General features: G+C 49.2%; 2 protein-coding genes across 2 annotated transcripts; both read right to left on the reverse strand.

The window, feature by feature from the left end:
• Positions 1-24,523: 24,523 nt before the first annotated feature.
• RAD54B (RAD54 homolog B) lies at positions 24,524-115,858 on the reverse strand. Its single transcript, XM_069731710.1, has 15 exons — positions 115,777-115,858; positions 103,624-103,757; positions 102,767-102,890; positions 58,315-58,521; positions 54,893-55,165; positions 54,171-54,333; positions 46,336-46,561; positions 45,827-46,034; positions 45,102-45,241; positions 43,713-44,003; positions 43,471-43,634; positions 37,762-38,023; positions 35,731-35,797; positions 27,122-27,322; positions 24,524-26,920 (listed from the first exon to the last, which is right to left on the reverse strand). Exons 2-15 carry the CDS (start codon positions 103,744-103,746, stop codon positions 26,733-26,735), a joined length of 2,637 nt encoding a protein of 878 aa, XP_069587811.1. The 5' UTR covers positions 103,747-103,757; positions 115,777-115,858; the 3' UTR covers positions 24,524-26,732.
• On the reverse strand, positions 73,549-82,317 carry FSBP (fibrinogen silencer binding protein). The gene is made up of 2 exons (XM_069731711.1): positions 81,655-82,317; positions 73,549-76,589 (listed from the first exon to the last, which is right to left on the reverse strand). Exons 1-2 carry the CDS (start codon positions 81,999-82,001, stop codon positions 76,070-76,072), a joined length of 867 nt encoding a protein of 288 aa, XP_069587812.1. The 5' UTR covers positions 82,002-82,317; the 3' UTR covers positions 73,549-76,069.
• Positions 115,859-144,179: the final 28,321 nt, after the last annotated feature.

Below are 144,179 nucleotides of genomic sequence, written 5' to 3' on the forward strand. Positions count from 1 at the left end.
GACCTTATATCCCTGGCCACACGTATTGATTTACGTTTCCAGGAGCGCTCTCGAGAATTAGTCAGGGAGAGGAGATCCTTTAGGACTAATTGGGTGCCTGGTTCCTCCTCGGTCAAGTCCTCTGCTTCTTCCGCTCCTGAACCTATGCAGGTGGATCGAGTTAGGTTGTCGGAGCAGCGTCGCAGGGAGAGGTTGGCATAGGGCTTGTGTCTTTATTGTGGAGGGGTAAATCATTTCCTGCATTCCTGTCCAGAGAGGCCGGGAAACTCCTCCACCTAGGCCAGGTAAGAGAGGCCTTCCTAGGTGATTCTAATTCCTCTCTACCCCTAACTATTTCAGCTTTGATTTCTGTAGGTCTTGAGCGTAGGTCTGTGGAGGCGTATGTGGACTCGGGTGCCACTGGTAATTTCATTCGGCAGGAGGAGGTGAACAAATTTCGGATACCTGTGGTTACTCTTGAGACTCCGCGTTTTATTTCTGCAGTGGATGGCAGACCCCTACCTGTTTCCATCAAGATGGTCACTCTCGAGTTGGACATGCAGATTGGAGCTCTACACCAGGAGAGGATAGCATTTTATGTTCTGCCTAATCTTTCTCACGCTCTGCTCTTGGGTCTACCCTGGCTCAGGTCGCACGAGCCAGTTCTTGATTGGCGCTCTGGAGAGATACTCCGCTGGGGTCATGGTTGTCATGAACGTTGTCTGCTGTCCGTCTCCCGTGCAGGTCTTCCCCAAGCACCCGTCAATCTTCCTAGTCTTCCCTCTGCCTATCTCTTGTTTGCCGATGTCTTTGATAAAAAGGAGGCGGAGTCTCTTCCTCCACACCGAGCCTATGACTGCCCTATCAAGTTAATTCCTGGATCTACCCTTCCCAAGGGAAGAACCTATCCGTTATCTCCGGCAGAGACCTTAGCCATGTCAGAATACATCCGAGAGAATTTAGCCAAGGGTTTCATCCGGAAGTTCTCTTCTCCAGCTGGAGCCGGTTTTTTCTTCGTTCGGAAGAAAGATGGATCCCTTCGGCCATGTATAGACTACCGAGGTCTGAATGCCACCACAGTCAAGAATAGGTATCATTTACCGCTGATTCCTGAACTATTCGACCGACTTAGTGGAGCCCGAATTTTCTCCAAACTAGATTTACGCGGAGCCTATAATTTGATCCGAATTCGCGCTGGAGACGAGTGGAAGACTGCCTTTAACACCCGGGATGGCCACTATGAATACCTGGTCATGCCCTTTGGTCTCTGTAACGCTCCAGCAGTCTTCCAGGAATTTGTGAATGAGATCTTCCGTGATCTACTGTATTCTTGTGTGGTGGTGTATCTTGACGACATCCTTATTTTTTCACCCGACTTGTCCTCTCACAGAAGAAGTGTTCATCTGGTTCTACAGTGTCTTCGGGAGAATCGCCTCTACGCTAAGATCGAGAAGTGTTTGTTTGAACAGACTTCTTTGCCTTTCTTGGGATATATTATTTCTGACATGGGGTTGGAGATGGATCCTGAGAAACTATCTGCTGTACTTAAGTGGCCTCATCCTATTGGAGTGAAGGCCATCCAACGATTTTTGGGCTTCGCTAACTACTATAGACAATTCATTCCGCATTTCTCTTCTGTGACCAAGCCTCTCACCGCTCTTACCCGGAAAGGAGCGGTTCACAATGTTTGGCCTCCGGAGGCAGAAGACGCCTTTCTCTCCCTAAAAAGGGCCTTCACATCTGCTCCTGTTCTTCATCGGCCTGTGGCCAGCAGGCCTTTCATCCTTGAAGTGGATGCCTCCTCTTCGGGTGCTGGGGCAACTCTCTCCCAAAGATCTCTCTCCGGTCGTCTGGTTCCTTGTGGGTTCTTCTCGAAGTCATTTTCGCCCGCGGAATGCAATTATTCAATTGGAGATCGAGAATTACTAGCTATAAAGATGGCTCTACAGGAGTGGCGTTATCTCTTGGAAGGGGCCATTCATCCCTTTAAAATTTTCACAGACCACAAAAACTTGGCTTACATTCAATCCGCCCAAAGACTTAATTCCAGACAGGCCAGATGGTCTTTGTTCTTTTCTCGTTTTGATTTTAAGCTTCATTTTCGACCCGGAGATAAGAATTCTAAAGCGGATGCACTTTCCCGATCCTTGCAATCTCCCGAGACAGAAGAAGGTCCTTCACATATTATTGATCCTGCCAAAATCATCATGGCGGCTCCCTCTAACCTCCTCTCTGTTCCCCCTGGCAGAACTTTTGTCCCGTGTGACAAGAGAACAGAGGTATTGCATTGGGGACATTCTTCCAAAGTTGATGGACATGTCGGCACCAAGAAGACTCTCGCTCTTCTCTCCCGGTACTATTGGTGGCCGTCTCTCCGACAAGATACTTCGGATTTTGTGGCCTCCTGCACGACTTGTGCTAAAAACAAAGTACCTAGAGAGCTACCTTCTGGTCTCCTGCATCCGTTACCCGTTTCCGAGGCCCCTTGGCAACAAATAGCTATGGATTTCGTTACAGATTTGCCTCGTTCCTCTGGATGCACAACCATCCTGGTGGTGGTGGATCGGTTCTCCAAGATGGCCCATTTTGTTCCATTGCCTGGATTACCCTCAGCTCCAGAATTGGCAAGAATTTTCATCCATCAGATCTTCAGATTACATGGACTTCCTCAGCGAATTGTATCGGATCGAGGGGTCCAATTTACCTCCAAGTTCTGGAGAGCATTTTGTAAACTCTTGGGCATTTCGCTGGATTTCTCCTCCGCCTATCATCCTCAGACCAACGGGCAAGTGGAACGGATAAATCAAATCTTGACCACCTACCTCTGCAATTTTACCAACGCTCATCATGATGACTGGGTAACTCTTCTTCCTTGGGCTGAGTTTGCCCATAATAATCATCCTAGTGGGGCAACTTCTAAATCTCCATTCTTTGTGGTTTCTGGTCTGAACCCGGGAATACCTCTTCCTATGTCTTCCCCTTCTGGGGTGCCTGCAGCAGACGCTTTTTCTTCTGAATTTTCCCAAATTTGGAGAGAGACCAAGGAGGCTCTCGTTCGGACTGCAGCCCAGATGAAGAGACACGCCGACAAAAGGAGGAGGGATCTTCCACCGTATCATCCTGGTGACAAGGTCTGGCTTTCGACTAAACACATTCGCTTGAAGATTCCTTCCTACAAGTTGGGTCCTCGATACATCGGTCCCTTCGAGATTTTGGGACGTATTAACAACGTGGCCTATAGATTGAGATTGCCGGCTTCTCTCCGAGTCCCTAACGTCTTCCATGTCTCGCTCTTGAAACCTCTCATTCTTAATCGATTCTCTCCTGCACCCATGGACTCCCCTCAGCCCTTTAGCATTGACAATGATTTTGAAGTAAAGGATATTCTGGCCATGAAGAGGGTTAGAGGAAGGGTCTTCTATCTTATTGATTGGAAGGGGTTTGGTCCTGAGGAGAGGTCGTGGGAGCCTAGGGAGAACGTTAATGCTCCACGGATTCTGAGAAGGTTCACAGCCAGTCTCGGAGGGGGGAGTCTTAGGAGGGGGGGTACTGTCATACCGGCCTCCTCTGAGGCTGCGGCCGCTTCTCCTATCAGTCCCGCTCTCTCCATTTCTCCTCGCCGCTCTCAGTGTCGCGCCGGTTCCCCGCGTCCTCTTGCTGCTGCTCGGGGATTTCGGCGTGGGGTGCGCGCTCCTCTTCCCTCCCATCCTGTACCTGCTCCACACATGCGCCTTAGGACACGGGCGTGCACTTCTTCCTCCAGTTAACCATTTCGGACCCTCCCTGCTCCTCTCTCCTCCAATCAGGTACTTCTTTGGGCTATATCAGGCCTCGCCTCCATAATGGAGGTGCCTGATTGTTGTGTGCAGCTTGTACCTTCGTTTGGCCGTCTGGTTCAGATCCTTTTCTGCTCCGGTCTGGTCCGTTTTCTCAGGCTCATTCTCCCCCTGTCTTCCCTCCGTTTTCCCTGCCTGTCTCCCTTGGTTCGTCCCTTCCTCCCCTCTCCCTTTTGCTTTCATTCCCAGGATTTCTCCTCCACTTCCGTCCTTCCCTTCTGTCCCTTCCAGAGCCGTCCCTCTTGGTGCCAGCTGTTGTGGTATTGTTCCCCTCGGGCCTGCTTCCCAACTATCCCTGTATAGGGGTTGTCATCTCGGGTTCGCTCGCCCCTGGGTGTATCAGTACCGTGACCCAGAGGGTCCACTCTCTGTCCGGTTCTTCTGTCCTCACGGTCTCTATAGGACTGCGCTCAGATCTCATCAGAGTGCAGTCAGATTGTCTCAGTCTTCCGTCCTCACGGTCACTATAGGATTGCGCTCAGATTACATCAGAGTGCAGTCAGATTGTCACAAGCAGGCTCTGTTGGATCTCACATACTGTGCTCTAAAATTGATAACTCAGTTATTGAATATTATTCAATTTTCTTGGAAGCCACAAACCATGGATATCTAAGGTTATTATACTTATTAATTCCTGAGGATGATGTTTATTTTCCTCATCGTGTGCTACATAAATAACTTTGTTCATCTATGGAAGAATTTTAAGAAATACTGGAGGAAAATTGCTTTGTCAGCTTAGAATACATAAGGACTCAAAATAAAAAAAAATCTTAAATATTTTGAAAATTTTTAAGCTCTTCTTCCTTTCTTTTATAAGCGTTTTTTTAGTGATAGAAACATTTAGAACATTCTGCTTTCGAACATAATTTTAGGTTTCACTTACCACACTCCATATAAAAGCGCAATGTAAAAATCAGTCACCAAAGTGAAATACATGGGCAAAGACGGACATTTCACTGGTGCAACCCCTTAGGCCCAAAGGGCCAAGAGGGCTCATATCCTGCTCCAAAGCAGGGAAAGTTGTGCATGTTAATGACTTTAAAGGGCCCTTACACTCTCCTTGCACAAGGACTCTTCTTCTGGTTCTGTTCCCACTGGGCAAAGTACAAATCTAATCTGAATGCAAAGCAATAACAGACATGCCATGCTGGAAGGGAATGTTCACACATGACAGAAAGGAATACATACGGATTCTGTTGCAGATTTCAACCTCTGCATTACAAGGGATAAAATCCAAAGTGAATATCGTTCAGTATTGACATGCTGGAGACATAATCCACTGCAGATTTTCCGTTTCCAAATCTGGATGGAAAATGTGGGCACCCTAGTACGTAGTAGCACCCCCTTTTGAAAGTATCACAGCTTGTAAACACTTTTTGTAGCCAGACGATAGTCTTTCAATTCTTGTTTGAAGGATTTCCATCCATTCTCACTAGGAAAATTCTTCCAGTTCTGTGAGATTCCTAGGTCATCTTGCATCCTCTGCTATTTTGAAGTCTAACCATAGATTTTCAATGATGTTCAGATCAGGGGACCGTGAGGGCCATTGTAAAACCTTCAGCTTGCACCTTTTGAAGTAGTCTATTGTGGATTTTTACATGTGTTTAGGGTCATTATCCATTTGTAGAAGCCATAGGAGTGGTTTCCAAAGTGCATGAGGCTTGTTTAGATGTTCATTTTGGATATTTCTGATGCCAAATTTTATGGTAGCGATGCTGGAGGGGTTTTCTTCTGATGATTCTTCCATGAAGGTCATATTTGTGTAGGTGTCTCTGAACAGTAGAACAATGTACCACAACTTCAGAGTCTGCTAAACCTTTCCGAAGGTCTTAAGCAGTCAAACAGGGGTTTTCACTTGCCTATTTAGCAATCCTACAATCAGCTCTCACTGAAATTTTGCTTGATCTTCCAGACATTATCTTGACCTCCACTGTTTCTGTTAATTGCCATTTCTTAATTACATTTCAAACTAAGAACAAGGCAACTTGAAAATGCTTTGCTATCGTCTTATAGCCTACTCCTGCTTTTTTGTGCCTCCACCATTTTCAAAGTGCTAGGCAGCTGCTTAGAAGAACCCATGGCTACTGTTTTTGGCACAAGGTTAGAGGACACTTGGTTTTTATAAAGCTGGGAAATTTGCATCACCTGGTCTTTCCTAACGATGGTAGTGAACAAGCCAATACCCCAACAGGCTAATTGAGGTCTAAAACCTTGGTCAAAAGTACACAAATCTCCAAGGGTGCCCAAACTTTTACATGCCACTATATATATATATTACATATATACACATACCTTAATATACAATATACACTGCTCAAAAAAATAAAGGGAACACTGCAAGAAGGGTAGCTGTCTGTCAGCCCAGTGTCCAGAACATGGAACAGATACCAGGAGACACGCAAGTACACCAGGAGACGTGGAGGGGGCCATAAGGGGGCAACAACCCAACTACAGGACCAATATCTCCTCCTTTGTGCAAGGAGGAACAGGAGGAGCAGTGTCAGAGCCCTGCAAAATGACCTCCAGTAGGCAAGTAACATCCATATGCATCCTCAAACGGTCATCAACAGACTCCATGAGGGTGGCATGAGGGCCTGTGTTCACAAGTGGGTGTTGTGCTTACAGCCCAACATCATGCAGGGGGATTTGCAGATTCAACATTGGCACCCTGTGCACTTCACAGATGAGAGCAGGTTCATACTGAGCACATCTGACAGACGTGACAGAGTCTGGAGACCCCATGGAGAACATTCTCCTGCCTGCAACATCCTCCAGCATGCCCGGTTTGGCAATGGGTCAGTAAAAGTGTGGGGAGGCATTTCTTTGGAGGGCCGCACAGCCCTCCATGTGCTAGCCAGAGGTACCCTGACTGCCATTAGGTACCGAGATGAGATCCTCAGACCCCTTGTGAGACCATATGCTGGTGCGGTTGGCCCTGGGTTCCTCCTAATGCAGGACAGTGCCAGACCTCATGTGGCTGGAGTGTGTCAGCAGTTCCTGCAAGATGAAGGCATTGATGCTATGGACTGGCCTTCCTGTTCCCACAGATCTTAATCTAATAGAGCTTATCTGGGACATCATATCTCGTTCCATCTACCAATGCCACGTTGCACCACAGACTGTCCAGAAGTTGACTGATGCTTTAATCCAGGTCCGGGAGGAGATTTCTCAGGAGAACATCTGTCACCTCATCAGGAGCATGCCCAGGCATTGTAAAGAGCTCATACAGGCACTTAGCGGCCACATACCCGACTGAGCATCATTTCCTTGTCTTGAGGCATTTCCACTGAAGTTGGATCAGGCTGTAATTTTATTTTCCACTTTGATTTTGAGCATCATTCCAAATCCAGACCTCCATGGGATATTAACTTTAATTTACATTGATCATTTTTAGGTTTTATTGTTCTCAACGCATTCCACTATGTAATGAATAAAGACTTCCAACTGGAATATTTCATTCAGTGATATCTAGGATGTGATATTATTATTATACATTTTTATAACGCCATTTATTCCATGGCGCTTTACATGTGAAAAGGGGCAAATATAGACAAATACATTAAACAAGAGCAAAAAAAACAAGGCACTAACAGGGGTACAGAAGGAGGGAGGACCCTGCCCGCGAGGGCTCACAGTCTGCAGGGGATGGGTGAGGCTACACTATTTTAGTGTTCCCTTTATTTTTTTTGAGCGGCGTATATTTTAACAGATTTAATAAATAATATTTTACTTTTGTGGAGTAATGGTACTTTATTATTGGATTTTATGGTTTATTTGTACACACTTATTTTTTTGTGACAATATATTACCGTATGTTCATATACGATCAAATCGTATGCAATGTAGATGGCTACATTGCACGGCTTGGAATAAAGTTGAGGCTAGGTCAGTCCGTTCACGATAGGAATGCTATTAAGATTCCTGCGTGATGCCTGGGCTGAGCTCTCGGATCTCTTCATATGGTTATTCCGGCAGGGACTGTGAACTGCAGATATTTCTTTCTTGATAGAATATTTATTGCTCTCTCCTTAGCAACTGTGTCTGTTTGCTAAACACTTTGGAGGACCTCCTCCAGATCTCATATAATACTGACTCAGCCGCTGAGTGCTCTCCTCGCCATATCACTCGAATAAGCTCAGACAGGGATAAATGATGTTTTGCTGATTACTTGGGTTACGGCTACTTTAAAGTAAAACAGAGCAGCAGCAAGTGGGAGTGAAGAGGCGAGCATATTCTACGAGTTATCTACAAGATTGACACTGGGATGGATGGTTTTTGGTATAACTATGTTGACTTCAGATCAGGTTCCTGGAAGTCCTGTAAACCATTTATCCTAATACGCGGCCAAAGTAAATGTAAAATAAATATTCCGCTAAACTGTTTCGATAAAGGACAGCTCTGGCTGCCTGCAGAGAATGAAGGATTGTCATCGTAAATTCAGCACATTACCGGTAGGAGTCATCGAGGCCATACTGCAAAAAATTTTATTTTATTTTATATCTGCCAAAAAAGACGTGGTTTTGGAAATTGATATTTAAAGGGAACCTGTCAGATCAATGTTACAAATGAAACTACTGGTATGGCTGCATGGGTCATAGAACAATAAAAATTAGATATATCTTGTAATCCGATGAACCATCGCTGACAAAACAAGCTCAGAAGCCACATGCAAATTAGCCTAGTAGCGCATTGGGGGTGTGTCACTGCACTTTGTGTGCACTCCCCAGTGCACTTACAGGCTGATTTGTATGTAACTTCAATGCTCGTTTTCTCTGTGCTAGCACAGCAGATAACTGCAAGACAGGTATCCTTGTCAGTGACCCTGCACGATTTCCCTTCTCCCTCCATACTGGGACGCCGATAAACTCACCGCCACAGCCACGCGGTCACCTCCCTATCTCTCGGCACATCCTCGTTCCCTGATTGTTCACTCCAGTTATCTTGGTGGTGCAGCTAGTGTGAGCACTTCCTTGCTCTTAAAGGAACAGCGCACATAGTTTGAAAACGCCCCCAGCCAAAAGCTGGGAGGCATCTGGTTCAAAGGAACCCTCCCCAACAAGGAGGTGCATGTGCAACATGGTCCCATTAGTGAGAGTTTGTGCAAATAGCGAGTTGCCAGATTCCAGTCCCCATAGCAGAGTTCTTTTTTCCTTGTGCGGCAAGAGCCCAAAATTTAACCCCTGGTCCTTGTGCGAACATAGACCGAACATTAACCCTTAGTCCTTGTGCAGCCAGAGCCCGAACTTCAACCCCTGGTCCTTGCGTGGCCAGGGCCTGACCTTGAACCCCTGGTTCTTGTGTTGCCAGGGCCTGAACCGTGAACCCGCATCTGGCAGCACCTGTGAGTCCTGAAGCTGCACTGGCAGTGTGTGAACATGAAACTGAAACGACAGTAGCCAAACCTAACACCGTTCCTTCAGTACTAGAATCTGTTCCAGGTTCCAAATCCAGCCATGTCTGTGACAGTATTGTTCTGTCCAAGGAGCCAGAACTTTTCCAGTCTGAACAGAGACCATATCCTGTATTGCCACGTAACTCCAAGCCCAGTCCATGTCTGCATACCCGACCCCTGGGTCATTAGCTGAAGTATCGGGGACTGCCTAGTAGTTGGACCTGGTGGATACCTGCAGCTCAAGCCTGACTCCACCATCAGGAGCTCCAGTGAACACCTGGTAGCCGCTTAGCTATGCCCCTTCCTAGGTAAACTCGTCCGTCCCCGTGGCACAGTGGATCCACGTGACAATTGTTATGGCTTTTCTGTGCCCCATACACCTATAACAGTTAAGAGTCTGACAGGTTACTTTTCAAGATGTCCTATTTAAATAGATGCTTCAACCTCTGCAGCTACGTCGAAACAGGACCAGCAACCAGTGGTGTGTTCATAGGGATAATTGTACAGGGAAGCTTTTCATTACACTACTTCTCCCTTTGTCCTGTGCGCTAATACAAGGCTGTGCTTGGAATCTGGGTCACCACGAATGGTGGATATGAGCCACAATTTCAGGATCCATTCATCGGTCTTTTAGGATTAACAGAAAATAAATGCTCCGGATTGTGGCCACTGTTGCGCATGTACCACCTGAACACATACGCCCCACAGTGGCCCCAGAAGCCTACATTTGGCTCACTGCATTTTTGGGTTTTAGGGTATTAAAGTCATAATAAAGCCAGAAATTTGGCCATCAAATTCGTTATCGTTTCAGGAGAAATCGCAGTGGAACGTCTGCTCCTGCTACTTCAGTTTCCTCCTTCTTCGTAGAATTTTAACATCACCAACTTTCATCTTCTATCTTGAAAATATAAATCTGTCTTCACTGAAAATGGATTTTAGCCATGAATTGAGAATGATAAAGAAGTTTAGGGGGAGAAAGAAGCAGATTTCTATGATAATATATCTTATACGGTTTCTTATTTTCATGTGTACTATTAATTCATGAATAAAAAATGTCAAAAGTCATGTCCCTGCCTTTGATGCGGGCTCACACACTGAGCCTGCATGTTTCCCTACACATGATGGCTAAGCTATTAACCTGTAAAATACTGCTGGTGTCAATATCTGACAGCGGCATATAACATGCGCTGGTAGTCGTTTCACGCTCCCGTCGACGCGCAGGTGACGTGATCGTGGAGTGCAGATGGGTTGTCATGACATCTGGATCATTACGATCTTCCTGTGAAAGCCAGCCTGTGGCCTATGTTCATGGGAGATTGTGATTTTAGCTATACATAGCAGATCTGAAGCATTGCTACGTATAACACAAGCGATTGGACGATCGCAGCTCCAAGGACTATTAAATACAGTAAAAATAAAAACTTTCTTAAAAAAATGAAAAAAAAAAAACAAGTTCAAATCACCATTATTTTGCCCATTAAAAATAAAACAATTAAAAATAGATTTAAAAAATACACGTTTGGTATCGCTGCATTCATGAAGTCCGATATGTCAAAATATAAAGTAAATTGGTAAACGGTGCAAGAAAAATTTAAACGGCAGAATTACAGTATTTTGGCCGCCGCAATATTGCAGTAACATGCAATAAAATGTGATCAAAACATCGTATCTATCCAAAAATACCAGGAAAAACATAAAAAAATAAGGCCTCACACAGCCCCATACACCAAAAAATGAAAACGTTACGGGTCTCAAAAAATGGTGACATAAGTGACATTCACTAGTTGTAGTTTAGGTTAAAAAAAAAAAAGAAAAAAGACGCCGCTGCAACAACGATAGAGCCGCCACTGAAGAAGCTTCAGGAAAAAGACCGCCGGCCCTATCTGGGAGCAGCTGTGCCTATGAAATCCTCGGCTGTACCGCCTTCAGGACGAAGACATCATGTGCATACAGACTGTTAGGACTTGTTCATGCGTCGCGCTTTTCCACACAGCTTTCTCCACGTAGCTTCTTTTTTTACAGTACCAGCAGAGTGAATGAGATATGTGGGATTTTGTGAACTTGCTGCTTATTTGTTTCATTGCGGGTTTGAAGCGGTTTTATTTCTGCAGAGAGTCAATTCGTTCAGCGTTTTTCACCCATTCAAATGAATGGGTCAAAAAAAAAAAAACGCATCAGAAGCACAAATATTTTATGCAGGGTTTTTCCTGCCAACGTTCCAGTATTTGCAGCAGAAATATCTGCTGCAAGTACTGAATGTGTGCATGTACCCTTAATCGTGTTTTCAAGTGTTTTTGCTTCATCCACCCACAGTGAGTAGAAGTATTCCTAGGAGATCAAGCATACCTGTGCTTCGTAGAATCACTAGCAGTGTAGCCATGAGAGAGTGCGCTACACCAGTGGTAGCAAGAATAGTGAATCTTGGCAGGTCACTATCAATCCCTGTACTGCGTAGATCTAAAAAAAAGGGAAGAAGCCAGCACTGCTTATGGTCAGAACGCAATAACTGAAGTGCAATTGCACATAAATTCTAACTGTATTTCAAATATGAGACATTTAGCAAACAATTGATCAATTCTTTGAGCTACCCCGCCACTTCACGGCAATCTCATAATGGGGCAGTCCTAATCTTCGTATTTTATTTACGTTGTGCCATTATGGCTTCCTGAATGTATAAAAAAAAAAAAAAAAAAAAAAAGGACCACATTAAATGCGAACTGTACCTGGAGCATTTTCAGAATCACTCCCTTGGTGCCAGGAAAGGCAAGCGCAGGTAAAGGCCGATCAGGTCCAGTGCGGACATTTCAGATCTGGCTTCCACACTGCCAAACCCGCACCAAAGATGAAGGGTGAGACAGGCTGAGACACAGGTGCACAATTAACTTGAGCCTGAGGCGGGGCAGGGCTGCTGTGTGTGTGCACAGCAGCCTATCAATCACAGTGAACACAGAAAGAATGGCGCACATAACCCAGCGTGCGCGGCAACAGTGGTGGTCAGCCACATACCAATGCAAAGCAAAAAAAAAGGGAAGAAGCCAGCACTGCTTATGGTCAGAACGCAATAACTGAAGTGCAATTGCACATAAATTCTAACTGTATTACAAATATGAGACATTTAGCAAACAATTGATCAATTGTTTGCTAAATGTCTCATATTTGAAATACAGTTAGAATTTATGTGCAATTGCACTTCAGTTATTGCGTTCTGACCATGAGCAGTGCTGGCTTCTTCCCTTTTTTTTGCTTTGCATTGGTATGTGGCTGACCACCACTGTTGCCGCGCACGCTGGGTTATTGCGCCATTCTTTCTGTGTTCACTGTGATTGATAGGCTGCTGTGCACACACACAGCAGCCCTGCCCTGCCTCAGGCTCAAGTTAATTGTGCACCTGTGCCTCAGCCTGTCTCACCCTTCATCTTTGGTGCGGGTTTAGCAGTGTGGAAGCCAGATCTGAAATATCCGCACTGGACCTGATCGGCCTTTACCTCCGCTTGCCTTTCCTGGCACCAAGGGAGTGACTCTGAAAATGCTCCAGGTACAGTTTGCATTTAATGTGGTCCTTTTTTTTTTTCTTTTATACATTCAGGAGGCCATAATGGCACAACGTAAATAAAATACGTAGATTAGGACTACCCCATTATGAGAATGCCGTGAAGGGGCGGGGTAGCTCAAAGAATTGATCAATTGTTTGCTAAATGTCTCATATTTGAAATACAGTTAGAATTTATGTGCAATTGCACTTCAGTTATTGCGTTCTGACCATGAGCAGTGCTGGCTTCTTCCCTTTTTTTTGCTTTGCATTGGTATGTGGCTGACCACCACTGTTGCCGCGCACGCTGGGTTATTGCGCCATTCTTTCTGTGTTCACTGTGATTGATAGGCTGCTGTGCACACACACAGCAGCCCTGCCCTGCCTCAGGCTCAAGTTAATTGTGCACCTGTGCCTCAGCCTGTCTCACCCTTCATCTTTGGTGCGGGTTTAGCAGTGTGGAAGCCAGATCTGAAATGTCCGCACTGGACCTGATCGGCCTTTACCTGCGCTTGCCTTTCCTGGCACCAAGGGAGTGACTCTGAAAATTCTCCAGGTACAGTTTGCATTTAATGTGGTCCTTTTTTTTCTTTTATACATTCAGGAGGCCATAATGGCACAACGTAAATAAAATACGTAGATTAGGACTACCCCATTATGAGAATGCCGTGAAGGGGCGGGGTAGCTCAAAGAATTGATCAATTGTTTGCTAAATGTCTCATATTTGAAATACAGTTAGAATTTATGTGCAATTGCACTTCAGTTATTGCGTTCTGACCATGAGCAGTGCTGGCTTCTTCCCTTTTTTTTGCTTTGCATTGGTATGTGGCTGACCACCACTGTTGCCGCGCACGCTGGGTTATTGCGCCATTCTTTCTGTGTTCACTGTGATTGATAGGCTGCTGTGCACACACACAGCAGCCCTGCCCTGCCTCAGGCTCAAGTTAATTGTGCACCTGTGCCTCAGCCTGTCTCACCCTTCATCTTTGGTGCGGGTTTGGCAGTGTGGAAGCCAGATCTGAAATGTCCGCACTGGACCTGATCGGCCTTTACCTGCGCTTGCCTTTCCTGGCACCAAGGGAGTGACTCTGAAAATGCTCCAGGTACAGTTTGCATTTAATGTGGTCCTTTTTTTTTTTCTTTTATACATTCAGGAGGCCATAATGGCACAACGTAAATAAAATACGTAGATTAGGACTACCCCATTATGAGAATGCCGTGAAGGGGCGGGGTAGCTCAAAGAATTGATCAATTGTTTGCTAAATGTCTCATATTTGAAATACAGTTAGAATTTATGTGCAATTGCACTTCAGTTATTGCGTTCTGACCATGAGCAGTGCTGGCTTCTTCCCTTTTTTTTGCACTGCGTAGATCTACCATGTAGTACCAGAGTTCAGGTACCAGCCCGTTAAGGAGACTAAAATATAAGATGTCAACAATTGTTGTTACCTGTTTTAAAAATGTTTGGTTATGTTTCTTGAAAATCTTAAATGGACAATGGGGTAATGGACGGTGAATTGCCCAAAAACTTTACTGTAAATAGTTGGCACCTCTTAAGGTGCATCCTATTGGTTCTACCCACATTGCTAACGTGGGTAGGGCCTTGTTTGTCCCTAAGACCAAAGAAAAACTGTTTGGTGGGGCCGAAGACCAGGTCTGGATGTTACACCTTGCAGCCTGCCCAAGAACTACTTTGGGGGTTTAGAACGGGTTCCCCACATCATTACTGTTGTTGGTGCACAAGGACACCCTGGTACTAAAATGACTGTACCTTTGTAAATGTTTTGCAACGTTCAAGAAAAACAGCCTTCCATAAAGGGAAGAAAAGTTTATGTATCTGTTGAAATGCAGTTCCCAAAATGTTTGAATTATCTAACTAATTTATTGTTTTTGTTTTCCCGGTCTGGATGTACTGGATTTAATGGGGGGAGGGGGTAGGGGAGGAAATGTAACCCCAAGATAACCGGTTGTTACAGTGGCATTGCTTTCCTTACGGGGGGGAGTGATGTCACGCTTGGAAGCGAAGAAGGATCCCTTTGACAGGTATTCAGCACATACAACACTGTTCTGACTCCAGTCTAGAAGGGGGAGTTCTACACCCGACTTTAGGGGAGCTGCTCTCTCTGGTCGGGAGGAGTCAGTTGCTAGGCAGTTGGAGTTAGACAGTTGGTGAGAGGAGAGCGAGGAGAGAGAAAGGAAGGTTGGGGCCGTAGAGACGAGTGATTCTGCAGGTCCTGGGAAGGAGAAAGCAGAGCAGTCTGTAGGAGAATGAGAGCGAAAAGAAGCGAAGGAGAGTAAAGAGATGGAGAGAAGCTGCGACGGGGCTTCCTCCATGCTGAGCACAGATACCGGTAGCCAGAAGACCGAGGTTGTTGGGGTAACTTTATCCCCCACGGCAGAAACCGGCAAACAGCTGATTGCAAGTTACCATAAGGTCTACCATTAAACACGAGGACACAGTAGCAAATAGAGCCCAGGTCGTGACAGAGATCCTATAAAAAGGTTCTAGCTACCTGTCGTGCGGGTAGTGTCCTACCTAAAGGGGGTGACAGAGAGAAAACATGAGGACCTTGTGTGAGGCCTAAGGCAGCAAAGGACTACAACACCACAGCGCTAGAAGGAAGGCTTCCAACCCCACCTGGTTAGAGGGATTTCCAATTCGGTTCCAAGCCGGCCGGACCACACCAGCATCCGTGATCAGGTACCCTAGACTGTGGCTGCATTGAGCCAGGTAAAGAGGAAGTGCATTGAACAGCAAGGTGGATTGCTGCTGAGGGGGAGGAAAAAAATTCTCTTTAAATCTACAGCTTAGCGAGTGTGAACGAGCTGAGTGTGATCTGAGCGGAAGTGTGAATCTAAATGTGCAGCTGGCAACACTGAGATCCACTGACAATATGGAAAGGAGTCTTGTGTTCACTGAGCAGACGCTCAATGGGATAGATGAGGGGGGGATGGTAGGATGGAGCTGCAGGACAGTGGAGCAGCAAGCTGGCTGACAGTTAGAAGGCCGGGTAGAGGGAAGGGTGCCAGGGAGGCTAGTCCTGATCTGGCACACCCCAATAAGTTTGCTAAGTTGGCGGATGAGGGGGGTGCCAGTACAGGGGTAGCACTGCTGCAGCCAGGCATGTCCTCTGAAAGCCGGAGGAGTGTTTGCTCCAGTAAGGAGGGAAATAGGAGAGCAGGGCAGGCCAGACACGTGCTGGTAGTGGGAGACTCAATTATTTGGGGAACAGATGGGGCAATCTGTCACAAAGACAGGGATCGTCGAACGGTGTGCTGCCTACCTGGCGCTCGAGTCCGACACATCGCTGATCGGGTGGACAGATTACTGCAAGGGGCTGGTGAGGACCCAGCGGCATGGTGCACATTGGCACAAATGACAAAGTTAGAGGTAGGTGGAAGGTCCTTAAAAGCGATTTCAGGGAATTAGGCTGCAAGCTGAAAGCAAGGACCCCCAACGTGGTATTGTCCGAAATACTGCCTGTACCACGTGCCACGTCAGAGAGGCAACGGGAGATTAGGGAGGTTAATAAGTGGCTCAAGAATTGGTGTAGGAAGGAGGGGTTTGGGTTCCTGCAGAACTGGGCCGACTTCTCAGTTGGCTACAGGTTCTACGCTAGGGACGAGCTGCACCTCAATGGGGAAGGTGCAGCTGTGCTGGGGGGAGAAAATGGCTAGAAGGTTGGAGGAGTGGGGGGAGGGTATTCATTTTATAGGAGGGGAAGATAGTGCAGATAGAGAGCTGGGCACAATAAAGAAGCTGGGGGTGGCAGTGGCATGAAGGGTGGGGTTAGATCAATTAATAATTTAAGAAAGAACAGAGGTGCAGAGAGGAACATAAAATGTATGTATACTAATGCCAGAAGCCTCGCCAACAAAATGGATGAATTAGAATTAATGTTGTTGGAGCATAATTATGACATGGTGGGGATATCTGAAACATGGCTGGATGAGAGCCATGACTGGGCTGTTAACTTGCAGGGCTATAGCCTGTTCAGAAATGACCGTACAGATAAGCGAGGGGGAGGGGTGTGTCTATATGTAAAATCATCCTTAAAACCCATCCTGCATGATAATATAGGTGAATCTAATGAAAATGTAGAGTCCCTGTGGGTGGAGATAAGGGGAGGGGGGAAAAATAATAAATTACTGATAGGCATTTGTTATAAGTCTCCAAAAATAATGGAAGCAACAGAGAATATCCTCATAAAGCAAATAGATGAAGCTGCGACTCAAGGAGAAGTCATTATTATGGGGGACTTCAACTACCCTGAAATAGATTGGGGAACGGAAATCTGCAGTTCCAGCAAAGGTTATCGGTGTCTCACAACTATGAGAGACAATTACCTCTCACAATTGGTTCAGGACCCAACAAGAAGGGGGGCACTGCTAGACCTAGGTGCCAATATTCAAAAACTGAACTCGGAAATTATAGGCCAGTAAGCTTAACCTCTACTGTGGGTAAAATCCTGGAGGGCATTCTAAGGGATGCTATACTGGAGTATCTGAAGAGGAATAACCTCATGACCCAGTATCAGCACGGGTTTACTAGGGACCTTTCCTGTCAGACTAATCTGATCAGCTTCTATGAAGAGGTAAGTTCCAGACTGGACCAAGGGAACCTAGTGGATGTAGTGTATATGGACTTTTCAAAAGCTTTTGATACGGTGCCACACAAAAGGTTGATACATAAAATGAGAATAATGGGGATAGGGGAAAATATGTGTAAGTGGGTTGAGAGCTGGTTCAGGGATAGGAAACAAAGGGTGTTTATTAATGGAGCACACTCGGACTGGGTCACGGTTAGCAGTAGGCTACCACAGGGGTCAGTATTGGGCCTTCTTCTTAACATATTAATTAATGACCTTGTAGGGGGCATACAGAGCAGAATTTCAATATTTGCAGATGACACTAAACTCTGCAGGGTAATCAATACAGGGGAGGACAATTTTATATTACAGGATGATTTATGTAAGCTAGAAGCTTGGGCTGACAAATGGCAAATGAGCTTTAATGGGGATAAATGTACGGTCATGCACTTGGGTAGAAGTAATAAGATGTATAACTATGCGCTTAATTCTAAAACTCTGGGCAAAACCGTCAATGAAAAAGACCTGGGAGTATGGGTGGACGACAAACTCATGTTCAGTGGCCAGTGTCAGGCAGCTGCTACAAAGGCAAATACAATAATGGGATGCATTAAAAGAGGCATAGATGCTCATGAGGAGAACATAATTTTACCTCTATACAAGTCACTAGTTCGACCACACTTAGAATACTGTGTACAGTTCTGGTCTCCGGTGTATAAGAAAGACATAGCTGAACTGGAGCGGGTGCAGAGAAGAGCGACCAAGGTTATTAGAGGACTGGGGGGTCTGCAATACCAAGATAGGTTATTACACTTGGGGCTATTTAGTTTGGAAAAACGAAGACTAAGGGGTGATCTTATTTTAATGTATAAATATATGAGGGGACAGTACAAAGACCTTTCTGATGATCTTTTTAATCATAGACCTGAGACAGGGACAAGGGGGCATCCTCTACGTCTGGAGGAAAGAAGGTTTAAGCATCATAACAGACGCGGATTCTTTACTGTAAGAGCAGTGAGACTATGGAACTCTCTGCCGTATGATGTGGTAATGAGTGATTCATTACTAAAATTTAAGAGGGGACTGGATGCCTTTCTTGAAAAGTATAATGTTAAAGGTTATATATACACTAGATTCCTTGAGAGTCGGGAAGGAATTTTTTTCCCCAGTGTAGAGCTTACTCTTTGCCACATGGTTTTTTTTTTGCCTTCCTCTGGATCAACATGTTAGGGCATGTTAGGTTAGGCTATGGGTTGAACTGGATGGACTTAAAGTCTTCCTTCAACCTTAATAACTATGTTACTATGTAAAGAGACTACAACTCTGTTGTCCTCCGTTTCTTACTACACCACCTATCACCATCTTCATCTATTACAGCGGGAGCCCTGGGGACCCAGCTTCACCTGTGGGAAGCCATATCATCCCTGCTGCCATAACATCACCCCAATGGACCTTTAAGCAGCGTCCGTCACCCCTGACCAAATACCACAGGTGGCGTCACAAACGTTTATTATTCAACTAACCCTTTTAAAGACCGTCCCTTTAACATGGGCGCCCAGGGCCACCGACCGGGTCACCGCCGCGGTGACACATGCCTTTAAGGACCGGACCTGGCGGGCGTTCCATTTCCCTATACATGATGGCTAATTTAATAGTCGTGGATGGAGTGAAGCTATTAACCCATAAAATACTGCTGGTGTCAATCTGACAGCGGCATATAACATGCGCTGGTAGAGAGCACGTTGTTCCAATCTCCCATCGACATGCCGTGACCGCGGAGTGCAGATGGGTTGTCATGACATCTGGATCATTACGATCCTCCTGTGAAAGCCAGCCTGTGGCCTATGTTCATAGGAGATTGTGATTTTAGCTATACATAAGCAGGGCTGAGCATAGCTATGTATAACACAAGCGATTAGACGATCTCAGCTCCAGGGACCATTAACTACAGTAAAAAGTGAAATAAAAACCTTTTACAAATATGAAACAAAGAAAAAAACAACAAAAACAAATCACCATTATTTTGCCCCATTAAAAATAAAACAATTAAAAATAGATGAAAAATATACGTTTGGTATCGCTGCATTCATGAAGTCCGATATGTCAAAATATAAAGTAAATTGATTGATAGGTAAAAGGTGCAAGAAGAAAAATGGAAACGGCAGAATTACAGTACTTTGGCCGCCGCAATATTGCAATAACATGCAATAAAAGGCGATCAAAACATCGTATCTACATCGTATCTCGTATCCCAAAATATTATCAGTAAAAACGTAAAAAAAAAAAATCTCACAACTCCATACACCGAAAAATGAAAACATTACAGGTCTCAGAAAATAGCGACATAAGTGACATTCAATAGTTGTTTAGGTTAAAAAAAAGACGCCGCTGCAACAACGATAGAACCACCAGTGAAGAAGCTTCGGGAAAAAAGCCCGCCGGCCCTATCCAGGAGCAGCTGTGCCTATGAAATCCTCGGCTGTACCGCCTTCAGGACAAAGACATCATGTGCATACAGCCGGTTAGGACTTGTTCATACGTCGCGCTTTTCCACACCGCTTTCTGCACGTAGCTTTTTTTTTACAGTACCAGCAGAGTGAATGAGATTTGTGGGATTTTGTGAACTTGCTGCTTATTTGTTTCATTGCAGATTTCAAGCGGTTTTATTTCTGCAGAGAGTCAATTCGTTCAGCGCTTTCACCCATTCAAATGAATGGGTGAAAAAAAAACGCATCAGAAGCACAAATATTTTATGCATGGTTTTCCCTGCCAACGTTCCAGTATTTGCAGCAGAAAAATCTGCTGCAAGTACTGAGTGTGTGCATGTACCCTTAATCGTGTTTTCAAGTGTTTTTGCTTCATCCACCACAATCTGAAGGATCTGGAATTTTTTTCTCCTGGAGAACATTAAAACATTGTAGCACTATTCAGCGAGTGGCAAAACATTAAAATATACCGAATCCCGGCTCCTCCATTCAAAGCACTTTCAAGGGGATCTTTTACAGCCAAGACCTATTAAAAGTGAGGCACCATCCCCCCCATATGCCTCGGAAACATGTGCGCAGGTACAAAAGTCTGGAAGACTGGATCCAAGGGGTATGAGCACCACTAACGGAAAATCTGCACACTAACACTGCAGGTCTTGGAGCTGGTGTGCAGATATCAATTCATAATACAGGATCATACAACCCCACATCAAAACTCCAGAAAAATATATATTATCGACAATGGCAAATCCACTGTGCCCTGTTGCCGTATTAATCCGGAAGAGGATCTTTCCAACATCGGCAGGGCCGTATTTGCCACTAGGCACTTGAGGACACGTGCCTAGGGCGGCAGGATGCGGGGGGGCGCACTTGAGCAAGGTTTTTTTTTTCATAAAAGTCTGGGGTCAAGTGCCCGCCCACCCCTCCCTGAAGACGTCATACTCACCTTCCTCCAGCGGTGGCTGCAACTCTGTCTCAGCGCCGGCAGCGCGTCCTGTCTTCAGCAGTCAGGTGGTACTGCTCATTAAGGTGATGAATATGCACATATTCATCACCTTAATGAGCGGTACCACGTAAACACTCATACAGGAAGGAAGACGCCGCAGAGATGCCGGGAAGTTCGGCGCCGCGCGGTGAGTATGACAGGGGAGGAGGATGGGGGAGCCATGCACGCAGGGTGAGAGGATGGAAGAGCCATGCACGCAGGGGAGGAGGATGGAGGAGCCATGCACGCAGGGGAGAAGGATATGGGAGCCATGCATGCAGGGGAGAAGGATAGAGGAGCCATGCACGCAGGGGAGGAGGATAGAGGAGCCATGCACGCAGGGGAGGATATGGGAGCCATGCACGCAGGGGAGGAGGATAAAGGAGCCATGCACGCAGGGGAGGATAGAGGAGCCATGCACGCAGGGTGGGAGGATAGAGGAGCCATGCACGCAGGGTGGGAGGATAGAGGAGACATGCACGCAGGGGAGGATATGGGAGCCATGCACGCAGGGTAAGAGAGCAGCCATGCACGCAAGGGAGGAGGATGGGAGAGCCATGCACGCAGGGGTGAAGGATATGGGAGCCATGCACGCAGGGTGGGAGGATGGGGGAGCCATGCATGCAGGGTGGGAGGATGGAGGAGCCATGCATGCAGGGGAGGATAGAGCCATGCACGCAGGGGAGGTGGATAGAGGATTGTGAGCCCTCGCGGACAGGGTCCTCTCTCCTCCTGTACCAGTTGTGACTTGTATTTTTCAAGATTATTGTACTTGTTTTATTATGTATACCCCTCCTCACATGTAAAGCGCCATGGAATAAATGGCGCTATAATAATAAATAATAATAATAATAATAATAATAATAGAGGAGCCATGCACGCAGGGGAGGATATGGGAGCCATGCACGCAGGGGAGGATAGAGGAGCCATGCACGCAGGGAAGGATAGAGGAGCCATGCACGCAGGGGAGGATATGGGAGCCATGCATGCAGTGTGGGAGGATAGAGGAGCGTCCTGTCTTCAGCAGTCAGGTGGCACTGCTCATTAAGGTGATGAATATGCACATATTCATCACCTTAATGAGCGGTACCACGTAAACACTCATACAGGAAGGAAGATGCTGCAGAGATGCCGGGAAGTTCGGCGCCGCGCGGTGAGTATGACAGGGGAGGAGGATGGGGGAGCCATGCACACAGGGTGAGAGGATGGAAGAGCCATGCACGCAGGGGAGGAGGATGTGGGAGCCATGCACGCAGGAGAGAAGGATATGGGAGCCATGCATGCAGGGGAGAAGGATAGAGGAGCCATGCACGCAGGGGAGGAGGATAGAGGAGCCATGCACGCAGGGTGGGAGGATAGAGGAGCCATGCACGCAGGGTGGGAGGATAGAGGAGACATGCACGCAGGGGAGAAGGATATGGCAGCCATGCACGCAGGGGAGGAGGATGGGAGAGTCATGCACGCAGGGGTGAAGGATATGGGAGCCATGCACGCAGGGTGGGAGGATGGGGGAGCTATGCATGCAGGGTGGGAGGATGGAGGAGCCATGCATGCAGGGGAGGATAGAGCCATGCACGCAGGGGAGGATAGAGGAGCCATGCACGCAGGGGAGGATATGGGAGCCATGCACGCAGGGGAGGATAGAGGAGCCAAGCACGCAGGGGAGGATAGAGGAGCCATGCATGCAGTGTGGGAGGATAGAGGAGCCATGCACGCAGGGTGGGAGGATGGGGGAGCCATGCACGCAGGGGAGGAGGATAGAGGAGCCATGCACGCAGGGGAGGACGGGAGAGCCATGCACGCAGGGGTGAAGGATATGGGAGCCATGCACGCAGGGGAGGATAGAGGAGCCATGCATGCAGTGTGGGAGGATAGAGGAGCCATGCACGCAGGGTGGGAGGATGGGGGAGCCATGCACGCAGGGTGGGAGGATGGAGGAGCCATGCACGCAGGGTGAGAGGATGGGGGAGCCATGCACGCAGGGTGAGAGGATGGGGGAGCCATGCACGCAGGCTGGGAGGATGGAAGAGCCATGCACGCAGGGTGGGAGGATGGAGGAGCCATATACGCAGGGTGGGAGGATGGAGTATAAATACTGGGCCGTATAGGGGGGACACAGTGTGAGAGGACAGTGTGAAGAGGGGGCCGGTATAGAAAGGAGAGGTCAGTTTGAAGAGCATGTACCATAAGAGGGACAATGTGGGGGTCATATTTTGTGCAGACAATATAGTGAGGGGCAATTTTTTATTCAGGAGCACTATAATGACTCTTGTATCTTTAAGGGCATCATGTGGAGATTTTCTGCAAAAGAGCAGAGAAGATGGAAGTCTGCAGAGACGGCTGTGGCTGAGAAAACTCATCATGGGATCTGAACAAGATGAAGAAAAGGAGAACGGCTCCAGAGGCGACGTCATCTATAAGGTACCTGGATGTAAATGTTATTTGTGATACTAACTAACACTTATGTTTTTATTTGTTAGGAGCATTAAAGGGGATGTCCAGGTTTGTGATGGGTCTGCAGTCATTCTTTGTGACTGCAGACTTCTGACTTCTCACAGTGCGCACTGCACGCTGTCAGGATTCTCTCGTACTGGCGATTTACATTAATGTGGTCACATGCTGACTAGACATATGTGGCCTTGGTCAATGAAAATGAACTGAGTGAGGCCGGGCACGTCTAGTCGGAATGTGGCCAGAGGTATACAAATCACATGCTTGTTCTGACATGACTGTCCACCGGCAAGGGAGAATCCTAAAAGTGTGCAGTGCATTAGCTGTGAGAATTCAGAAGCTGCGATGTCAGGATTCAGCTCTGCAGGTTCCAGTAGTCACATGGACACCTCACTCATATGTGATTTTCATACTTATGGTCCTGTGACAACGAGCTTCTCTTCCCGCTTCTCTCAGTTTTTCACTGAACATTGAGAGCATTAGGGAGAGGAGCTCGTCGGTACATGACTGAGTGTGCAAATCGCAAAAATGAATTCTTGCCCCTGGTGCCAGAAAACCTAGATACACCACTGCCGGTATGCTACTGCGAGCGGTGATTACCGGGTCCGGTAGAGGGAGGTCTGTGCACAGGGAGTGAGGCAAAGACTGAGGGTGTGCACAGAGAGAATGGAGACCCGGAGACTGCCCATTCCTGTCTACGCCGTAGTCTGGAGCCCTCATTATCAGAGGAATATGTCAGGTAATTATTTTTTCTAAAACTTTATAGTGTAGTTTTAGGTCAGAGAGGGATGGTTATGGATGAGCTAGCAAGGTGCAGGGACAAATAGTGATGGCTACTTGCGGACATGTGCGGCAATTGCGGTTTTGCACTTGCGATGATACAAAAAACACTGCTAGCAGTGTTTTTTTCCGTTGCTGCAAGTACCGCATTTGCTGGATCGCAGCAAAACCGCAAGTGCCGCACATGTCCACAAGTCCCATAGGGAATAAATGAGGCCGAACGCAGTGTTGCCGTAAAACTGCCCGATCTGCCGCAAAAGGCGACTTTCACATCAGCGATTTATGGCAAAGTCACTGCCGATAGTGTCATATTCACCAAAGGGGGAGGCAGCACTAAAACTGCCTAGGGCAGCAGAAACTCTAAATATGGCCGTGATCGTTGGCACCAAATTCGGTGTTTTACGATTTCAGACTAAATTTCGGGTAAAAAGAAGATAAGTCACAAAAATAATAAAGTATGAGCTATGCAAAAAAACACAAATTATTAACATTGCTTTTATTAAAAATGTACAATATGTTCAGAAAGGAAACCAATGGAAACATCTACTACATAAAAAACCACCAGACATTTAAGGTGTCCTGGAAATGGGTATATAAAGTGGAACAGGATATGCCATCACCTTGCGATTAGGTGGGGTCTAATAAATGGGACCCTCACCGATGCTAAGAATGATGGGGCACAGCGCTGGCGTAGGGCTGCACCTACTTCACTGATTCTCCCTGCACAAAGTGCTGGTGCAAGCAAAGGGTTGCGGTATTACACTAACTCTGCGGCCCCTTTATTCTCAGGAGTGGTTGGGGGGCCAGAGGGTCTATCGCTACTGATCATAAGCTATGGCAATATCCTAGCAATGTGTTGTAATGATCCTTTACAAAACACAATGAAGCTCTCTGGGCCAACACCTTGCATTGAAAACGGGTCTTCTAGAAGGGTGGTCCGCTATAAGCAGGCGCTCCAATACATAGTATAGGAGAGAAACAGCGGTGGTCTTTTAGAGAGATTTCCACTATATAACAACCCCCCGCTGTAGTGATCCATATGCTGAGCATATATAATAAATCCCACACATATTCAGCATACACATGGGCCGCATCATACAGATAGATCCAACGTCTACAGACTTCACCATAGAGCAATGGGGGACAATTCATCATGTCCTCTCCTCCTACAAGTGGCCTTCTTGGTTACCAGACGGAAGCAAGGGGACCCTAGTTTATTTTTTTAAAGCACTACCTATGAGACATTAAAGGGGCATTTCCATCTTAGCAGTGATGGTATAAGGGGTTATCCCCTCTCAGAAAACTTTCTTTCATAGGTGGTGGTAGTTATAAAAAAAAAAAATCAACACAGTATTACTTATCCTCCTCGGAGCCAACCCCAGCTCTCTGCCGCTGCCTCGGTCTCTGTTTGTCTGCAGTGCTGATGTCGCATTGACAACACTGCTGCCAATTTGTGGGCTCAGCGGTTCTGCACGGGTAAGATTACTGATTGGCTGCAGAGTTGCCTACTTCCTGTCAGCACTGCAGCCAAATAACAGAGCCCAGGAGAACCATGGCTTCTGGCTTATGAGACATCCATGGAACCAAAGAATAAAGAAGGGACCATGGCTTCTGGCATATGAGACATCTACGGAACCCAAGGGACCATGGCTTCTGGTATAAGGGACATCTACAGAACCCAAGAATGAGAGGACCATGGCTTCTGGCATATGAGATATCTACGGAACCCAAGAATGAGAGGACCATGGCTTCTGGTATAAGGGACATCTACGGAACCCAAGAATGAGAGGACCATGGCTTTTGGCATATGGGACATCTACAGAACCCAAGAATGAGAGGACCATGGCTTCTGGCATATGAGATATCTACGGAACCCAAGAATGAGAGGACCATGGCTTCTGGTATAAGGGACATCTACGGAACCCAAGAATGAGAGGACCATGGTTTTTGGCATATGGGACATCTACGGAACCCAAGAATGAGGGAACCACGGCTTCTGGCATATGAGACATCCATGGAACCATAGAATGAAGGGACAATGGCTTCTGGCATATGAGACATCTAAAGAACCCAAGAATGAAGGGACCATGGCTTCTGGCATATGAGACATCCATGGAACCATAGAATGAAGGGACCATGGCTTCTGGCATATGAGACATCTAGGGAACGAAAGAATGAAGGGACCATGGCTTCTGGCATATGAGGCATCCATGGAACCATAGAATGAAGGGACCATGGCTTCTGGCGTATGAGACATCCATGGAACCATAGAATGAAGGGACCACAGCTTCTGGCGTATGAGACATCCATGGAACCATAGAATGAAGGGACCATGGCTTCTGGCATATGAGACATCCATTTAACCATAGAATGAAGGGACCATGGCTTCTGGCGTATGAGACATCCATGGAACCATAGAATGAAGGGACCATGGCTTCTGGCATATGAGACATCCATTTAACCATAGAATGAAGGGACCATGGCTTCTGGCATATGAGACATCCATGGAACCATAGAATGAAGGGACCATGGCTTCTGGCATATGAGACATCTAGGGAGCCCAAGAATGAAGGGGCCATGGCTTCTGGCATATGAGACCTCTACAGAACCCAAGAATGAGGGGACCACAGCTGCATCCCCTTCAAGGTTTTCCATCTATGTTGGTGGGCTTTCTAGCCGCCTGCCACAGCGGACTCTGTCAACTTTTAGCAGTTTGTTGTGTTCTGGAAGACAAAGGACATGTATTCCCGGCCTGGCTGGAGAAACGGGTCACCACAATCCTGCTGCATGGAAAAGTGTTTCCACTGCATCAGTTCAGACATGGAAATATTCTTCTCTGCCTTCTGGCCGAGGTGACCGCTTCTGGCCTTGAAATTATTTTCTTTGCCATCACCTGAAATGAAAAGCAATACATGAGTAGATGATATAAATCTAAAGTGAGGATAAGAAAACAATGTACTGATAAAACAAGTGAGCGTGGCATCTTGTGAGATCTGTCAATGAGCGTCAGTCCGGGGGAGGAAGATCTAAAGGGAAGAGTCAGTAATCTGTAAGTGCGCGACCATACATCACGTCCCGGTAATATCGGCATCACCTGGCAGGCGCTTGCTTTGTGTGCAGTCACATCCCAGCAGGTCGTGGGTTACACAGTCCGAGTCTTCATGCAGGGTGAACAGATCTCGGAGTTCATCCACAGAAAAGCGAATATGTTCCGATTTCTTGGCCAAATCAACAACCGCCCCAGAGAGACCTTGCTTACTTATCTGCCTCTGATAGATCTTCTCCTCTAAAGTTCCTGCAATCAGAATAGAAGTGACACAAAGGACGACATGGACATCGGCGTACTTAATAATGACTCACAAAGGTTACATGTCTGCACATGAGGAATAACACTCCTGCATTATCACCACTATCCATCAGCAATTTGTACCTAATTGTCAGTTCTCTGAGCTGGTGGAAGGAGATTGGCTCCTTAATGTCTCCTATACAAAGATGGATTTCTGGTTTTCTTTCTCCGCAGCATGCTGGCACAAGCAGCAGCAACAAGGAGCACATTATATAGCGGTACTGAGCTGTGTGGCTGTGAATCCAGCACCGGTGTCAAATAGGTTTGCTAGCTGCTGCAGTTCGATTTGCCAATGTCTGCCTGGTTTCTCACTGTGCTGAGTGCTCCTCACTCCTCCCCTCTCCGTGGAGTTTAATAAAAGCAATAATCTCATCTCTCTGAGCTCAAATTTCATCTTGCTTTGACTAAGAAGGATTTGCGCTGGTTTTCGAGAGTGGATGATGAGTTCAGGAGACGGGGAGAAGAAGAGGCTAAGTGGAGAAAGAAACAGGATGAGATATATCGCAAAGTTTCTTATATTCTCTTAGGCAATTATTTTAGGCAATGTTTGTTGGAATGACGATGGCAATTTAAGATTCCAATTATATGACAGCAATTGGGAATCTTGAAAACTATGGAATAAAATTGACAAGTAGAAATAGAGCAGGGAAAAATGTAAAAAAATAAAAAAATAAAAAAAAAAATGGTAAAACAAGCATTAGATAAGGCACAAAACGTGTCTAATCACATAAATATGATGCAAGTCGTTCTTCGACATTTAGCTGGATACATAAGCCCCAACGTGATGGGGGAGGGAAATTAGATTGTGAGCTCTACTGGGAAAGGGCCGATGTGTAGGGCGAGTTCTGTGGAATATGCTGTAGCTACAAAACAGCGGACAAATCTTGGAAGTTTAGTGATGTTATTGACCTTCCAACCCTCGTCCTCACCTGGAACTGAGCGATTCAGATTAGATAACAGCAATAAACCAGAGTGATCTTCAGGGGTCATCAGTTTATTTATATATATTTTTTAAAGGTATCAGGAAGGGATGCACGCATTTATTGAAATCATGCAAGACGTTCACATAGTGTAAATATTTTTTACATTATTTTGGGAAATACATTCCCTAGGTGACCAGATTACCAGGGCTGCCCCCTATGTGACCATATTACCAGGAGGGGTCCGCTATGTGACCAGATTACAAGGGCTGCTTTCCTATGTGACCTGATAACCAGGGCTGTCCTCCTGTGTAACCAGATTACCAGGGCTGCCCTCCTATGACACCAGATTACCAGGGCTGCCCTCCTATGTGACCCGATAACCAGAGCTGCCCTCCTGTGTAACCAGATTGCCAGGGCTGCCATCCTATGTGATGAGATTATCAGAGCTGCCCTCCTATATGACCAGATTACCAGGGCTGCCCCCCATGTGACCAGATTACTAGGGGTGTCCGATATGTGACCAGATTATCAGGGCTGACCCCTCTGTGACCAGATTACCATGGCTGCCCTCCTATGTGACCAGATTACCAGGGCTGGCCTCCTATGTGACCAGATTACCAGGGCTGCCCTCCTATGAGACCAGATACCAGGGCTGCCCTCCTATGTGACCAGATTACTAGGGATACCTCTTATATGACCAGATCACCAGGGCTGCCATCCTATGTGACCAGATACCAGGGCTGCCCTCCTATGTGACCAGATCACCAGGGCTGCCCTCCTATATGACCAGATACCAGGGCTGCCCTCCTATGTGACCAGATACCAGGGCTGCTCTCCAATGTGACCAGATTACCAGGACTGCCCTCCTATGAGACCAGATTACCTGGGCTGACCCCCCTGTTACCAGATCACCAGGGCTGCCCTCCTATATGACCAGATTACCAGGGCTGTCCTCCTATGTGACCAGATTACCAGGACTGCCCTCCTATGAGACCAGATTACCTGGGCTGACCCCCCTGTTACCAGATCACCAGGGCTGCCCTCCTATATGAACCAGATTACCAGGGATGTCTTAAGTGCCCAGATTACCAGGGCTGGCCTCCTATATGGCCAGATTACCAGGGCTGCCCTCCTATATGGCCAGATTACCAGGGATGTCCTATGTGACCAGATACCAGGGCTGCCCTCCTATATGGCCAGATTACCAGGGCTGCCCTCCTATATGGCCAGATTACCAGGGCTGCCCTCCTATATGGCCAGATTACCAGGGCTGCCCTCCTATGAGACCAGATTACCAGGACTGCCCTCCTATGAGACCAGATTACCTGGACTGACCCCCCTGTGACCAGATCACCAGGCTTGCCCTCCTATATGACCAGATACCAGGGCTGCCCTCCTATGTGACCAGATTACCAGGACTGCCCTCCTATATGGCCAGATTACCAGGGCTACCCTCCTATGAGACCAGATTACCTGGGCTGACCCCCCCCTGTTACCAGATCACCAGGGCTGCCCTCCTATATGACCAGATTACCATGGCTGTCCTATGTGCCCAGATTACCAGGGCTGCCCTCCTATGTAACCAGATTACCAGGGCAGCCCTCCTCTGTGACCCGATTACCAGGGCTGCCCTCCTATATGACCAGATTACCAGGGCTGTCCTATGTGCCCAGATTACCAGGGCTGCCCTCCTATGTGACCAGATTACCAGGGCTGCCCTCCTATGTGACCAGATTACAGGGCTGCCCTTCTGTGTGACCAGATTACCGGGGCTGCCCTCCTGTGTGACCAGATTACCGGGGCTGCTCTCCTATGTGACCAGAGTACCAGGGTGGCTCTTCTATGTGACAGATTACCAGGGCTGCTCTCCTATGTGACAGATTACCAGGACTGCCCTCCTATGTGACCAGATTACCAGGGCTGCCCTCCTATGTGACAGATTACCAGGACTGCCCTCCTATGTGACCAGATTGCCAGGACTGCCCTCCTATGTGACCAGATTGCCAGGACTGCCCTCCTATGTGATCAGATTGCCAGGGCTGACCTCCTATGTGACCAGATTACCAGAGCTGACCTCCTATGTGACAGATTACCAGGGCTGCTCTTCTATGTGACAGAATACCAGGGCTGCCCTCCTATGTAAGCAGATTTCCAGGACTGCCCTCCTATGTGACCAGAGTACCAGGGCTACCCTCCTATGTGACCAGAGTACCAGGGCTGCTCTCCTATGTAACAGATTACCAGGGCTGCTCTCCTATGTGACAGATTACCAGGGCTGCTCTTCTATGTGACAGAATACCAGGGCTGCCCTCCTATGTAAGCAGAATACCAGGGCTGCCCTCCTATGTAAGCAGATTTCCAGGACTGCCCTCCTATGTGACCAGAGTACCAGGGCTGCCCTCCTATGAGACCAGATTAACAGGACTGCCCTCCAATGTGACAGATTACCAGGACTGCCCTCCTATGTGACCAGATTACCAGGGCTGCCCTCCTATGTAACCAGATTTCCAGGACTGTCCTCCTATGTGACAGATTACCAGGACTGCCCTCCTATGTGACCAGATTACCAGGGCTGCCCTCCTATGTAACCAGATTTCCAGGACTGCCCTCCTATGTGACCAGATACCAGGGCTGCCCTCCTATATGGCCAGATTACCAGGGCTGCCCTCCTATATGGCCAGATTACCAGGGCTGCCCTCCTATGAGACCAGATTACCAGGACTGCCCTCCTATGAGACCAGATTACCTGGACTGACCCCCCTGTGACCAGATCACCAGGCTTGCCCTCCTATATGACCAGATACCAGGGCTGCCCTCCTATGTGACCAGATTACCAGGACTGCCCTCCTATATGGCCATATTACCAGGGCTACCCTCCTATGAGACCAGATTACCTGGGCTGACCCCCCCGTTACCAGATCACCAGGGCTGCCCTCCTACATGACCAGATTACCAGGGCTGTCCTATGTGCCCAGATTACCAGGGCTGCCCTCCTATGTGACCAGATTACCAGGGCAGCCCTCCTCTGTGACCCGATTACCAGGGCTGCCCTCCTATGTGACCAGATTACAGGGCTGCCCTCCTGTGTGACCAGATTACCAGGGCTGCCCTCCTGTGTGACCAGATTACCGGGGCTGCTCTCCTATGTGACCAGAGTACCAGGGTGGCTCTTCTATGTGACAGATTACCAGGACTGCCCTCCTATGTGACCAGATTACCAGGGCTGCTCTCCTATGTGACAGATTACCAGGACTGCCCTCCTATGTGACAGATTACCAGGACTGCCCTCCTATGTGACCAGATTGCCAGGACTGCCCTCCTATGTGACCAGATTGCCAGGACTGCCCTCCTATGTGACCAGATTACCAGGACTGCCCTCCTATGTGACCAGATTGCCAGGACTGCCCTCCTATGTGACCAGATTGCCAGGACTGCCCTCCTATGTGATCAGATTGCCAGGGCTGACCTCCTATGTGACCAGATTACCAGAGCTGACCTCCTATGTGACAGATTACCAGGGCTGCCATCCTATGTGACAGATTACCAAGGCTACCCTCCTATGTGACCAGAGTACCAGGGCTGCTCTCCTATGTAACAGATTACCAGGGCTGCTCTTCTATGTGACAGAATACCAGGGCTGCCCTCCTATGTAAGCAGATTTCCAGGACTGCCCTCCTATGTGACCAGAGTACCAGGGCTGCCCTCCTATGAGACCAGATTAACAGGACTGCCCTCCTATGTGACAGATTACCAGGACTGCCCTCCTATGTGACCAGATTACCAGGGCTGCCCTCCTATGTAACCAGATTTCCAGGACTGCCCTCCTATGTGACAGATTACCAGGACTGCCCTCCTATGTGACCATATTACCAGGGCTGCCCTCCTATGTAACCAGATTTCCAGGACTGCCCTCCTATGTGACCAGATACCAGGGCTGCCCTCCTATATGGCCAGATTACCAGGGCTGCCCTCCTATATGGCCAGATTACCAGGGCTGCCCTCCTATGAGACCAGATTACCAGGACTGCCCTCCTATGAGACCAGATTACCTGGACTATACATTTCAAAAACCTGACCTGCACATCCAAACATAGACTGAGTGTGAACAGGTGCTGAACCCAGAGTCGCCAACTCGTATATAGTTAAGTAAAAAGGGCAGCACACTGCAGCGCCAAAACATGCAAACTTGAAAACACGAAATTTGAACTGCATTACTGCACTAGAAATATGAAAAATGAGAGCTTTTAGCGCATAAAAATGGCCATATTTATGTGTACCTCGTAGCCACTTTACGGCATCTCTCTTATACGAGATCCTACGCTTGACCTACTTCGCTGAGAATAGACGTCTCCATCTGAATGGGTACATGTGAAACCTCTTCTTGGACTCAAATTCTCACTCTCTGTGGAGGGGTATTAGATCTACTATAATTAAAACACCTGTGGCTAGGAGGCGGGAGTGCACGATCAGAAGGCTAGAGAATACATTTCAAAAACCTGACCTGCACATCCAAACATAGACTGAGTGTGAACAGGTGCTGAACCTAGAGTCGCCAACTCGTATATAGTTAAGTAAAAAGGGCAGCACACTGCAGCGCCAAAACATGCAAACTTGAAAACACGAAATTTGAACTGCATTACTGCACTAGAAATATGAAAAATGAGAGCTTTTAGCGCATAAAAATGGCCATATTACCTGGACTGACCCCCCTGTGACCAGATCACCAGGCCTGCCCTCCTATATGACCAGATACCAGGGCTGCCCTCCTATATGACCAGATACCAGGGCTGCCCTCCTATGTGACCAGAGTACCAGGGCTGCTCTCCTATGTGACAGATTACCAGGGCTGCTCTTCTATGTGACAGAATACCAGGGCTGCCCTCCTATGTAAGCAGATTTCCAGGACTGCCCTCCTATGTGACCAGAGTACCAGGGCTGCCCTCCTATGAGACCAGATTAACAGGACTGCCCTCCTATGTGACAGATTACCAGGACTGCCCTCCTATGTGACCAGATTACCAGGGCTGCCCTCCTATGTAACCAGATTTCCAGGACTGCCCTCCTATGTGACAGATTACCAGGACTGCCCTCCTATGTGACCAGATTACCAGGGCTGCCCTCCTATGTGACCAGATTTCCAGGACTGCCCTCCTATGTGACCAGATACCAGGGCTGCCCTCCTATATGGCCAGATTACCAGGGCTGCCCTCCTATATGGCCAGATTACCAGGGCTGCCCTCCTATGAGACCAGATTACCAGGACTGCCCTCCTATGAGACCAGATTACCTGGACTGACCCCCCTGTGACCAGATCACCAGGCCTGCCCTCCTATATGACCAGATACCAGGGCTGCCCTCCTATGTGACCAGATTACCAGGACTGCCCTCCTATATGGCCAGATTACCAGGGCTACCCTCCTATGAGACCAGATTACCTGGGCTGACCCCCCCTGTTACCAGATCACCAGGGCTGCCCTCCTATATGACCAGATTACCAGGGCTGTCCTATGTGCCCAGATTACCAGGGCTGCCCTCCTATGTGACCAGATTACCAGGGCAGCCCTCCTCTGTGACCCGATTACCAGGGCTGCCCTCCTATGTGACCAGATTACCGGGGCTGCCCTCCTGTGTGACCAGATTACCGGGGCTGCTCTCCTATGTGACCAGAGTACCAGGGTGGCTCTTCTATGTGACAGATTACCAGGGCTGCCCTCCTATGTGACAGATTACCAGGACTGCCCTCCTATGTGACCAGATTACCAGGGCTGCCCTCCTATGTGACCAGATTGCCAGGACTGCCCTCCTATGTGACCAGATTGCCAGGACTGCCCTCCTATGTGATCAGATTGCCAGGGCTGACCTCCTATGTGACCAGATTACCAGAGCTGACCTCCTATGTGACAGATTACCAGGGCTGCCATCCTATGTGACAGATTACCAGGGCTACCCTCCTATGTGACCAGAGTACCAGGGCTGCTCTCCTATGTAACAGATTACCAGGGCTGCTCTTCTATGTGACAGAATACCAGGGCTGCCCTCCTATGTAAGCAGATTTCCAGGACTGCCCTCCTATGTGACCAGAGTACCAGGGCTGCCCTCCTATATGGCCAGATTACCAGGGCTGCCCTCCTATGAGACCAGATTACCAGGACTGCCCTCCTATGAGACCAGATTACCTGGACTGACCCCCCTGTGACCAGATCACCAGGCCTGCCCTCCTATATGACCAGATACCAGGGCTGCCCTCCTATGTGACCAGATTACCAGGACTGCCCTCCTATATGGCCAGATTACCAGGGCTACCCTCCTATGAGACCAGATTACCTGGGCTGACCCCCCCTGTTACCAGATCACCAGGGCTGCCCTCCTATATGACCAGATTACCAGGGCTGTCCTATGTGCCCAGATTACCAGGGCTGCCCTCCTATGTGACCAGATTACCAGGGCAGCCCTCCTCTGTGACCCGATTACCAGGGCTGCCCTCCTATGTGACCAGATTACAGGGCTGCCCTACTGTGTGACCAGATTACCAGGGCTGCCCTCCTGTGTGACCAGATTACCGGGGCTGCTCTCCTATGTGACCAGATTACCAGGACTGCCCTCCTATGTGACCAGATTGCCAGGACTGCCCTCCTATGTGACCAGATTGCCAGGACTGCCCTCCTATGTGATCAGATTGCCAGGGCTGACCTCCTATGTGACCAGATTACCAGAGCTGACCTCCTATGTGACAGATTACCAGGGCTGCCATCCTATGTGACAGATTACCAGGGCTACCCTCCTATGTGACCAGAGTACCAGGGCTGCTCTCCTATGTAACAGATTACCAGGGCTGCTCTCCTATGTGACAGATTACCAGGGCTGCTCTTCTATGTGACAGAATACCAGGGCTGCCCTCCTATGTAACCAGATTTCCAGGACTGCCCTCCTATGTGACCAGAGTACCAGGGCTGCCCTCCTATGAGACCAGATTAACAGGACTGCCCTCCTATGTGACAGATTACCAGGACTGCCCTCCTATGTGACCAGATTACCAGGGCTGCCCTCCTATGTAACCAGATTTCCAGGACTGCCCTCCTATGTGACAGATTACCAGGACTGCCCTCCTATGTGACCAGATTACCAGGGCTGCCCTCCTATGTAACCAGATTTCCAGGACTGCCCTCCTATGTGACCAGAGTACCAGGGCTGCCCTCCTATGAGACCAGATTAACAGGACTGCCCTCCTATGTGACAGATTACCAGGACTGCCTTCCTGTGTGACCCGAGTACCAGGGCTGCCAGCTATGTCCCCTTACATATCAGTTGTGAGGTGTGATCCGGCCATATTGGGATTCAGTGATACATGTGTGGACTCTGAAGGGCCACGGTGTCTGCTGTAGGTGTATAATCCAGGGCACACACGTTTGGCCATACAGACATGTACATTTGTACCTGTAGTCAGGAGCCTGTATATATGGACCATGCGCTGCTGACCATCTCTCCATACACGAGCCATTGCCTGGAACAGAAAAGACAAAAATTCAGCATTTTTTTTATTACAATCCAAATTATAAAACAAACAGGAATGTCAATGACTGACTCTCTGCCAACCTGGTGTCTCTTCCTTTAGGACAAGACTCGGTCAGATGTTGGCCCCGATTCATCACTGACTTTGTGCCTTCTTTGTTTGTTTTTTAAGCTTTTTTTTTTTAAGACATTTTTATCTTGGTCCCAGTTTCATTCTGGCCATTTTACTCAAGTCTTTTTCAGTCCTCGTTACTTTTTAGGTTTGGTTTTCCCAACATTTTAGGCTAAGTTATCATTTGAGACTTTTCGAAAAGAGGATTTTACCCAAAAACACAACCGATGAATCAGGGCCATTGACTTCTATGGGGGCTACCGCCAATGGGTGGCGCTACAGAGCGTTTTTCTATCACTTGGAGGAGAGCATATTCGCGTAGCCGGTGCCCTCTGGACCTTGGATCCTTGCGTCATCCGCTAGCTGTAGATAGAGCACAGCGTATACTTTTTGCCTGCGAGTGTAAATGTCTCTAAGCTTTCAATCCAACAATATTTGGCGAATCTTTGATCATTTAGATTACGTGCGTTTTTTTCCATTGCATTTGAATGCATTTTTATCACGTTTTTGGCTCCACGATTTATGTATCTTCTTCTTTTCCTGTAAACCCCACTCACTTTGCTGTAACACATGGAAATTTTAAAAATATGCAGCATCAAAAACTCATTGTGGGCACAAAACCTAAAGGAAATTGTTGAGCGCACAGATATAGACAAGCAATACGAGTGAGGACAGGATGGCGGACAGTGTGCGCACTACACAGTCCAGAAGGAAAGGAGAACAGTGACACCTGGTGGTAGGAGTTGGCATAACTCCACAATTATACAGAATAATAATAATAATTTTTATTTATATAGCGCCAACATATTCCGCAGCACTTTACATTATAGAGGGGACTTGTACAGAACACGTACAGGTACAGACAGGATTTGCCATTTCAGGATTCATGAATGTCACATACAATGCTGCAACCCCTTGCTCCAGATTCTGGTAGAATTTGCCAGGACACTTGTAAGGCAGGAAAGTGTAAGATCACAGGATGCTACAGAGTCTTTGGCGCCGTCATACAGATGCATGAATGAAGTTCAGCCGTGAGGGGCTGAATAAACTTGAGGCCACGTTCCCCTGAGTTTTATGGGGAGAAAATCTGCTGCGTTTTAACAGTTTAAGCAAAGAGGATGCATTTCCCTGAAAGCTCACGGTCAAAGTGTGTTCAAAGATGCCGTTAACTCTGCTTTTTGGTGCATTTTATTCCCCTATAGGTTTCTATGGGAAGCCTGGAAGAAAGCATGTAAAAAAAAAAAAAAAATGTAATTGCATTTATAAGTGTGGGATCCTGGAGTTTAACACAAAAAGAAAAACCTTCGGTGTCAAAGTGTCAAATTTGGACCAAAAAATGCATAAAAAAGGGAGAAAAGTGCATTAATAAAACACAACAAAAAATGCTGTAATAAGTGCAGATTGCAATTGAGTATTCCGGTAAAGTCACCTGCAAAAAAATAAAAATGCATCATCTTCATATGTGGGAACATGGCCTAATTGAGAACTTTTTGGGGTCCGGGCTGATCTCACCCAGAGCTTGAGAATGTTCAGAAGCCCTGGGTGCACGCAGAGGACTAGGTACTGGTAGATGTGGCTGTGGATGACGGGGCTGGTTCCGGTGGTTCCTCCGTCAGAGATTATTCCAGTATCCTATGGCCGGATTCACACATCCAGTATTCACAGTCATAGTAAGGACCGACTATGGCTCTCCTGCCCCAAACAGCAGCCTTATGGAAGTCTACGGGGATGTCGGGTTTGGGTCCGGAGAACTGCGGCAAGTTTCTACATTGATGGCCTAAAAGTCCAAAGGGTTAATAAGCAGCTAAAAAAATAAAGAACCGGATGATATTAATTGTCCAAACCTGTATGTCATTGGCCGGATTCCAGTCGATGTCGTATAGGATTAAATGGCTGCCTCCGATCAGGTTCAGCCCCACGCCGCCCGCTTTGGAGCTAAGTAGGAAGATGAAGTCTGGCGAATACTTGCTGTTAAACGCGTCCACTATTTGCTGTCTGCGTGTGACCGGCGTCTGCCCGTCCAGCCTGGTGCACTTGTATCCATGCTGCTGACACATGTCTTGTAGTATATTTAAGGTCTGAGTATAATTGGAGACCAGGACAACTCTGCAAATACAAGAGTCCACGGCTTAGTCTGACGTAATCCAGCCACACATGTTCTGTGCCGCCTCAAGCTCCATCCGATCCTTCACCCCACACGTCCAAACCCTCACCACCTCCACCTCAAGAACATTGCTCAGAGCCAGTGTTTAATTCAATATGCCCTCATCATCTCCCACCTAGACTACTACAACATCCCTCACTCTGTGGCCTCCCGTGTTTCACTGACACTTTGCTCCAGTCTGCCAATCACCTTAATCGGCCATATAATGAATCCAGGAATGCTGGCAGTTATACTCAGGACTGTCCACGGCCAGCTCCGCCATACACCTCCTGCCCTAAACTCCTGGTATGTTCCCAGACAATGTCCGGGTCTAACAAGACCTCCTTCTTTCTATCATCATGTCTGCAACACACACCTACTGTCCGCCCCATACTCCGGACCTCACTACCCCGGCTGATGAGACGCACATCAACCTACTTCCGTACTATGCGAAGAAAACTTGTTGGAGAGGAAAACTGAAGGAATTTGATATAGTGCTGGAAGATGCGGCCCTAGGTCAGAAGGCGCTCGACAAAATAATAGCGGAGAAGACCCTGGTGGACCCATCTAGGCTTGCACAAAATCCATCTTCCTACAGATTGTTCATCCATCAAGTCGCCATGGCTCGAGATCCAGCTGAAAACCTGGCAGCATCTACCATGAGCGCTGAGATGGCTGGTAAGTGGACCAATATTAGGCCCCCAGATGCCATGAAAACACATTGCCACCTCCGCCATTGTGTTGCAGATTGGAGCCACCTTTGTCTGTCTTACCGTTTAGATGCAGCAGTCGCTATCAGCTGTAGCATCTAATGGGTTAAACCTTAGGGCCTGAAGCTCACACCGATCACCACTATTACATCAGGAGTCCGGCTATGTGATTAAGACCAGCTCCTGGTCTCGTGGGTACAGGCACAGTATCCATTATATACATATATATGTGTGTATGTGTGTGTGTGTGTGTGTGTGTGTGTGTGTGTGTGTGTGTGTGTGTGTGTGTGTGTGTGTGTGTGTGTGTGTGTGTGTGTGTGCAAAGTGTGTGTATGCAAAAAGGATTTTCACATTTTTTAAGGGACACAGAAGAGTCCTTAACCCCTTCACCCCAAAGCCTGTTTTCACCTAAGTGACAGGGCCAATTTTTACAATTCTGACCACTGTCACTTTATGAGGTCATAACTCTGAAACGCTTCAACGGATCCTGGTGATTCTGACACTGTTTTCTCGTGACATATTGTACTTCATGATAGTGGTAAAACTTCTTCGATATGACTTGCATTTATTTGTGAAAAAAACAAAAATTTGTCGGAAATTATGAAAATTTAGCAATTTTCAAACTCTTAGTTTTTATGCCCTTAAATTAAAGAGTTATATCACATAATATAGTTAATAAACAACATTTCCCACATGTCTGCTTTACATCAGCACAATTTTGGAAACAATTTTTTTTTGTTAGGACGTTATAAGGGTTAAAAGTTGACCAGCGATTTCTCATTTTTGCAACAAAATTTGCAAAACCATTTTTTTACGGACCACCTCACACTTGAAGTGACTTTGAGGGGTCTATATGACAGAAAATGCCCAAAAGTGACACCATTCTAAAAACTGTACCCCTCAAGGTGCTCAAAACCACATTCAAAACGTTTATTAACCCTCCAGGTGCTTCACAGGAATTTTTTGAATGTTTAAAAAAATTGAACATTTAACTTTTTTTTCACAAAATTTTTACTTCAGGTCCAATTTGTTTCATTTTACCAAGGGTAACAGGAGAAATTGGACCACAAAAGTCGTTGTACAATTTGTCCTGAGTACGCCGATATCCCATATGTGGGGGTAAACCACTGTTTGGGCACATGGCAGAGCTCGGAAGGGAAGGAGCGCCATTTGACTTTTCAATGCAAGATTTGCTGGAATTGAGATCGGAGCCCATGTCACAATTGGAGAGCCCCTGATGTGCCTAAACAGTGGAAACCCCCACAAGTGACACCATTTTGGAAAGTAGACCCCCTAAGGAACTAATCTAGATGTGTGGTGAGCACTTTGAACCTCCAAGTGCTTCACAGAAGTTTATAATGTAGAGCCGTAAAAAAAAAATTTATATTAATTTTCACAAAAAATGATCTTTTTGCCCCAAATTTTTTATTTTCCCAAGGGTAACAGGATAAATTGGACCCCAAAAGTTGTTGTGCAATTTGTCCTGAGTACGTCGATACTTCATATATGGGGATAAACCACTGTTTGAGCGCATGGCAGAGCTCGGAAGGGAAGGAGTGCCATTTGAATTTTCAATGCAAAATTGGCTGGAATTGAGATCGGACGCCATGTCGCATTTGGAGAGCCCCTGATGTGCCTTAACAGTGGAAACCCCCCACACAAGTGACCCCATTTTGGAAAGAAGACCCCCTAAGGAACTTATCTAGATGTGTGGTGAGCACTTTTAACCCCCAATTGTTTCACTACAGTTTAGAATGTAGCATTGTGAAAATTAAAAAATCTTTTTTTCTTTCCACAAAATGATGTTTTAGCCCGCAATTTTTTTTTCCCAAGGGTAACAGGAGAAATTGGACCACAAATGTTATTGTCCAATTTGTCCTGAGTACGCTGATACCCCACATGTAGGGGGGAACCACCGTTTGAGTGCATGGCAGAGCTCGGAAGGGAAGGAGCACCGTTTGAAATGCAGACTTAGATGGAATGGTCTGCAGGTGTCATGTTGCATTTGCAGAGCCCCTGATGTACCTAAACAGTAGAAACCCACCACAGGTGACCCCATATTGGAAACTAGACCCCCCAAGGAACTTATCTAGTTGTGTTGTGAGAGCTTTGAACCAACAAGTGTTTCACTACAGTTTATAACGCAGAGCCGTGAAAAAAAAAATAATTTTTTTTCCACGAAAATGATATTTTATCCCCTATGTTTTTATTTTCCCAAGGGTAACAGGACAAATTAGACCGCAAAAGTTGTTGTCCAACTTGTCCTGAGAACGCTGATACCCCATATGTTGGGGGGAACCACTGTTTGGGCGCATGGGAGAGCTCGGAAGGGAAGGAGCGCCATTTGAAATGCAGACTTAGATGGATTGGTCTGCAGGCGTCATGTTGCATTTGCAGAGCCCCTGATGTACCTAAACAGTAGAAACCCCCCACAAGTGACCCCATATTGGAAACTAGACCCCCCAAGGAACTTATCTAGATGTGTTGTGAGAGCTTTGAACCAACAAGTGTTTCACTACAGTTTATAACGCAGAGCCGTGAAAAAAAAAATAATTTTTTTTCCACGAAAATGATATTTTATCCCCTATGTTTTTATTTTCCCAAGGGTAACAGGACAAATTGGACCCCAAAAGTTGTTGTCCAACTTGTCCTGAGAACGCTGATACCCCATATGTTGGGGGGAACCACTGTTTGGGCACACAGGAGAACTCGGAAGGGAAGGAGCACTGTTTTACTTTTTCAAAGCAGAATTGGCTGGAATTGAGATCGGACGCCATGTCGCGTTTGGAGAGCCCCTGATGTGCCTAAACAGTGGAATTATAACTGAAACCCTAACCCCAACCCTAACCCTAACCCTAGCCCTAACCCTAGCCCTAGCCCTAGCCCTAACCCTAGCCCTAACCCTAGCCCTAACCCCAACCCTAACCCTAACCCTAGCCCTAATAAGAAAATGGAAATAAATACATTTTTTTACATTTTATTATTTTTCCCTAACTAAGGGGGTGATGAAGGGGGGTTTGATTTACTTTTATAGCGTTTTTTTGGCGGATTTTTATGATTAGCAGCTGTCACACACTAAAAGACGCTTTTTATTGCAAAAAATAGTTTTTGCATCACCACATTTTGAGAGCTATAATTTATCCATATTTTGGCCCACAGAGTCATATGAGGTCTTGTTTTTTGCGGGACGAGTTGACGTTTTTATTGGTAACATTTTCAGGCAGATGACATTTTTTGATCGCGTTTTATTCTGATTTTTGGGAGGCGGAATGAACAAAAACCAGCAATTCCTGAATTTCTTTTAGGGGGGGCGTCTATACCGTTCCACGTGTGGTAAAATGGATAAAGCAGTTTTATTCTTCAGGTCAGTACGATTACAGCGATACCTCATTTATGTAATTTTTTTTATGTTTTGGCGCTTTTACACAATAAAAACTATTTTATATAAAAAATAATTGTTTTTGCATTGCATTATTCTGAGAGCTATAACTTTTTTATTTTTCTGCTGATGATGCTGTATGGCGGCTTTTTTTTTGCGGGACAAGATGACGTTTTCAGCGGTACCATGGTTATTTATATCCGTCGTTTTGATCGCGTGTTATTCCACTTTTTGTTCGCCTGTATGATAATAAAGCAATGTTTTTTGCCTTGTTTTTTATTTTATTTTTTGCGGTGTTCACTGAAGGGGTTAACTAGTGGGATAGTTTTATAGAGGGGTCGTTACGGACGCGGCGATACCAAATATGTGTACATTTATTGTTTTTTTTTTTTTTTTTTTTACATAAATAAATGGATTTATTGGGAATTTTTTTTTTTTTTTAATTTGGGTTTTTTTTTTTTTTTACACATTCAATTTTTTTTTTTAACTTTCTAACTTTGTCCCAGGGTGGGACATCTCTGTATTAGATCAGATCGTTGATCTGACACTGTGCATAGCGATCTCATTGCGTTGCTCCGGTGGGAGAGCGCAGGGAGCCCCCGTCCCTGCGCGATCCCCCTCTATGCCGCTGTCACTACTGACAGCGGCATCAGAGGGGTTAAATGCCCGCGATCGGCGATAGCGCCGATTGTGGGCATTGCTGCGGGGTGTCAGCTGTCATATACAGCTGACACCCGCACCCGATCACCGCGGCGCTCAGCGCGAGACCGCGGTGATCGGTGCGCCGTACTAGTACTGCTGCTGGCACAAATGCAGTGCCGGCAGCGCAGTAAAAGTACGGCGCATGGCGCGAAGGGGGTTAAAGGGAATCCGTCACCCAATTTTTGCAGCCCCATCTGAGAGCAGCATAACGCAGTGACAGAAAACCTGATTCCTGCAATGTTTCACTTACAGGGCTGTTTGCTGCAGTTTTGATAAAATCATTTTTTTCTGCTGCAGATCTAGCAGTTCTCTGAATGCTGTGCTCTGTATAACCCCGCCTACACCACTGATTGGCTGCTTTCTGCCCATGCACAGTGTCAAGCTACCAATCTGTGCTAGAGGCAAGGACATACAGAGATCATGAATATGGAGGACTACATGACAGTAGGTTTATTAGTCCTCTAGTGATAATCCCCTGTGAATTTTTTTTTCAAAACTACAATAAGCAACCCAGTAAGTGATACATTGCTTGGATCAGGCTCTCACATTAGGTGGCATACATTCCCTCCAATACAATGTTTCTCATTACCAAACTGCTAACAAACAGCATGGCACTCACCTCTCTGAGGGACTCTGCTCTCTTATGGCATATAATAATTTTACTAACACCTGCAGCTTTCCAGATTCAGCCTCCAAATCTGTGTTACTGCTATAATCCTGGGGAAAGAGCTCATCTAAAGCCTCGTAGAAGCTCTGCTCTTCACAGCCCACACTGGAGCTTTTCTGCTGAATGAAACGAGAGATCTTAGAAATGATGCATAACCATATAAGATCTATAAATCCTGTATAACTCACACTGACCTGGATGGTTTTATAGAGCAGACGCGGGTGGTTGCAGAGTTTCTTCAGTGCCCCGATACACACGAGGTGAGGACTACCCTCACCCGAGCCCTGCAAACAGCGCCTAACAAGACAGGAGCTCAGGAGCTTTTTGTAAAGATCCAGTTGGAACATACAGGGTTTGCAGAAAACAATACTTTCAATCTTCGGAGGGAGAAATTTATTAATGACCTCCTGGGTTCTTCGGAGAATGAACAGACCCGTTAAACGGCCAAGTTCTGTGGCTCTTTCATCTCCTAATTTCTTTTCTTCCTAAGAGGAAAAATTATTAAAGAATATACAGTGTTAAACCATTTGAAAAAAAAAACATATCCTTTACACAAAGTTTAAGAGGAGTTTTCTGCAATGCACAAGCACTTTTTGTCTACTATGCACAAGCACTTTTTGTCTGCTATGCACAAGCACTTTTTGTCTGCTATGCACAAGCACTTTTTGTCTGCTATGCACAAGCACTTTTTGTCTGCTATGCACAAGCACTTTTTGTCTACTATGCACAAGCACTTTTTGTCTGCTATGCACAAGTACTTTTTGTCTACTATGCACAAGTACTTTTTGTCTGCTATGCACAAGCACTTTTTGTCTCCTATGCACAAGCACTTTTTGTCTACTATGCACAAGCACTTTTTGTCTGCTATGCACAAGTACTTTTTGTCTACTATGCACAAGCACTTTTTGTCTACTATGCACAAGCACTTTTGGTCTACTATGCACAAGCACTTTTTGTTATAAGGTCCACCAACTATGTAAGAGGAGAGCTTTCTAGGCATGATCTGATCTGAACAGAGGGTATTGTGCAGGAAGGAGGGGGTGAACTGTAACATCACCTATCCTGAATGGTGGATTCTGAGATATCTACTATACATAAAGGTGTTACCTGCCATTATAATCCTGTCTGTGATGGTAATTAGACTGCTGAAAAGTAATCTGTACAGAATAGGAAGTGTGAGTCTAGTATTAGGCCTAGTGGCTACTATGAAAATTGCAAGATTTTTTATTTTTTATTTTAATGCAGATAATGATATGGAAAAGTTTGAGATGAGTGAATAAATTCAGAGGACCCTGGCCCAGTGGCCCGATAAGTATGCCGGATGGGACCCCTGCGAATCGCCTCCTACAGAGGTCTGTATCTTACATAGGAATGGGACGGAGGTAGAAGATCGCACACAGAGTATGGACAAACATTGTACTGCATCTGGGGGTAAAGCGGACATTTTCCTCAACCCAAGGCAGATAATCTCTGGACTAAACCTCCTAACAATAATGAAAGGCATCTAGACAAGTTGTTCCCTGCTATATGTAGTATGGAGGGTTATCTGCAGATATGAGAAGCCAAGATCGGACTCTACACACTTTATCTGCTGAAGGCTCCCGGGATCTAATTATTGGTTCTTCGTATATTTTTCTGTAAGTGGACAGAGAGCCGAGGATTCCTGGATTTACGAAGTCGATCAATGCATAAAACTCCTGGAGGTCGTTCTGGACCGGAGTGCCTGCAAGAGAGCAAAGAGCATTACAAATCTGTAAACCTGTTTATATTCAGAACTGGAAATGATAAATCCTTATATATAAGAAAAATATAAAGATGAGGTGTCTTTCCCCATTACGTCTTTAAAAATGCAACAGACATTTGGAGAAAAAACACGGGTAACAAGTAATATGGCCAAAATGACTGCTACCACGAAGGTGTAGGACTGAATATGATGCCTATACCATGCAAATGTACTGGCACACAGAACCATAAAAAGACAACACAACGCAAAAAATATATATTTGCTTGCAGTCAAGAAATAGTATAGAAAATAAAGTAGAGCCAAGGGATGTAAGGCAATAATCGACTGCACAAACATGTGTGGGGACCAAAATGAGCCTGCCAGAAAAGCTAAAACACTTAGAAAAAAAAAGGTGGCTTGCACCCCTTCAAGCAGGCCAATACCGCAGTAATACAGTCATAAATGCCATAACGGGAGCTAGGGATCTACGTTTCGCTTGAAAAGCTTCACCTGGGAGTCTGTCTTTTCTATTTTTATCTTGATGTTTTAGTTTGTTTTTTTTTTTAGGGAAAAAAAAAAATCTACCAGACAGGATGATCCTTCTGCCGCAGGACAAGCTGCTGAGCGCTGAAGTCGTCTTTATAGAGCTGTTCTTTAGACGATGGCCTTCGTCACAGATGATGAGGTCGAAGCTCAGGTTCTGTAATTGTTCCAGAGAACGTAATAACATCTCGTAGCTGATGATGAGCACCGGATACAAAGGAGAACCAAGGAACTCCTCCACTTTGTGATCCTAGGGAGAAAGACACAAAATGGATCACTGCACAAAGGTGGAAAGAAAGTGCTTCCGATTTTTCCCTCATCCTCAAGGGCAAAGCTAAAAATTAGGGTGACCTGTCTCAGGGCGCTCCTGTCTGAGCACAGAACAAAGTATGGATACATCAGAAAGCCCTGGGGCCTGATTCATCATCTGTGGGAATTTTTAAGTCACTTTTTCTTTTTCATGTTCTCTTGTGGTATTTTTTTTAAGCGCTAAAAAAAGGTAATTCTTTATGAAAAGTCGGCTTGTTTTTAACGTATGGTACGGCTAGTACCTGATCCACTGCAAATACTCTCATTCTCTCTATTCCCAACCACTTCTGAAACTCTTTCCTCCAGTTCTTCACCAGGCTCCCTGGGGTAACAATCAGAGCCTTCTTCAGGACCGGTTTTCCTCCATAGGGACCTTGACGTAGAAGAGTCCAGATCAAGCAGATACACTGAAGAGTTTTTCCTAAGCCCATCTCATCAGCCAGGATTGCTCCAAATTGGCCACTGACTCTAAAAACAAAAATGTGATTATTAAAGGGTTGTTCAATTTTGAAAAAAAAACAAACATTTTTATATTCTCTTGTTGAGAACTCTTGACTTACAGGGGTTGGCCATGCTTGGGAGATCAAGTCTGCAGTCACTCTATGTGACTGCAGACTTGTGAATCTTCACAGTGTGCGCTGTCAGGATTCTCTGGTGCCGGAGCCTGGCGCGTGACTGCAAGTATGTGATTTGCAAACATGCGGTCATGTGACGACTAGACGTGCGCATGTCTAGTCGGAATGTGACCTGAAGTATGCAAATTGCATACCTGCAGTCACATGACTGCCCCTTCCCAGTGCTGACGATTCCTGACAGCAGGCACAGTGAAAATTCACGAGTCAGAGTGACTGCACATGAGTCCCAAGCCTGGACAACCCCAAAGGTCCTCTACTCAGCATCATCATCATCATCATCTGGGCACCTGTTGTGAATTCTGTGGCAGAGCTCCCTCCTGTGGTCACAAGTGGTACTTCGGCTGATTCTCTCTGTGAGCTTCCGTTGGTGGAGGAAAGTGGTACTGCTGCTTCTGAGTTTCCTTCCTCAGGTGATGTGGTGAAGTCGTTAGGTGCTGCTCTATTTAACTCCACCTAGTGCTTTGATCCTGGCCTCCAGTCAATGTTCTAGTATTGGACCTGTTTCCTCCTGGATAGTTCCTGTGGCCTGCTGCTCTGCATAGCTAAGTTCCGCTTTGCTATTTTGTTTGCTGTTTTTTCTGTCCAGCTTGTCTATTTGTTTTTTCCTGCTTGCTGGAAGCTCTGGGACGCAGAGGGTGTACCTCCGTGCCGTTAGTTCGTTACGGAGGGTCTTTTTGCCCCCTTTGCGTGGTTTTTGTAGGGTTTTGTGTTGACCGCAAAGTTACCTTTCCTATCCTCGCTCTGTTCAGAAAGTCGGGCCTCACTTTGCTAAACCTATTTCATCTCTACGTTTGTCTTTTCATCTTAACTCACAGTCATTATATGTGGGGGCTGCCTTTTCCTTTGGGGTATTTCTCTGAGACAAGGTAGGCTTATTTTCTATCTTCAGGTTAGCTAGTTTCTCAGGCTGTGCCGAGTTGAATAGGTAGCGTCAGGCGCAATCCACGGCTGCCTCTAGTGTGGTTGGAGAGGATTAGGGATTGCGGTCAGCAGAGTTCCCACGTCTCAGAGCTCGTTCTATGTTTTTGGGTTATTGTCAGGTCACTGTATGTTTCTGACCTCTATGTCCATTGTGGTACTGAATTACCTTTCACAACAGTACTGGAGGCCCAAAGTACTAATGATTCTCAATAGAGGGAAAAAAGAAGTTCTGAGACCATTTTTTTTCTCTGCACTGTGTTTTGCCTTTTTTTTCCCCTAGACATTTGGGTGGTTCAGGACACAGGTGTAGCGATGGACATTAAAGGTTTGTCTTCATGTGTGGATTAGCTCACGGCAAGAGTACAAAATATTCAAGACTTTGTGGTTCAGAATTCTATGTTAGAACCAAGAATTCCTAGTCCTGATTTGTTTTTTGGAGATAGAACTAAATTTCTGAGTTTCAAAAATAATTGTAAACTATTTCTGGCTTTGAAACCTCGCTCCTCTGGTGACCCAGTTCAACAAGTTAGGATCATTATTTCTTTTTTACGTGGCGACCCTCAGGACTGGGCATTTTCTCTTGCGTCAGGAGATCCTGCATTAAGTAATATCGATGCGTTTTTCCTGGCGCTCGGATTGCTGTACGATGAACCTAATTCAGTGGATCAGGCAGAGAAAAATTTGCTGGCTCTGTGTCAGGGTCAGGATGAGATAGAGGTATATTGTCAGAAATTTAGGAAGTGGTCCGTACTCACTCAATGGAATGAAGGTGCGCTCGCAGCTATTTTCAGAAAAGGTCTCTCTGAAGCCCTTAAGGATGTCATGGTGGGATTTCCTATGCCTGCTGGTCTGAATGAGTCTATGTCTTTAGCCATTCAGATCGGTCGACGCTTGCGTGAGCGTAAATCTGTGCACCATTTGGCGGTATTACCTGAGCTTAAACCTGAGCCTATGCAGTGCGATAGGACTTTAATCAGAGTTGAACGGCAAGAACACAGACGTCTGAATGGGCTGTGTTTCTACTGTGGTGATTCCACTCATGCTATCTCTGATTGTCCTAAGCGCACTAAGCGGTTCGCTAGGTCTGCCACCATTGGTACGGTACAGTCAAAATTTCTTCTGTCCGTTACCTTGATCTGCTCTTTGTCATCGTATTCTGTCATGGCATTTGTGGATTCAGGCGCTGCCCTGAATTTGATGGACTTGGAGTATGCTAGGCATTGTGGGTTTTTCTTGGAGCCCTTGCAGTGTCCTATTCCATTGAGAGGAATTGATGCTATGCCTTTGGCCAAGAATAAGCCTCAGTACTGGACCCAGCTGACCATGTGCATGACTCCTGCACATCAGGAGGTTATTCGCTTTCTGGTGTTGCATAATCTGCATGATGTGGTCGTGTTGGGGTTGCCATGGCTACAAGTCCATAATCCAGTATTAGATTGGAAATCCATGTCTGTGTCCAGCTGGGGTTGTCAGGGGGTACATGGTGATGTCCCATTTCTGACTATTTCGTCATCCACCCCTTCTGAGGTTCCAGAGTTCTTGTCTGATTACCGGGATGTATTTGATGAGCCCAAGTCCGATACCCTACTTCCGCATAGGGATTGTGATTGTGCTATCGATTTGATTCCTGGTAGTAAATTCCCAAAAGGTCGACTGTTTAATTTATCTGTGCCTGAGCACGCCGCTATGCGGAGTTATGTGAAGGAGTCCTTGGAGAAGGGGCATATTCGCCCGTCATCGTCGCCATTAGGAACAGGGTTCTTTTTTGTAGCCAAGAAGGATGGTTCACTGAGACCTTGTATAGATTACCGCCTTCTAAATAAGATCACGGTTAAATTTCAGTACCCCTTGCCATTGTTATCTGATTTGTTTGCTCGGATTAAGGGGGCTAGTTGGTTCACCAAGATAGATCTTCGTGGTGCGTATAATCTTGCGCGTATTAAGCGAGGCGATGAATGGAAAACTGCATTTAATACGCCCGAGGGCCATTTTGAGTATCTAGTAATGCCATTCGGACTTGCCAATGCTCCATCAGTGTTTCAGTCCTTTATGCATGACATCTTCCGAGAGTACCTGGATAAATTCCTGATTGTGTACTTGGATGACATTTTGATCTTCTCGGATGATTGGGAGTCTCATGTGAAGCAGGTCAGAACGGTGTTTCAGGTCCTGCGTGCTAATTCTTTGTTTGTGAAGGGATCAAAGTGTCTCTTTGGTGTTCAGAAGGTTTCATTTTTGGGGTTCATCTTTTCCCCTTCTACTATCGAGATGGACCCTGTTAAGGTCCAAGCCATCCATGATTGGACTCAGCCGACATCTCTGAAAAGTCTGCAAAAGTTCCTGGGCTTTGCTAATTTTTATCGTCGCTTCATCTGCAATTTTTCTAGCATTGCTAAACCATTGACCGATTTGACCAAGAAGGGTGCTGATGTGGTCAATTGGTCTTCTGCTGCTGTGGAAGCTTTTCAAGAGTTGAAGCGTCGTTTTTCTTCTGCCCCTGTGTTGTGTCAACCAGATGTTTCTCTTCCGTTCCAGGTCGAGTTTGATGCTTCTGAGATTGGAGCAGGGGCTGTTTTGTCGCAGAGAAGTTCTGATTGCTCGGTGATGAAACCATGCGCCTTCTTTTCCAGGAAGTTTTCGCCTGCTGAGCGAAATTATGATGTGGGCAATCGAGAGTTGCTGGCCATGAAGTGGGCATTCGAGGAGTGGCGTCATTGGCTTGAAGGAGCTAAGCATCGCGTGGTGGTCTTGACTGATCATAAGAACTTGACTTATCTCGAGTCTGCCAAGCGGTTGAATCCTAGACAGGCTCGTTGGTCGCTGTTTTTTGCCCGTTTTGACTTTGTGATTTCGTACCTTCCGGGCTCTAAAAATGTGAAGGCGGATGCTCTGTCTAGGAGTTTTGTGCCCGACTCTCCGGGTTTATCTGAGCCGGCGGGTATCCTCAAAGAGGGAGTAATTGTGTCTGCCATCTCCCCTGATTTGCGGCGGGTGCTGCAAAAATTTCAGGCTAATAAACCTGATCGTTGCCCAGCGGAGAAACTGTTTGTCCCTGATAGGTGGACGAATAAAGTTATCTCTGAGGTTCATTGTTCAGTGTTGGCTGGTCATCCTGGAATCTTTGGTACCAGAGAGTTAGTGGCTAGATCCTTTTGGTGGCCATCTCTGTCGCGGGATGTGCGTACTTTTGTGCAGTCCTGTGGGATTTGTTCTCGGGCTAAGCCCTGCTGTTCTCGTGCCAGTGGGTTGCTTTTGCCCTTGCCGGTCCCGAAGAGGCCTTGAACACATATCTCTATGGATTTTATTTCAGATCTTCCCGTCTCTCAAAAGATGTCAGTCATTTGGGTGGTCTGTGATCGCTTCTCTAAGATGGTCCATTTGGTACCCTTGTCTAAATTACCTTCCTCCTCTGATTTGGTGCCATTGTTCTTCCAGCATGTGGTTCGTTTACATGGCATTCCAGAGAATATCGTTTCTGACAGAGGTTCCCAGTTTGTTTCGAGGTTTTGGCGAGCCTTTTGTGGTAGGATGGGCATTGACTTGTCTTTTTCCTCGGCTTTCCATCCTCAGACTAATGGCCAGACCGAATGAACCAATCAGACCTTGGAAACATATCTGAGATGCTTTGTTTCTGCTGATCAGGATGACTGGGTGTCCTTTTTGCCTTTGGCTGAGTTCGCCCTTAATAATCGGGCCAGCTCGGCTACCTTGGTTTCGCCGTTTTTCTGCAACTCTGGGTTCCATCCTCGTTTCTCTTCAGGGCAGGTTGAGTCTTCGGACTGTCCTGGTGTGGATACTGTGGTGGACAGGTTGCAGCAGATTTGGACTCATGTAGTGGACAATTTGACCTTGTCCCAGGAGAAGGCTCAACGTTTCGCTAATCGCAGACGCGGTGTGGGTCCCCGACTTCGTGTTGGGGATTTGGTTTGGTTATCTTCTCGTCATATTCCTATGAAGGTTTCCTCTCCTAAGTTTAAACCTCGTTTCATTGGTCCGTATAGGATTTCTGAGGTTCTTAATCCTGTGTCTTTTCGTCTGACCCTTCCAGATTCTTTTTCCATACATAACGTATTCCATAGGTCATTGTTGCGGAGATACGTGGCACCTATGGTTCCATCTGTTAATCCTCCTGCCCCGGTTTTGGTGGAGGGGGAGTTGGAGTATATTGTGGAGAAGATTTTGGATTCTCGTGTTTCAAGACGGAAACTCCAGTATTTGGTTAAGTGGAAGGGTTATGCTCAGGAAGATAATTCCTGGGTCTTTGCCTCTGATGTCCATGCTCCCGATCTTGTTCGTGCCTTTCATATGGCTCATCCTGGTCGTCCTGGGGGCTCTGGGGAGGGTTCGGTGACCCCTCCTCAAGGGGGGGGGGGGGGTACTGTTGTGAATTCTGTGGCAGAGCTCCCTCCTGTGGTCACAAGTGGTACTTCGGCTGATTCTCTCTGAGCTTCTGTTGGTGGAGGAAAGTGGTACTGCGGCTTCTGAGTTTCCTTCCTCAGGTGATGTGGTGAAGTCGTTAGGTGCTGCTCTATTTAACTCCACCTAGTGCTTTGATCCTGGCCTCCAGTCAATGTATTGGACCTGTTTCCTCCTGGATCGTTCCTGTGGCCTGCTGCTCTGCATAGCTAAGTTCCGCTTTGCTATTTTGTTTGCTGTTTTTTCTGTCCAGCTTGTCTATTTGTTTTTTCCTGCTTGCTGGAAGCTCTGGGACGCAGAGGGTGTACCTCCGTTCCGTTAGTTCGGTACGGAGGGTCTTTTTGCCCCCTTTGCGTGGTTTTTGTAGGGTTTTGTGTTGACCGCAAAGTTACCTTTCCTATCCTCGCTCTGTTCAGAAAGTCGGGCCTCACTTTGCTAAATCTATTTCATCTCTACGTTTGTCTTTTCATCTTAACTCACAGACATTATATGTGGGGGCTGCCTTTTCCTTTGGGGTATTTCTCTGAGGCAAGGTAGGCTTATTTTCTATCTTCAGGTTAGCTAGTTTCTCAGGCTGTGCCGAGTTGCATAGGTAGCGTTAGGCACAATCCACGGCTGCCTCTAGTGTGGTTGGAGAGGATTAGGGATTGCGGTCAGCAGAGTTCCCACGTCTCAGAGCTCGTTCTATGTTTTTGGGTTATTGTCAGGTCACTGTATGTGTTCTGACCTCTATGTCCATTGTGGTACTGAATTACCTTTCACAACAGGCACCATAATAGAGGTTGTTTCCCACTCTCTGTAGGACCGATCATGTCATGCATTACACACAACCCACTGAATTCAATTAATTCAAATTACAGCGGTCAGCCAATGATCCCAGCCGGGAGACACTTAGTGATCATTTTGATCAGTTTTGAAAAAAAGGGCTAAGGAAGGCAAACGATGGAAAAATTTTTAGTGAAACCCAATTACAAAAATGATATTTAGCCTCAGTTAAATGCATTTAAGTAAGGAAAACAATATCCTCTAAGATGGACAACCCCTTAAAAATAGGAAAATTACTGCGGAAAATCCCCCCCGTTCGCCAAAAAAAATAAAAATAATTAGATCCATTTTGTGATCCACTATCTGTCTGGAGCAGAATTGTGCAAAAACTTTAGCGAATGAATTGTGCAAAAATATCTGGATAGTGAAAACCAAACTCACACGGTCAAAGCAAACCTACAAAAATGACAAGGGCTGAAAAAAATAAAAATGGTCCAAAAGTCATAATTAATTTGGTGCAAATATAAAAATGCCTAAAATCAAAACTTTTACTGAAAAGAATAATGAATAGTGTTACATCATTCATATTTGTATTATATGTGCCTGTAATCAAAGATTATAGGGTCACTCCCAAAGTCAAGTTATCCTGATCGATGGGGGGTCCAACCCACTGGGAACCGCCCACCCAGCAATCTAAACAGGGCTTGACCTACCCTCCATCCATTGCCTATAGAGCCGCCGGTAATACCGAGCGCTGTACTCCAGGGACGCCTGTTTACACGGGACTAATACAAACTCCGTAAGGGCGGAATAATTACTAATATGATCGTTCTGCCTCATGCAGCATCTCGGCAGCACATTCTCCTAAGGCTCATGCACACGTCTGTAGATCTCAGCCCGTAATGGACGGTCTGTCTTCGAGACTAACTATCTGAACTCGACAGTGTCATAAATGCCTATGAGGCTGTCGAATTCGGGTCAGGAGATCTGCAGACCATCCATTGTGGTCCATGCTCCGACCGATATCTACGGACGTCTGTATGAGCCCTTACACCGGGTGATGTGCTGCCGAGAATGATGATTTTTATGCCAAGGTGAACCATATCATCAGCAGACGAGCAGGAATTTTGATTGATTGACAGCAGATTGTCCTTAGGACGCCGTCGGACGACCATACAGATCGGACCACAATCTCCTGACCAGAGCATGACCAACTCATATGTTTCTATGTGTCGGGAGGGCCGCCGGCCAGTCCGGGCGATGCGGTGCGATTTATCCGCCCTTTTAATGGCTTCCATTGTAATTCTACATTTCTTTTTTTTAGAAACGTTCTTTCCTACCTCATGCCCATTACACACTCATAAAGAAACAGAATCCCTTCTTTCTGATGGGGCCGTAGATGGACTGCCAGGTATGGATCCACCACCACGTCTACAACGGCACAGCCGGGCTTATTGAACACTTGCTGGTGATATTTCGACGGTCTCGGCATTACTATGGAGTCTTAAAAAACAAGATATAGACAATGTACTCAGAGGAAGAAAGAAAAAAATGCCAAAAACAGAATTCAGCTTTGGGTATGTTCACATGTGGTGGAAAATCCACAATGGGATGTTCACCCTTTGCCATACATAAGGTTAAAGCGGTGGCAAATCCATGACCAATCCGAATTAAAATCTGCAGAATCTGGAGTTTTCTAATTGGGTTTCATTAAAAAAAATTTGCACCATTTGCCTTCTACAGCCTCTGTCTATTGCTAGCTGTAGAATGAGTTAACGGAGTGTATGTCAGTGAGCTCATTCTTCTGTAGATTCTTACTTCTTTATCTGTCTTTTTCAGCGCCTCTCAGCTGACTTATGACCACAGACTAGATCAAAGTTGAATGTGCCAAGAAATAAAGATCCTGTAAGAGCCAAATGGTGCAATATTTTTAATGAAACCCAATTGAAAAAATATTTTTAACCCTAAATACATGGATTTTGTATATAGATATATATATATAAAAAAAAAAAGTATCTCCAAAGAAGGACGGCAAATAATGGGAGGTTTTAGAAATGAGTACTTGGTGTGCGGGGGTCGTGGCGAGGTTTGCAGCATTGGAGGTCTCTGGAGGTGTTGGTTTCCTTGCTTTGGTCTTTCACTGGGTTGGTGAAGGGTTTTATTGGGACGTGATCTGAAGGAGTTTGGGTGGACGCCATTACTGCTGAGTGAAAGCATCTGCCGCTGGTGAAATCTTCTGCCGAGATCGTACCCATCACCTCAATCTCCTTTCCACCAATCATCAGTGTGTGGCCGTCATCCAAGCTTTCCAGGTCCTTCAGCTTGTATCCCGACCCTGTGAAGAAGAAATCCACACACATGTAGGGACACAACACAGGTGACGGCACGCTTACTGGACCAGAGTGTCTCCATCATCATCCTACAAGTCTATGGTGGGAGATTCTTTATCCAACATGTCCATGGTTCGTCTTCCACAATCAGTCAATCACCTACTTGTGGCTACAGCAAACTAAGCTTGGCCAGCATTAAAGGTGAAGGCCTCTCTTATAATGTGATGGCGTATTGATGCACCGGGGTAACGCTGCGTCCTCCTCACTGCACATCGACGCGCGCCGGGACCCTCGCTGTGGACAGGAAACTTAGAAGGGAAAGTGGCACTTCAACTTGGTCCCATTCAGTCTCAGGATGAGTGGGAGTCCCAGACTACCATTCCTAGAATAAGGGCAGGTCCAAGCAATATACTATCACCTTATAAGAGAGGAATACACTTTTAAAGAGAATGTGGATTTTGCTGCCCCATCAGAGAAACATTCTGATGCTGAGTCATTTGCTATAGTTTTCTATAAAACACTATTGTATCCGCTGGAACTCTGCTAGTCTTCTCAATGCCACTGCACACTTACAATTGCTCATTTTTCATTTCTACCCAGTTAATTCTTCTCATTTCTCTGCTCTATGTAGATAGAGGAAGTCTCTTTTTCCTGCATTATCATTCCCCTCTTCAACTCCTGACCCAGCTGCTCCATCCTGACCATGCCAGTGACTTTGGCAGTGACTCATGACTCATACAGGGAAAATTGACCTCCTGTTTCTACACAGAGCTTCAAATGAGTCAGCTAGTCCGTTTCCAATCATATAATGTCATAGACCTAATTGGAAAGGGAAGAATTAGCCGAGCAGAAAGGCAAAATGAGCAATTGTAAGTGCACAGCGCTATATATGATGACTGCAATATATTAAGAGGATAAAAACTTTGATGGGTGGAGGAGGACTTCTTTAATGAAGGCGAAGGGTGAATAATCTCCCACTATCTTCCGTCACGTAATCTCCGATCCTCCCAAAACCTCCTACTCTCCTCCACACTTATTCGTTCCTCACACAACCGCCTCCAAGATTTCTCCCGAATATCCCCCCATCCTCTGGAATTCCACGCCTCAACACGTCTGACTATCCACCACCTTCGGATCCTTCAGACGGAACCTGAAAACCCATCTCTTCAGGAAAGCCTACAGCCTGCAATAACCATTCTGCCACCTCACCAACCGCCCGAGCTGCCGCCACGTCACCGACCACCCGAGCTGCCGCCACGTCACCGACCACCCGAGCTGCCGCCACGTCACCGACCACCCGAGCTGCCGCCACGTCACCGACCACCCGAGCTGCCGCCACGACCACCCAAGCTGCCACCTCACCACCACCAGTGCTGCAGCACACCAAGCTCCTGTCTCTTCCCCATTATCTTGAAGAATGTAAGTCCGCAAGGACAGGTTCCTCTCCCCTCTGTACCAGTCTGTCACTGTAAATTTGTTTACTGTTAACGATATCTATAACCCTGTATGTAACCCTTTTTCACATGTACAGCACCATGATGCTATATAAATAAATAATCTACTATATAATTGTCTAAGGGTCACTTCCGTCTTTCTGTCTGTCACGGATATTCATTGGTCGCGGCCTCTGTCTGTCATGGAATCCAAGTCGCTGATTGGTCTCGCCAGCTGCCTGTCATTGCTGCCGTGACCAATCAGCGACGGCCACAGTCCGATTAGTCCCTCCCTACTCCCCTGCAGTCAGTGCCCGGCGCCCGCTCCATACTCCCCGCAGTCAGCGCCCGCTCCATACTCCCCTCCAGTCACCGCTCACACAGGGATAATGCCAGCGTTAACGGACCGCGTTATGCCGCGGGTAACTCACTCCATAACCGCCGCTATTAACCCTGTGTGACAAAGTTTTTACTATTGATGCTGCCTATGCAGTGGCCACTGTTAGATACTATGTGGGCTGTGCTATATATTACGTGGGCTGTTTATATATTACGTGGCCAGTGTTACATACTACGTGGGCTGTGTTATATACTGCGTGGGCTGCGTTATATACTACATGGCTGCTATATACTACGTGGGCAGTGTTACATACTACGTGGGCTGTGTTCTATACTGCGCTATATACTACGTGGCCACTGTTAGATACTATGTGGGCTGTGCTACATATTACGTGGGCTGTTTATATATTACGTGGCCAGTGTAACATACTACGTGGGCTGTGTTATATACTGCGTGGCTGCTATATACTGCGTGGCTGCTATATACTGTGTGGGCTGTGTTATTTACTGCGTGGCCTATATTAACGCATCGGGTATTCTACAATATGTATGTATGTATATAGCAGCCACATGGTATATACCACAGGCCACGTAGTACTCTTATATACTACGTGGCCTGTGCTATATACTATGTGGCTGCTATATACATACATACATATTTTAGAATACCCAATGCGTTAGAATCGGGCCAACATCTAGTAATAATAATAATAATAAAATTAAAATATCAACACTTTTATTTTTTAAAGCATTCTTACTTTGCAGCATTTTTCCACCCCTATCACAGTAGTGTATATCTCAGATTTGGAGATACTTATCATGTTCTTTTAAACAATTTTTCTTACTGTGTCCAGTTCTGGGCACATTAAAAAAGAAAGACAACGAAAACTGGAGCAAGTTTAGAGAAGAGCCACCAGGATGGTGAGCGGACTGCAAAGTATGTCCTACGAAGAACGGTTAAAGAATGTGGGAATGTTTAGCTTCCATAAAAAGAAGGCCAAGAGGAGACTTAATAGCTGTCTACAAATATCTGAATGGCTGTCACAGTGTATGGGGATCATCATTATTCTAATTGGCAAATGGAAACACGAGAAGAAATGGAAGGAAACTGAAAGGGAGAAGACACAGATTAGATATTAGAAAAAATAATTTGACAGTGAGTGATCAATGAGTGGAACAGGCTGCCACGAGAGGTGGTGAGTTCTACTTCAATGGAAGTCTTCAGAGGCTGGACAGACATCTGTCCGAGATGGTTTAGTGAACCCTGCATTGAGCAGGGGGTTGGACCTGATGACCCTGGAGGTCCCTTCCAATTCTAATATTCTATCATTCTACTTTAAAAATGAGAAAAATATCTGTAAGAAAATCAAAGGTCTCACTACCTTTTCCAATATCTTTGCCCTCCAGGTCCTTTAATGTCACCGATCTCCCTCTAGCAATGAGAACTGCATCTCCCTCCCATTTCTTGTGCTTTTTCTTGGAGGCTTTGCACCAGACTACGCTGAAGTACTTAGCCGGGCAGCTCGGTTCTTCCTCCTCACTTCTATGGTCTGTAACCGGATTTGTCACTCGGAAAGGAGCTGTAAAACCTAAGAAAAGAATAGACTTCATAGTTATCAACTGAGAACGGTCAGCATAAGGCCGGCTTTACAGACAGGCAATGTGTGACAGCAAAGAATATCAATGGCTCGTGTCCAATTACGATGTGACTCAAGTGTCTCAGATGGTCTGGGACGCTAAATCATCACAGTGGATGAAAAATAAGGGAAAAATATGCAACATCACTATCAACCCCAATTTACTTTTGCAGATGTCCTCCTTGTCTCCTACATGATATCTCAAGCTTTAGCCCTTTGGGACCACCTAAAGTCTAAAGTACCGTTTTCCACACTCTTCACCTCCATGATTGGGTAACCCACGATTTCGCCAAAGTCTGAGTATGTCATCAAAGTGGATTAAAGGCCTACATCATATCAGCGTTTAGGGGTATGACCCTTGTCCTGTTTTCAGGAAGTTCATGAGATGCCTACATCGGAAATCTTTAGGTATAATTGGCTCATTTTCTGTTGAACGATTATAGACCAGTCGTTCAGGGCTCGGATACTTGTCTGGCGAATAATGATGCCAATACGATCGTTCTGTCCCCATACAGCATCATGTTACCTGAAACACAACTGTTTTATCAGCAAGACATCGTCCGGTGTGACGAGGATTTACGTGCCAGCATAAACAATCCATCTCCCATTTTGTTCACTGTCGTAAGATTGATGGCATCGTTACATGGTCCGATAGTCGTGAACAAGCTCCTCCAAATGAACCTTTACTTTTTCTTGAAACTGCCGGCTACACAATTCTCTCTAGGGCGGCCATTTTTTCAATAGTGTTTCGTCTCTAGTAAATATTAGGCAACAACATTATTTTGGGACCTGCCCTATTGTTTTACCTCTGATCATGTTTGTAAATTTCGTTGTATATATGTTGTTGGATAGGCTCTTCTCAAATGGGGGCAAGAAAATCCATTTTATCTGTTTCCTATTCTTTTGCATGTTTGTCACACTTTAATGTTCACGATCGCCAGACAAATGTAAATATTAGACAAAAAGATAACACAAGTAACACAAAATGCAGTTTTTAAATGAAGGTCTTTATTATTAATGGAAAAAGAAATCCAAACCTACAGAGCCCTGTGTGAAAAAGTGATTGACCAAAAACTGCGGTTTATCACATCTTTGGGAAGTAGAGTTCAAATTCCCTAGCCACACCTGTTCTCAGTCAAGAAATCACTTAAATAGGACCTGACTGACCAAGTGAAGTAGACCAAACGATCCTCAAAAGTTAGACATCATACCGCGATCCAAAGAAATTCTGAAACATAGTAATTGAGATCTATCAGTATGGAAAAGGTTATAAAGCCATTTCTAAAGATTTGAGACTGCAGCGAACCAAAGTGAGAGCCATTATCTACAAATGGTGAAAAGCATGGAACAGTGGTGAACCTTCCCAGGAGTGGCCGGCTGAGCAACGACAACTCATCCAAGAGGTCACAAAAAACCCCACAACAACATCCAAAGAACTACAGGCCTCATTTGCCTCAGTTAAGGTCAGTGTTCATGACTCCACCATAAAAAAAAAGAGCCTGGGCAAAAATGGCCTGCATGGTACAGTTCCAAGATGAAAACCACTGCTGAGCAATAAGAACATAAAGGCTCTTCTCAGCTTTGCCAGATAACATCTTGATGATCCCCAAGACTTTTGGGAGAATACTCTGTGGACTGACGAGAAAACAGTTGAACTTTTTGGAAGGTGTATGTCACATTACATCTGGCGTAGAAGTAACACAGCGTTTCAGAAAAGTAAAATATGGTGGAGGTAAGTGTGATGGTCTGGGGCTGTTTTGGTGCCTCAGGACCTGGAAGACTTGCTGTGGTAAATGGAACCATGTATTCTGTTGTCTACCAAAATATCCTTAAGGAGAATGCCCGGCCATCTGTTCATGACAACAAGCTGAAGCGCACTTGGGTTATACAGTAGGACAGTGATCCAAAACACACCAGCAAGTCCACCTCTGAATGGCTTAAGAGAATCAAAATTAAGACTTTGGAGTGGCCTAGTCAAAGTCCTGACCTTAATCCAGTTGAGATGCCGTGGCATGACCTTAAAAAGGTGCATCATGCTTGGTAACCCTCCAATGTGTCTGAATTATAACAATTCTGCAAAGATGAGTGCACAAAAATTCCTCCAGAGTGTTATAAAGACTCATTGCCAGTTATCGTAAATGCTTGATTGCAGTTGTTGCTGCTAAGGGTGGCCCAATCAGTCATTAGGTTTAGGGGCAATCACTTTCACACAGGGCCCTGTAAGTTTTGATTTCTTTTCCCCTTACTAATAAAGACCTTAATTTATAAACTGCATTTTGTGTTTACTTCTGTAAGGGTGCGTGTCCACGGTCCGGATTGTCGGCGCTTGGGATGGAGCGGAAAACCCGCTCCGCCCAAAGCCTCGCCCCCTTCTGTACGCGCGGTAATTCCAAATGTGTTCAGTGACACACCCGGAATCGCTGCATCCCACACATAAGACTGTGTTATTTACCTTGCGGCGACGGAGCATCGCCACAAGGTAAACAGACATGCTGCGTTCTAAAAAGATGCGCCGCATGTCGGTAAACGCAGGGCCGCCGGATGCATGTTTGCACGCATAGTGGAGGCGGGATTTCATAAAATCCCCTCCACTATGCTGTAACATCTAGACGCTGCGGGTTGAACGCTGCGGCTGTACGAAGCGTTCAATCCGCAGCTAATCCGGATGTAATCCGTCACGTGGACACATACCCTAAGGAGGAAGACCAGGCTGCAAGTACCTGTATTGAGCCGGGTCCGGAACTGCTGAGGCTGCATCCTCTGCTTCATGGTGGACGTCAAAAAGGACCGGACCGGGGCTCTGACCCAGAAGCTGGGAGCGCGGATGAAAGGGAAAAGCGTACGCAGCAGAGCAGTTTGGCACCAACCCAGGGCAGCGCGCACAGAGGTGAGCGGCGTGCTCCGCTTCCCCTCCCCACCACAGAGTACCGGCGCTGCGGCAGAGCCCTACCGTCTGAAGAGGACCGCCACGCTGAGGGGAGCAGTGTGCCCAGTAGCAATCCAGGGGGAGGGACCGCTGCAGAGAGTGCAAAGCCAGGTGTGTTCAGCAAGTTATGTGAACGATAGGGGCAGCACGGTGGCGCAGTGGTTAGCACTGCAGCCTTGCAGCGCTGGAGTCATGGGTTCTAATCCCACCCAGGACAACATCTGCAAAGAGTTTGTATGTTCTCTCCGTGTTTGCGTGGGTTTCCTCCGGGTACTCCGGTTTCCTCCCACATTCCAAAGACATACTGATAGGGAATTTAGATTGTGAGCCCCATTGGGGACAGCGATGATAATGTGTGCAAACTGTAAAGCGCTGCGGAATATGTTAGCGCTATATAAAAATAAAGATTTATTTATTTTATTTAACGATAAAATCACCGCCCTAAGCAACATATAAGGTGACCAATGACAGGCTGCAGTGGTCACATGACGGATGTATGACACAGGAGCAAAATTAGCGGAGACTAGATTTGGTGCAAAACAGTTCGCAGGGCCCAAGGTCCATCATCCACATCTGTAGCCACTGGAAAGGAAGTCTGATAAGCAACTCTTTCCTGATGGAGTCAGGGCTGTGGAGTCGGTAAGCTAAACCTCCGACTCCTCAATTTCAATGACACTGACTCCACCAAAATGGGCTCCGACTCCACAGCGGTTTTCAGTAGCCGGCCTGGTGCAATGTCATCATTGGGGTGTGACGCACACAGAACGTCACTCCAGACCGGCTAATCATAAGAGCCGCAGATTATTATTATTATAGCGCCATTTATTCCATGGCGCTTTACATGTGAGGAGGGGTATACATAATAAAAACAAGTACAATAATCTTAAACAATACAAGTCACAACTGGTACAGGAGGAGAGAAGACCCTGCCCGCGAGGGCTCACAATCTACAAGAGATGGGTGAGAATACAGTAGGTGAGGGTAGAGCTGGTCGTGCAGCGGTTTGGTCTATCAGTGGTTACTGCAGGTTGTAGGCTGGTCGCAATTCGACAATTCTCCGCCTTTCCGTCCAGCAGCTACAGATTACGGAAATGGCCAATGGACCTAGCAAATCGATTTGCCCCTACTCTAGCTGGGACCACCGATCCAGCAGTGCCACAAGAGCGGAGGGATTCGATAGATCAGTTTTTCAGTGTTATTTTGTGCCGGCTGCTGTGCAAAATTCAAAAATGTCTGACGACCCCTTTCATTTCTTCCCCGAGAAATTTTATTTTATTTTTTTTGCTGTCTTTTTAGTTTTTCTTCAAACTGAATCCGATCACTTTACATTTCTAGGTCTTTTATTATGAAAGATGGGCAGAAACAGGAAAATAACATTGCATTAGATGTGGGAATTTATTAGAATCCAACACAGTAAAAACAGCTGCCTACTTGCCGAGAAAATTCAAGAAAAACCTGAGCATAGCCATGCAAATGAGAAAAACAGGAAAACAGACCCCCGCCCCCTGCAATGAATACGGAGCAGACACTGGATATCCTTAGACAGCCGGACCTTAGTGGTGCGTGTAGGGACTGCTGCGTGTAGGGACTGCTGCGTGCAGGGACTGCTGCGTGCAGGGACTGCTGCGTGCAGGGACTGCTGCGTGCAGGGACTGCTGCGTGCAGGGACTGCTGCGTCCAGCACCAGACATGCTGGATAATGTGTGCAAAATGTTTTGGAAAGCGGAATATTGGTCTCCTAATCATGACATAACATTTATTTGCTGAAACCAGAACATCTCTAAGCTGAGCTCACAAAAGATAAATGTTATATCAGCTGAATTTTCCCCTTGGTATTTTTGCATATACATTACTTGATATTTTCCTATATGATTAATAGGAAAAGGGCAGCGATTTTTTCTCATTTCTTCTTTAGTCCCACTTGGTGTCTTGAATATGTATAATAGACTGCAACCCTAATGCAATGCATTGTCCTGGCAATTTTCTCCTATTGATGCCTCAGTAGGGGCACTACCATGGCAGTCAGGAGGGGCTTCATCATGCTACCATGACAACCCATCACTCCCCCCATTTAAGCACTTTGATGCTGCGTTTGCTATTGACGGGATAGTTCCGATCCGAGCATGCAGGTCCCATCCCACCCCAAAGCAGGCAGATCCCACCCCAAAGCAGGCAGATCCCACCCCAAAGCAGGCAGATCCCATCCCAAAGCATGCAGATCCCATCCCAAAGCAAATCAGGCAGATCTGATCCCAAAGCCGGCAGATCCCATCCCATCCCAAAGCAGGCAGAACCCATCCCAGAGCAGGCAGATCCCATCCCAAAGCAGGCAGATCCCATCCCAAAGCAGGCAGATCCCATCTCCCAAAGTAAATCAGGCAGATCTGATCCCAAAACAGGCAGATCCCATCCCATCCCAAAGCAGGCAGATCTGATCCCAAAGCATAAGGATGAATGACCTCGGGGACATCAAAACATCCAACACTGCGGAGACGCCATCACGTGTTTCTCAACGCAGTGATCCAGAACACTGCCCCCATCCCTTATGGGAAATATGCAAATGCATGTAGAAAAGCCGCGGAGACACCATCACGTGTTTCTCAACGCAAGCAATAAATAGCCACCGGGAAGGAACAACCACAGGAAGGGCAGCATCCAAAAAGGAAAACCACCTATGCCAAAACATGGTATTCATCCACAGACAGCTGTTTCGGGGTATTAGCCCCTCATCAGTGTGGAGTAGGAAACTGGCTATTAGGAGCAGTGCCTCGTAAAAGGACTATAAACATAAGGATGAATGACCTCGGGGAGATCAAAACACTGCGTTGAGAAACACGTGATGGTGTCTCCGTGGTGTTGGATGTTTTGATCTCCCTGAGGTCATGCACCCTTATGTTTATAGTCCTTTTACTGGGCACTGCTCCTAATAGCCAGTTTCCTACTCCACACTGATGAGGGGCAAATACCCCGAAACAGCTGTCTATGGATGGATACCATGTTTTGGCATAGGTGGCTTTCCTTTTTCGATGCTGCCCTTCCCGTGGTTGTTCCTTCCCGGTGAAAGACCTCGCTATTTATTGCTTGCGTTGAGAAACACGTGATGGTGTCTCCGCGGCTTTTCTACATGCTGATCCCAAAGCAGGCAGATCCCATCCCAACCCAAAGCAGGCAGATGCGATCCCAAAGCAGGCAGATCCCACCCCAAAAGAGGCAGATCCCATCCCAAAGCAAAGCAGGCAGATTCCACCCCAAAAGCTGGCAGATCCCACCCCAAAAGAAGCAGATCCAAGCTATATAACACAGAAGGCACCCGTCCTGCATGGAGGGGCCTCGGCCCACCCCATGCAACTCCTCCCATCATGAAAACGGGTGTCTCAGAAGCACAGCTTGTCCACAGGCCCTAATAAGTCAGACAGAACCCTTTTATGTGCCAGCAAAGTGGTACCAGTTCTTCCAAACACTGCAAGTCTATGGACAGCCATATATAGAAGTCAGACCCACAGTTATAGGATCTCCAGCTTCATTTATCTTTAATAAAATAAACCCCTTTAAGGCATCTAGCTGCAGCGGGTCCTTGCTCTGCAAAATTAGACTATAGAAAGCTTAAATAAGACTGTTATCTCTATGATGTGTGTACAAAGATCTGCACCCACACACCCCATTTTTTTTTGCTGTACCTCTTTTTATTTAAAAAAAATTTTTTTTTTACAAATAAAGCCCAATGGAAAATCCTAAAAATCACTATTGCCCCTTTAATGAGCCTTGCCATATGACTTAAGATAAAGGCCAAACCAGAATCTCTATTCGCAGACACATGTATCAGGGTGTTGCCCCTCACCAGTGCAAAGTACGAGATCAGATTTGGCTAGGTGAGAAGCTAAAGACTGGCATCTAAGGGGCAACATTTCTCCTTAGGCTATGTGCCCACGATCAGGAAATAACATTTTGGATGCAGCATATTTTCACTGCGCCCAAAAAGCTGCATTCTAATCACGCAGTAAATTGAGCTCAGTGAACCATGCGGATTTACCGCATCTAATGAATGGCTATGGGTGAATCTACGAAGACTGCGAAGAGACATTTGTATATTTAATTTCCCAGAGGAGCATTGCATGGCTTATAAGTCTCTTTACACAGGCATGTCATAAGTCTCCTTACACAGGCATGTCATTCTCCAGTGACGTCTAGGATTGCGACTTCCAATAGGTGGCGCTAGATTTCAAGTCCTCTTCCTCTCTGAAGAGACAATTTGCATATTTAAAGAAGTTGTACACTACTATAACTTTTTTTTTTCATAAATCTTGCTATTATGTGCCACTGAAAACATCCACTGTTTATTTTAGCAATATTACCTTTTATCATGCTGTAGCAGCACATCCTCAGTGCTGGATTCAGCTCTCATTGGGTTAATCGACAATTTCCTTTCTCTATCTATATATCTATCTCCATAGCTTCCATGTTTCTAAACCCCTTCACCCCTGGAGCTTTTTTCGTTTATCGCTCCCCTTCTTTCCAGAGCCATAATGTTTCCGTCAATATGGCCATGTGAGGGCTTGTCTTTTGCGGGACAAGTTCTACTTTTGAACGACACCATTGGTTTTACCATGTCGTGTAATAGAAAATGTGAAAAAAAATTCAAAGTGCGATGAAATTACAAAAAAAAGTGCAAATCCCACACTTGTTTTTTTGCTAGGTTCACTAAATGCTAAGGCTGTGTGCACACGTGTCGGATTTGATTGCAGATTGGCAGCGTTTTTTGCCGCACGGAAATGCATCAAGTCTGCAGTGTAGTGCACAACAACCAATGTAAGTCTATGGGAGCCGCAGACTTGTTGTGCACAATGCTGTGGAAAAAGCCGCACCGAAACGCAGCTTTTTTTTTTTTTCCTGCAGCATGTCACTTCTTTTGTGCGGAACTGCAGCGTTTCTGCACCCATAGACATTCATTGAGTCGGGCACATCCGCAGCAAAACCGCAGATGTAAAAAAGATGTGGAGTTTTGCTGCGGATGTGGGTCCGAGAAACGCTGCAGTTCGGGAGGGAAGTGTGTGGGCGGTGACTGTGTGCGTGTATGTGTGTGCGGGCAGGGTCTGCGGGCTGTTCGGGTGTGTGCGGGACTGTTCAGATGTGTGCGGGGCTGTGCGGGTGTGTGCTGGACTGTTCAGGTGTGTGCGGGGCTGTGCAGGGGGTCTTTGGGGGGGGTGTGTGTGCAGGAATCATCTGATGGGACTACAAGTACGCAGCATCCAATCTGAAGCTAATCCAGATGTAATCCAGACAGTGGACACGCACCCTACACTATACATGAACAAGGATAATGGTGTGCACTCTGGTCAAGGACACGGAGGTGCTGGTAAGGAGAAATGTTGCCCCTTAGATGCCAGTCTTTAGCTTCTCACCTAGCCAAATCTGACCTCGTACTTTGCACTGGTGAGGGGCAACACCCTGATACATGTGTCTGCGAATAGAGATTCTGGTTTGGTCCTCCAATCCAGGACAGCACAGCTGGGCGCGGGATGTGCAGGACAGCTCCACATGCTGCGGCCCACCCTAAGCAGGATCCCTCTATTTATGCCAGAGGAGCATTCACTGGACCCATTATAAGGACTTCTTTATATGCTGAGGCTCACCCTAAACAGGACCCCTCTACCTACACCACAGGAGCAATTATTGGACCCCCTATAAGGTTATGCCTTAAAAGGACCATTGTGTTGCCTTCTATCACTGCCACTCCTATGTTTGTGTATCAAAAGAGTTAAGTAACCCCATGAATAAGACCCGGGAGGGTCGAAACGTCGGGTTTCTATCTACGAATTATCACAGTGGCAATTGTTGACTTGTTTTCGTGAATAAATCTGGCATATACCTTTTTGCATCATACCAGTTTCGAGTGTGCGGTATTTTTTCTTCTACCCTACACTATACATACATCTATCAATAGATATATCTATCCAGATATATCTATAGATATTTGAATAGATAGATGTATGCATCTATAGATCTATCTATATGTAGATCTGTCTATCCATCTCCTCTATCATCTATCTATGTGTGTAATGGAGTGTGGGTTGGACAAATGTAAAAGAGGAGGTTGAACAATAATGACATCACCAATCCTTTTTTTTTTATTGTTCAATAATACATCTTTATTTAATTTTCAAAAACGCATACAAAAACGCACAAAAAACGCATAAAAACCGCTCAAAAACTAATGAAAATGCATCGAAACCTCGCAAAACTGCATCAAAAACACATCAAAACTGCACCAAAAACTGCATAAGGCTATGTGCACACGTTGCAGATTTGCCTGCAAATTTTTCTGCACTAAATAAGCAGCTCTTGGCAGAAAACGCAGATGCGTTTTTTGCGCGGTTTTGAAAGCCAATATAAAGATGTATTATTGAACAAAAAAAAAATAAAAAAAGATTTGTGATGTCACGTCTTGTCCAATCCACGCTCCATTACACACATAGATAGACAGATAGAAGGAATGAGATAGATATAGATGTAGATAGATATATGGATAGTTAGGCTACTTTTACACATCAGGTTTTTGCCGTCAGGCATAATTATTATTTATTATTATAGCGCCATTTATTCCATGGCACTTTACATGTGAGGAGGGGTATACATAATAAAAACAAGTGCAATAATCTTGAACAATACAAGTCATAACCGGTACAGGAGGAGAGAGGACCCTGCCCGCGAGGGCTCACAATCTACAAGGGATGGGTGAGGATACAGTAGATGAGGGTAGAGCTGGTCAAGCAGTGGTTTGGTCGAGTTTAAAAAAAAAAAAAAAAAACGGATCCTTTTTTTCCCCGCCGGATCTGTTTTTTTTCTCTCATAGTTGTATTAGCGCTGGATTGCGCCTGATGGCCACACATTTCATCCGTTTTTTGCCGGATCCTTAAAAAAAAAAAAAAACTGTTTCCAGCGGATGGAGAAAACATATAAAGTTTTTTCTGTCCGGCGAAAAAACGCGCAGAGACGGATCCGGAGAAAAATGTATGAAACAGAGATGTGAAATGATGAATCCGGCCTACGAATCCGGTTTTTCATGCATTTTTCCATTCTCTCTGTCGCTCTCTCTCTAAAAAAAAAAAACAAACAAACAAAAAAACGGATCAGTTGCATCAGTTTTTCACTATTTGCGACGGATCCGTTTTTTCAAAAATTCGCCGGATCCTGCCTGACGGAAACAAACTGATGTCTGAAAGTAGCCTAACTATCCATATATCCATCAGGCAGTATCCGGCGAATTTTTGAAAAAACGGATCTGTTGCAAATAGTGAAAAACTGATGCAACTGATCCGTTTGGTTTTTTAGAGAGAGAACGGAAAATGTGCATGATTTCAATGGAAAAATGCATGAAAAACTGGATTCGGAGGCCGGATTGATCATTTCACATCTCAATTTCATATGTTTTTCACCGGATCCGTCGCGGACAAAAAAAACATTCTTCTGTACATTTTCTCCGTCCTCCGGAAACAGCTGTTCTGATGGATCCTGCAAAAAACGGATGAAACGTGAGGCCATCAGGCGCAATCCGGCGCTAATACAACTAAATGAGAAAAAAACAGATCCTGCGGAAAATAAACCACGGATCCGTTTTTTCAAAACTCGCCGGATTGTGCCTGACGGCAAAAACCTGATGTGTGAAAGTAGCCAGATAGATATATGGATAGATATATCTATGTATCTATAGATATATCTATCTATAAATATATCTACAGATCGATATAGCCATAGATATATAATAGCGAGGCCGAGGTTTCTTACTGAACGTTTATTTAAAAAAAAAACGGGAAAAAACGGAATGGGCTCCCGCGCAATTTTCTGCGCCAGAGGAGGAAAGCCGACAGCCAATATTTGTAGCCTGGGAAGGGGGTAATACCCATGGCCCCTCCCAGGCTATGAATATCAGCCTGCCAATTCCGCCACAGCCTTTCTCTTCCCACTCCCGAGTAGCGGTGGGACATGGGGTAATAAGGGGTTAATTTCACATTGCTATTGTAAGGTGACATTAAGCTGGGTTAATAATGGAGAGGCGTCAATAAGACGCCTATCCATTATTAATCCTAGAGTAGTGAAAGGGTTAAAAAAATAAAAGACACAGCCAGAAAAAAGTATTTTAATATTCTTAATTTAACCATACTTACCATACTTGATCGCCTGCAAAAAACGTATAATAATAAACCGTATACTCCCTGTCCGACGTAGTCCAATTAATAACAAGTGTCCCACGACAATCTCCCCTATAGAACAGTGACATCGGGTGATGTCACTGCTCTATAGGACCCTCAGTGACACACTGACAGGAGACAATGGCTCTTGCAGTGTATCACTGAGGTTACCTCAGTTCAGGGTCTCACTTTATGGCATTGCTGCGTGGGAACTTTCTCACACAGCAGTGCCACAAGTGAGACTAGGGTCTATTTTTTACAGTGGCGGAGGAATACAGTGCGGAAGGATACCTTCCGTCATTGTATTCCTGGAGCCCCTAGAGAGCGGTCACATCAGCTGATGCTGCTGCTCTCCGCGGGAGATCGTCGTGGGACACTTGATTTCTGCGGATCAGGGAGTATAGTGTTTGTTTATTAATTTATTTATTTTTTTACAGGTGACACTGGCTTCGGGGAACAAAGTGACAAGTGATGGTGAGTATGTACTCTATGTTATATGTACTGTATGTCTAGATGTTGCATGTATGTTGCACGTAGTATGCTGCATGCATGTAGTGTGTTGCGTGTACGTTGCGTGCATGTAGTATGTTGCGTATACGTTGCGTGCATGTAGTATGTTGAGTGTACGTTGCGTGCATGTAGTGTGTTGCGTGTACGTTGCGTGTATGTTGCGTGCATGTAGTGTGTTGCGTGTATGTTGCGTGCATGTAGTGTGTTGCGTGTATGTTGCGTGCATGTAGTGTGTTGCGTGTATGTTGCGTGCATGTAGTGTGTTGCGTGTATGTTGCGTGCATGTAGTGTGTTGCGTGCATGTAGTGTGTTGCGTGCATGTAGTGTGTTGCGTGCATGTAGTGTGTTGCGTGCATGTAGTATGTTGCGTGCATGTAGTATGTTGCGTGCATGTAGTATGATGCGTGCATGTAGTATGTTGCGTGCATGTAGTATGATGCGTGCATGTAGTATGTTGCGTGCATGTAGTATGTTGCGTGCATGTAGTATGTTGCGTGCATGTAGTATGTTGCGTGCATGTAGTATGTTGCGTGCATGTAGTATGTTGCGTGCATGTAGTATGTTGCGTGCATGTAGTATGTTGCGTGCATGTAGTATGTTGCGTGCATGTAGTATGTTGCGTGCATGTAGTATGTTGCGTGCATGTAGTATGTTGCGTGCATGTAGTATGTTGCGTGCATGTAGTATGTTGCGTGCATGTAGTATGTTGCGTGCATGTAGTATGTTGCGTGCATGTAGTTTGTTGCGTGCATGTAGTATGTTGCGTGCATGTAGTATGTTGCGTGCATGTAGTATGTTGCGTGCATGTAGTATGTTGCGTGCATGTAGTATGTTGCGTGCATGTAGTATGTTGCGTGCATGTAGTATGTTGCGTGCATGTAGTATGTTGCGTGCATGTAGTATGTTGCGTGCATGTAGTATGCTGCGTGCATGTAGTATGCTGCATGCATGTAGTATGTTGTGTGTATGTTGCATGTATGTAGTATGTTGCATGTATGTAGTATGTATGTTGTATGTATGTTTGTGTGCATGTAGATCCCGGCATCGGCCGCACATTCCAGCACAGCCAGGAGGGCAGACCGCCCATCCCCCAGCACAGCCCCCCGCCCAGTCTGACCTCAGCACCGCCCAGTCACTCTTGATGAGTGACTGCTATCTGTGGAGGCTGGGTCATGCCAGCGGAAATTAGCGGCGGCTGCAGCCTGGGGGTCACGTGACCCGGACTAAGCCGCCGGCATAGCACCGCTCACAGGCGAAAACGGCAACATAAGGTATTTGCAAAATACATTGGGGGGTTAATAGAAAGTAGTGGACAACCCCTTTAAGTTTCTTTTACCAGGAACAGCGCTGCACAATATGTAGTGGCGGTTGCTGGTACTGCAGTTCTCATATCCAGTAAGGATATATACAGAAAATAGTTCACTTTCAGTGCATACTGCTTAATTCTGTATATATCCTTAATGAATTGTATTTTTTGCACTTTAAATAATTTTTTATCCAATACAGAATACATTTGTCGTTTGTTTCAATTTATGAGACCTTACAAGATCATATCATATCCTTGAATGTGGCGGCGATTTGCAGAAAATTATAATATATATATTATAAATAAAAACAGTCACTACATGTTATTCATTATTCAGTCACTATTTTTATTCTTCTGAGAAAAAAAAAAAAGGTGGTGACTTACACAATGGCTCTTCACATTCTCAAGAAATTAAAATCACAATTAAAAAGAAAAAAAATAATAAAGTTTTCAAATGAGAATGACAAAAATCTATAAATCGGATATAACACAAGAATATAATGCAAAGAGTTGATGTTTTTTAATCCTGGAATGACATACATACAAAATAAAAGTTTAGAAAAAAACATAAGAATTGGAAGCGGTATTTTTTTTGTTGTCTGACATAAGTCATAACAAACCGATACTGCAAAGACAGTAAAAAGTCTCAACCGGGTGTGAACGACAGGAATGAAAGCAAACTTCATAGTTTTGCTCATGAGATAGATTTAAAGGGAACCTGTCACCCCCCAAATCGATGATGAGGTAAGCTCACCGGCATCAGGGGCTTATCTGCAGCATTCTGTAATGTTGTAGATAAGCCCCCAATGTAACCTGAAAGAGGAGAAAAAGTGGTTATATTATACTCACCCAGGGGCGGTCCCGCTGCAGTCTCAGGTCCGCTCTGGAGCCTCCGATCTTCATTCCATGACGTCCTCTTCTGGTCTCCACGCCGCGGGACAGGTCAGAGAGGCCCGGTGCCTGTGCACTGCAGTACTTTGCTCTGACCTCAACAGGGCAGACAAAGTACGCCTGCGCCGCGGCGTGAAGACCAGAAGAGGACGTCATGGAATGAAGATGGGAGGCGCTGGAGCGGACCTGAGACACCCATCGGACCGGACCAGCAGCAGGACCGCCCCTGGGTGAGAATAATATAACCTCTTTTTCATCGGCGGCTTATCTACAACATTACAGAATGCTGTAGATAAGCCCCTGAAGACGGTGAGCTTTACCTCACCATCGATTTTGGGGGTGACAGGTTCCCTTTAAAAAGGAGAACGCTCTGCTACAGTCTATCAAAACAAACTCTGTGTGCGGGGGCCGGAGCAGACGTTGGGAGGGCCGGAGCAGACGTTGGGAGGGCCGGAGCAGACGTTGGGAGGGCCGGAGCAGACGTTGGGAGGGCCGGAGCAGACGTTGGGTGGGCCGGAGCAGACGTTGGGAGGGCCGGAGCAGACGTTGGGTGGGCCGGAGCAGACGTTGGGTGGGCCGGAGCAGACGTTGGGTGGGCCGGAGCAGACGTTGGGAGGGCCGGAGCAGACGTTGGGTGGGCCGGAGCAGACGTTGGGTGGGCCGGAGCAGACGTTGGGTGGGCCGGAGCAGACGTTGGGTGGGCCGGAGCAGACGTTGGGTGGGCCGGAGCAGACGTTGGGTGGGCCGGAGCAGACGTTGGGTGGGCCGGAGCAGACGTTGGGTGGGCCGGAGCAGACGTTGGGAGGGCCGGAGCAGACGTTGGGAGGGCCGGAGCAGACGTTGGGAGGGCCGGAGCAGACGTTGGGAGGGCCGGAGCAGACGTTGGGAGGGCCGGAGCAGACGTTGGGTGGGCCGGAGCAGACGTTGGGTGGGCCGGAGCAGACGTTGGGAGGGCCGGAGCAGACGTTGGGTGGGCCGGAGCAGACGTTGGGTGGGCCGGAGCAGACGTTGGGTGGGCCGGAGCAGACGTTGGGTGGGCCGGAGCAGACGTTGGGAGGGCCGGAGCAGACGTTGGGAGGGCCGGAGCAGACGTTGGGAGGGCCGGAGCAGACGTTGGGAGGGCCGGAGCAGACGTTGGGAGGGCCGGAGCAGACGTTGGGAGGGCCGGAGCAGACGTTGGGAGGGCCGGAGCAGACGTTGGGAGGGCCGGAGCAGACGTTGGGAGGGCCGGAGCAGACGTTGGGAGGGCCGGAGCAGACGTTGGGAGGGCCGGAGCAGACGTTGGGAGGGCCGGAGCAGACGTTGGGAGGGCCGGAGCAGACGTTGGGAGGGCCGGACAAGACGTTGGGAGGGCCGGAGCAGACGTTGGGAGGGCCGGAGCAGATGTGCTGTCACACAAAACTTATTTAATGGGACATTATGGTCGTCAATGCCCGGTCACAGGTCTCCAGGCCTAAACCAAGAGACAAGTGTGCATAAAGGAGACTGTTTTCCGAAGACAGTGAGGCCAGCCATTGTGGACAGACAGTAAAGTATGGTGGTGTATCGCACAGGTGCAGGACACCTTCCAACAATGTGCACGACCCGATGGGCATCGGCCGACGCCAGATCACCTCAGATAGCAATCGTACGAGAATATCGGATGTGAGAACGAGCCTTTAGGGATTAAAGGGAACCTGTCAGCAGGATTGTGCACAGTAACCTACAGACAGCGTCAGGTCGGCGACATTATACTGATTAAACGAACATCTTGGTGAATGAAATCCGTCTTGTGGTTGTTCTTTAATCTTTATTTTCCGTTTTGAGGTAATGATAAGCTCCTCAGGCGGGCTCGGTGTATGTGTGCTCTGATTATATACCCATAATGCAGACCGCTGACATGTCGCTGATGCCTCACTGTTCTGTCCACTAGTTTGCATAATGATTATCTGTCCATACGTTAAAAAAACCTTCTGCAGGCAGGTGCTGGCCGAGGCAGCTGCTCTGCAGCAGAATCGCATGTTTTATGTGCCAATAATACATTTTATTCATGTTATTCACATGATTATGCTGCAGAGCAGGAGCCATGGCTGGTTCCTACCTGCAGAAGGTTTTTTTTTTTTTACCGTATGTACAGATATTCATTATGCAAACTAGGGTGCAGGTCAGTGAGGGATCAGCGACCTGTCAGCAGCCATACTGATGAATACCTAATCAAAGAACAACATGAAGACCCCCGACAGGCCGCCCCGCAGCACGGGCATATCATTAGCTCAAAACTGAAAATAAAGATTACAGAACCACAAGACGGATTTCATCACCAGGTATCATTGTAATCAGTATAACAGCGCCAACCTGACACTGTGTGTAGGTTACTGTGCACAATCCCGCTGACAGGTTCCATTTAAAGCCAGAGGCTGCAGCCTTCTTATAAACACCAAATCATCCGCGTCATATATACACATCTATTCCATTTTACTGGCAGTACAGTGTAAATTTTCATGAGGACAGTGATGATAAAAAAAAGTTTAAAAAAAAATCCGAAGCGTACATGTTGCCATCAGGATCTCTGTAGGGCAGCCTCAGGCTTTAGGCCTGTAACTTCAAACAGTGAACATAAAAGAAGAAAAAAAACTCAGGTGGGAGCTATACTTTCAACAAACTGTGTATAAATCAACAGTACATGGGAATATTCTTATGCCGCTTAGGAGCCACTTCATTCCCTGCCTCCTAATTCTATCATACACTCGGGGGGGGGGGGGGGGGGGGGACGGACGACATTGACCGACTGAGTCAGATTGCACCTCTTATTATAATCTACAGAGAGGTTGAGTGAGAGAACAGAAGAGATTTGCTAGAAAGCTTTGCAGTGTTTTATTTCATTCCAGAGCTGGATTCACATCTACACTGCTCAGTAGTGTTATATAATGTCCTCCATACTGCCGCTTCTGTCTGTGTAATGTGTGGGAAAGACATCAGAGCAGCTCAGAGTCAATTTTAAGAGCCAACAGAGGGAAAAACTGGTAAAAATGCAGAATACTCATAATGGCCTGAGATCATTTTAGTCCTCATGAATACAGCTTATTCTGAAAAGTTACAGTTAGCGTTTAAAAGTTGACAAAAAAAAAATGAAGTCAGAGAGTACTAGAGGAGGAATCTGTTCAGGATCCTCTTCTTTTGACCAAAATGGAGAGAAATTATAAAGAGTAACTTTCTCTGAAGGACCCGTCCTCCATCACAAACACAACCCACTGATTTGAATGGACACCATGCAATGCTTAATTTTCCCACTGGAGGCACTGCAGGAAAACTGGACACTCTCGGGTGGACTGCAGAAGCAGAACCATGTGACACCCATCTATCAAACATGGGTGTCCAAAGCAGAGAACCCTTTGAAGCATTACATGGGTTTGTTAAATTTTTAATAGGGTCTTCAGAGGTACTCACTACAACATAGGGAGGTGAGCAGTGCGGAGGACACCACGCCTATAGATACATGTCAGGACCCATGAGTGAACGATCGGCAGGCATGGTCTACCTGTCATATTTCATAAGAAATTATGCTGAAGTGAGTAGCGTCGGAGAACCACTTTATGAACCCTGTTGAGGTCTGATGTGTCCCAGGCTTGCTGAGATCAATACCAGAAGGAACCTCACAGTGGGATACATCCCCCCAATGACCACACACCCAAGGCGCAAAGTCTATAAGTTACTATACTCCGGCAGGTCCCTCCTCAACCTCAACACCTTCAACTTCTCAACTTTAATTTTAGCTTTCAGCAATTCCTCTTCTAGCTGCTGCCTCCTCTTCAAGCATTCCCTCTTCTCCTTAATGTAGAGTCCATATTGCTTCTGGTTGTGTACGATGATCTGATGCTCTTTTTTAACCAACTGCAATGTCTCTGGACTGCAAGCGCAGGTCGTCCGCAGACGCGAGCAGTTCTGGCTGAAGCATTCTTCTATCCTGGGCAGCGGTGGAGACATGGACAAGTTCATATCCACGGAGGAGAGGGAAGGAGACATTGATCTCTCCAAGTTGTGTTCAAAATCCAGATCCTCGGCGTCGTTGGAGGCCGCCTCTGGTCGCGGAGGCACGAGTAAAGATGGAGGCGGCTTCACATCGTCTTGTTGCTCCAGCTCCACGGTGACTGCAGAGATGTGATCCGGTAACGGCGGCGGCAAGAGGTTGATCGTCGATTCTAGCTTTGTAGACTTCACTTCACTGAAATGAAAGGCAGAGAATTCAGTGTCTGCAATATTATAACAGCAAAACATTGCATCTAGCTCCGGTAACACTGACCAATGTGATTAATGGGGCTGCCTTGTTAGACACAATCCCCTGTACAAGGTACGAGCTGCTGATTCTGCAGAAGTATCAAGTGGCTATCACATATAAGGAAGACTCAAGAGCAACTCTCCACTTTGGCTCATCCAGAGTGGGTGGTCTACAGCAGTAGGCCCTCCTGAATGGCCTCCACATGCACAGGGTGTACCAAAAAGAGTTGTCGTCATGAGACAACCCTTTTAAAAGTTTTTTTCCACCACTAATATTGATGAGCTCTGCAAAAGTCAGCAAAACCCGCCAATTTTGCAGATGGTCGGCCAATGTGCATGGGGTCTTCTGACTCTTCCCGACAAATGAAGAGGAGCCGAGCACTATGTATGGGAGATACAGGTGGCGGCCAAACGTTGGGTCAGCCAACAGCAATCACATGAGTATGCGGCCTGCCAAGAAGAACCCATGGCTGCTGTTTTTTTGGCACAAGGTTAGGAGGAGACTGGGTTTTTATAAAGCTGGGAAATTTGCATCACCTGGCCTTTCCTAACTATGATAGTTAACAAGCCATAACCCTAACAGACTAATTAAGGTCTGAAGCCTCGGTCAAAGTCACCTGACCGCACAAATTTCCAAGGCAGGCCAAACATTTGCATTGGCCTATTTTCCGTTTTGCAATTTTTAAAATATAAAAAATGATATATACATTTGTTTTTTTCTTGCCTAAAATACAAGGGAAATGTGCCATCTTTAACTTTAGGCCTGTTAGAGATCATTTCATCCTTAACTGTTCACAATAACAGTAATTTTGACAAGGGGTGCGAGGACTTTTACATGCCACTGTATTAGATGTTTAGGATGTGTCAGAGGTGTCTACTGTGACAACCCCCTTATGTCAGCTGAATCCACTGTCCGTGATGTGTGTGGGGACCTCTGAATCTCCACTGATGACCAGGGAGCTGAGGGATTTACTGTCCATGTTGTGTGTGGGGACCTCCGAATCTCCACTGATGACCGGGGAGTTGAGGGATTCACTGTCCGTGATGTGTGTGGGGACCTCTGAATCTCCACTGATGACCAGGGAGCTGAGGGATTCACTGTCCGTGATGTGTGTGGGGACCTCTGAATCTCCACTGATGACCGGGGAGCTGAGGGATTCACTGTCCGTGATGTGTGTGGGGACCTCTGAATCTCCACTGATGACCGGGGAGCTGAGGGATTCACTGTCCATGATGTGTGTGGGGACCTCTGAATCTCCACTGATGACCGGGGAGCTGAGGGATTCACTGTCCGTGATGTGTGTGGGGACCTCTGAATCTCCACTGATGACCGGGGAGCTGAGGGATTCACTGTCCGTGATGTGTGTGGGGACCTCTGAATCTCCACTGATGACAGGGGAGCTGAGGGATTCACTGTCCATGATGTGTGTGGGGGACCTCCGAATCTCCACTGATGACCGGGGAGTTGAGGGATTCACTGACCGTGATGTGTGTGGGGACCTCCAAATCTCCACTGATGACAGGGGAGTTGAGGGATTCACTGCCTGTGATGTGTGTGGGGGACCTCCGAATCTCCACTGATGACCGGGAAGTTGAGGGATTCACTGCCTGTGATGTGTGTGGGGACCTCCGAATCTCCACTGATGACCGGGGAGTTGAGGGATTCACTGCCTGTGATGTGTGTGGGGGACCTCCGAATCTCCACTGATGACCGGGAAGTTGAGGGATTCACTGCCTGTGATGTGTGTGGGGACCTCCGAATCTCCACTGATGACCGGGGAGTTGATGGATTCACTGCCCGTGATGTGTGTGGGGACCTCCGAATCTCCACTGATGACCAGGGAGCTGAGGGATTCACTGCCTGTGATGTGTGTGGGGACCTCCGAATCTCCACTGATGACCGGGGAGTTGATGGATTCACTGCCCGTGATGTGTGTGGGGACCTCCGAATCTCCACTGATGACCAGGGAGCTGAGGGATTCACTGCCCGTGATGTGTGTGAGGACCTCCGAATCTCCACTGATGACCGGGGAGTTGAGGGATTGGGCGTTTCTATTTCAGCATGCTCGATCCTTTTGTTCTCAGGAGACAATTCAACGCCAAATGTGTTTAGCGGTGGCTTGTTCTTCATGTTAAAATCACCCTTTCTAACCCACCGCGAGTCAGCACTGGACCTGGGAAAGGTTAGAAAAGAACAGTTTGTTTTTGTTTGTTTTTTTAAAACAATCTGCAGCCAAGGAACAAAAGTTTTTCGGAACTGAAAAATCCCTTTAATGCAAATTGGCACTCATAAGCCAGAGATCTTTAATGTGTGTGTTTTAGGAGGGTACAAAACAATGTTTGTTTTTATAATCTAGGGTTTATTTGGAACAAAAGTGTCAAAACTAAACTGGCAGTGAAAGGGTTAAACTAAGGTGTACGCAGCAGCGCGCACACCTCAATATGCCCATACGGCAGGCGTCCTGTGTGTGTTTTATGCTTTTCCAGGTAGAAGAGGATAACTGCACATAATCCGGAGCAGCGACTGCCGCGGACCCCCCTGTTCTACCCCCATCCCCTAATAGCAGCTGTGACTGGCAGCGGCCCACAGGAGCGCTGGGATTGGCCTACTCCCCCAGCTTTATATCCTAGGACTGGAATTTCAGGTTTGGCCTGGCTCCTGGGATCTGCAGCTCCATTCTGCTGAGTGCAGCTTTTCGGCCACCATGGCACCTCTTAACCCTTTCTGCTCAGTCTTCGTTTGCACGTCGACAGTACAAGCTTTGTATAGGGAACAGAAGTGGCCGCTGTCCTGAATTAGCCCCCCACTATAACGCCGGTGCCAAACCTACGCAGAGATGGAAGCCGGAGGGGCAGTCGTCCAGCTCTGCAGCGCCCCCCATAGCCAATCTGCCTAACGTAGTGACAGGACCACGTCGGCTGTCTGAGGCAGATTAGACGTTCAGGAACTTGGAGAAGTTGGGTGAAGCCTTTCTTTAGCAATCACACCGCTGCAATGCGCAGTATCTCTTTGTGTTGTGTATTAGGACGTCGCCCCCTTATGGCTGCACATAGCGCTGCCGCTACACTGGAGAAGTGACTGCGCCATCGCTGCCCCTATACTTGTGCCATGACTTCACCATCTGTACCCAGTATTAGAGAAACATAGCTGCTTTCTTCCAGGAACAGCGCCACACCTGTCATTGGGTTGTGTCTGGTACTGCAGCTTAGTCTCACTCAATAGACCCCGACTGCAATAGCAGAGATGCCCCATGGACAGGTGTGTATTTGGTCGTGTTATTCCATCTTTTAAATCCCTTTAGGATGGAAAGGCAGGTATTTTTTTTTTTAACCAAAGCCAGAAATCATTCAGAAGGATTGGCGAGTTATGAGGGAACGACCATTTCTCCTCCCTGCTGGATCTACTTTGGCTCAAAAACTTCCAAAACTGCTTGACCAATAAGAGATTGTCCAAGATTATAGAAATATGGCTGCTTTCTCCAGAAAACAGCGCCACCCCTGTGCTCAGGCTGTGTATAGTGTGAAGCTCTGCCTCATTCTCTTGGATAGAGCCGAGCCGCAGTACCACACGCAACCTCTGGACAAGTGTGGCGCTATTTCAGAAAGCAATCAGCCAAGCTGTCCTAAGTGTGCGGCTGAAGATACCGCAACCCACAGGGAGACATGGGGCACATCAACTGGCTGCATCCCAGCACTGAATGACCCCTTAAAGGGAACCTGTCACCCCGTTTTTTCAGATTGAGCTATAAATACTGTTAAATAGCGCCTGCGCTGTGTGTTACTATAGTGTATGTAGTGTACCCTGATTCCCCATGTATGCTGAGAAATACATTACCAAAGTCGCCGTTTTCGCCTGTCAATCAGGCTGGTCTGGTCAGGTGGGCGTGTTCACAGCGCTCTTTTCTTCCCCAGCTTTCCGTTGGTGGCGTAGTGGTGTGCGCATGTCCAAGGTCCGAATTCCCTGCGCCCACGTGAAGACACAGCGCGCGATCTGCGCTGTCATCCCTTGCATCAGTGGGGGCGGCCATCTTCCTGGGGCCGCGCGTGCGCAGATGGAATGCTCTGCCGCACGGGGCTTCAGGAAAATGGCCGCGGGATGCCGCGTGTGCGCACAAGAGATCGCGGCGGCCATTTTCCCAAAGCCGAGTTTGCATCTCGGCTTTGGGAAAATGGCCGCCGCGATCTCTAATGCGCACGCGTGGCATCCCGCGGCCATTTTCCTGAAGCCCCGTGCGGCAGAGCATTCCATCTGCGCACGCGCGGCCCCAGGAAGATGGCCGCCCCCACCGATGCAAGGGATGACAGCGCAGATCGCGCGCTGTGTCTTCACGTGGGCGCAGGGAATTCGGACCTTGGACATGCGCACACCACTACGCCACCAACGGAAAGCTGGGGAACAAAAGAGCGATGTCACCACGCCCACCTGACCAGACCAGCCTGATTGACAGGCGAAAACGGCGACTTTGGTAATGTATTTCTCAGCATACATGGGGAATCAGGGTACACTACATACACTATAGTAACACACAGCGCAGGCCCTATTTAACAGTATTTATAGCTCAATCTGAAAAAACGGGGTGACAGGTTCCCTTTAAGGAGCTCTCTGAATATGTGTGGAGCCTGGGGCGCAGAGTGAAGCCCCTCTATAAGGCTGCAGTGAGGTCACATATGTGCAGCCCCTCTACCAGGCCGCAGTGAGGTCACATATGTGCAGCCCCTCTACCAGGCCACAGTGAGGTCACATATGTGCAGCCCCTCTACCAGGCCACAGTGAGGTCACATATGTGCAGCCCCTCTACCAGGCCACAGTGAGGTCACATGTGCAGCCCCTCTACCAGGCCACAGTGAGGTCACATGTGCAGCCCCTCTACCAGGCCAGTGGTCACGTGTCACTGTCAGAGACTGGCTGCCGTAGTCACGTGACAGCAGACCCAGAGCGGTGATCACGTGCCCGCTCCCTGCTCCTCTCGGGCTCCCCCTGGCGGGCCTCCCCGGCGTTGCTGCGCACTTACTTGGCGGAGCCGTTGACGACGTTGCCGAACTGCGGGATGATGTCCAGCAGGCGCTTGGTGGCCTCGGTCAGGGTGCTGTCGGCGCCGGCCTTGCTCTGCAGCAGCAGCTCCTGCTTGCCGTGCTCCTTCAGCCGCTTGTAGAGGGTGCGCAGGCCCTGCGGGGTGCGGGGCGGCCTCCCGGGGCCCATGGCGTTGTACTTGTCGGCGATGATCTCCCAGCAGTTGTTCTTCTCGATGATGACGGAGTGCTTGTTGGTGTGCTCCTCCAGCACGCCGATGTACGGCCGCACCAGCTCCAGCAGGTCCAGCTTTTCAAACACCGTGAAGTTGCACGATCGCGCCTTCATGGCTAGGCCGCGCTGCACACAGCGCACACGCAGGCTTAACTCGGTTAGTCCCGCTCAGGCCTACGCCTACAGGGGGAGGAGAGTTTATTACAAGGCCTCCGGCTTAAGCCGGCCCGGGTGCAGGAAGTCAGGCCTGGCCGCCATGTGGCCCCTGTGCCGGGCTGTGGCCCCGCTGCTGACACTCGGGGCCCGGGCACACATTGCCCCCCGTCACTTAGTAACTCAGGTGAGAAGCCGGCGATGGAAACGTGCCCGCAGCGCCGCCCGGCGCACACTCCCCTGCCGGGGCCCCGCCGTCTGGGTGCTGGCTTTGCCTCATTTGCATAATACGAGTCCTGCAGCCAATCAGGCGCTCGGACACTTAGGTCACGCCCAAGGCTCAGACTGCGCCGTAAGCTGGGCCTCGCCGGCTGTGCGCGCCCCGGGGGATTGTGGGGCGGACATGGCCATAGCAACCAGAGAGCGCAACGTGCGGACAGCGGGCTGATAACAGAGAACACCACGTGTAGCCACTATTCATTACACAGTGTGTAAAGTGACATGCAGAAGCCTAGAACTCTAGCGCCACCTGATGGAAGTAACCAGCCTACACGTCAGTATGACTCTGGCGCCATAACGTTTAGGATAAAAGCCAAACCAGACACTCCGTTTGCAGACATGAGGTTTCGGGGGTGTTGCCCCTCATCAGTGCAAAGCAACAGATGTGAATTGGCCTGTGACTGGGGTCTGAGGGGGAGCTTCTGCTTATGGAGCGTGACAGCTTAGGGTAAGGAGACTTATAGGCCATGTAATGTTCTGGGACAGAGGGAGGAGCCCTGCCTGGCCTATAAGGCTCTGTGCACGCAGATTTTGGAGCTCTGTGGATTTGAGAAATCCGCAGGTAAAAGGCACTGCGTTTTACTTGCGGATTTTGCGCGGATTCCACCTGCGGTTTTACACCTGCGGATTCCTATTGTGGAACAGGTGTAAATCCGCACAAAGAATTGACATGCTGCGAAAGGTAACCCACAGTGTTTCCGCGCGTTTTTTCCCCCGCATCATGCGCACTGCGGATTGCGGTTTCCATAGGTTTACATTGTACTGTAAACTCAGGGAAAACTGCTGCGGATCCGCAGCAAAATCCGCAACGTGTGCACATAGCCTAAAGTCTCCTTACACTGCGATGTCACTCTCCATTTATTTTGTAGATTTTTAAGTTAGGGAATGGGAAAATAAGATAAGTATAAAGTTCACCATTTACACTTTTTTTGTAGTTCTATGGGACTTCAGCCTGGAATCGCTTGATCTCAGGTACAATTCACAGCAACCATGTCAAGGTGAACAAATGTGGTGACGTACGGCGCACTTAAGAGGTAGCAGGTGGGCGTCATGTGTGTGACACAGCCGGCACCCACTGTGTGCTCAGCTCCAAACAAGCGCTGGACGAATACAGTGAACTCCGCACGGGCAACATGAGGAAGAGGGGAGATCAATGGAAATGGATGAGAACCACATGGCGGGCAGGGAAAGAGCTTATTGGGTGCCAGCAGAGGAAAGTGCGAGGAGGTAGGACCAGGAGAGGTGGTAAGGGGTTTCCTCATCTTATAAAAGTAACGGCATAATACCACGGCACGCCAATGACTTATGGTCATGGAGGTCCTACCACAGATCCAGAGCATGAAGATCACAGAGACCCTACTGGTCACTTGACTGCTGGGAACTGCAATAAGATCTAATCTCTCCAAGGCGCCAGATTCGTAGTTTTATTCCTATTGTCCAAAGTGCATCATCTTAGCAATGTTTCGGCCAATAAATGGCCTTTTTCAGGGATCTACACTTGTCACATTCTCCGCAGGGCGCCATATTGCAGAGGAAGACCTGAATGGTGGAGCAGCACTACACCAGCTCCATCATTGTCTCCTTCACTCTTGAACCCATACGGTCATTAAGTTATGGCGTACCCCAATACTGTTCCTCCACGGTAGGTGATGGAGAAGAACCCTTTATAGAGCGGGGCTGCTGACTTAGCTACTCCGCTTATCTGGACTGCAGACCCCCACACTTCCTATATTTCACGGTAGGTGATGGAGAAGAACCCTTTATAGAGTGGGGGCTGCTGACTTAGCTACTCCGCTTATCTGGACTGCAGACCCCCACACTTCCTATATTTCACAGTAGGTGATGAAGAAGAACCCTTTATAGAGTGGGGGCTGCTGACTTAGCTACTCCGCTTATCTGGACTGCAGACCCCCACACTTCCTATATTTCACAGTAGGTGATGAAGAAGAACCCTTTATAGAGCGGGGCCCGCTGACTTCGCTACTCCGCTTACCTGGACTGTAGACCCCCACACTTCCTATATTTCACGGTAGGTGATGGAGAAGAACCCTTTATAGAGCGCGGGCTGCTGACTTAGCTACTCCGCTTACCTGGACTGTAGACCCCCACACTTCCCATATTTCACAGTAGGTGATGGAGAAGAACCCTTTATAGAGCGCGGGCTGCTGACTTAGCTACTCCGCTTATCTGGACTGTAGACCCCCACACTTCCTATATTTCACGGTAGGTGATGGAGAAGAACCCTTTATAGAGCGGGGGCTGCTGACTTAGCTACTCCGCTTACCTGGACTGGAGACCCCCACACTTCCCATATTTCACAGTAGGTGATGGAGAAGAACCCTTTATAGAGCGCGGGCTGCTGACTTAGCTACTCCGCTTATCTGGACTGTAGACCCCCACACTTCCTATATTTCACGGTAGGTGATGGAGAAGAACCCTTTATAGAGCGGGGGCTGCTGACTTAGCTACTCCGCTTACCTGGACTGGAGACCCCCACACTTCCCATATTTCACGGTAGATGATGGAGAAGAACCCTTTATAGAGCGGGGCTGCTGACTTAGCTACTCCGCTTATCTGGACTGTAGACCCCCACACTTCCCATATTTCACAGTAGGTGATGGAGAAGAACCCTTTATAGAGCGGGGGCTGCTGACTTAGCTACTCCGCTTACCTGGACTGGAGACCCCCACACTTCCCATATTTCACAGTAGGTGATGGAGAAGAACCCTTTATAGAGCGCGGGCTGCTGACTTAGCTACTCCGCTTATCTGGACTGTAGACCCCCACACTTCCTATATTTCACGGTAGGTGATGGAGAAGAACCCTTTATAGAGCGGGGGCTGCTGACTTAGCTACTCCGCTTACCTGGACTGGAGACCCCCACACTTCCCATATTTCACGGTAGATGATGGAGAAGAACCCTTTATAGAGCGGGGCTGCTGACTTAGCTACTCCGCTTATCTGGACTGTAGACCCCCACACTTCCCATATTTCACAGTAGGTGATGGAGAAGAACCCTTTATAGAGCAGGGCTGCTGACTTAGCTACTCCGCTTACCTGGACTGCAGACCCCCACACTTCCTATATTTCACAGTAGGTGATGAAGAAGAACCCTTTATAGAGCAGGGCTGCTGACTTAGCTACTCCGCTTATCTGGACTGTAGACCCCCACACTTCCCATATTTCACAGTAGGTGATGGAGAAGAACCCTTTATAGAGCAGGGCTGCTGACTTAGCTACTCCGCTTATCTGGACTGTAGACCCCCACACTTCCCATATTTCACAGTAGGTGATGGAGAAGAACCCTTTATAGAGCGGGGCTGCTGACTTAGCTACTCCGCTTACCTGGACTGCAGACCCCCACACTTCCCATATTGTACCAAAGTGCTGCAACACTTCAGTGACTGAAAACCCCTGCAGGCTTCGTTCCCATAATGAGCATTTGGTGAGGTTTTGATCGTGCAGATTTTCTGCACCTATTATGTAAATTAGGTGCCTTGAGGGGTTTCTTTTTTGCATTGCGAAATTGTCTCTTTTTGGTCTGTCAAGTTTTAAATAAAGCTGCTTTGTTTTTAATACTTCCTAGTATTTGGCTTTGACAAAACTTTATTGATCCAGTCATATGCGGGTTACATGCTTTCTACTGCGGATTTTCCACATCTAGTGGAAGTCTATGAGGAAATTCGGCACATAAGAATCAGTGTACCCACAAGAGAAATTGACACGTTGTGGATTTCAAAAATGCATCGCAGGGCAGATTAGCCCAGGTTCACATTGCGATAGTGCAGTCCGTTCAACGCATGCGTTAAATGGACAGCGCAACGCAAGCGCCTTTTAAAGATCGCATTATGCGATCGCACTAGCGCAGATGCTCCATCTGTGCTAGGGTGAAGGACCCGAAACTGCTGCAGCCCGCGTCCGAGGGTCCGTCACAGAATGACGGCACATCGCTAACGCATGCCGATTATGACATGCGTTAGCGATGCACTACATAATGGCAGTTAATGGGTGCGCTAACGCATCCGTTACATAGCGTTAGTGCCGTTATGTAATGGATGCCATCAGCGTATTGCCATTAATGCAATGTGAACCCAGCCTTACACAGCGGGCAGGAGATTTATAGAGATCCCATGCACGTTGCTGGAACTATAAGATGCTGCGTTTTTGAGCAGTGAAAATACAAAAGAACGAACAATCCCGCTGTTTGAAACCACCTTAATCCCTTCACGACATAGGACATATATATACGGCACATGTCATGTCCTTGACTTTGATGCAGGATCCGACGCTGAGCCCGCATCTTTCCCTGCATACATGACAGCTGATTTAAACAGCCACCATGTGCCTTTAACAGCCGTGGGTGGATCGGAGCACCACTCGTAGGAGTTAACCACTTAAATCCCGCTATCTATCTCTGACAGCGGGATTTAAAACTTACCGGCCATCAGCGCCTCATTCATCCTGCCCAACAGCGCCTATGTGACGTGATTGCAGAAAACCCGTGTCTGTCATTACGATCCTCTTGTGAATGCCAGCTTGCAGCCGACGTTCGAAGGATATCATGATTCTAGCTATACATAGCAGCTATGTCACAAGAAAAAGGAGGATGGAGGGCACCAATGTCAATGAACCTGGGGTCACCTATAGCAAGTAAGAAGCGCTCCTGCACATGAAACAAGAAAAAGACAGGCTAGATAAAGTGGGATCACCAGACAAAATAAGAAAATATAAATCCATTATTGACGCAAACCAAACATACAAGTTAAAAACAATGAAAAAGTCAAAAACATGACTCAAAACATGATCATCCACAATAGGGTGATCAGCCCAGTCCGGCAAACTAGTTAAGAAATTCAATCATTAATCAATATGACCTACACCAAAAAGAATAATTTAAGTAATGTATGGACCTCTCCTGATGAGTATAATGTAAAACATCCTCAAGGCCAAATCATCTAGTCTACATGAATAATGATCAGATAATGGTGATTAATAATTCCACTGCTAACAGGTGTTCAAATGAGACCTGTAATAATAACTTACAGAGGTAAGTATAAAATGTACACACAACACCATTTATAAGTGTTCTGCATTGTGAGTTAGTAGTACAGACTAATTAAGCAAATACTGAGCACATCTGAAAGCAAACTGGAGAGGACGACAACAAATAAGGAGAGAAAGACCGTACCAATAACTAGCACATAATGATGCCAATGGCGTATGTCGAGAATGAATAATCTTATATATAATTGCCTAGAATACTACTTCCTGCAATTTGTGCCAACTTCCGTGGCTTTGTCCGGAGCTAATGTCCGGAGCTAATGTCCGGAGCTAATGTCCGGAGCTAATGTCCGGAGATAATGTCCGGAGATAATGTCCGGAGATAATGTCCGGAGATAATGTCCGGAGCTAATGTCCGGAGCTAATGTCCGGAGATAAGTGACGTCAACAGTGTCCAGTGTCTGATTGGTTGCCGCCTGGTGCGAGCGACCAATCAGAAACGTGCCGTACTGTGACACACTCCGCCCGCCATTTTGGTGTGATTTTTGAATTTTTACCTTACAGCAAGTTTCTACTGCGTGGAGGCGGGCCCAGTGACGTTGCTCTTCAAGCTCCTGCCGAATTTCAAGTATATATGGATTCTAGACTCCCGATTCTTTAGAATCGGGCTGCCATCTAGTATCATAATAATAGCATAATAGCCTAGGTCAAAAGCAGGTATATGCACTGGACAGAGCAATATGCCCGTGTCGCCACCAGCATGTGGCTTCATCAGGGGCCTATGAAGCAAAGTCTATAGCATGCATCTTAAATACACAATTGAATGAATAAAGAAAAGGATTAGCTGTGGAAGTCTTGCCGGCAGTCATAGTTGGCAAAACAAGTACGGGCACATGTGATGAAGAATGAAGGCCGGAAATAGATATTGCCAGCCAAACGGAAATTATGCAACAAGAACAGAAAGGGATCATTGCGCAAGCGTATCCGTATCACTGGGAGCATGCGTACACAGATCTATCACCATGCATTACCGGCGCATGCACTGAAAGTGAAAGCCGAAAGTCAGCTGTTGCCAGCCGAGCAGAAATCTAATATATAAAGCTGAATGTGTGTGTGTGTGTGTGTGTGTGTGTGTATGTATGTCCGGGATTGGCATCTGCACAGTCGCAGCTACAGCCACAAAATTTTGCACAGTCACACGTCTGGACCCCGAGAGCGTCATAGGCTATGTTGTGAGGCAAAATTTTAACCCCGCGCGTTCCAATTCACCAAACAATTTTGCCCCTATCTACATAATGGGGAAAAGTGAAAGGAAAAGTGTTGGAGGCAAATTGACAGCTGCCAGATGTGAACAAGGGGGACTTAAAGAATGAGAGCGATGGCGCCAAAGAGTATATACCGTACAGTTGCTAAGGTGGGGGCCCAACATGGGATACTCACCACACACGGGGATATGAACACACACACTACCACGTGCTTGAACACATATACCACCCTCAGCACACATTTCACCACACATACACCAACCTCGCCACATAAAAGTCGAAACACAAAAGTCGCCGCTCAAAACTCGCCACGCGCAAAACTCGCCACATGCAAAAACTAGGCTCACGCAAAACTCGCCACAAGTCCAAAACTCACCTCATGGAAAACTCGCCACACGCAAAACTTGCACATGCGGAAAAATTGCCACATGTACAAAAGTTGCAACACATGCAAAAGTTGCCTCACACAAAACTTGCACATACTCAAAATACACCACACATAAAACTCGCCACGCGCAAAACTCGCCATGCGCAAAACTTGCTGCACACAACTTGCAACACTAACCTGTCACATGCAACTCGACACACAAAAAGTTGCTACACGCATGTTGCCACACGCAACTCAACACACACAACTTGACAAACGAAACTCGCCCTTAACCCCTTTCTGCCAGCTGACGGAATAGTACGTCAGCTGGCAGATCCCCTGCTTTGAGGTGGGCTCCGGCGGCGCCACCCTGTGGTCGGCGTTCAAAGCAACCTTGCATTTCTGCTACATAGAGGTGATCTGTACTTCAGCTCTATGTAGCAGAGCCGATCGAGTTATGCATGCTTCTAGCCTCCTGTGGAGGCTATTGAAGCATGCCAAAATAAAAAAAATAAAAAAAGTGATTAACCCCTTTACCCCCAAGGGTGGTTTGCACGTTAATGACCGGGCCAATTTTTACAATTCTGACCACTGTCCCTTTATGAGGTTATAACTCTGGAACGATTCAATGGATCCTGGTGATTCTGACATTGTTTTCTCGTGACATATTGTACTTCATGACAATGGTAAAAATTATTTGATAGTACCTGCGTTTATTTGTGAAAAAAACGGAAATTTGGCGAAAATTATGAAAATTTCGCAATTTTCCAACTTTGAATTTTTATGCAATTAAATCACAGAGATATGTCACACAAAATACTTAATAAGTAACATTTCCCACATGTCTACTTTACATCAGCACAATTTTGGAACCAAAATTTTTTTTTGTTAGGGAGTTATAAGGGTTAAAAGTTGACCAGCAATTTCTCATTTCTACAACACCATTTTATTTTAGGGACCACATCTCATTTGAAGTCATTTTGAGGGGTCTATATGATAGAAAATACCCAAGTGTGACACCATTCTAAAAACTACACCCCTCAAGGTGCTCAAAACCATATTCAAGAAGTTTATTAACCCTTCTGGTGCTTCACAGGAATTTTTTGAATGTTTAAATAAAAATGAACATTTAACTTTTTTTCACAAAAAATTTAATTCAGCTCCAATTTGTTTTATTTTACCAAGGGTAACAGGAGAAAATGGACCCCAAACATTGTTGTACAATTTGTCCTGAGTATGCCAATACCCCACATGTGGGGGTAAACCACTGTTTGGGCGCATGGCAGAGCTCGGAAGCGAAGGAGTGCCATTTGACTTTTCAATGCAAAATTGACTGGAATTGAGATGGGACGCCATGTTTCGTTTGGAGAGCCCCTGATGTGGCTAAACATTGAAACCCCCCACAAGTGACACCATTTTGGAAAGTAGACCCCCTAAGGAACTTATCTAGAGGTGTGGTGAGCACTTTGACCCAACAAGTGCTTCACAGAAGTTTATAATGTAGAACCGTAAAAATAAAAAATCATATTTTTTCACAAAAATTATCTTTTTGCCCCCAATTTTTTATTTTCCCAAGGGTAAGAGAAGAAATTGGACCCCAAAAGTTGTTGTACAATTTGTCCTGAGTACGCGGATACCCCATATGTGGGGGTAAACCACTGTTTGGGTGGATGGGAGAGCTCGGAAGGGAAGGAGCGCCGTTTGACTTTTCAAAGCAAAATTGACAGGAATTGAGATGGGACGCCATGTTGCGTTTGAAGAGCCACTGATGTGCCTAAACATTGAAACCCCCCACAAATGACACCATTTTGGAAAGTAGACCCCCTAAGGAACTTATCTAGAGGTGTGGTGAGCACTTTGACCCACCAAGTGCTTCACAGAAGTTTATAATGCAGAGCCGTAAAAATAAAACAACATTTTTTTCCCACAAAAATTATTTTTTTAGCCCCCAGTTTTGTATTTTCCTGAGGGTAACAGGAGAAATTGGACCCCAAAATTTGTTGCCCAATTTGTCCTGAGTGCGATGATACACCATATGTGGGGGGAACCACTGTTTGGGCACATGGGAGGGCTCAGAAGGGAAGGAGTGCCATTTGAATGCAGACTTAGATGGAATGGTCTGCAGGTGTCACATTGCGTTTGCAGAGCCCCTAATGTACCTAAACAGTAGAAACCCCCCACAAGTGACACCATTTTGGAAAGTAGACCCCCTTAGGAACTTATCTAGATGTGTGCTGAGCGCTTTGACCCACCAAGGGCTTCACAGAAGTTTATAATGGAGAGCCGTAAAAATAAAACAAAAATTTTTTCCCACAAAAATTATTTTTTAGCCCCCAGTTTTGTATTTTTCCGAGGGTAAAAGGAGAAATTCGACCCCACAATTTGTTGTCCAATTTGTCCTGAGTGCGCTGATACCCCATATGTGGGGGGGAACCACTGTTTGGGCGCATGGGAGGGCTCAGAAGGGAAGGAGGTCCATTTGGAATGAGGACTTAGATGGAATGGTCTGCAGGTGTCACATTGCATTTGCAGAGCCCCTAATGTACCTAAACAGTAGAAACCTCCCACAAGTGACACCATTTTGGAAACTAGACCCCCTAAGGAACTCATCTAGATGTGTTGTGATAGCTTTGAACCCCCAAGTGTTTCACTACAGTTTGTAACGCAGAGCCGTGAAAATTAAAAAAAAAAATCTTTCCCCCCAAAATTATTTTTTAGCCCCCAGTTTTGTATTTTCCCGAGGGTAAGAGGAGAAATTCGACCCCAAAAGTTGTTGTCCAATTTGTCCTGAGTACGCTGATACCCCGTATGTTGGGGGAAACCAACGTTTGAGCGCATGGCAGAGCTCGGAAGGGAAGGAGCGCCATTTGGAATGCAGACTTAGATGGAATGGTCTGCAGGTGTCACATTGCATTTGCAGAGCCCCTAATGTACCTAAACAGTAGAAACCTCCCACAAGTGACACCATTCTGGAAACTAGACCCCCTAAGGAACTCATCTAGATGTGTTGTGATAGCTTTGAACCCCCAAGTGTTTCACTACAGTTTGTAACGCAGAGCCGTGAAAATTAAAAAAAAAAATCTTTCCCCCCAAAATTATTTTTTAGCCCCCAGTTTTGTATTTTCCCGAGGGTAAGAGGAGAAATTCGACCCCAAAAGTTGTTGTCCAATTTGTCCTGAGTACGCTGATACCCCGTATGTTGGGGGAAACCAACGTTTGAGCGCATGGCAGAGCTCGGAAGGGAAGGAGCGCCATTTGGAATGCAGACTTAGATGGAATGGTCTGCAGACGTCACATTGCGTTTGCAGAACACCTAATGTACCTAAACAGTAGAAACCCCCCACAAGTGACCCCATATTGGAAACTAGACCCCCCAGGGAACTAATCTAGATGTGTTGTGAGAACTTTGAACCCCCAAGTGTTTCACTACAGTTTATAACGCAGAGCCGTGAAAATAAAAAATCTTTTTTTTTCCCACAAAAAATATGTTTTAGCCCCGAGTTTTGTATTTTCCCAAGGGTAGCAGGAGAAATTGGACCCCAAAAGTTGTTGTCCTATTTGTCCTGAGTACGCTGATACCCCATATGTTGGGGTAAACCCCTGTTTGGGCACACAGGAGAGCTCGGAAGGGAAGGAGCACTGTTTTACTTTTTCAACGCAGAATTGGCTGGAATTGAGATCGGACGCCATGTCGCGTTTGGAGAGCCCCTGATGTGCCTAAACAGTGGAAACCCCCCAATTATAACTGAAACCCTAATCCAAACACATCCCTAACCCTAATCCCAACAGTAACCCTAACCACACCTCTAACCCTGACACACCCCTAACCCTAATCCCAACCCTATTCCCAACCGTAAATGTAATCTAAACCCTAACTGTAACTTTAGCCCCAACCCAAACTGTAGCCCTAGCCCTAGCCCTAACCCTAGCCCTAACCCTAGCCCTAGCCCTAACCCTAGCCCTAACCCTAGCCCTAACCCTAGCCCTAACCCTAACCCTAGCCCTAACCCTAGCCCTAACCCTAACCCTAGCCCTAACCCTAGCCCTAACCCTAGCCCTAACCCTAGCCCTAACCCTAGCCCTAGCCCTAACCCTAGCCCTAACCCTAGCCCTAACCCTAGCCCTAACCATAGCCCTAACCCTAGCCCTAACTCTAACCCTAGCCCTAATGGAAAAATGGAAATAAATACATTTTTTTAATTTTTCCCTAACTAAGGGGGTGATGAAGGGGGGTTTGATTTACTTTTATAGCGGGTTTTTTAGCGGATTTTTATGATTGGCAGCCGTCACACACTGAAAGACGCTTTTTATTGCAAAAAATATTTTTTGCGTTACCACATTTTGAGAGCTATAATTTTTCTATATTCTGGTCCACAGAGTCATGTGAGGTCTTGGTTTTTGCGGGACGAGTTGATGTTTTTATTGGTAACATTTTCGGGCACGTGACATTTTTTGATCGCTTTTTATTCCGATTTTTGTGAGGCAGAATGACCAAAAACCAGCTATTCATGAATTTCTTTTGGGGGAGGCGTTTATACCGTTCCGCGTTTGGTAAAATTGATGAAGCAGTTTTATTCTTCGGGTCAGTACGATTACAGCGACACCTCATTTATATCATTTTTTTATGTTTTGGCGCTTTTATACGATAAAAACTATTTTATAGAAAAAATAATTATTTTTGCATCGCTTTATTCTCAGGACTATAACTTTTTTATTTTTTTGCTGATGATGCTGTATGGTGGCTCGTTTTTTGCGGGACAAGATGACGTTTTCAGCGGTACCATGGTTAGTTATATCTGTCTTTTTGATCGCGTGTTATTCCACTTTTTGTTCGGCGGTATGATTATCAAGCGTTGTTTTTTGCCTCGTTTTTTTTTTTTTTTTTCTTACGGTGTTTACTGAAGGGGTTAACTAGTGGGCCAGTTTTATAGGTCGGGCCGTTACGGACGCGGCGATACTAAATATGTGTACTTTTATTGTTTTTTTTTTTTTATTTAGATAAAGAAATGTATTTATGGGAATAATATTTTTATTTTTTTTTTCATTATTTTGGAATATTTTTTTTAATTTTTTTTTACACATTTGAAATTTTTTTTTTTTACTTTTTTACTTTGTCCCGGGGGGGACATCACAGATCAGTGATCTGACAGTTTGCACAGCACTCTGTCAGATCACTGATCTGACATGCAGCGCTGCAGCCTTCACAGTGCCTGCTCTGAGCAGGCTCTGTGAAGCCACCTCCCTCCCTGCAGGACCCGGATCCGCGGCCATCTTGGATCCGGGGCTGGAGGGAGCAGGGAGGGAGGTGAGACCCTCGCAGCAACGCGATCACATCGCGTTGCTGCGGGGGTCTCAGGGAAGCCCGCAGGGAGCCCCCTCCCTGCGCGGTGCTTCCCTGTACCGCCGGCACATCGCGATCATCTTTGATCGCGGTGTGCCGGGGGTTAATGTGCCGGGGGCGGTCCGTGACCGCTCCTGGCACATAGTGCCGGATGTCAGCTGCGATAAACAGCTGACACCCGGCCGCGATCGGCGGCGCTCCCCCCGTGAGCGCTGCCGATCGCATATGACGTACTATTGCGTCCTTGGGAAGTAAAGCCCACCCCACATGGACGCAATAGTACGTCTAATGGCAGAAAGGGGTTAAAAATATAAAAAAAATAAAAAATATATAAAAGTTCAAATCACCCCCCTTTCGCCCCAATCAAAATAAAACAATTAAAAAAAAAATCAAACATACACATATTTGGTATCGCCGCGTTCAGAATCGCCCGATCAATAAAAACAAAGGATTAACCTGACCGCTAAATGACGTAGCGAGAAAAAAAATCAAAACGCCAAAATAACGTTTTTTTGGTCGCCGCGACATTGCATTAAAATGCAATAACGGGCGATCAAAAGAACGTATCTACACCAAAATGGTATCATTAAAAACGCCAGCTCGGCACGCAAAAAATAAGCCCTCACCTGACCCCAGATCACGAAAATTGGAGACGCTACGGGTATCGGAAAATCGCGCATTTTTTTTTTTAGCAAAATTTGGAATTTTTTTTCACTACTTAGATAAAAAATAACCTAGACATGTTTGGTGTCTATGAACTCGTAATGACCTGGAGAATCATAATGGCAGGTCAGTTTTAGCATTTAGTGAACCTAGCAAAAAAGCCAAACAAAAAACAAGTGTGAGATTGCACTTTTTTTGCAATTTCATCACACTTGGAATTTTTTTCCCGTTTTCTGTTACATGGCATGGTAAAATCAATGGTATCTTTCAAAAGTACATCTCGTCCCGCAAAAAATAAGCCCTCACATGGCCATATTGACGGAAAAACAAAAAAGTTATGGCTCTGGGAAGGAGGGGAGCAAAAAACGAAAATGAAAAAGCGGAAAAAGCTCCGGGGGTGAAGAGGTTAAACACACACAAGTCTGGTATTATCCTTCGAAAATAAAAATCTGATTAATAAGCAGACAAACTACAAGAGCAACAAATGTACCATATAGGAAATACGGCAGCTGTCAGTCACATGACCTGTCTATTATGTGTATGTGTGAGCTAATATATACTGCCGGGGGGGGGGGCGTTCCTGTTGGCTGGGGATTTATCAGGCTGCCAATTTAGCTTACAAATATTGAGGTAAAAATACTGAGCAAATAACATGTGAACGAGGTCTAACACAGGAGGAGATGACACACAGGTATATACTATATACAGGAGAGATGACACACAGGTATATACTATATAGAGGAGATGACATAGAGGTACATACTATATACAGGAGCAGATGACCTATAGGTATATACTATATACAGGAGGAGATGACACAGGTATATGCTATATATAGAATACAGGAGGAGATGACACAGATATATACTATATACAGGGGAGATGACACAAGTATATACTATATACAGGAGGAGATGACATACAGGTATATACTATATATAGAAGGAGATGACATACAGGTATATACAATATATAGGAGGAGATGACATACAGGTATATACTATATACAGGGGAGATGACACACACCAGGTATACACTATATACAAGGGAGAGGACATACAGGTATATACTATATACAGGAGATGACATACAGGTGTATACTATAAATAAGGGAGATGACAAACATGTATATACTGAGGTGAAAATGAGAGGTGTGAGTGCAAAATGAGAGGAGTGAGGGAAAATAGTGGAGTGATCGGAAAATGACAGATGTGAGGTCGAAATGACAAGTGTTAGGGGGGAATGAGAGGAGTGAGGGGGAAAATGAGAGATGTGAGGGGGGAAATGAAAGATGTGATTGGGAAAATGAGAGGCGTGATGGGAAAATAAGAGAAGTGAGGTGCTATAACTAACCACAGATATTTACTATGCCCAGGCAACGCCGGGCTCTTCAGCTAGTATATCTATATTATATATATCATACAGGAGACACTGCTCTATATACATCACTTGGATACAGAGACCCTGATGTGTATATACATCATACAGGAGACAAAACTCTGCTGTATATACATCACATAGGAGACAGACTGCTGATTGTACAAAACATAGGAGACACAGGGACTTTGCTCTATATACATCACATGGATACACAGACTGCTGTCTATACATCATACAGGAGACACAGACTGTGCTGTATATACATCACATGGATAAACCAAAACTGGTGTATATACACATCATACGGGAGACACCGAGACTCTGCTGTATGTACATCATAAAGGAGACACCGCTTGATATACATCATACAGGAGACAACAAGACTCATAGGAGACACAGAGACCACTGTATATACACCACATGGATACACAGAGACTCTGCTGTATATACATTACATGAATAAACAGATCCTGCTATACATACGGTAATATATATATATATATATATATATATATATATATATATATATATATATACACACACACACACACTGTGTGTATGTGTGTGTGTGTGTGTGTGTGTGTGTGTGTGTGTGTGTGTGTGTGTGTGTGTGTGTACACTGCTTAAAAAATAAATGGAACATTTAACCCCTTAGTGACAGAGCCAATTTGGTACTTAATGACCAGGCCAATTTTTGCAATTCTGACCACTGTCACTTTATGAGGTTATAACTCTGGAACGCTTCAACGGATCCCGCTGATTCTGAGATTGTTTTTTCGTGACATATTGTACTTCATGTTAGTGGTAACATTTCTTCGATATTACTTGCGATTATTTATGAAAAAAACGGAAATATGGCGAAAATTTTTAAAATTTTGCAGTTTTCAAACTTTGTATTTTTATGCCCTTAAATCAGAGAGATATGTCAAAAAATAGTTAATAAATAACATTTCCCACATGTCTACTTTACATCAGCACAATTTTGGAAACAAAATTTTTTTTTGTTAGGGAGTTATAAGGGTTAAAAGTTGACCAGCAATTTCTCATTTTTACAACACCATTTTTTTTTTAGGGACCACATCACATTTGAAGTCATTTTGAGGGGTCTATATGATAGAAAATAATGAAGTGTGACACCATTCTAAAAACTACACCCCTCAAGGTTCTCAAAACCACATTCAAGAAGTTTATTAACCCTTTACGTGCTTCACAGGAACTGAAACAATGTGGAAGGAAAAAATGAACATTTAACTTTTTTTTTGCAAACATCTTAATTCAGAACCATTTTTTTTATTTTCACAAGTGTAAAAACAGAAATGTAACCATAAATTTTGTTATGCAATTTCTCCTGAATACGCCAATACCCCATATGTGGGGGTAAACCGCTGTTAGGGCGCACCGCAGAACTTAGAAGTGAAGGAGCGCCGTTTGACTTTTTCAATGCAGAATTGGCTGGAATTGAGATCGGACGCCATGTCACATTTAGAGAGCCCCTGATGTGCCTAAACAGTGGAAACTCCCCACAAGTGACACCATTTTGGAAACTAGACCCCTTAAGGAACTTATCTAGATGTGTGGTGAGCACTTTGAACCCCCAAGTGCTTCACAGAAGTTTATAACGTAGAGCCGTGAAAATAAAAAATCGCTTTTGTTTACACAAAAATGATCTTTTTGCCCACAAATTCTTATTTTCACAAGGGTAACAGGAGAAATTAGACCACAAAAGTTGTTGTGCAATTTCTCCTGAGTACGTCGATACCCAATATGTGGGGGTAAACCACTGTTTGGGCGCACCGCAGAGCTTGGAAGAGAAAGAGTGCCGTTTTACTTTTTCAATGTAGAATTGGCTGGAATTGAGATCGGACGCCATGTCGCGTTTGGAGAGCCCCTGATGTGCCTAAACAGTAGAAATCCCCCACAAGTGACCCCATTTTGGAAACTAGACCCCCCATGGAACTTATCTAGATGTGTGGTGAGAACCTTGAATGCCCAAGTGCTTCACAGAAGTTTAGAATGCAGAGTCGTGAAAATAAAAAATATTTTTTTTTTCACAAAAAAGATTTTGTAGCCCCCAAGTTTTTATTTTCACAAGGGTAACAAGAGAAATTGGACCCCAGAAGTTGTTGTCCAATTTATCCCGAGTACGCTGATGCCCCATATGTGGGGGTAACCCACTGTTTGGGCGCACGGCAGAGCTCAGAAGGGAGGGAGCACCATTTGACTTTTTGAGCGCAAAATTGGCTGTCGTGTTTGGAGACCCCCTGATGTACCTAAACAGTGGAAACCCCCCAATTCTAGCTCCAACCTTAACCCCAACACACCCCTAACCCTAATCCCAACCTCATCCATAATCCTAATCACTAACCCTAACCATAATCACAACCCTTACCCCAAGTCAACCCTAACCATAACCCTAATCAAAACCCTAAATCCAACACACCCCTAATCCTAATCTCAACCCTAACCTCAAACCTAACCCTAATCCCAATACACCCCTAATCACAACCCTAACCTTAACCCTAATCCCAAACCTAACCCTAATCCCAAGCGTAACCCTAATGCCAACCCTGACCCTAATACCAACCCTAATCCAAACCCTAACCCTAATCCCAGCTCTAACCCTAACTTTAGCCCCAACCCTAGCCCTAACTTTAGCCCCAACCCTAACCCTAGCCCTAGGGCTACTTTCACACTTGCGTCGTTTGGCATTCCGTCGCAATCCGTCGTTTTGGACAAGAAACGGATCCTGCAAATGTGCCCGCAGGATGCGTTTTTTGCCCATAGACTTGTATTGCCGACGGATCGTGACGGATGGCCACACGTCGCGTCCGTCGTGCACTGGATCAGTTGTGTTTTGGCGGAGCGTCGGCACAAAAAACGTTCAATGAAACGTTTTTTTGTACGTCGCATCCGCCATTTCTGACCGCGCATGCGTGGCCGTAACTCCGCCCCCTCCTCCCCAGGACATAGATTGGGCAGCGGATGTGTTGAAAAACTACAGCTGCTGCCCACGTTGTGCACAATTTTCACAACGTGCGTCGGTATGTCGGGCCGACGCATTGCGACGGCCCCGTACCGACGTAAGTGTGAAAGAAGCCTAACCCTAAGTTTAGCCCCAACCCTAACCCTAAATTTAGCCCCAACCCTAACCCTAAATTTAGCCCCAACCCTAGCCCTACCCCTAACCTAACCCTACCCCTAACCTAACCCTACCCCTAACCCTAACCCTACCCCTAACCTAACCCTACCCCTAACCTAACCCTACCCCTAACCTAACCCTACCCCTAACCTAACCCTACCCCTAACCCTACCCCTAACCCTACCCCTAACCCTACCCCTAATTTTAGCCCCAACTGCTGTTCTCCTGCCGGCCGGCAGATGGAGACAGATGGCAGGCGCACTGGGCATGCGTCCGCCATGTTCTGCTGCCGGCGGCCAGGAGGAGCAGCAAGAGGATCCAGGGACCTAGGTGAGTATGCTAGGGTCCCCGAATCCCCCTATTTCTCTGTCCTCTGATGTGCGATCACATCAGAGGACAGAGAATTACACTTTACTTTTTTTTTTTTGCGGTCGCCGGTAAACAGTTAATTACCGGCGATCGCAAAACAGGGGTCGGTAATACCGACCCCGATCGTGCTCTTTGGGGTCTCGGCTACCCCCGGCAGCCGAGACCCCAAAGATTCTCCCGGTGCCGGCCGGCGGGCGCACTGCGCATGCGCCCGCCATTTTGAAGATGGCGGCGCCCACCGGGAGACACGAGGAGCATCGGGGGAGCTAGGTGAGTATTGGGGGGCCACCTGGGACCCCTTTTCTCTGTCCTCCGATGTGCGATCACATCGGAGGACAGAGAAATTAAAAAGAGATCGCTTTTTTTTTTTTTTTTTTTGCGATCGCCGGTAAACGGTTAATTACCGGCGATCGCAAATGCGGGGTGGGTTAAAAAAAACCCGAATCATGTTCTCTGGGGTCTCGGCTACCCTCGGCAGCCGAGACCCCGGAGAAAATCGGCCTCTGGGGGGCGCTATGGACTTTTTCCACAGCGCCGTTAATTAACGGCGCTGTGGTTTAAGTACCCTTAGCGGCCGCCGTTAAAAGGCGTATCGGCGGTCGCTAAGGGGTTAAATAACAGAATATAACCAAGTAAATCATACTTCTGTGAAATCAAACTGTCCACTTAGGCAGCAACACTGATTGACAATCAATTTCACATGCTGTTGTGCAGAAGGAATAGACAACAGATGGAAATTGTTGCCAATTATCAAGACACCCTCAATAAAGGAGTGGTTCTGCAGGTGGGGACCACAGACCACATCTCAGTACCATTGCTTTCTGGCTGATGTTTTGGTCACTTTTGAATGTTGGTTGTGCTATCACACTCGTGGTAGCATGAGACAGACTCTACAACCCACACAAGTGGCTCAGGTAGTGCAGCTCATCCAGGATGGCACATCAATGCGAGCTGTGGCAAGGTGGTTTGCTGTGTCTGTCAGCGTAGTCTCCAGAGGCGCTACCAGGAGACAGGCCAGTACACCAGGAGACGTGGAGGGGGCAGTAGGAGGGCAACAACCCAGCAGCAGGACCGCTACCTCAGCCTTTGTGCGAGGAGGAACAGGAGGAGCACTGCCAGAGCCCTGCAAAATGACCTCCAGCAGGCCACAAATGCGCATGTGTCTGCACAAACTGTTAGAAACCGACTCCATGAGGATGGTCTGAGTGCCCAACATCCACAGATGGGGGTTGTGCTCACAGCCCAACACCGTGCAGGATGCTTGGCATTTGCCACAGAACACCAGGATTGGCAAATTCACCACTGGCACCCTGTGCTCTTTACAGATGAAAGCAGGTTCACACTGAGCACATGTGACAGACGTGACAGAGTCTGGAGACACCGTGGAGAGCGACCTGCTGCCTGCAACATCCTTGAGCATAACCGGTTTGGCAGTGAGTCAGTAATGGTGTGGGGTGGCATTTTTTTGGAGGGCCGCACAGCCCTCCATGTGCTCGCCAGAGGTAGCCTCACTGCCATAAGGTACCGGGATGAGATCCTCAGACCCCTTGTGAGACCATATGCTGGTGCGGTTAGCCCTGGGTTCCTCCTAATGCAAGACAATGCCAGACCTCATGTGGCTGGAGTGTGTCAGCAGTTCCTGCAAGATGAAGGCATTGAAGATATGGACTGGCCGCCCGTTCCCCAGACCTGAATCTGACTGAACACATCTGGGACATCATGTCTCGCACCATCCACCAACGTCACATTGCACCACAGATTGTCCAGGAGTTGGCGGATGCTTTAGTCCAGGTCTGGGAGATCCCTCAGGAGACCATCCACTGCGTTATCAGGAGCATGCCCAGGCATTGTACAGTAGGGAGGTCATACAGGCACGTGGAGGCCACACACAATACTGAGCATCTTTTCCTTTTCATGACGCATTTCCACTGACGTTGGATCAGCCTGTAATTTGATTTTCCACATCTTTCCAAATCCAGACCACCATGGGACATTCATTTTGATTTACATTGATAATTGTTATGTTTTATTGTTCTAAACACATTCCACTATGCAATGAATAAAAATTCGCAACTGGAATATTTCATTCAGAGATATATGGGATGTGGTATTTTAGTGTTCCCTTTATTTTTTTGAGCAGTGTACATCATACAGGAGACAATGATACTCTGCTCTATATACATCACATAGGAAACACAGACACTGCTGTATTTACATCACATAGGAGACACCGAGACCACTGTATACATCACATAGCAGACCCCCAAGACTGCTGTACACATCACACGGATGCACATCTTACAGGAGACACAGAGACTGATGTATGTATATACATTGATAGAGACTTAAGTATATATCACATAGGATACACAGAGTACTCTATAAACATCACATAGACACCGAGTACTGTATATACGGTACATCACATTGGAAACAGACTGCTGTAAACATCATACAGGATAATTGAAGACTGCTGTAAACATCACATAGGAAACGCCGAAATACTGCTGCATATTCATCACATGGGAGACACTAAAGCTCCCGTTTATACATCACACAAGACAGGAGCGGAAAGAGCTTGAATTATGTCCACAAAAACAATCCTGAACTCTCGTGTATGGACAGCTTTAACATGAGTACAGTGTTCATAGCTTTAATATTAGTAGTGTGTTTATGGCTTTATCGTGGCTGGAATCTGATTGTTTCAGTTTCCCCTACCAGTATAGGAAAGGTCTGTCAGTGGGAATACTGCGCTTCTCAGGACGTAAAGTAATTCTCTGGCATAGAGACCAGACCATTAGCCTGTAAATTAGGCCGAAAAGGGTTTAAATTGTGTACCTAGGCATTCAGATATGCAGTGTAAAATTAAATAATGTACAGTATAAAGCCATGAAAATGTAGGTAATAAAATGCCGCCCTTACCAGTAGTCGCTTTGGACCTGATGGAAGCATTGGCTGCAGGTTGCGCAGTTTCTACCTTAGTAGATTTTAGCTCATCTCCACAACTTCTTACAAAGTCTTCTGAAGATACATTGGCATTCTTGGGCTTTATCAGAAAAAAAAATTATTAATATGGTCCTAAGAGGGGAAAAATACGTATATACAGTATATAGATGTATGCATATCATACAGGTAGTGTAATCTTAATTCTTTCACAAACAGTCTCTTTTTTGGAATGGAGGCTCTGGCATCAAAAAGAATATATTAGGAAATTAATTTTAAAGAGATTGTCCAGGCTTGGGGCTCATTCTGCACTCTCACTGATCAGCTAACACGAGCTCCAGCAGCGGTGGCGGGATATAAACAGAGCACAGGGCCGGGGCAGGGCCGGGCCAGCGCGCGGGGCAGGGCCTGGGCCAGCGCGCGGGGCAGGGCCAGCGCGCGGGGCAGGGCCAGCGCGCGGGGCAGGGCCAGCGCGCGGGGCAGGGCCAGCGCGCGGGGCAGGGCCAGCGCGCGGGGCAGGGCCGGGCCAGCGCGCGGGGCAGGGCCGGGCCAGCGCGCGGGGCAGCACCGTATGCTGTGTAGTTCTCGGGTACAGTACGAAAACATTGGGGTAATTTTCCACCAGATTTGCCAGAGGGTAGAGTTTTATGAAGATCGTGGAATTTGGGACATCTTACTCCAGCAGGCTTTTCTTCCAGACTGGTGTATAAAATGCAAGTCATTACCAAACATTATTTACAAGACGTTACTAATAGTGACATTTGGGAGGAGCTGATGATATTCTACAGGTCCGTACCAAATTCTCGGGCTTCATAGAAGACGCCTGCCGTCATTACCTGTAATGCAGGCGTCACATTTCCCACATTTGGACATGTATTCAGTTTCACAGGTGGTACAAAGCGCGGCCTTTTTGATGCATTCCCGGCGAGTTGTTGGCTCGGGGCTGCTGAGCGCCTCATATTGAGATGATCTGAAATAAATAATAATACGGTACATCAGTATACCACAGAGGCAATTATACAATAATCCTACTTTGCCCAAAGATTAAAATCTGCATAGCTAAATGAAAAAGCAATGATTGTTGTTTTGGTTACTTGGGTATGTGTGTATATATATATATATATATGTACACATATATACATATATTTTACATACATGCATATATACACACACACACATTTTCCCCCTGGCATTATTTAGAATGGATGTGTCAGATCAGCAATGCATAATATAATGAGAAAATAGACGTCTGATCATTCGTGGCAATTATTTTTTACTATGGACAAAGTCACAACAAGGGTTTAATTATTTTCACAAGTCTCAGCCAAAACTGTGGCAGAGTAACAGTGCCCGGGGCATCACCCTGACGTAACAGTATTTCAGGGCACAGGAAGGGTTTCTCTACAATGTAGCGAGTGGTCTCCAAGTCTGTTCCTTGCTTATAGGAAGCATACCTGGGAATGTATTACAGGAAATGTGTCACCAGAAAACAGCCTATTGTTTAAATCAGATTGTTATGTTTAATCTGTATTGTTAAAATGTTCCATTTTTTCCCTTTCATATCACTTTCTACCTTAACCCCTTAAACCCCGGAGGTATTTTCCTTTTTGCTTTTCGCTCCCCTTCTTCCCATAACTTTTTAGGCCACATTCACACGTTCCTTTTTATCCTGCGGGTTCTCCCGCAGCGGATTTGATAAATCTGCAGGGCAAACCCGCTGCGGTTCTCCCTGCAGATTTATCGCGGTTTGTCCTGCGGGTTCCGCTGCGGGATTTACCCCTACTATTGATGCTGCATATGCAGCAATATGCAGCATCAATAGTAATGTTAAAAATAATAAAATCATGATGATATACTCACCCTCTGACGTCCCGATCTCCTGGGCGCTGCAGGCGGCGGACCGGTTCCAAAGATGCTGTGCGACCAGGACCTTCGGTGACATCACGGTCATGTGACTGCGACGTCACCGAAGGTCCTGGTCGCATAGCAAACCTGAGACCGGACGGCGCGTGCAGCGCTGAGACTTCAGAGGTGAGTATAACATTATTTTTTATTTTAATTCTTTATTTTTTAACACAAATATGGTTCCCATGGCCTGGAGGAGAGTCTCCTCTCCTCCACCCCGGGTACCACCCGCACATTATCCGCTTACTTCCCGCATGGTGTGCACAGCCCCATGCGGGAAGTAAGCGGATCAATGCATTTCTATGGGTGCAGAATCGCTGCGATTCTGCACAAAGAAGTGACATGGTCCTTCTTTTTTTCCGCAGCAATTCAGCGCGTTTTGACGTCGCGGCTTCTGATTGGTCGCGTGGCGGTCACATGGGCGGCACGCGACCAATCAGAAGCCGCGACGTCATTCTCAGGGACTAAACTCCTCATTCTAGGAATTTAGGACCAGAGGAATGACGTCGCGGCTTCTGATTGGTCGCGTGGCGGTCACATGGGCGGCACGCGACCAATCAGAAGCCGCGACGTCATTCCTCAGGTCCTAAACGCGCTCATTTTAAACAAAGAAGCCTGCCGGTTACCCGCGGTGATGTCCAGGGGCCGCCGGAGAGGTGAATATATCAATATTTTTTATTTTAATTCTTTATTTTACACATTAATATGGATCCCAGGGCCTGAAGGAGAGTTTCCTCTCCTTCAGACCCTGGGAACCATCAGGATACCTTCCGATACTTGGTGTCCCATTGACTTGCATTGGTATCGGATATCGGTATCGGCGATATCCGATACTTTTCGGGTATCGGCCGATACTATCCGATACCGATACTTTTCGGGTATCGGCCGGTATCGCTCAACACTAGTTGTGGTTTTATTTTGAATGGGGTGATTTGAACTTTTATATTTTAAATTTTGTTAATATTTTTAAAAACTTTTTTTTATTTTTTGCCTCCTTCTATAGTCTCCATGGGAGACTAGAAGCTGCAGTACTTTGATCGGCTCTGCTACATACAGGTCAGATCACCTGTATGTAGCAGAAATGCTCACTTGCTATGAGCGCCGACCACCGGGCGGCGCTCATAGCAATCCGGCTATGACAACCAAATAGGTCTGCTGGAGACCTCTGGTTGTCATGCCAACCCATCGGTGACCCACAATCACATGATGGGGTCACAGATGGGCGTGATTTCCGGCACACTTGCTGGAAGTGTGAGTTAAATGCTGCTGTCAGAAATTGACAGTGGCATTTAACGGGTTAACAGCTGCGGGTGGATCGTGATTCCACCCGCGACTGTTGTGGGCACATGTCAGCTGTATGAATCAGCTGACATGTGCCCGGAAAGGTGCGGGCTCCGCGCTGGAGCCCACTCCAAACAGGGGGAGTCCGCAAGAGAGCGGTACCGGGGAACATGAAGCAACAGGAGGGAGGCAATCATAAGAAGATGGGGGGTGCTGGACCCGCAACGCCCATCAGACCGGTCCGCCCCCCGGGGGAGTAGAATAACTTATTTTTCTTCACTTGCAGGTCAGTCCGGGGGCTTATCTACAGCATTATAGAATGCTGGAGATAAGCCCTGAAAGGCAGTGGCCGCATCTTATAGCGGCAAAATCTGCTGACAGGTTCCCTTTAAAATTAAAATCTTTCCCTTTTCACACTGACCACTAGGCCCAATATTAGACTACTACTTTTTGTTTTATCTGTGAAACCCAGGGACAGAACACATAAGTGATAAACAGATGCAACATGCAGCCTCATAAGTGACACATCGCTGGAATCAGGGTCTGTTCTCAGGTGAGGGAACAAAAACCGGCTGAATGATTCTCTTTAAGCCATGCATTTTTTAGGACTCTGGCTTGGGGGGGTCTATATTTGTTTCAGGTATATGGTCAAGGGCCAATATTTTTTTATTTTTTATTTTTTTAGGAAGTCCATTATTTTTTGTTTTTTTAACAGTGTATATTTTTTAGAAATTGTATGTATCTAAAGTATCTATGTAAAGTCTGGCCTGGGTGGGCTGCCATTTATCGTTAAGCTTTAGTATAGGGTCTGCATTTGGTTCAGGGGCCTGGTCTGAGGTCTGCATTTGTCTATTTGTTAACCAGGCCCGGTCGCTTTTTTTCTTTTCTGTTTTTAAGTCAGGTATTGGGTCTGTATTTCTCTTTAGGAGTCAGGTTTATGGTCTCTACTTCCAGACTGCCCATAGGGTATAAAGCTATGTGCCCACGTTGCAGAAAGTATGCAGAATTTTCCTGATCAAATCTGGACTCCCTTCGCAGGAAATCAGCTTGCGTTTTTTTTCGTGTATTTGTTGCGGTTTTTTTGCTGGTTTTTAGCGTTTTTTTCTCCCAATGGTTCTAATACAATTCTATAGCGGCAAAACCACCGATTTTCTGCAAAATTAACGTACATGCTGCGCTTTTTTCCGCAATGCTTTTTCGCTGTGGAAAAAAACGCAACATGGGCACAAAAATTGCGGAATGCATTAAAATAATGGGATGCTTTATGTACCGTAAGCGTTTTTTAAGCGTTTCCGCAGCGGAAAACCACCGTAAAAACTCTTAAAAACGCTAAAAATCCGGATCGTGGGCACATAGCCTAAATGTCCTGTCGGTCAGTGTTCTGAAACATCACTGCATAGTAGAGCAGCTGCATGTGATCTGGAAACTGCAAGAGCCGACTGTTAGGGTACCGTTACACTATACGATTTACCAACGATCACGACCAGCGATACGACATGGCCATGATCGTTGGTAAGTCGTTGTGTCACACAGACAGCTCTCCAGCGACCAACGATGCCGAGGTCCCCGGGTAACCATTGGGTTACTAAGCGCAGGACCGCGCTTAGTAACCCGGTTTACCCTGGTTACCAGCGTAAAAAAAACAAACACTACATACTTACATTGTCTGTCCCTTGCCGTCTGCTTCCCGCACTCACTGACTGCCGGCCGTAAAGTGAAAGCACAGCACAGCGGTGACGTCACCGCTGTGCTCTGCTTTCACTTTACGGCCGGCAGTCACAGTGCGGGAAGCAGACGGCAAGGGACCTGAAGCACACCGGAATGTAAGTATGTAGTGTTTGTTTGTTTTTTACATTTACGATGGTAACCAGGATAAACATCGGGTTACTAAGCGCGGCCCTGTCCTTAGTAACCCGATGTTTACCCTGGTTACAAGCGAACGCATCGCTGGATCGGTGTCACACACACTGATTCAGCGATGACAGCGGGAGATCCAGCGACGAAAGAATGTTCCAAACGATCTGCTACGACGTACGATTCTCAGCAGGGTCCCTGATCGCTGCTGCGTGTCAGACACAGCGATATCGTATGGATATCGCTGGAACATCACGAATCGTACCGTCGTAGCGATCAAAATGGCACTGTGTGACGGTACCCTTAGACATATCCAGGATCCCCATACAGACTCTGCCTTCCTATCCCTGCGGCACAGTGATGCCAGCGCTGATCGCGCACCAGGCTCACGTAAGCCCCGGGAATACGACTGCCGACACCGCTGGAACGGCTCAGGCACGGGAGGAGAGTATAAGTGTTTTCATTTTATCAGCGCCAAACATAGGTGAGAACAGGTTGTCCTAGTACTGGATAATCCCTTTAAACTAGAGTGAGCGGGGGTCTTGTCTGGAGTCCGGTTATATTAGCAGTTAGGTCTAAAGTTTCATAGTGTAGGGCATCAGGTCTGGGGTCTGTCTCTGTTTAGGTGGGGCTGGTCTGGGGTCACCTAGTGTAGGTGTCTTTATGTTTGGGTGAGACTGATCTGGGGTCTCCTAGTGCAGGGGGTCTCCTAGTGTATGTGTCTGTATGTTTAGGTGGGGCTGGTCTGGGGTCTCCTAGTGTAGGGGTCTATAGGTTTAGGTGGGGCTGGTCTGGGGTCTCCTAAAGTAGGGGTCTGTAGTTTTAGGTGGGGCTGGTCTGGGGTCTCCTAATGTATGGGTCTGTATGTTTAGGTGGGGCTGGCCTCGGGTCTCCTAATGTATGGCTCTGTATGTTTAGGTGGGGCTGGACTTAGGTCTCCAAATGTATGGGTCTGTATGTTTAGGTGGGGCTGGTCTGGGGTCTCCTAATGTATGGCTCTGTATGTTTAGGTGGGGCTGGCCTGGGGTCTCCTAATGTATGGCTCTGTAGGTTTAGGTGGGGCTGGACTTAGGTCTCCTAATGTATGGGTCTGTATGTTTAGGTGGGGCTGGTCTGGGGTCTCCTAGTGTATGTGTCTGTATGCTTAGGTGGGGCTGGCCTGGGGTCTCCTAGTGTAGGGGTCTGTATTGTTAGGTGGGGCTGGTCTGGGGTCTCCTAGTGTAGGGGTCTGTATTGTTAGGTGGGGCTGGTCTGGGGTCTCCTAGTGTAGGGGTCTGTATTGTTAGGTGGGGCTGGTCTGGGGTCTCCTAGTGTAGGGGTCTGTGTTGTTAGGTGGGGCTGGCCTGGGGTCTCCTAATGCAGAGGTCCCCAACTCCAGTCCTCAAGGCCCACCAACAGGTCATATTTTCAGGATTTCCTTAGTCTTGCCCAGGTAATAATTGCATCACCTGTGCAATGCAAAGGAAATCCTGAAAACATGACCTGTTGGTGGGCCTTGAGGACTGGAGTTGGGGACCTCTGTCCTAATGTATGGCTCTGTATGTTTAGGTGGGGCTCGACTTGGGTCTCCTAGTGTAGGGGTCTGTAGGTTTAGGTGGGGCTGGCCTGGGGTCTCCTAGTGTAGGAGTCTGTATTGTTAGGTGGGGCTGGCCTGGGGTCTCCTAGTGTAGGGGTCTGTAGGTTTAGGTGGGGCTGGCCTCGGGTCTCCTAGTGTAGGGGTCTGTAGGTTTAGGTGGGGCTGGCCTGGGGTCTCCTAGTGTAGGAGTCTGTATTGTTAGGTGGGGCTGGTCTGGGGTCTCCTAATGTAGGGATCTGTATTGTTAGGTGGGGCTGGCCTGGGGTCTCCTAGTGTAGGGGTCTGTAGGTTTAGGTGGGGCTGGCCTGGGGTCTCCTAATGTAGGGGTCTGTAGGTTTAGGTGGGGCTGGCCTGGGGTCTCCTAGTGTAGGGGTCTGTAGGTTTAGGTGGGGCTGGCCTGGGGTCTCCTAATGTAGAGGTCTGTAGGTTTAGGTGGGACTGGCCTGGGGTCTCCTAATGTAGGGGTCTGTAGGTTTAGGTGGGGCTGGTCTGGGGTCTCCTAATGTAGGGGTCTGTAGGTTTAGGTGGGGCTGGTCTGGGGTCTCCTAGTGTAGGAGTCTGTATTGTTAGGTGGGGCTGGCCTGGGGTCTCCTACTGTAGGAGTCTGTATTGTTAGGTGGGGCTGGTCTGGGGTCTCCTAGTGTAGGAGTCTGTATTGTTAGGTGGGGCTGGTCTGGGGTCTCCTAGTGTAGGGGTCTGTAGGTTTAGGTGGGGCTGGCCTGGGGTCTCCTAGTGTAGGGGTCTGTAGGTTTAGGTGGGGCTGGCCTGGGGTCTCCTAATGTATGTGTCTGTATGTTTAGGTGGGGCTGGTCTGGGGTCTCCTAGTGTATGTGTCTGTATGTTTAGGTGGGGCTGGTCTGGGGTCTCCTAGAGTATGTGTCTGTATGCTTAGGTGGGGCTGGCCTGGGGTCTCCTAATGTATGTGTCTATATGTTTAGGTGGGGCTGGTCTGGGGTCTCCTAGTGTAGGGGTCTGTATTGTTAGGTGGGGCTGATCTGGGGTCTCCTAGTGTAGGGGTCTGTATTGTTAGGTGGGGCTGATCTGGGGTCTCCTAGTGTAGGGGTCTGTATTGTTAGGTGGGGCTGGTCTGGGGTCTCCTAGTGTAGGGGTCTGTATTGTTAGGTGGGGCTTGTCTAGGGTCTTCTAATGTAGGGTTCTGTAGGTTTAGGTGGGGCTGGCCTGGGTCTCCTAGTGTAGGTGTCTGTAGGTTTAGGTGAGGCTGGCCTCGGGTCTCCTAGTGTAGGGGTCTGTATGGTTAGGTGGAGCTGGTCTGGGGTCTCCTAATGTAGGGGTCTGTAGGTTTAGGTGGGGCTGGCCTGGGGTCTCCTAGTGTAGGGGTCTGTAGGTTTAGGTGGGGCTGGCCTGGGGTCTCCTAGTGTAGGAGTCTGTATTGTTAGGTGGGGCTGGTCTGGGGTCTCCTAGTATAGGGGTCTGTATTGTTAGGTGGGGCTGGCCTGGGGTCTCCTAGTGTAGGGGTCTGTAGGTTTAGGTGGGGCTGGCCTCGGGTCTCCTAGTGTAGGGGTCTGTAGGTTTAGGTGGGGCTGGCCTGGGGTCTCCTAGTGTAGGAGTCTGTATTGTTAGGTGGGGCTGGTCTGGGGTCTCCTAGTGTAGGGGTCTGTATTGTTAGATGGGGCTGGCCTGGGGTCTCCTAGTGTAGGGGTCTGTAGGTTTAGGTGGGGCTGGCCTGGGGTCTCCTAATGTAGGGGTCTGTAGGTTTAGGTGGGGCTGGCCTGGGGTCTCCTAGTGTAGGGGTCTGTAGGTTTAGGTGGGGCTGGCCTGGGGTCTCCTAATGTAGAGGTCTGTAGGTTTAGGTGGGACTGGCCTGGGGTCTCCTAATGTAGGGGTCTGTAGGTTTAGGTGGGGCTGGTCTGGGGTCTCCTAATGTAGGGGTCTGTAGGTTTAGGTGGGGCTGGTCTGGGGTCTCCTAGTGTAGGAGTCTGTATTGTTAGGTGGGGCTGGCCTGGGGTCTCCTAGTGTAGGAGTCTGTATTGTTAGGTGGGGCTGGTCTGGGGTCTCCTAGTGTAGGAGTCTGTATTGTTAGGTGGGGCTGGTCTGGGGTCTCCTAATGTAGGAGTCTGTATTGTTAGGTGGGGCTGGTCTGGGGTCTCCTAGTGTAGGGGTCTGTGTTGTTAGGTGGGGCTGGCCTGGGGTCTCCTACTGTAGGAGTCTGTATTGTTAGGTGGGGCTGGTCTGGGGTCTCCTAGTGTAGGAGTCTGTATTGTTAGGTGGGGCTTGTCTAGGGTCTTCTAATGTAGGGTTCTGTAGGTTTAGGTGGGGCTGGCCTGGGTCTCCTAGTGTAGGTGTCTGTAGGTTTAGGTGAGGCTGGCCTCGGGTCTCCTAGTGTAGGGGTCTGTATGGTTAGGTGGAGCTGGTCTGGGGTCTCCTAATGTAGGGGTCTGTAGGTTTAGGTGGGGCTGGCCTGGGGTCTCCTAGTGTAGGGGTCTGTAGGTTTAGGTGGGGCTGGCCTGGGGTCTCCTAGTGTAGGAGTCTGTATTGTTAGGTGGGGCTGGTCTGGGGTCTCCTAGTGTAGGGGTCTGTATTGTTAGGTGGGGCTGGCCTGGGGTCTCCTAGTGTAGGGGTCTGTAGGTTTAGGTGGGGCTGGCCTCGGGTCTCCTAGTGTAGGGGTCTGTAGGTTTAGGTGGGGCTGGCCTGGGGTCTCCTAGTGTAGGAGTCTGTATTGTTAGGTGGGGCTGGTCTGGGGTCTCCTAGTGTAGGGGTCTGTATTGTTAGATGGGGCTGGCCTGGGGTCTCCTAGTGTAGGGGTCTGTAGGTTTAGGTGGGGCTGGCCTGGGGTCTCCTAATGTAGGGGTCTGTAGGTTTAGGTGGGGCTGGCCTGGGGTCTCCTAGTGTAGGGGTCTGTAGGTTTAGGTGGGGCTGGCCTGGGGTCTCCTAATGTAGAGGTCTGTAGGTTTAGGTGGGACTGGCCTGGGGTCTCCTAATGTAGGGGTCTGTAGGTTTAGGTGGGGCTGGTCTGGGGTCTCCTAATGTAGGGGTCTGTAGGTTTAGGTGGGGCTGGTCTGGGGTCTCCTAGTGTAGGAGTCTGTATTGTTAGGTGGGGCTGGCCTGGGGTCTCCTAGTGTAGGAGTCTGTATTGTTAGGTGGGGCTGGTCTGGGGTCTCCTAGTGTAGGAGTCTGTATTGTTAGGTGGGGCTGGTCTGGGGTCTCCTAATGTAGGAGTCTGTATTGTTAGGTGGGGCTGGTCTGGGGTCTCCTACTGTAGGGGTCTGTGTTGTTAGGTGGGGCTGGCCTGGGGTCTCCTACTGTAGGAGTCTGTATTGTTAGGTGGGGCTGGTCTGGGGTCTCCTAGTGTAGGAGTCTGTATTGTTAGGTGGGGCTGGTCTGGGGTCTCCTAGTGTAGGGGTCTGTGTTGTTAGGTGGGGCTGGCCTGGGGTCTCCTACTGTAGGAGTCTGTATTGTTAGGTGGGGCTGGTCTGGGGTCTCCTAGTGTAGGAGTCTGTATTGTTAGGTGGGGCTGGTCTGGGGTCTCCTAGTGTAGGGGTCTGTATTGTTAGGTGGGGCTGGCCTGGGGTCTCCTAGTGTAGGGGTCTGTAGGTTTAGGTGGGGCTGGCCTCGGGTCTCCTAGTGTAGGGGTCTGTAGGTTTAGGTGGGGTTGGCCTGGGGTCTCCTAGTGTAGGAGTCTGTATTGTTAGGTGGGGCTGGTCTGGGGTCTCCTAGTGTAGGGGTCTGTAGGTTTAGGTGGGGCTGGCCTGGGGTCTCCTAGTGTAGGGGTCTGTAGGTTTAGGTGGGGCTGGCCTGGGGTCTCCTAATGTATGTGTCTGTATGTTTAGGTGGGGCTGGTCTGGTGTCTCCTAGTGTATGTGTCTGTATGTTTAGGTGGGGCTGGTCTGGGGTCTCCTAGAGTATGTGTCTGTATGCTTAGGTGGGGCTGGCCTGGGGTCTCCTAATGTATGTGTCTATATGTTTAGGTGGGGCTGGTCTGGGGTCTCCTAGTGTAGGGGTCTGTATTGTTAGGTGGGGCTGATCTGGGGTCTCCTAGTGTAGGGGTCTGTATTGTTAGGTGGGGCTGATCTGGGGTCTCCTAGTGTAGGGGTCTGTATTGTTAGGTGGGGCTGGTCTGGGGTCTCCTAGTGTAGGGGTCTGTATTGTTAGGTGGGGCTTGTCTAGGGTCTTCTAATGTAGGGTTCTGTAGGTTTAGGTGGGGCTGGCCTGGGTCCCCTAGTGTAGGTGTCTGTAGGTTTAGGTGGGGCTGGCCTCAGGTCTCCTAGTGTAGGGGTCTGTATGGTTAGGTGGGGCTGGTCTGGGGTCTCCTAATGTAGGGGTCTGTAGGTTTAGGTGGGGCTGGCCTGGGGTCTCCTAGTGTAGGGGTCTGTAGGTTTAGGTGGGGCTGGCCTGGGGTCTCCTAGTGTAGGGATCTGTAGGTTTAGGTGGGGCTGGCCTGGGGTCTCCTAGTGTAGGAGTCTGTATTGTTAGGTGGGGCTGGTCTGGGGTCTACTAGTGTAGGGGTCTGTATTGTTAGGTGGGGCTGGCCTGGGGTCTCCTAGTGTAGGGGTCTGTAGGTTTAGGTGGGGCTGGCCTCGGGTCTCCTAGTGTAGGGGTCTGTAGGTTTAGGTGGGGCTGGCCTGGGGTCTCCTAGTGTAGGGGTCTGTATTGTTAGATGGGGCTGGCCTGGGGTCTCCTAGTGTAGGGGTCTGTAGGTTTAGGTGGGGCTGGCCTGGGGTCTCCTAATGTAGGGGTCTGTAGGTTTAGGTGGGGCTGGCCTGGGGTCTCCTAGTGTAGGGGTCTGTAGGTTTAGGTGGGGCTGGCCTGGGGTCTCCTAATGTAGAGGTCTGTAGGTTTAGGTGGGACTGGCCTGGGGTCTCCTAATGTAGGGGTCTGTAGGTTTAGGTGGGGCTGGTCTGGGGTCTCCTAATGTAGGGGTCTGTAGGTTTAGGTGGGGCTGGTCTGGGGTCTCCTAGTGTAGGAGTCTGTATTGTTAGGTGGGGCTGGCCTGGGGTCTCCTAGTGTAGGAGTCTGTATTGTTAGGTGGGGCTGGTCTGGGGTCTCCTAGTGTAGGAGTCTGTATTGTTAGGTGGGGCTGGTCTGGGGTCTCCTAATGTAGGAGTCTGTATTGTTAGGTGGGGCTGGTCTGGGGTCTCCTAGTGTAGGGGTCTGTGTTGTTAGGTGGGGCTGGCCTGGGGTCTCCTAGTGTAGGGGTCTGTAGGTTTAGGTGGGGCTGGCCTCGGGTCTCCTAGTGTAGGGGTCTGTAGGTTTAGGTGGGGCTGGCCTGGGGTCTCCTAGTGTAGGAGTCTGTATTGTTAGGTGGGGCTGGTCTGGGGTCTCCTAGTGTGGGGGTCTGTATTGTTAGGTGGGGCTGGCCTGGGGTCTCCTAGTGTAGGGGTCTGTAGGTTTAGGTGGGGCTGGCCTGGGGTCTCCTAGTGTAGGGGTCTGTATTGTTAGGTGGGGCTGGTCTGGGGTCTCCTAGTGTGGGGGTCTGTATTGTTAGGTGGGGCTGGCCTGGGGTCTCCTAGTGTAGGGGTCTGTAGGTTTAGGTGGGGCTGGCCTCGGGTGTCCTAGTGTAGGGGTCTGTAGGTTTAGGTGGGGCTGGCCTGGGGTCTCCTAGTGTAGGAGTCTGTATTGTTAGGTGGGGCTGGTCTGGGGTCTCCTAGTGTGGGGGTCTGTATTGTTAGGTGGGGCTGGCCTGGGGTCTCCTAGTGTAGGGGTCTGTAGGTTTAGGTGGGGCTGGCCTGGGGTCTCCTAGTGTAGGGGTCTGTATTGTTAGGTGGGGCTGGCCTGGGGTCTCCTAGTGTAGGAGTCTGTATTGTTAGGTGGGGCTGGTCTGGGGTCTCCTAGTGTGGGGGTCTGTATTGTTAGGTGGGGCTGGCCTGGGGTCTCCTAGTGTAGGGGTCTGTAGGTTTAGGTGGGGCTGGCCTGGGGTCTCCGAGTGTAGGGGTCTGTATTGTTAGGTGGGGCTGGCCTGGGGTCTCCTAGTGTAGGGGTCTGTAGGTTTAGGTGGGGCTGGTCTGGGGTCTCCTAATGTAGGGGTCTGTAGGTTTAGGTGGGGCTGGTCTGGGGTCTCCTAATGTAGGGGTCTGTAGGTTTAGGTGGGGCTGGTCTGGGGTCTCCAAGTGTAGGGGTCTGTATTGTTAGGTGGGGCTGGTGTAACATAGGGGTCTGGTCTGCAGTATTCAGCAGGGCTGCTCTGGGGTCTGTAGTTATTTCCGGGGTCGCTCTGGCCTCAGCTTTCTATCCCTCCCGGATACTCGGCGGATCACTGGTCCCAGCAGTTACTACATGGGACACATCACGCAGGAAGGACGATATTCAGAGATGGAGGCGATGTGTGTGGCGATGTGAGACCGTGCAGACACAGCCATACACTGGGTGCGGTGCTGCAGTGACAGAGCCTGTGTACATGGCCGCGCCGTGCACTCACCGGGAGCAGCAGGAGGACACAGCTCCAGCAGTCACCGCTCAAACCTCCCTCTCTCCCAGCATGCACCGCGACCCGCCAATTCCCTCAGTCACTAGCAGGGGAGAATTGCGCGCGAAATAAAGTTTTTATTTGAAAGAAAAAAAAACTTCGCTAGTTACTATGGCAACTAGCTGCGGCGTGTGCGTACGGATCAGCCGCAACAGGTGGGAGAAACACCTTTATTACCATAGCAACGTACTGCATGTGTGCAGAAAACAAGAGTGAAATATCATTATACTTGTGTGGTTGTAGTGAAGTGACACCAAAGGAGACTGAGCCGTGTGTGGCCACAGGCCGGCGGCCAACAAAGGAGACTGAGCCGTGTGTGGCCACAGGCCGGGCGGCCAACAAAGGAGACAGAGCCGTGTGTGGCCACAGGCCGGGCGGCTAACAAAGGAGACAGAGCCGTGTGTGGCAACAGGCCGGGCGGCCAACAAAGGAGACTGAGCCGTGTGTGGCCACAGGCCGGGCGGCCAACAAAGGAGACAGAGCCGTGTGTGGCCACAGGCCGGGCAGCCAACAAAGGAGACTGAGCCGTGTGTGGCCACAGGCCGGGCGGCCAACAAAGGAGACTGAGCTGTCTGTGGCCACAGGCCGAGAGCCAACAAAGGAGACTGAGCCGTGTGTGGCCACAGGCCGGGCGGCCAACAAAGGAGACTGAGCCGTGTGTGGCCACAGGCCGGGCGGCCAACAAAGGAGACTGAGCCGTGTGTGGCCACAGGCCGGGCGGCCAACAAAGGAGACTGAGCTGTGTGTGGCCACAGGCCGGGCGGCCAACAAAGGAGACTGAGCCGTGTGTGGCCACAGGCCGGGCGGCTAACAAAGGAGACAGAGCCGTGTGTGGCCACAGGCCGGGCGGCCAACAAAGGAGACTGAGCCGTGTGTGGCCACAGGCCGGGCGGCTAACAAAGGAGACAGAGCCGTGTGTGGCCACAGGCCGGGCGGCCAACAAAGGAGACTGAGCCGTGTGTGGCAACAGGCCGGGCGGCCAACAAAGGAGACAGAGCCGTGTGTGGCAACAGGCCGGGCGGCCAACAAAGGAGACTGAGCCGTGTGTGGCCACAGGCCGGGCGGCCAACAAAGGAGACAGAGCCGTGTGTGGCCACAGGCCGGGCGGCCAACAAAGGAGACAGAGCCGTGTGTGGCAACAGGCCGGGCGGCCAACAAAGGAGACAGAGCCGTGTGTGGCAACAGGCCGGGCGGCCAACAAAGGAGACAGAGCCGTGTGTGGCAACAGGCAGAGAGCCAACAAAGGAGACAGAGCCGTGTGTGGCCACAGGCCGGGCAGCCAACAAAGGAGACAGAGCCGTGTGTGGCAACAGGCCGGGCGGCCAACAAAGGAGACAGAGCCGTGTGTGGCCACAGGCCGGGCAGCCAACAAAGGAGACAGAGCCGTGTGTGGCCACAGGCCGGGCAGCCAACAAAGGAGACAGAGCCGTGTGTGGCAACAGGCCGGGCGGCCAACAAAGGAGACAGAGCCGTGTGTGGCAACAGGCCGGGCGGCCAACAAAGGAGACAGAGCCGTGTGTGGCCACAGGCCGGGCAGCCAACAAAGGAGACAGAGCCGTGTGTGGCCACAGGCCGGACGGCCAACAAGGAGACTGAGCCGTGTGTGGCCACAGGCCGGGCGCCCAACAAAGGAGACAGAGCCGTGTGTGGCCACAGGCCGGGCGGCTAACAAAGGAGACAGAGCCGTGTGTGGCAACAGGCCGGGCGGCCAACAAAGGAGACTGAGCCGTGTGTGGCCACAGGCCGGGCGGCCAACAAAGGAGACTGAGCCGTGTGTGGCCACAGGCCGGGCGCCCAACAAAGGAGACAGAGCCGTGTGTGGCCACAGGCCGGGCGGCTAACAAAGGAGACAGAGCCGTGTGTGGCCACAGGCCGGGCGCCCAACAAAGGAGACTGAGCCGTGTGTGGCCACAGGCCGGGCGGCCAACAAAGGAGACTGAGCCGTGTGTGGCCACAGGCCGGGCGGCCAACAAAGGAGACTGAGCCGTGTGTGGCCACAGGCCGGGCGCCCAACAAAGGAGACAGAGCCGTGTGTGGCCACAGGCCGGGCGCCCAACAAAGGAGACTAAGCCGTGTGTGGCCACAGGCAGAGAGCCAACAAAGGAGACTGAGCCATGTGTGGCTACAGGCCGGGCGGCTAACAAAGGAGACAGAGCCGTGTGTGGCCACAGGCCGGGCGGCTAACAAAGGAGACAGAGCCGTGTGTGGCCACAGGCCAGGCGGCCAACAAAGGAGACTGAGCCGTGTGTGGCCACAGGCCGGGCGTCAAACAAAGGAGACTGAGCCGTGTGTGGCCACAGGCCGGGCAGCTAACAAAGGAGACAGAGCCGTGTGTGGCCACAGGCCGGGCGGCCAACAAAGGAGACTGAGCCGTGTGTGGCCACAGGCCAGGCAGCCAACAAAGGAGACTGAGCCGTGTGTGGCCACAGGCCGGGCGGCCAACAAAGGAGACTGAGCCGTGTGTGGCCACAGGCCAGGCGGCCAACAAAGGAGACTGAGCCGTGTGTGGCCACAGGCCGGGCGCCCAACAAAGGAGACAGAGCCGTGTGTGGCCACAGGCCGGGCGGCCAACAAAGGAGACAGAGCCGTGTGTGGCCACAGGCCGGGCGGCTAACGAAGGAGACTGAGCCGTGTGTGGCCACAGGTCGGGCGCTAACAAAGGAGACAGCCGTGTGTGGCCACAGGCCGGGCGGCTAACAAAGGAAACTGAGCCGTGTGTGGCCACAGGCCGGGCGGCCAACAAAGGAGACAGAGCCGTGTGTGGCCACAGGCCGGGCGGCTAACGAAGGAGACTGAGCCGTGTGTGGCCACAGGTCGGGCGCTAACGAAGGAGACTGAGCCGTGTGTGGCCACAGGTAGGGCGCTAACAAAGGAGACAGAGCCGTGTGTGGCCACAGGCTGGGCGGCTAACAAAGGAGACAGAGCCGTGTGTGGCCACAGGCCGGGCGGCTAACAAAGGAGACTGAGCTGTGTGTGGCCACAGGCCGGGCGCTAACAAAGGAGACTGAGCCGTGTGTGGCCACAGGCCGGGCGCTAATAAAGGAGACTGAGCCGTGTGTGGGCACAGGCCGGGCAGCCAACAAAGGAGACTGAGCCGTGTGTGGCCACAGGCCGGGCGCTAACAAAGGAGACTGAGCCGTGTGTGGCCACAGGCCGGGCAGCCAAAAAAGGAGACTGAGCCGTGTGTGGCCACAGGCCGGGCAGCCAACAAAGGAGACTGAGCCGTGTGTGGCCACAGGCCGGGCAGCCAACAAAGGAGACTGAGCCGTGTGTGGCCACAGGCCGGGCGCTAACAAAGGAGACTGAGCCGTGTGTGGCCACAGGCCGGCGCTAACAAAGGAGACAGAGCCGTGTGTGGCCACAGGCCGGGGCGGCTAACAAAGGAGACAGAGCCGTGTGTGGCCACAGGCCGGGCGGCCAACAAGGAGACTGAGCCGTGTGTGGCCACAGGCCGGGCAGCCAACAAAGGAGACAGAGCCGTGTGTGGCCACAGGCCGGGCGGCCAACAAAGGAGACTGAGCTGTGTGTGGCCACAGGCCGGGCGGCCAACAAAGGAGACTGAGCCGTGTGTGGCCACAGGCCGGGCGGCCAACAAAGGAGACTGAGCCGTGTGTGGCCACAGGCCGGGCGGCCAACAAAGGAGACTGAGCCGTGTGTGGCCACAGGCCGGGCGCCCAACAAAGGAGACAGAGCCGTGTGTGGCCACAGGCCGGGCGCCCAACAAAGGAGACTGAGCCGTGTGTGGCCACAGGCCGGGCGGCCAACAAAGGAGACTGAGCCGTGTGTGGCCACAGGCCGGGCGGCCAACAAAGGAGACTGAGCCGTGTGTGGCCACAGGCCGGGCGGCTAACAAAGGAGACAGAGCCGTGTGTGGCAACAGGCCGGGCGGCCAACAAAGGAGACAGAGCCGTGTGTGGCAACAGGCAGAGAGCCAACAAAGGAGACAGAGCCGTGTGTGGCCACAGGCCGGGCGGCTAACAAAGGAGACTGAGCTGTGTGTGGCCACAGGCCGGGCGCTAACAAAGGAGACTGAGCCGTGTGTGGCCACAGGCCGGGCGCTAATAAAGGAGACTGAGCCGTGTGTGGCCACAGGCCGGGCAGCCAACAAAGGAGACTGAGCCGTGTGTGGCCACAGGCCGGGCGCTAACAAAGGAGACTGAGCCGTGTGTGGCCACAGGCCGGGCAGCCAAAAAAGGAGACTGAGCCGTGTGTGGCCACAGGCCGGGCAGCCAACAAAGGAGACTGAGCCGTGTGTGGCCACAGGCCGGGCAGCCAACAAAGGAGACTGAGCCGTGTGTGGCCACAGGCCGGGCGCTAACAAAGGAGACAGAGCCGTGTGTGGCCACAGGCCGGCGCTAACAAAGGAGACAGAGCCGTGTGTGGCCACAGGCCGGGGCAGCTAACAAAGGAGACAGAGCCGTGTGTGGCCACAGGCCGGGCGGCCAACAAGGAGACTGAGCCGTGTGTGGCCACAGGCCGGGCAGCCAAAGGAGACAGAGCCGTGTGTGGCCACAGGCCGGGCGGCCAACAAAGGAGACTGAGCTGTGTGTGGCCACAGGCCGGGCGGCCAACAAAGGAGACTGAGCCGTGTGTGGCCACAGGCCGGGCGGCCAACAAAGGAGACTGAGCCGTGTGTGGCCACAGGCCGGGCGGCCAACAAAGGAGACTGAGCCGTGTGTGGCCACAGGCCGGGCGCCCAACAAAGGAGACAGAGCCGTGTGTGGCCACAGGCCGGGCGCCCAACAAAGGAGACTGAGCCGTGTGTGGCCACAGGCCGGGCGGCCAACAAAGGAGACTGAACCGTGTGTGGCCACAGGCCGGGCGGCCAACAAAGGAGACTGAGCCGTGTGTGGCCACAGGCCGGGCGGCTAACAAAGGAGACAGAGCCGTGTGTGGCAACAGGCCGGGCGGCCAACAAAGGAGACAGAGCCGTGTGTGGCCACAGGCCGGGCGCCTAACAAAGGAGACTGAGCCGTGTGTGGCCACAGGCCGGGCGGCTAATAAAGGAGACAGAGCCGTGTGTGGCCACAGGCCGGGCGGCCAACAAAGGAGACTGAGCCGTGTGTGGCCACAGGCCAGGCGGCCAACAAAGGAGACTGAGCCGTGTGTGGCCACAGGCCGGGCGCCCAACAAAGGAGACAGAGCCGTGTGTGGCCACAGGCCGGGCGGCCAACAAAGGAGACTGAGCTGTGTGTGGCCACAGGCCGGGCGGCCAACAAAGGAGACTGAGCCGTGTGTGGCCACAGGCCGGGCGTCTAACAAAGGAGACTGAGCCGTGTGTGGCCACAGGCCGGGCGGCTAACAAAGGAGACAGAGCCGTGTGTGGCCACAGGCCAGGCGGCCAACAAAGGAGACTGAGCCGTGTGTGGCCACAGGCCGGGCGGCTAACAAAGGAGACTGAGCCGTGTGTGGCCACAGGTCGGGCGCTAACAAAGGAGACAGAGCCGTGTGTGGCCACAGGCCGGGCGGCTAACAAAGGAGACTGAGCCGTGTGTGGCCACAGGTCGGGCGCTAACAAAGGAGACTGAGCCGTGTGTGGCCACAGGCTGGGCGGCCAACAAAGGAGACTGAGCTGTGTGTGGCCACAGGCCGGGCGCCCAACAAAGGAGACAGAGCCGTGTGTGGCCACAGGCCGGGCGGCCAACAAAGGAGACTGAGCTGTGTGTGGCCACAGGCCGAGAGCCAACAAAGGAGACAGAGCCGTGTGTGGCCACAGGCCGGGCGGCTAACAAAGGAGACAGAGCCGTGTGTGGCCACAGGCCGGGCGGCTAACAAAGGAGACTGAGCTGTGTGTGGCCACAGGCCGGGCGCTAACAAAGGAGACTGAGCCGTGTGTGGCCGAAGGCCGGGCGCTAAGAAAGGAGACTGAGCCGTGTGTGGCCACAGGCCGGGCAGCCAACAAAGGAGACTGAGCCGTGTGTGGCCACAGGCCGGGCAGCCAACAAAGGAGACTGAGCCGTGTGTGGCCACAGGCCGGGCAGCCAACAAAGGAGACTGAGCCGTGTGTGGCCACAGGCCGGTCGCTAACAAAGGAGACAGAGCCGTGTGTGGCCACAGGCCGGCGCTAACAAAGGAGACAGAGCCGTGTGTGGCCACAGGCCGAGAGCCAACAAAGGAGACAGAGCCGTGTGTGGCTACAGGCCGGCAGGCGACAAAGGAGACAGAGCCGTATGTGGCCACAGGCCGGCGGACAACAAAGGAGACAGAGCCGTGTGTGGCCACAGGCCGAGAGCCAACAAAGACAGAGCCGTGTGTGGCCACAGGCCGAGAGCCAACAAAGGAGACTGAGCCATGTGTGGCTATAGGCCGGGCGGCTAACAAAGGAAACTGAGCCGTGTGTGGCCACAGGCCGGCGGCCAACAAAGGAGACAGAGCCGTGTGTGGCCACAGGCCGAGAGCCAACAAAGGAGACAGAGCCGTGTGTGGCCACAGGCCGAGAGCCAACAAAGGAGACTGAGCCATGTGTGGCTACAGGCCGGGCGGCTAACAAAGGAGACTGAGCCGTGTGTGGCCACAGGCCGGCGGCCAACAAAGGAGACAGAGCCGTGTGTGGCCACAGGCCGGGCGCTAACAAAGGAGACAGAGCCGTGTGTGGCCACAGGCCGGGCGGCTAACAAAGGAGACAGAGCCGTGCGTGGCCACAGGCCGAGAGCCAACAAAGGAGAAAGAGCCGTGTGTGGCTACAGGCCGGGCGGCCAACAAAGGAGACAGAGCCGTGTGTGGCCACAGGCCGAGAGCCAACAAAGGAGACTGAGCCATGTGTGGCTACAGGCCGGGCGGCTAACAAAGGAGACAGAGCCTTGTGCGGCCACAGGCAGAGAGCCAACAAAGGAGACTGAGCCATGTGTGGCTACAGGCCGGGCGGCTAACAAAGGAGACAGAGCCGTGTGTGGCCACTGGCCGGGCGGCCAACAAAGGAGACAGAGCCGTGTGTGGCTACAGGCCGGGCGGCTAACAAAGGAGACAGAGCCGTGTGTGGCCACAGGCCGGGCGGCCAACAAAGGAGACAGAGCCGTGTGTGGCCACAGGTCGGGCGCTAACAAAGGAGACAGAGCCGTGTGTGGCCACAGGCCGGGCGGCCAACAAAGGAGACTGAGCTGTGTGTGGCCACAGGCCGGGCGCCCAACAAAGGAGACAGAGCCGTGTGTGGCCACAGGCCGGGCGGCCAACAAAGGAGACTGAGCTGTCTGTGGCCACAGGCCGAGAGCCAACAAAGGAGACTGAGCCATGTGTGGCTACAGGCCGGGCGGCTAACAAAGGAGACAGAGCCTTGTGCGGCCACAGGCAGAGAGCCAACAAAGGAGACTGAGCCATGTGTGGCAACAGGCCGGGCGGCTAACAAAGGAGACAGAGCCGTGTGTGGCCACAGGCCGGGCGGCCAACAAAGGAGACAGAGCCGTGTGTGGCTACAGGCCGGGCGGCTAACAAAGGAGACAGAGCCGTGTGTGGCCACAGGCCGGGCGGCCAACAAAGGAGACAGAGCCGTGTGTGGCCACAGGTCGGGCGCTAACAAAGGAGACTGAGCCGTGTGTGGCCACAGGCCGGGCGGCCAACAAAGGAGACTGAGCTGTGTGTGGCCACAGGCCGGGCGCCCAACAAAGGAGACTGAGCTGTGTGTGGCCACAGGCCGGGCGGCCAACAAAGGAGACTGAGCTGTGTGTGGCCACAGGCCAAGAGCCAACAAAGGAGACAGCCGTGTGTGGCCACAGGCCGGGCGGCTAACAAAGGAGACTGAGCCGTGTGTGGCCACAGGTCGGGCGCTAACAAAGGAGACAGAGCCGTGTGTGGCCACAGGCCGGGCGGCTAACAAAGGAGACAGAGCCGTGTGTGGCCACAGGCCGGGCGGCTAACAAAGGAGACTGAGCTGTGTGTGGCCACAGGCCGGGCGCTAACAAAGGAGACTGAGCCGTGTGTGGCCACAGGCCGGGCGCTAACAAAGGAGACTGAGCCGTGTGTGGCCACAGGCCGGGCAGCCAACAAAGGAGACTGAGCCGTGTGTGGCCACAGGCCGGGCGCTAACAAAGGAGACTGAGCCGTGTGTGGCCACAGGCCGGTCAGCCAACAAAGGAGACTGAGCCGTGTGTGGCCACAGGCCGGGCAGCCAACAAAGGAGACTGAGCCGTGTGTGGCCACAGGCCGGGCAGCCAACAAAGGAGACTGAGCCGTGTGTGGCCACAGGCCGGGCGCTAACAAAGGAGACAGAGCCGTGTGTGGCCACAGGCCGGCGCTAACAAAGGAGACAGAGCCGTGTGTGGCCACAGGCCGAGAGCCAACAAAGGAGACAGAGCCGTCTGTGGCTACAGGCCGGCAGGCGACAAAGGAGACAGAGCCGTATGTGGCCACAGGCCGGCGGCCAACAAAGGAGACAGAGCCGTGTGTGGCCACAGGCCGAGAGCCAACAAAGAAGACTGAGACATGTGTGGCTACAGGCCGGGCGGCCAACAAAGGAGACAGAGCCGTGTGTGGCCACAGGCCGGCGGCCAACAAAGGAGACAGAGCCGTGTGTGGCCACAGGCCGAGAGCCAACAAAGGAGACAGAGCCGTGTGTGGCCACAGGCCGAGAGCCAACAAAGGAGTCTGAGCCATGTGTGGCTACAGGCCGGGCGGCTAACAAAGGAGACTGAGCCATGTGTGGCCACAGGCTGGCGGCCAACAAAGGAGACAGAGCCGTGTGTGGCCACAGGCCGGGCACTAACAAAGGAGACAGAGCCGTGTGTGGCCACAGGCCGGGCGGCTAACAAAGGAGACAGAGCTGTGTGTGGCCACAGGCCGAGAGCCAACAAAGGAGACAGAGCCGTGTGTGGCTACAGGCCGGGCGGCCAACAAAGGAGACAGAGCCGTGTGTGGCCACAGGCCGAGAGCCAACAAAGGAGACTGAGCCATTTGTGGCTACAGGCCGGGCGGCTAACAAAGGAGACAGAGCCTTGTGCGGCCACAGGCAGAGAGCCAACAAAGGAGACTGAGCCATGTGTGGCTACAGGCCGGGCGGCTGACAAAGGAGACAGAGCCGTGTGTGGCCACAGGCCGGGCGGCCAACAAAGGAGACAGAGCTGTGTGTGGCTACAGGCCGGGCGGCTAACAAAGGAGACAGAGCCGTGTGTGGCCACAGGCCGGGCGGCCAACAAAGGAGACTGAGCCGTGTGTGGCCACAGGCCGGGCGGCCAACAAAGGAGACTGAGCCGTGTGTGGCCACAGGCCAGGCGGCCAACAAAGGAGACTGAGCCGTGTGTGGCCACAGGCCGGGCGCCCAACAAAGGAGACAGAGCCGTGTGTGGCCACAGGCCGGGCGGCCAACAAAGGAGACTGAGCCGTGTGTGGCCACAGGCCGGGCGTCTAACAAAGGAGACTGAGCCGTGTGTGGCCACAGGCCGGGCGGCTAACAAAGGAGACAGAGCCGTGTGTGGCCACAGGCCAGGCGGCCAACAAAGGAGACTGAGCCGTGTGTGGCCACAGGCCGGGCGGCTAACAAAGGAGACTGAGCCGTGTGTGGCCACAGGTCGGGTGGCTAACAAAGGAGACTGAGCCGTGTGTGGCCACAGGTCGGGCGCTAACAAAGGAGACTGAGCCGTGTGTGGCCACAGGCCGGGCGGCCAACATAGGAGACTGAGCTGTGTGTGGCCACAGGCCAGGCGGCCAACAAAGGAGACTGAGCCGTGTGTGGCCACAGGCCGGGCGTCTAACAAAGGAGACTGAGCCGTGTGTGGCCACAGGCCGGGCGGCTAACAAAGGAGACTGAGCCGTGTGTGGCCACAGGGCAGGCGGCCAACAAAGTAGACTGAGCCGTGTGTGGCCACAGGCCGGGCGGCTAACAAAGGAGACTGAGCCGTGTGTGGCCACTTGCCGGGCGGCTAACAAAGGAGACTGAGCCGTGTGTGGCCACAGGTTGGGCGCCAACAAAGGAGACAGAGCCGTGTGTGGCCACAGGCCGGGCGGCCAACAAAGGAGACTGAGCTGTGTGTGGCCACAGGCCGGGCGGCCAACAAAGGAGACTGAGCTGTGTGTGGCCACAGGCCGAGAGCCAACAAAGGAGACAGAGCCGTGTGTGGCCACAGGCCGGGTGGCTAAGAATGGAGACTGAGCCGTGTGTGGCCACAGGTCGGGCGCTAACAAAGGAGACAGAGCCGTGTGTGGCCACAGGCCGGGCGGCTAACAAAGGAGACAGAGCCGTGTGTGGCCACAGGCCGGGCGGCTAACAAAGGAGACTGAGCTGTGTGTGGCCACAGGCCGGGCGGCTAACAAAGGAGACAGAGCCGTGTGTGGCCACAGGCCGGGCGCTAACAAAGGAGACTGAGCCGTGTGTGGCCACAGGCCGGGCAGCCAACAAAGGAGACTGAGCCGTGTGTGGCCACAGGCCGGGCGCTAACAAAGGAGACTGAGCTGTGTGTGGCCACAGGCCGGGCAGCCAACAAAGTAGACTGAGCCGTGTGTGGCCACAGGCCGGGCAGCCAACAAAGGAGACTGAGCCGTGTGTGGCCACAGGCCGGGAAGCCAACAAAGGAGACTGAGCCGTGTGTGGCCACAGGCCGGGCGCTAACAAAGGAGACAGAGCCGTGTGTGGCCACAGGCCGGCGCTAACAAAGGAGACAGAGCCGTGTGTGGCCACAGGCCAAGAGCCAACAAAGGAGACAGAGCCGTGTGTGGCTACAGGCCGGCAGGCGACAAAGGAGACAGAGCCGTATGTGGCCACAGGCCGGCGGGCCAACAAAGGAGACAGAGCCGTGTGTGGCCACAGGCCGAGAGCCAACAAAGACAGAGCCGTGTGTGGCCACAGGCCGAGAGCCAACAAAGGAGACTGAGCCATGTGTGGCTACAGGCCGGGCGGCTAACAGAGGAGACTGAGCCGTGTGTGGCCACAGGCCGAGAGCCAACAAAGGAGACTGAGCCATGTGTGGCTACAGGCCGGGCGGCTAACAAAGGAGACAGAGCCTTGTGCGGCCACAGGCAGAGAGCCAACAAAGGAGACTGAGCCATGTGTGGCTACAGGCCGGGCGGCTAACAAAGGAGACAGAGCCGTGTGTGGCCACAGGCCGGGCGGCCAACAAAGGAGACAGAGCCGTGTGTGGCCACAGGCCGAGAGCCAACAAAGGAGACAGAGCCGTGTGTGGCTACAGGCCGGGCGGCCAACAAAGGAGACAGAGCCGTGTGTGGCCACAGGCCGAGAGCCAACAAAGGAGACTGAGCCATGTGTGGCTACAGGCCGGGCGGCTAACAAAGGAGACAGAGCCTTGTGCGGCCACAGGCAGAGAGCCAACAAAGGAGACTGAGCCATGTGTGGCTACAGGCCGGGCGGCTAACAAAGGAGACAGAGCCGTGTGTGGCCACAGGCCGGGCGGCCAACAAAGGAGACAGAGCCGTGTGTGGCTACAGGCCGGGCGGCTAACAAAGGAGACAGAGCCGTGTGTGGCCACAGGCCGGGCGGCCAACAAAGGAGACAGAGCCGTGTGTGGCCACAGGCCGGGCGGCCAACAAAGGAGACAGAGCCGTGTGTGGCCACAGGCCGGGTGGCCAACAAAGGAGACTGAGCCGTGTGTGGCCACAGGCCGGGCGGCTAACAAAGGAGACTGAGCTGTGTGTGGCCACTGTCTGGCAGCCAACAAAGGAGACTGAGCCATGTGTGGCTACAGGCCGGGCGGCTAACAGAGGAGACTGAGCCGTGTGTGGCCACAGGCCGAGAGCCAACAAAGGAGACTGAGCCATGTGTGGCTACAGGCCGGGCGGCTAACAAAGGAGACAGAGCCGTGTGTGGCCACAGGCCGGGCGGCCAACAAAGGAGACAGAGCCGTGTGTGGCCACAGGCCGAGAGCCAACAAAGGAGACAGAGCCGTGTGTGGCTACAGGCCGGGCGGCTAACAAAGGAGACAGAGCCGTGTGTGGCCACAGGCCGGGCGGCCAACAAAGGAGACAGAGCCGTGTGTGGCCACAGGTCGGGCGCTAACAAAGGAGACTGAGCCGTGTGTGGCCACAGGCCGGGCGGCCAACAAAGGAGACTGAGCTGTGTGTGGCCACAGGCCGGGCGCCCAACAAAGGAGACTGAGCTGTGTGTGGCCACAGGCCGGGCGGCCAACAAAGGAGACTGAGCTGTGTGTGGCCACAGGCCAAGAGCCAACAAAGGAGACAGCCGTGTGTGGCCACAGGCCGGGCGGCTAACAAAGGAGACTGAGCCGTGTGTGGCCACAGGTCGGGCGCTAACAAAGGAGACAGAGCCGTGTGTGGCCACAGGCCGGGCGGCTAACAAAGGAGACAGAGCCGTGTGTGGCCACAGGCCGGGCGGCTAACAAAGGAGACTGAGCTGTGTGTGGCCACAGGCCGGGCGCTAACAAAGGAGACTGAGCCGTGTGTGGCCACAGGCCGGGCGCTAACAAAGGAGACTGAGCCGTGTGTGGCCACAGGCCGGGCAGCCAACAAAGGAGACTGAGCCGTGTGTGGCCACAGGCCGGGCGCTAACAAAGGAGACTGAGCCGTGTGTGGCCACAGGCCGGTCAGCCAACAAAGGAGACTGAGCCGTGTGTGGCCACAGGCCGGGCAGCCAACAAAGGAGACTGAGCCGTGTGTGGCCACAGGCCGGGCAGCCAACAAAGGAGACTGAGCCGTGTGTGGCCACAGGCCGGGCGCTAACAAAGGAGACAGAGCCGTGTGTGGCCACAGGCCGGCGCTAACAAAGGAGACAGAGCCGTGTGTGGCCACAGGCCGAGAGCCAACAAAGGAGACAGAGCCGTCTGTGGCTACAGGCCGGCAGGCGACAAAGGAGACAGAGCCGTATGTGGCCACAGGCCGGCGGCCAACAAAGGAGACAGAGCCGTGTGTGGCCACAGGCCGAGAGCCAACAAAGAAGACTGAGACATGTGTGGCTACAGGCCGGGCGGCCAACAAAGGAGACAGAGCCGTGTGTGGCCACAGGCCGGCGGCCAACAAAGGAGACAGAGCCGTGTGTGGCCACAGGCCGAGAGCCAACAAAGGAGACAGAGCCGTGTGTGGCCACAGGCCGAGAGCCAACAAAGGAGTCTGAGCCATGTGTGGCTACAGGCCGGGCGGCTAACAAAGGAGACTGAGCCATGTGTGGCCACAGGCTGGCGGCCAACAAAGGAGACAGAGCCGTGTGTGGCCACAGGCCGGGCACTAACAAAGGAGACAGAGCCGTGTGTGGCCACAGGCCGGGCGGCTAACAAAGGAGACAGAGCTGTGTGTGGCCACAGGCCGAGAGCCAACAAAGGAGACAGAGCCGTGTGTGGCTACAGGCCGGGCGGCCAACAAAGGAGACAGAGCCGTGTGTGGCCACAGGCCGAGAGCCAACAAAGGAGACTGAGCCATTTGTGGCTACAGGCCGGGCGGCTAACAAAGGAGACAGAGCCTTGTGCGGCCACAGGCAGAGAGCCAACAAAGGAGACTGAGCCATGTGTGGCTACAGGCCGGGCGGCTGACAAAGGAGACAGAGCCGTGTGTGGCCACAGGCCGGGCGGCCAACAAAGGAGACAGAGCTGTGTGTGGCTACAGGCCGGGCGGCTAACAAAGGAGACAGAGCCGTGTGTGGCCACAGGCCGGGCGGCCAACAAAGGAGACTGAGCCGTGTGTGGCCACAGGCCGGGCGGCCAACAAAGGAGACTGAGCCGTGTGTGGCCACAGGCCAGGCGGCCAACAAAGGAGACTGAGCCGTGTGTGGCCACAGGCCGGGCGCCCAACAAAGGAGACAGAGCCGTGTGTGGCCACAGGCCGGGCGGCCAACAAAGGAGACTGAGCCGTGTGTGGCCACAGGCCGGGCGTCTAACAAAGGAGACTGAGCCGTGTGTGGCCACAGGCCGGGCGGCTAACAAAGGAGACAGAGCCGTGTGTGGCCACAGGCCAGGCGGCCAACAAAGGAGACTGAGCCGTGTGTGGCCACAGGCCGGGCGGCTAACAAAGGAGACTGAGCCGTGTGTGGCCACAGGTCGGGTGGCTAACAAAGGAGACTGAGCCGTGTGTGGCCACAGGTCGGGCGCTAACAAAGGAGACTGAGCCGTGTGTGGCCACAGGCCGGGCGGCCAACATAGGAGACTGAGCTGTGTGTGGCCACAGGCCAGGCGGCCAACAAAGGAGACTGAGCCGTGTGTGGCCACAGGCCGGGCGTCTAACAAAGGAGACTGAGCCGTGTGTGGCCACAGGCCGGGCGGCTAACAAAGGAGACTGAGCCGTGTGTGGCCACAGGGCAGGCGGCCAACAAAGTAGACTGAGCCGTGTGTGGCCACAGGCCGGGCGGCTAACAAAGGAGACTGAGCCGTGTGTGGCCACTTGCCGGGCGGCTAACAAAGGAGACTGAGCCGTGTGTGGCCACAGGTTGGGCGCCAACAAAGGAGACAGAGCCGTGTGTGGCCACAGGCCGGGCGGCCAACAAAGGAGACTGAGCTGTGTGTGGCCACAGGCCGGGCGGCCAACAAAGGAGACTGAGCTGTGTGTGGCCACAGGCCGAGAGCCAACAAAGGAGACAGAGCCGTGTGTGGCCACAGGCCGGGTGGCTAAGAATGGAGACTGAGCCGTGTGTGGCCACAGGTCGGGCGCTAACAAAGGAGACAGAGCCGTGTGTGGCCACAGGCCGGGCGGCTAACAAAGGAGACAGAGCCGTGTGTGGCCACAGGCCGGGCGGCTAACAAAGGAGACTGAGCTGTGTGTGGCCACAGGCCGGGCGGCTAACAAAGGAGACAGAGCCGTGTGTGGCCACAGGCCGGGCGCTAACAAAGGAGACTGAGCCGTGTGTGGCCACAGGCCGGGCAGCCAACAAAGGAGACTGAGCCGTGTGTGGCCACAGGCCGGGCGCTAACAAAGGAGACTGAGCTGTGTGTGGCCACAGGCCGGGCAGCCAACAAAGTAGACTGAGCCGTGTGTGGCCACAGGCCGGGCAGCCAACAAAGGAGACTGAGCCGTGTGTGGCCACAGGCCGGGAAGCCAACAAAGGAGACTGAGCCGTGTGTGGCCACAGGCCGGGCGCTAACAAAGGAGACAGAGCCGTGTGTGGCCACAGGCCGGCGCTAACAAAGGAGACAGAGCCGTGTGTGGCCACAGGCCGAGAGCCAACAAAGGAGACAGAGCCGTGTGTGGCTACAGGCCGGCAGGCGACAAAGGAGACAGAGCCGTATGTGGCCACAGGCCGGCGGGCCAACAAAGGAGACAGAGCCGTGTGTGGCCACAGGCCGAGAGCCAACAAAGACAGAGCCGTGTGTGGCCACAGGCCGAGAGCCAACAAAGGAGACTGAGCCATGTGTGGCTACAGGCCGGGCGGCTAACAGAGGAGACTGAGCCGTGTGTGGCCACAGGCCGAGAGCCAACAAAGGAGACTGAGCCATGTGTGGCTACAGGCCGGGCGGCTAACAAAGGAGACAGAGCCTTGTGCGGCCACAGGCAGAGAGCCAACAAAGGAGACTGAGCCATGTGTGGCTACAGGCCGGGCGGCTAACAAAGGAGACAGAGCCGTGTGTGGCCACAGGCCGGGCGGCCAACAAAGGAGACAGAGCCGTGTGTGGCCACAGGCCGAGAGCCAACAAAGGAGACAGAGCCGTGTGTGGCTACAGGCCGGGCGGCCAACAAAGGAGACAGAGCCGTGTGTGGCCACAGGCCGAGAGCCAACAAAGGAGACTGAGCCATGTGTGGCTACAGGCCGGGCGGCTAACAAAGGAGACAGAGCCTTGTGCGGCCACAGGCAGAGAGCCAACAAAGGAGACTGAGCCATGTGTGGCTACAGGCCGGGCGGCTAACAAAGGAGACAGAGCCGTGTGTGGCCACAGGCCGGGCGGCCAACAAAGGAGACAGAGCCGTGTGTGGCTACAGGCCGGGCGGCTAACAAAGGAGACAGAGCCGTGTGTGGCCACAGGCCGGGCGGCCAACAAAGGAGACAGAGCCGTGTGTGGCCACAGGCCGGGCGGCCAACAAAGGAGACAGAGCCGTGTGTGGCCACAGGCCGGGTGGCCAACAAAGGAGACTGAGCCGTGTGTGGCCACAGGCCGGGCGGCTAACAAAGGAGACTGAGCTGTGTGTGGCCACTGTCTGGCAGCCAACAAAGGAGACTGAGCCATGTGTGGCTACAGGCCGGGCGGCTAACAGAGGAGACTGAGCCGTGTGTGGCCACAGGCCGAGAGCCAACAAAGGAGACTGAGCCATGTGTGGCTACAGGCCGGGCGGCTAACAAAGGAGACAGAGCCGTGTGTGGCCACAGGCCGGGCGGCCAACAAAGGAGACAGAGCCGTGTGTGGCCACAGGCCGAGAGCCAACAAAGGAGACAGAGCCGTGTGTGGCTACAGGCCGGGCGGCCAACAAAGGAGACAGAGCCGTGTGTGGCCACAGGCCGAGAGCCAACAAAGGAGACTGAGCCATGTGTGGCTACAGGCCGGGCGGCTAACAAAGGAGACAGAGCCTTGTGCGGCCACAGGCAGAGAGCCAACAAAGGAGACTGAGCCATGTGTGGCTACAGGCCCGGCGGCTAACAAAGGAGACAGAGCCGTGTGTGGCCACAGGCCGGGCGGCCAACAAAGGAGACAGAGCCGTGTGTGGCTACAGGCCGGGCGGCTAACAAAGGAGACAGAGCCGTGTGTGGCCACAGGCCGGGTGGCCAACAAAGGAGACTGAGCCGTGTGTGGCCACAGGCCGGGCGGCTAACAAAGGAGACTGAGCTGTGTGTGGCCACTGTCTGGCAGCCAACAAAGGAGACTGAGCCGTGTGTGGCCACAGGCCGGGCGACCAACAAAGCGACAGAGCCGTGTGTGGCCACAGGCCGGGCGGCCAACAAAGGAGACAGAGCCGTGTGTGGCCACAGGCCGGGCGGCTAACAAAGGAGACTGAGCTGTGTGTGGCCACTGTCTGGCAGCCAACAAAGGAGACTGAGCCGTGTGTGGCCACAGGCCGGGCGACCAACAAAGCGACAGAGCCGTGTGTGGCCACAGGCCGGGCGGCCAACAAAGGAGACTGAGCCGTGTGTGGCCACAGGCCGGGCGACCAACAAAGCGACAGAGCCGTGTGTAGCCACAGGCCGGGCAGCTAACAAAGAAGAGAGAGCCGTGTGTGGCCACAGGCCGGGCGGCTAACAAAGAAGACAGAGCCGTGTGTGGCCACAGGCCGGGCGGCCAACAAAGAGACAGCCGTGTGTGGCCACAGGTCGGGTGGCTAACAAAGGAGACTTAGCCGTGTGTGGCCACAGGCCGGGCGGCCAACAAAGAGACAGAGCCGTGTGTGGCCACAGGCCGGGTGGCCAACAATGGAGACAGAACCGTGTGTGGCCACAGGCTGGGCGGCTAACAAAGGAGACTGAGCCGTGTGTGGCCACAAGCCGGGCGGCTGACAAAGAAGACAGAGCCGTGTGTGGCCACAGGCCGGGCGGCTAACAATGGAGACTGAGCCGTGTGTGGCCACAGGCCAGGCGGCCAACAAAGAGACAGAGCCGTGTGTGGCCACAGGCCGGGCGGCTAACAAAGGAGACTTAGCCGTGTGTGGCCACAGGCCGGGCGGCTAACAAAGGAGACGGAGCCATGTGTGGCTACGAGCCTGGCTGTTGTGAATTCAGCTTTTGAGCTCCCTCCGGTGGTTGTAGAGGGTAATGCAGTTGTGCCTGGATTGCAGGAGTGGACATGTGTATCTTCTAATTGCAGGACTGACTGGGGTATATAGCTTTGCAGGATCCTTTAGTCAGTGCCAGTTGTCCATTGTTCTTGAAGGATTCACTTCCCTGCTGGTCTCTCAAGTTTGCTGTGTTTTTCTACAAAGATAAGTCCTGGCTTTGTTTTTGCTGTCCACCTGCAGTGGACCTTATAGTTCTGTGCATTTTCATGTTTTTGTCTTGTCCAGCTTGGTCTGTGAAGGATTTTTTGCAGCCTAGCTATTTCTCTGGAGATGCAGATATACCCCCCATGTCTTTAGTCAGATGTGGTGATCCGTATTTTCTGCGGTGGATATTTTCTAGTGTTTTTATACTGACCGCATAGTACTCTGATCTAGTCTTTCTTTTTAGCTAGTATGGCCTCCTATGCTAAAATCTGATTTCATATCTGCGTATGTTATTTCCCTCTCCTCTCACAGTCAATATTTGTGGGGAGCTATCTTTCCTTTCGGGATTTTCTGTGAGGCAAGATAGGTTTCCTGTTTCTGTCTTTAGGGGTAGTTAGATCTTAGGCTGTGCCGAGGGGTCTAGGGAGTGTTAGGTACCCCCCACGGCTACTTTTAGTTGCGCTGCTAGGTTCAGGGTTTGCGGTCAGTACAGGGACTACCTTCTCCAGAGTACGTCTTATGCTGCTCCAAGGCCACCAGATCATAACAGTACAACTGGCCAACAATGAGTTAATTGCATCTCAGAAGAAGGGTGGAAAGATTTTGAGCCATTTTTTTTCCTTAGCTTGTTTGGTCTGTTCCTCCTTTTTTACCTCTGGGTGGCTACGGAGTCTAGTATTAAAGGGAACCTGTCACCTGAATTTGGCGGGACCAGTTTTGGGTCATATGGGCGGGGTTTTTGGGTGTTTGATTCACCCTTTCCTTACCCGCTGGCTGCATGCTGGCTGCAATATTGGATTGAACTTCATTCTCTGTCCTCCATAGTACACGCCTGCACAAGGCAAGATTGCTTTGTGCAGGCGTGTACTATGGAGGACAGAGAATGAACTTCAATCCAATATTGCAGCCAGCATGCAGCCAGCGGGTAAGGAAAGGGTGAATCAAACACCCGAAAACTCCGCCCATATGACCCAAAACCAGTCCCGCCAAATTCAGGTGACAGAGTCCCTTTAACATGAATGTTCAGGAGTTAGTTTCTCGGGTGGATCAGCTTGCTGCTAGGGTACAGGGTATTTCAGATTTCATTGTTCAAACTCCTGCCTTAGAACCTAAGATTCCCACTCCTGATTTATTCTTTGGTGACAGATTCAAATTTTTGAGTTTCAAAAATAAATGTAAACTGTTTTTTGCATTAAGACCCCGGTCTTCTGGTGATCCTATTCAGCAGGTTAAAATCATCATATCTCTGCTGCGTGGTGACCCACAGGATTGGGCATTTTCCCTGGAATCTGGCAATCCTGCTTTGCTTAATGTTGATTCGTTCTTTCAGGCATTGGGGTTGTTGTATGATGAGCCTAATTCTGTGGATCAGGCTGAGAAAATCTTGTTAGCCCTGTGTCAAGGTCAAGAAGCGGCAGAATTGTATTGCCAGAAATTTAGAAAATGGTCTGTACTGACTAAATGGAATGAGGATGCCTTGGCGGCAAGTTTCAGAAAGGGTCTTTCTGAATCTGTTAAAGATGTTATGGTGGGGTTCCCCACGCCTGCTGGTCTGAGTGATTCTATGTCTCTGGCCATTCAGATTGATCGGCGCTTGCGCGAGCGCAGAATTGTGCACACTGTGGCGTTGTCCTCTGAGCGGAGCCCTGAGCCTATGCAGTGTGATAGGATTTTGTCTAGAGTTGAACATCAAACATTCAGGCGTCAGAATAGGTTGTGTTTTTACTGCGGCGATTCTGCTCATGTTATTTCTGATTGCCCTAAGCGTACTAAGAGAATCGCTAGTTCTGTTGCCATCAGTACTATACAACCTAAATTTCTGTTATCTGTGACCTTGATCTGCTCATTATCATCATTTTCTGTCATGGCATTTGTGGATTCAGGCGCCGCTCTGAACTTAATGGACTTAGAATTTGCCAGACGTTGTGGTTTTCCCTTGCAGCCTTTGCAGAACCCTATTCCTTTGAGGGGCATTGATGCTACACCGTTGGCTAAAAATAAACCTCAGTTTTGGACACAGCTGACCATGCGCATGGCGCCAGCCCATCAGGAAGATTGTCGTTTTCTGGTGTTGCATAATTTGCATGATGATATTGTGCTGGGTTTTCCATGGTTGCAGCTACATAATCCGGTGTTAGATTGGAAATCCATGTCTGTGACTAGTTGGGGTTGTCAAGGGGTTCATGATCAGGCTCCTTTGATGTCAATCTCCTCTTCCCCCTCTTCTGAAGTTCCTGAGTTTTTGTCTGACTTCCAGGATGTATTCGATGAGCCCAAATCCAGTTCCCTTCCACCGCATAGGGACTGTGATTGTGCTATTGATTTGATTCCAGGTTGTAGGTTCCCTAAGGGCCGACTTTTCAACCTGTCTGTGCCTGAACATACCGCCATGCGGAGCTATATTAAGGAGTCTTTGGAGAAAGGACATATTCGGCCATCTTCTTCACCGTTGGGAGCGGGGTTCTTTTTTGTTGCCAAGAAGGATGGCTCCTTGAGACCCTGTATTGATTATCGCCTCTTGAATAAGATCACGGTCAAATTTCAATACCCCTTGCCTTTGCTTACTGATTTGTTTGCTAGGATTAAGGGGGCTAGCTGGTTTACAAAGATTGACCTTCGAGGGGCATATAATCTTATTCGTATCAAGCAGGGTGACGAATGGAAAACTGCATTTAATACGCCTGAAGGCCATTTTGAATACCTTGTGATGCCATTCGGACTCTCTAATGCCCCATCTGTGTTCGAATCCTTCATGCATGATATCTTTCGGAGTTATCTTGATAAATTCATGGTTGTATATTTGGATGATATTTTGATTTTTTCCAATGATTGGGAGTCTCATGTGAAACAGGTCAGGATGGTATTTCAGATCCTCCGTAATAATGCTTTATTTGTGAAAGGGTCAAAGTGCCTCTTTGGAGTGCAGAAGGTTTCTTTTTTGGGTTTCATTTTTTCTCCCTCATCTATAGAAATGGATCCGGTTAAGGTTCAGGCCATTCATGATTGGATTCAGCCCACATCTGTGAAGAGCCTTCAGAAATTCTTGGGCTTTGCTAATTTTTATCGTCGTTTCATTGCCAACTTCTCCAGTGTGGTTAAACCTCTGACCGATTTGACCAAGAAAGGCGCTGATGTGACGAATTGGTCCTCCGCGGCTGTTTATGCCTTTCAGGAGCTTAATCGCCGATTTACTTCTGCCCCTGTGTTGCGTCAGCCAGATGTTTCTCTCTCATTTTAGGTTGAGGTTGACGCGTCTGAGATTGGGGCAGGGGCCATTTTGTCTCAGAGGAATTCTGATGGTTCCTTGATGAAACCGTGTGCCTTCTTTTCTCGGAAGTTTTCGCCTGCGGAACGCAATTATGATGTCGGGAGTTGTTGGCTATGAAGTGGGCATTTGAGGAGTGGCGACATTGGCTTGAGGGGGCCAAGCACCGTATTGTGGTCCTGACCGATCATAAGAATCTGATTTACCTCGAGTCTGCCAAACGGCTGAATCCTAGACAGGCTCGATGGTCCCTGTTTTTCTCCCGTTTTGATTTTGTGGTCTCGTACATTCCTGGTACTAAGAATGTTAAGGCTGATGCCCTCTCTAGGAATTTTTTTCCTGATTCCCCTGGGGTTCTTGAGCCGGTCGGCATTTTGAAGGAAGGGGTGATTCTTTCTGCCATCTCCCCTGATTTGCGACGGGTTCTTCAGGAATTTCAGGCTAATAAGCCTGACCGCTGTCCTGTGGGGAAACTGTTTGTTCCTGATAGATGGACTAGTAAAGTGATTTCTGAGGTTCATTGTTCTGTGTTGGCTGGCCATCCTGGGATTTTTGGTACCAGAGATTTGGTTGGTAGGTCCTTTTGGTGGCCTTCTTTGTCATGGGATGTGCGTTCTTTTGTGCAGTCCTGTGGGATTTGTGTGCGGGCTAAGCCTTGCTGTTACCGCCCTGGTGGGTTGCTTTTGCCATTGCGGGTCCCTGAGAGACCTTGGACGCATATTTCTATGGATTTTATTTCCGATCTTCCTGTTTCCCAAAGAATGTCGGTTATTTGGGTTGTCTGTGACCGATTTTCTAAGATGGTTCATTTGGTGCCATTGCCTTCTTCTGATTTGGTTCCGTTGTTTTTTCAGCATGTGGTACGTTTGCATGGTATTCCGGAGAATATTGTGTCCGACAGAGGTTCCCAGTTTGTTTCTAGGTTTTGGCGGGCCTTTTGTGCCAAGCTGGGCATTGATTTGTCTTTTTCCTCTGCATTTCATCCTCAGACAAATGGCCGGACTGAGCGAACTAATCAGACATTGGAGACCTATTTGAGATGCTTTGTGTCTGCTGATCAGGATGATTGGGTGGCTTTTTTGCCATTGGCCGAGTTTGCCCTTAATAATCGAGCTAGTTCAGCTACTTTGGTTTCGCCTTTTTTTTGTAATTTTGGTTTTCATCTTCGTTTTTCTTCTGGGCAGGTTGAGCCTTCTGACCTTCCTGGTGTGGATTCTGTGGTCGACAGGTTGCAGCAGATTTGGGCTTATGTGGTGGACAATTTGGTGCTGTCTCCGGAGGAGGCTCAGCGTTTTGCTAACCGTCGTCGGTGTGTTGGTTCCCGGCTTCGGGTTGGTGATCTGGTTTGGTTATCTTCCCGTCATGTTCCTATGAAGGCTTCTTCCCCTAAGTTTAAGCCTCGATTTATTGGTCCTTATAGGATTTCTGAGATTATTAATCCGGTGTCCTTTTGCCTGGCGCTTCCGGCCTCGTTTGCTATTCATAATGTCTTCCATAAATCTTTGTTGCGGAAATCTGTGGAGCCCGTTGTTCCCTCTGTTGATCCTCCGACCCCTGTATTGGTCGATGGGGAGTTGGAATATGTTGTTGAGAAGATTTTGGATTCTCGTTTTTCGAGGCGGAAGCTTCAGTACCTTGTCAAGTGGAAGGGTTATGGCCAGGAGGATAATTCTTGGGTTTCTGCCTCTGATGTCCATGCCGTTGATTTGGTTCGTGCTTTTTATCGGGCTCATCCTGATCGGCCTGGGGGCTCTGGTGAGGGTTCGGTGACCCCTCCTCAAGGGGGGGTACTGTTGTGAATTCAGCTTTTGGGCTCCCTCCGGTGGTTGTAGAGGGTAATGCAGTTGTGCCTGGATTGCAGGAGTGGACATGTGTATCTACTAATAGCAGGACTGACTAGGGTATATAGCTTTGCAGGATCCTTTAGTCAGTGCCAGTTGTCCATTGTTCTTGAAGGATTCACTTCCCTGCTGGTCTCTCCAGTTTGCTGTGTTTTTCTACAAACATAAGTCCTGGCTTTGTTTTTGCTGTCCACCTGCAGTGGACCTTATAGTTCTGTGCATTTTCATGTTTTTGTCTTGTCCAGCTTGGTCTGTGAAGGATTTTTTGCAGCCTAGCTATTTCTCTGGAGATGCAGATATACCCCCCATGTCTTTAGTCAGATGTGGTGATCCGTATTTTCTGCGGTGGATATTTTCTAGTGTTTTTATACTGACCGCATAGTACTCTGTCCTATTCTTTCTTTTTAGCTAGTATGGCCTCCTATGCTAAAATCTGATTTCATATCTGCGTATGTTATTTCCCTCTCCTCTCACAGTCAATATTTGTGGGGGGCTATCTATCCTTTGGGGATTTTCTCTGAGGCAAGATAGGTTTCCTGTTTCTGTCTTTAGGGGTAGTTAGATCTTAGGCTGTGCCGAGGGGTCTAGGGAGTGTTAGGTACCCCCACGGCTACTTTTAGTTGCGCTGCTAGGTTCAGGGTTTGCGGTCAGTACAGGGACCACCTTCTCCAGAGTACGTCTTATGCTGCTCCAAGGCCACCAGATCATAACACCTGGCGGCCAACAAACGAGACTGAGCCGTGTGTCGCCACAGGCCAGGCGACCATCAAATAGACTGAGCCGTGTATGGCCACAGGCCGGGCGACTAACAAAGGAGACTTAGCCGTGTGTGGCCACAGGCCGGGCGGCCAACAAAGGAGACTGAGCCGTGTGTGGCCACAGGCCGGGCGGCTAACAAAGGAGACTGAGCCGTGTGTGGCCACAGGCCGGGTGGCCAAAGACATTTATCAATTCAGTACAGTAATGGGAGCATGGCTGCCCAGCTTAAAAGTCACATTTCAGTTTGCTTATTGTTAATAGCTCTGCAGAAACCGCACAGTTATTAAGTACCACAGCAGGAGCCGAACCTCAGGCCGAATCTCACAGTCCGCATATGGTCCGCAATGCCTGGTCTCCGGACCGAAATTTACAGACTCTTTGGCATTGCGGCCACAGACGGATCAAGAAATTCTGTCAGCCTAAAGGTCCCTTCACATTAAGCGACGCTGCAGCGATACCGACAACGATCCGGATCGCTGTAGCGTCGCTGTTTGGTCGCTGGAGAGCTGTCACACAGACCGCTCTCCAGCGACCAACGATGCCGGTAACCAGGGTAAACATCGGGTAACTAAGCGCAGGGCCGCGCTTAGTAACCCGATGTTTACCCTGGTTACCTTCCTAAAAGTAAAAAAAACAAACAGTACATACTTACCTAACGCTGTCTGTCCTCCAGCGCTGTGCTCTGCTCTCCTCCTGTACTGTCTGTGTGGGCACAGCGGCCGGAAAGCAGAGCGGTGACGTCACCGCTCTGCTTTCCGGCTGACCGACGCTCACAGCCAGTACAGGAGGAGAGCAGAGCACAGCGCTGGAGGACAGACAGCGTTAGGTAAGTATCTACTGTTTGTTTTTTTTTACTTTTAGGATGGTAACCAGGGTAAACATCGGGTTACTAAGCGCGGCCCTGCGCTTAGTTACCCGATGTTTACCCTGGTTACCAGTGAAGACATCGCTGGATCGGTGTCACACACGCCGATCCAGCGATGTCCACGGGAGATCCAGCGACGAAATAAAGTTCTGGACTTTCTTCAGCGACCAACGATCTCCCAGCAGGGGCCTGATCGTTGGTCGCTGTCACACATAGCGATTTTATTAACGATATCGTTGCTACGTCACAAAAAGCAACGATATCGTTAACAATATCGTTATGTGTGAAGGTACCTTTAGTCTAAGGTCAGCCTCCATTCTTGGCTGCTTTCTTGCACACAAGTTGAGGAAGTTACGTCTAGCGGTGGCCACTGGCCACAGGCTTTATGGATGCGGTGGCTTATACAGTATATATAGGCCCTATTGTAAAAATAAAAACAAGCAAAAAGCATCTATGGCACGGTATATATAGGTACGGTACATAAAAAGAAGAATATCAAAATTAAAAAATATACAATATATACATTTACCATAAAAACCTGATTTTAAACAATGTTCCAATTTCAGATAACATATCTATCTCAGAGCATCTATAAGGTTCACGTATATCTAACGATGTGTAACGACATGTATGTGGCAACTAGCCAATATGCGAAATTATATCAAGCAGAATATATACAATACATATATATATATATATATATATATATATACACACAAGAGCAGCACCAGCAAAATTGGGTGCAAACCTTCCCAGGTACATACCAGTGTACACTTTTAGCAAAAAAGTATGGAAGCAGCGAAATAATCAAACTTGAGGAAGGCTCATACTTTTTAGCCAAAACGTCGCAACATGAGTTAATAAACTACCCTTTTTTTCACAGATTATGGTGCGCTGCTTCCATACTTTTTTTGCTATATATATGTATATATGTATTATTTTTTGATGGCCCACTAGATTGGAAAGTACTGTCTGCTGCGCTTGCTCTACACCAAAGGTCCCCAACCTTTCTAACCTTGAGAGCCACATCCAGCTCCTAGAGAGGGTCGAGAGCCACATCCAGCTCCTGTCCCACTCACAGTAGTGACACCCAGAGCCCCCTGTTACCAGTATAATAACAGCCAAAGCTTTTCCACCAAAATCACACCAAGATCCAGGGTTTCCTATCTTATCCCCATTCAGATCTGCTCTTGTGTGCAGGAGCTACACACACAAATCCCCATCTAGAGATCTGCTCTTAATAGCTGTTTGCTACATCTGCTAATGCACCAAGCTGGCAGACAGTCGCGAGCCGCACATCCCAGGCCTGTGAGCCACATGTGGCCCTCGAGCTACAGGTTGTGGACCCCTGCTCTATACAGTGAGAATAAAAGGCCTCCGAGGCCCCGGCCCCACAGCAAAATAGCGTGCCCGATACCTGCAAAAGCGCCTTCACATTAGAACACAGCGTGATATTTCCACCGACTTAAAGGGACACTGTCACCTGAATTTGGAGGGAACAATCTTCAGCCATGGAGGCGGGGTTTTTGTGTGTTTGATTCACCCTTTCCTTACCCGCTGGCTGCATGCTGGCTGCAATATTGGATTGAAGTTCATTCTCTGTCCTCCGTAGTACACGCCTGCGCAAGGCAAGATTGCACCTTGCGCAGGCGTGTACTATGGAGGACAGAGAATGAACTTCAATCCAATATTGCAGCCAGCATGCAGCCAGCGGGTAAGGAAAGGGTGAATCAGACACACAAAAACCCCGCCTCCATGGCTGAAGATTGTTCCCTCCAAATTCAGGTGACAGTGTCCCTTTAAAGAATTACATTTTTGCTCTCATAAATCAACAGTACACATGAAAATAAGAAACTTTGTGATGTATCTTAATAGAGAAGTCTGCTGCTTTCTCCTCCTGAACTGATCATTCTCAATTTAGGAGTAAAATCTGACTTTATCGAGTACAGACCTTCCCATTACTAGATAGGAGACACTCATAGAGTTACACTAAATTCATTTCTCGCCCATACTGACTGATGATATTGCAGAATCACAAGTGATCTGACATTGTGGAGCTCTGGCCTGAGGTTGAAAGTCATTTAGTAAGAAGGCAAATAACATTTCATTAGCTAAACAAACCTCTCACTATATATTGAAGCTTGATGTACTGTTGACTTGTGCAGACAAGTGGATCTGTGCCCCACAGGGGTTGAGGCACACTATGTGGACAAAATTGTTGGAACACACATCTGTATCATTGAATCATTGAATTCAGGTTTCTCATTTAGTTCCAATGCCCACAGATGTATAACATCTGACTTCATTGCTCCCGATGTATAACATCCAGCCCCAGTGTATAACATCCAGCACTATTGCCCTCGGTGTATAGCATCCAGCCCCATTGCCCTCGGTGTACAACATCCAGCCCCATTGCCCTCGGTGTATAACATCCAGCACTATTGCCCTTGGTGTATAGCATCCAGCCCCATTGCCCTCGGTGTATAACATCCAGCCCCATTGCCCTCGGTGTATAGCATCCAGCCCCATTGCCCTCAGTGTATAACATCCAGCCCCATTGCCCTCGGTGTATAGCATCCAGCCCCATTGCCCTCAGTGTATAACATCCAGCCCTATTGCCCTCAGTGTATAACATCCAGCCCTATTGCCCTCAGTGTATAACATCCAGCCCCATTGCCCTCAGTGTATAACATCCAGCCCCATTGCCCTCGGTGTATAGCATCCAGCCCCATTGCCCCAGTGTATAGCATCCAGCCCCATTGCCTTCAGTGTATAACATCCAGCCCCATTGCCCCGGTGTATAGCATCCAGCCCCATTGCCCCAGTGTATAACATCCAGCCCCATTGCCCTCGGTGTATAGCATCCAGCCCCAGTGTATAGCATCCAGCCCCATTGCCCTTGGTGTATAACATCCAGCCCCATTGCCCTCGGTGTATAACATCCAGCCCCATTGCCCCAGTGTATAGCATCCAGCCCCATTGCCCCAGTGTATAACATCCAGCCCCATTGCCCCAGTGTATAACATCCAGCCCCATTGCCCTTGGTGTATAACATCCAGCCCCATTGCCCCAGTGTATAACATCCAGCCCCATTGCCCCAGTGTATAACATCCAGCCCCATTGCCCCAGTGTATAACATCCAGCCCCATTGCCCCAGTGTATAACATCCAGCCCCATTGCCCCAGTGTATAACATCCAGCCCCATTGCCCCAGTGTATAACATCCAGCCCCATTGCCCTCGGTGTATAACATCCAGCCCCATTGCCCCAGTGTATAACATCCAGCCCCATTGCCCTCAGTGTATAACATCCAGCCCCATTGCCCTAGGTGTATAACATCCAGCCCCATTGCCCCAGTGTATAACATCCAGCCCCATTGCCCCAGTGTATAACATCCAGCCCCATTGCCCTCAGTGTATAACATCCAGCCCCATTGCCCCAGTGTATAACATCCAGCCCCATTGCCCTCAGTGTATAACATCCAGCCCCATTGCCCCAGTGTATAACATCCAGCCCCATTGCCCCAGTGTATAACATCCAGCCCCATTGCCCCAGTGTATAACATCCAGCCCCATTGCCCCAGTGTATAACATCCAGCCCCATTGCCCTCGGTGTATAGCATCCAGCCCCAGTGTATAGCATCCAGCCCCATTGCCCTAGGTGTATAACATCCAGCCCCATTGCCCCAGTGTATAACATCCAGCCCCATTGCCCCAGTGTATAGCATCCAGCCCCATTGCCCTCGGTGTATAACATCCAGCCCCATTGCCCCAGTGTATAACATCCAGCCCCATTGCCCCAGTGTATAACATCCAGCCCCATTGCCCTCGGTGTATAACATCCAGCCCCATTGCCCTCGGTGTATAACATCCAGCCCCATTGCCCTCGGTGTATAACATCCAGCCCCA

Source organism: Ranitomeya imitator, chromosome 6 (assembly GCF_032444005.1).
Source record: "Ranitomeya imitator isolate aRanImi1 chromosome 6, aRanImi1.pri, whole genome shotgun sequence".
In the NCBI taxonomy this organism is placed as follows: domain Eukaryota; kingdom Metazoa; phylum Chordata; class Amphibia; order Anura; family Dendrobatidae; genus Ranitomeya; species Ranitomeya imitator.

What these genes read in the sequence shown, in the direction of transcription:
- FSBP (XM_069731711.1), bottom strand. Translation starts at nt 82,001, where the DNA reads ATGAAGGCGCGATCGTGCAACTTCACGGTGTTTGAAAAGCTGGACCTG. An exon ending in GTCGTCAACGGCTCCGCCAA is followed by an intron (nt 76,590 to 81,654) that starts GTAAGTGCGCAG and finishes CTTTCATTTCAG; the next exon opens with TGAAGTGAAGTCTACAAAGC.
- RAD54B (XM_069731710.1), bottom strand. Translation starts at nt 103,746, where the DNA reads ATGAGGCGCTCAGCAGCCCCGAGCCAACAACTCGCCGGGAATGCATCA. An exon ending in ATGTGACGCCTGCATTACAG is followed by an intron (nt 102,891 to 103,623) that starts GTAATGACGGCA and finishes TTTCTGATAAAG; the next exon opens with CCCAAGAATGCCAATGTATC. An exon ending in GGGAGCCTTCAGCAGATAAA is followed by an intron (nt 44,004 to 45,101) that starts GTGTGTAGAGTC and finishes TTTTCCTCTTAG; the next exon opens with GAAGAAAAGAAATTAGGAGA.